Raw genomic sequence first — 144,179 nt, 5'->3', positions numbered from 1 at the left:
GCGGAGTCAAAGAACTATTTTTTGGAGAAAATTTAATTTCAAGAGTTTGTTCGTTGTTAAATTTCTTTCTGTCATTGTTTAAGTTGGCAATATTTACCCCTTTCTTCCCCTTGTTATGAATGTATCCAATCCCGAATTTCTTCTATTAATTTCTGACCAATCTGGTGTATCTTCCCCCAACTTGAATCTGTTGCGGGGTCCTACCCAATAAAGAGTTTGTGGGAGGGTGTTTTCTTTCCCCTAACGCCTAGAACCTTCCACGAGAGGATATAAACTGCTAATTTTTGGGTCTCTGCGCCACTTCTGTTCCATCTTTCAGTGTATTAAGTACTTAGCAGGAGGCGGGAAGCGCCTCTTTCCTCGGCAGCGGTCAACAACAAGGTAATGGCCGATTAATAAATTCTTTCTTTGCTAGCTCAGCAGTTTAACTTTCGGGGCGGGTTCTAAGCGTTCCACTATGTAACCATTTCCTAAAATGTAACTTCTCTTTTCATCCATTCTCTTGTAAAGCTACATACTAGGATAGAGAGTGCTAACCCTCTCGAGCTCCCACTCACATTGTCTTGAGGTGAACTTATTTTCTCAACCAATTCTTCCGTTATGTAATGTAAATTGTTATTTTCTTAAGTCACCTCTGTAGTATGGGATTAGCCCTTGCGCTAACGGCCTAAGGCCAAGTAGGTCTTAAACAAAGTGTATTGGGAGTGCAAGTTCGCCTCCCCTCAAATTGTATTTTAGAGGTCATGTATTAACCTTCTTGTCATTTAATAGACCTCAGTAGGTTGGGTATTTTACCCCTGTGTATATGTCCTTTGAGGACAGCTTAAAGGTGGAGTTTGGTGTGGCCTGGGAGAGGCTTAAATTTGAGAGCGAGTGGCTCTTTTGAAAATTGTATGTTGTATGCCTCGAGGAGGCTTTTCAGTGTAATGTGGAGCAAGGGCTCCTAGGTATGAATGGGGTTTTCTGCCCCTCTGTTAAAATTGTGTTTGGGGTAAAACTGAGCTGATTGCCCAAGAATTATGTTTCTGACTTTTGAAGCCCCAAATGGGGTACCTATGTAAATGTATTTTTTTTCAATCGTGTTTCGGCTACTAAGTACCTGTCCTATTTGTTGTTACCTAATTTTGCAAAGAAAATATAACCTTGTTAAATTTTAAAATTAATTTCACTTTAGTAGCTTGAGACCGATTCACCACCCAGCACCTTCTTTCATGCATAACTACCACCAAAACACGGTAACAATTAGAATTGAGGAGCTATCTGACGGTGAGATAGCGGACCCGGTTTAGAAAGCCAAGAATAACGCCCGAGGGGATTCGTCGTGCTGACCACACGACACCTCTTAATCTGCAGGCCTTCGGGCTGAGCAGCGGTCGCTTGGTAGGCCGAGGCCCTTCAAGGGCTGTAGTGCCATGGGGTTTGGTTTGTTTGGAAATTAATTTTTCATTATTGTTTTAACATAAAGACATAAGCGCCAACAAAGTACATGGATATATCATGAATCATTAAAAAAATTCATCTATATAGGTTCAAAACTGAGGCACGTACAAAATATTCAGTAAGACCTTACGTTTTATTAATTTAGGTTGGCAGTTTTAGCAGTACTACAGCATTTTAGCTTGGAGGGGAAAGAGTTAATGAGCAACGGTCTGCAGCTAACAATGTCGTAATTCACTTGTTTCTCACATTATAGCCAACAAAATCGCCCGCGATAAAGAATCAGTAATACATTGTTGTTGTAAACTCAAACATCCCTCGATAAAAAAATCAGTAACACATTGTTGTTGTAAGCTCAAACATCCCTCGATAAAAAATCAGTAACAGATTGTTGTTGTAAGCTCAAACATCCCTCGATAAAGAATCAGTAACACATTGTTGTTGTAAGCTCAAACATCCCTCGATAAAAAATCAGTAACAGATTGTTGTTGTAAGCTCAAACATCCCTCGATAAAGAATCAGTAACACATTGTTGTTGTAAGCTCAAACATCCCTCGATAAAGAATCAGTAACACATTGTTGTAAGCTCAAACATCCCTCGATAAAGAATCAGTAACACATTGTTGTTGTAAGTTCAAACATCCCTATTAAATTAGTGCCTATAAATGCGTGCCCACGAACCTGCTACGCTGGCGTAGCAGGGCGAGAGGCGATACTCCCACGTGGCGCGTCCCAGGTGGCGGATAGGGGTTCCTCACCGGCTTGCCGGCGGACTTGAGGGAAATAAAATACCTCTCGCGGACCAAACACACTACCCCCTGCGGGTGGGGGACGCACATGTAGAATACACTCGCGGTATCCCCTGCCTGTCGTGAGAGGCGACTAAAGGGGGCGACCAAGGGATGACGGAATTAGAACCATGAAACTACTTTTGATTACTACCATCACGCGGGGAAAACCATGGGTCGCCTTTTCTTGCGAGTAGTACCACTATGTTAGGTACACAATAGGTTTGTGCTTAGTAGCAGCAGCGAGAGGGTCACTGTGGGTTTCCAGTACCCGTGAGTCGTAACCCTGTGAGCAACACCACGGGTCTGGGCGTTGCCTGTGCTTAGTACCACTATATGAGCGACACCGTGGGTCTGCGTTGCCTGTGATTAGTACTCACTATGTGAGGAGCACCACAGGAATACCGGCGCCTGTGATTAGTACAACTTGGTGAGGAACCCCATCGGTTTGCGTTGGCTATGAGTGGCGCCATTGTGTGAGAACACCATAGGTCTGCGTTACCTGTACGGCGTACAATACTTGTGAGTAGTACTATCATGTGTGGACCACCGTGAGTCTTCGCTGCTTTTGATTAGTACCCCAATATGACAAAAACCATGGTTCTACTTTACTAGCGATAAGTACCACTTTGAGGGGACTTAGACCTGGATTTTGAACCCCTCTAGACATCAAGCATACTCGATTCACGATTGCGCTTTATAAGTGGTCCCTTGGTCAGTAATATTGCTATATATGATCCTTCTTTTTTGCGTTGGATCCACTGTTTTTGTTTGTTTTTTGTTTTTTTGTTTTTTTTTGTTTCATGCCCATCCCTTCATTCTTCATGACGTTTTACTTATTTTGGCCAGTGAATGATTTTGAACTTTTGGTTGTAATTTCATTTCGTACCATTAGGGGCCGATGACCTCGATGTTAGGCCCCTTAAAACAACAAGCATCATCAAGCACTTTTGATTAGTACCCCAACTTGACAAATACCATGGTTCTACTTTACTAGCGATAAGTACCATTCTGAGGGGCCTTAGACCTGGATTTTGGACCCCTTTAGCCACAAAGCATCCTTTTTCCAAGATTGTCTTTGTTAGTATTCCCTTGGTCAGTAATACTCTTATATTTTGATCTTCTTTCGATTAGGATCCACTGTTATTTGTTTGTTTGTTTGTTTGTTTGTTGGTTTTTTCCGGGTTCATGTCCATCCATTCATTCTTCATGAGATTTTTTTATTTTGGTCAGTGGATGTTTTATATTTTTGGTTGACATTTCATTTCGTGCCATTAGGGGCCGATGACCTTCGATGTTAGGCCCCTTAAAACAACATGCATCATCATCATCATCATCAAGTGCGTGCAGTGGGCACTAATGGGTTAACCTTTAACCGCAGTCGTCAATATTTCTGTACAACTACAGTTGTACGGTCCTGTGGACCGCATTCTGAAGGTGGGTCAAATACGTAAAGATTTCCTTCTAACACTATTTTCTGCGTTTTATACTGCATATGTATTCCTTAATAAAACATGTAATGCAACAGGTTTACAAAATGAAGTTCCCACGAACCTACTACACTGGTGTAGCAAGGGGAGTGGTGATACTCCCACGTGGCGCGTCCAGGTGGCGGATAGGGGTTCTAACCCGCTTGCCGGCGGACTTGAGGGAAATAAAATACCTCTCGCGGACCTAAAACACAACCCCCTGTGGGTGGGGGACACAGACGGAGAATACACCAACGGTATCCTCTGCCTGTCGTAAGAGGCGACTAAAAGGGGCGACCAAGGGATGATTGTATGAGAACCATGAAACTACTTGTGATTAGTACCAACACGCAGCGAACACCATGGGTCGCTTTTACTTGCCCGTAGTCCCACTATGTTGGGTACACAATAGGTTTGTTATTAGTAGCGACAGAGTGCTCAGGATGCATTTTAGGGTACCTGTGATCCTTACCACTGTGATGATGATGTTGATGATGCTTGTGGTTTAAAGGGGCCTAACATCGAGGTCATCGGCCCCTAACCTTACCACTGTATGAGCAACACCATTGTTCTGCCTTGCCTATTAGTACCCATTATGTGCGGAACACCACGGGATAGTGCCAGTCCCTGTGGTTAGTCCACTTACGTGAAGAACACCATAGGTTTGCGTTGCCTGTAAATAGCGACACAAAGTGCGAAACACCATAGGTCTGTGTTACATGTGCGCATTACCTGTGAGTTGTACCATAATGTGTGGAATACCGCGAGTCAACTACTTTTGATTAGTACCGCAACATAACAAATACCATGGTCCTACCTTCCTAGCGATAAGTACCTTTATGAGGGGCCGATGGCATGGATTTTGGACCCGTTTAGACTACAAGCATAATCGATTCAGTGTCCGCCTCCATGACCAAATGGTTAGCGTACTGGCCTTTGATCACAGGGGTCCCGGATTCGCTTCCCGGCAGGCTCGGGAATTTTAACCATCATTGATTAATTTCGCTGTCAAATCAAAAGACCTGCACCTGGCGAGCCAAACATATCCTCGGGCACTCCCGGCACTAAAAGCCATACGCCATTTCATTCATCGATTCAGTATGGTGCTTTACAAGCAGACCCTTGGTCAGTAATACTATTGTTTACCGCTAGTTTCTGGGAATGTGGGGCATTGCGGGTGGGATCCACTGATTGTTATAACTTCACATCCAACCATTCATTCTTCGTCGTCACGTTTTGAATTCTGGTCAGTGGAGGGTTATGGATTTTTAATTATCCTTGCATTTCGTCTTATTTCGTGCCATTAACGGGCGATGACCTAGATGTTAGGCCCCTTTAAATAACAAGCATCATCATCGTCATCATCAGAATTTCATCCACAGTAGCATTAGCCCCTAGAGCATAGGTCCTCTGCGAATTTTGATTGAATTTCTGTTCGTTATAGCAACACCTGGATCAGAAATCTTACGTAAATCCCTGTCATCAGGGTTATCAAATCTCAGACAATTGAGAATTTCAGCAAACCTTGCTGATGACATTGTAATACGAAAGATAACGCGACCTGTTCCGTCTGTACAGAATATAGAGCGAATGTCTTCGTTATTTGATTTAAATTCTACAATGTAGATGAGAAGGCCAAGGAAGCTCTTCATTTCACATAATGTACAAGGTCTCAATTCTGTCCTTTCAGTATTCGGGTATTTTCTCCGGATGTTTTCCAGTTTTTTATTTGTCCACACAAGTATTTCATTTAACATGCCATTTCTGAAAGTATAAGTCCAAGCAACGAGTGGGTCTAGTTAGGTCTGTCTTCTTAGATCGAGGCAAAGTGCTGGAATCTTCATTATATTGTGAGCTGGAGTTCTGATATTCCTGTTTGGTTCCACTGCCGACCACTTGAATCTATTTCTGCCATAAAAATATTTCCTATCGTGTTCCTCATCATTTCCAATTTCCGATTCTCCTTCGGCAATCTCCTCTCCACTTTCACTGTCTCCCGACGCACAGGAGTCTGAGTCATGTTCGCTATGTATAAAATCACCATCCCCTTCATCAGAAATGTCAACGTCGGATACATCACTTCCTAGGTCATCGATAATTTTCGAAACCTTTTCATCAAAATTAGGATCGTTCGTATTCGCACGCGATGGTCCAGGGTCACTAGACTAGTTCACCAATTAATGTCATCAACAGATACGGGAAACAAATGAATACAGAGAACGCAAAAAAAAAAAAGTCGTGCGGTCCCCCCTAGACGTCGCGTTAACAATACGAAAGCCAACACAGCACCTCCAACACTGACTACGGGGTACCGTGGTAACATACAGTAGGCTGAAAATGAGGAAGCAACTGAGACGCACATGTCTCCAATGCCGACAGTGTTCCTAGGATTAGGGTCCCCGGGACCGCACAACTGTAGTTAAGGTTAAGGTATGTGCAAAATTTTGTTTCCATGTCTCGTTTAGTTTAGTTTGTTACTTGTGCCACTAACAGCTCGGCCGGCCACTTAAATATCCCGCTCAGATGGTGACCGTGAATATGTTAATTTTAACACTTTTCTGTTCAAAGGTTTTCAGTCCCGATTAGGAATATTTTGGCATTTTGACGAAATAGTCCTTACAATATTGTTCAACAAATGCTTGAGTAATTTCTGCAGCAACAATAGTAGCATTTTTTTCGTTATTGCAAGTCTTGCACATGATCCCTTGAATGAAACTGATGACAGAGTGACTACAGATTCTGAAAACATAAAATAATAATAATCACTGCTGAGTTAAGGATCAAATCATTTGTGTTCCGGGGATTCTGTGGAACGCAGAGGTGAAACAAGGTGCGAGCATGAATGGGTGGATAGAGAAAAGATCGAATTTTAATTTTAAAAACTTTAAAATAAGTAATTTTTATTTCTTCTGTTTCCTTTTTTCTTTTCTTTTCAAATTTTAAACCTTGCTAAGCAATAACAATCAGGTACAAAGTTTAGCCCGTGAGCTCGAGAAACAACGTTAGAAACTCAAATATGAAATGTTCAGGAGACACTATAAGCTGTGTAAATGTGATTCTGTGAGACAAAGAAATCAGGCAAAATTTCCATACATTTGTTCATATAAAAGAAAGATTTTGATGTTGAAAATTTTTAATCGTCTTCTTAAAAAAATAAAAAATATTCTGACATTGGTACTTTTTGCCTGAAATTCTCAAGAACAATCATAATATTCCTTACGTTCATTTTTCAGTGCTGCATAATTTGCTTTCACATGTGTATATTTAAGTCAATATAAATATTATCACAGTTTTTTCAACAAAACATGATATTGTATGTTTATTACAGATTTTTATAGTTTTTCTAACTTCTTTCCTTTACATTACGTTGTACTGAAGATGAATTACGAAAAGAATACAGTATGGTTCACTAGAACGTTTCACTCGGTACATCCATCACTGTTGTCATCTTCGTCTACATCAATATCACTATCAACAATGCGTTCTGGGCTCTCTTCCAGCTGTGTGTAGGACAGCCTACTTTCTGGCTTCTGAAGGAATGCACGCAGTCATTTTACGTCCTGCAACTTTGCTGGTGGAAGGGGAATGGGACCTCCATACAATGGGGTTAGTTCTACACTTTGAGGGAGCACGAATTTGCTGCGAACATTACACTTGTCCCAGTGGCCGCAGTACGTATCCCATTTCAGAACATAGTCATCTGAGATTTCCATCAGGCGAAGATGTTTGAGAGTCAGGGATAGTCCTGGAGTTTTTAAGAAGTAAGGAGCTACTGCAAGTTTTAAATCATAAAGCATTTCCTGAGCCACGAACCTGATACGCAGGCGTAGCAGGGGGAGAGGTGATACTCCCACGTGGCGCGTCCCAGGTGGCGGATAGGGGAGTCCTAACCGGCTTGCCGGCGGACTCCAGGGAAATAAAATACCTCTTGCGGACCAAACACACACCCCCTGCGGGTGGGGAACGCACATGTAGAATACACCCGCGGTATCCCCTGCCTGTCGTAAGAGGCGACTACAAGGGGCAACCAAGGGATGTTTGAAATAGAACCATGAAACTACTCTTGATTCGTACCATCATGCGTGGAACACTAGGGGTTGCATGTACTTGCGAGTAGTATCACTAAATTGGTACGAAATATGTTTGTGATTAGTTGCAGTAAAAAGCCTGGCCTGGTGGATTTTAGTACCCGTGCGTTGTACCCATATGGGCAACACCGTGGGTCTGGGCGTAGCCTGTGAGTTGTACCGCTATATGAGCGGCACCGTGGGTCAGTGTTGCCTGTGATTGGTACCCACTATTTGAGGAACACCACAGGAATACCGGCGCCCGTGACTAGTACACCTAGGTGAGGAACCTTACCGGTTTGCGTTGGCTATGAGTGGCGCCATTGTGTGAGACACACCATAGGTCTGCGTTCCCTGTACGAATTGCAATACTTGTGAATAGTACCATCTTGTGTGGACCACCGTGAGTCTTCGCTACTTTTGATCAGTACCCCCAAATGACAAATACCATGGTTCTACTTTACTTGCGACATGTACCATTCTGTGGGGCCTTAGACGTGAATTTAGCCCCCCTTCAAACATCAAGCATCATTGTGCTTTATAAATGGTCCCTTGGTCAGTAATACTCTAATGAACTGTTTTTTTTTTGTTTTTTTGTAGGGTTCATGTCCATCCCTTCGTTCTTCATGACATTTTTTATTTTATTTTGGTCAGTGGATGAATTTGAATTTTTTGTCATTTCATTTCGTACCATTAGGGGCCGATGACCTCGATGTTAGGCCCCTTTAAACAACAAGCATCATCATCATCATCATCATCATTTCCTGAGCCACAACAACGACGTCAAATGGAGATGGTTTGTTGCGGTAACTGCTCGTTATTTCATTCCAGTCATTAGGTACTTCTGTTGAAGTAGTTCTCTTTTTCTTCTCAATGAGTGCAAAGTCTTGGTTAATGGGAAGGAAGGAATGGCCCCTCATCGGGAAAACATAAGTTATTATCCTGATGAGATGGAGGCAGTGAACTAGTAGGTATTGGAAATAGACCATTGTGTGATTTTTATTCTGTCCAGAGCATCCAGCAGGACTAAATGATCGGCAGTGGTGGTTTTGCTATTAAAATAATGCAACAACATAGACGTGAGTTCATTTGCTCCCTTCCTTCCTACTGTTTCTGTTTAAACATACATGGTAGCGCTGTCATCTGCCAAATCGTGTACACGAAACACATAATACCAGAGTTGCCTGCAGAAGAAAATATCACTGGTACGTATATGGGGTAATGGCAGGTTCTGCATGAAGTCGAAGGAAATTACCATGCAAGTCCCTTCTCTGGCAGTTTGTTTGTATGCTCTCTTCATTTCAAAAATGGATCACCCCTCCTCTGGTGCAATTCCTTCTTCTGCATTAGTATGTTCTTTTCCCCGTGGTCTGAAGCACTCTGTATTTGTAACGGTAATGCATCACATGTGAAACAGGTGTCTGTTCTGGCAATACAGAATTTAATATTAAATTCATTGAAAACACAATAATAAAGCTTGTATGGAACATTCAGTCTTACTTCTTCAAGGAACATTTTATGCATAAGGCTCATGTGCAAACATTCCGGAATAGTGAGACTGGCCCTGAATGACTTTTTGTGCCCTCTAGTAAGTATAAGAACTGCAGCAGGAGCTTTGTTTGGTCTTGCATGGTGCTTACCTCTCATGTCTTTGGTTGAAACGCCCGCTACCTGTAAGAAATGCTGGATTCTTCTTATTCTAGCTCTAGGTATGTTCCGGGCTGTCAGCGGAGAGATGGCGTGGAATGACATTAGTAGACGAATAAGTTTGAATGGCGTTTATAAAAATAGGAAAGATCACAATATGAAGGTAAAGTTGGAATTCAAGAGGACAAACTGGGGCAAATATTCATTTATAGGAAGGGGAGTTAGGGATTGGAATAACTTACCAAGAGAGATGTTCAATAAATTTCCAATTTCTTTGAAATCATTTAGGAAAAGGCTAGGAAAACAACAAATAGGGAATCTGCCACCTGGGCGAGTGCCCTAAATGCAGATCAGTATTGAATGATTGATTGATTGATTGATTGATTGATTGATTGATTGATTGATTGATTGATTGATTGACATCGGAGGTATTTCATGAAGAGCAATCATTGCATTGTGACACACTTCTTCTTCAACACCATTTACTCTTACTTTATAAGAATAGGCGCCATCAGGGTTATATGCAAGTCCAGTTTTTTCCTTACACCAAGGCCTTTTCTGATTTATGTCGGAAAATTATGAGTCCTGACAGGTAAGAATCCTGTTCGTTCTTAGACGACATGCCATTGAATCGTGCCAGAAGTTCTTCTCGGTCCTTAAGTGATATCCTTGAAAAGCGTTTCAATCTCTTGCACTTGAAATTGTATCAGAACAGTTCCTAATAATCACTAGCATATTGCCTTACCGTATGTGAGACGTAATGATAACTCATAAATGGTAATAATTTGTATCAAGCAAATGCACTCTCGTAATAATGAACCATGTGCTTTGTAAACAAACGTACATAACCTTAAAGTTAACGAGCAACACGCCTGCAATCATCTCCCGTCGTTCTTTTAGGAACTGAAACACCTTTGTTATTTTGGTGAGAAACCCCCTTCACACAATATTCTTTTATCTCAACACGATTCTTCTTTTCTTCGGCTTGTTAACTGGCCATGCTACACTGCCCTTAGGATCCCTGTCATCTTTCGACATAATGCTACAGTAACAGCGGATGACCCAAACACAAGATGGCGGAACATGCTATGGCTTGCAAGCAAAAGCAACCCGTGTCATTTGACTATGGTTATTCTTGCTGAAAAGCCAACTGACATTGGTCGTTTTTGCAGAAGTACCAATATTCCACGACCCTGTAACTCAGTGACTATGGCTGATTTTGTAGAATATAATATGTGATGAACATGGAGAGGTGAGCATCGTGTTATTACCGTTATACTAATATCTCATTTTCGGTCTATTTAACAACATGAGCTTGAAGCTTCCTAGTTACAAGTTAACAAAAGCACCACTGCTCCCTTTAATACATCCACAAAGAAACTGTTACTGCATTTACAAAGTGCGTCATTGCTGCACAAAATTACTTTCCAAGAGTTCTCCAAAATTGACAGGTTCCAGGCCTCTTAAAGGCACAATCTACCTTTTACCAAATCAAACAGTATTCACTGTCTTATTTGCTCAAGAGTAGAATTTACATAGGAAATAGAACAATGGAAGTAAACTTTAACAGGGGTATTAATACCCTTTCTACATGGCCTTAGTGAAAAATGAAAAGGTTAACGTCATTGGCCGGAAACCGAAGTGTTAGGAGGCGAACTGTTGCACTCCTTTCAAATTCACCAGAACATCATTAAAACCTTATGTGGGCTTATGGCCCGACGTTACAGAGCCTAAGCCTATACTACGCAGGTGACTAGACGGAGATAAATTTATAAGTTACAAAATTACGAGATAGTTTTTTTTTTTTTTTTTTTTTTTGCTAGTTGCTTTACGTCCCACCGACACAGATAGGTCTATGGCGACGATGGAACAGGGAAGGGCTAGGAATGGGAAGTAAGCGGCCGTGGCCTTAATTAAGGTACAGCCCCAGCATTTGCCTGGTGTGAAAATGGGAAACCACGGAAAACCATTTTCAGGGCTGCCGACAGTGGGGTTCGAACCTACTATCTCCCGAATACTGGATACTGGCCGCACTTAAGCGACTGCAGCTATCGAGCTCGGTGAGATAGGTTTTAAAGATTACAAAATCATAGTCACCTCAATACCAAGCTGAAGGGGAATAAATGAGGGTACACACTCTTTAAGTTTGATTAAGGTCCTAAACCCGGTTTGAAGATTTGCAGAGTTACATTAATAAAATATTGTGAAACCTTCCCCTCGAACTAGCTTTCTGAGACGATTACATGATTAAAAGATGTCTGCCATACCTTGAGGTGGAGGGCCGTCCCCCGCCTCCTATATTAACACACTGTACTGCTGGACTGGAGGGATCGAAAAGGCAACATGGCCTAAACGGTTCCACCTTTTATAGCGGAGAAGAAGGTTTCAGATTTCTCTGGACCGAAGCCCTGACACACCGACAATTTCCATTGGACAATCAAATAAATATAAAAAATTGCTGATTGGTGAATTAAATAAATGTACAAAATTCCCTATTGGCTACAGTATTAAGTCGGCGGGAAGAGACTGAAGTGCTAATAACCTTAGAACACCAAAATCAATTCAGTTTAGGAAACCTTGACACACAAAATTACTTCGAAAATTGATTGTTTATCCTCGCCCCAGAGGGCGCACATAAGTTGATAGTAGAGGCATCTGTCGATAAATGTTCAAACTTCTTCCGAAATTAATTTCAATGTTCATGTTATAGATGGCCTTCTAAACGGTGGTTATTGTAAACGCACGGGGCGGGCGTACCTCCGGTACAATTTGTAAGCCCTTTTAAATATTTTTTTTCAATTAATGGCTTGATATTTTATGACCCTGTATTTTCATACTCACTGGCTTATGTAAACAGAAGTTCAGTAAGCCTACCTTGAACTGTTTTTACCAGAATGTGTACATGAGGGGGAATGTTTGGAATTTCAACGCCTCCATTCACTTGCACTTTTGATTTTTTCCATTGTTTATTAATAGAGGCAAATCAGATTTGCTACCATTCCTAAGTTGCACATTGCCATCATTAGAAGCTGCAATGATGCCAGTCTGTAGTGTTGCTTTCATAGCGTGAAGACATGCTCTTGTGTCCAGCATGTCATTGAACCCTCCCTTTTGCCTTATATTACTTTTAAAAATTCAGTGTCATAATGGAAGTTTATGGATAACAGATAATTGATGGATGCAGCTGTTGACAGAGCTGTGAGCACCAAAGCTTGAAATGTTTCTCTTGTGTATCTGTTGGATTTGTTTGAATTTCTTCAGTGTATGAAATAAAGTCATTGGTCAACCAGGAGAGTCTGTTATCATCAAGACTGATGAAAATAAATTTATTAGAATTTCTGGGAGTAATGGCGTTTGCAGTGTTGCAAATATCATGAATATCATGCCATGTTTGAAACATTTCATGAAAATGTATGGTTCCAATGAAGCTGTTCGTGTCACCAAGTTTTTTCTGGGCTTCCTTTCTCCAATCTTTCAAAGCCAGCAATAGTGTCTGTCAAGAATATTACTTTGGCCCTTGCGACATTAATCTTTTCCAAATTCGTAGGGTATACTCTTTTCCTAGTTAATTTTCGCACAGGTTTCACTACCAATCGTTTTTGCAGGTGATACACCATTTTCAAATGTTCTGCATTTACTACCTTACCATTTACTTAAAAATTCCTGCTCAAGTGTTGTGATCTTACATTTTTTAATATAAAGCTAGTGTCAAAACTAAAAAATATAAGCCTGCTGGGATCAATGAGTGCTGAATTTGATATACAAGGTCTGCCTCCTTTCCACACAAGGAATAATAAAAATAATGGCGTATTGCCTATGGACAGGCCTGGTGCGGGTCTTTTTCTCGTTGACGGCCTATTAGGCGACCTGCATATCTGTGAAGATGAGGGCCTTACCTAGGATGATTTATAATGCTGATTACGCCACACATACCTAGCCCCCGAGCCATTGGAATTAACCAATTAAGGTTAAAATCACAGGTACGGCCGGGAATCGAACACGGACCCTATGAACCGAAGGCCAGTACGCTGACCATTCAGCCAACGAGTCGGACACACAAGGAATGAAACATGGCAACATTCACTTGATAATTGTGTGTCACAATTCGGACGACTTGGAACCCACCGTCTTCAACAACCTGTAAGGATTTGGCTAGTTGATCTGCCAGGCTGTGTGTGAAATAATATGACACAGGAATTCTGTGATGTGTGGAAAGACCTTTGAACAGAATGCGGAGCATTTTATTAGCAAGCTTGTCTTCAATACCGACAGCATCTCTCTCCACATTAGTCATTTCAAGAAGCATATCCAAATTCCTGTCATAGACCAGATTTTATTTTATTGCCATCTCATCCATGATGAGAGAATCTACCTTTTCATTACCGTGCTATAAGGATTTCTTTTCTGTAATCAGACGAGCTCGTTCCAAGGAAGTAATTCCTGACTCTCCTCTAGAATGGCCAATGGCCAAGTTTTTAAAGTTTTCGGTGTGGTAGTTGCAAAATATTAAGAGATCTCAGGATCATGTAGCCTGTGGATGACCTGTTGGATAGTAATATGCAGACTTTTATATTATTTTCTCTGAATTTACTGCACTTTTGTTCACAAAAATCGTTAATCTGCTCGATCAAGGAATTTGCTTTCAAGTCATCTTGTTCGGCCAGTCCTGTAATTTTATTTCGTTGACTGTCAAACCCATGTTGATTTTTCATTTTTGAGTAAATGCATCCTTTCCTTTAAAGTGGTAATAATATTTTTCTGCTTCGTTATAAGTCCTCTTTGTTTCCTACATTTTCTGACTATTCTTTTCAGTTTCAAACCTACGTTAGTGCAGCATAGTTTAAGTTTCTCTCCGTGAAGGCCGGAAAGAGGACCACCACTCGGTGGTTGTCTTCTTAATTGCTCTCAGCTTGTTGGGAGTTCGGATAGCTAGCCACTCCGATACCCATGACCCCAAGATGGCTTGACGTAGCTGAGAACAAATAGCTTTAGTAGGTTCATTAATAGGTCTTGGAGGTAAAAGTACCGCTTCCTTTGCAGCTTCATCCGCAAGTTCGTTTCCCGCAATCCCAACGAGGCTTGGAAGCCACGCGAAAGTAATTCTGGTACCAGCATCACTTAACCTGCCTAGAAGGTCATGAATCTGCTGCACAAGTGGGTGTTGCGAGAAACAGGCTTCAATAGACTGCAGAGAACTTTACGAGTCGTTACACATGAGAAAATGGTTTCTTTCGTCACCCACTGCAAACTGCAGAGTTTCTAAGATGGCGTAGGCTCCACAGTATACACGCTACATACATTAGGAAGCGAGATCTCCATGCTCGTATCATCAGTGACGAAAGAGCAAGCAATATTTTCTCCGATTTTAGAACCATCCGTGAAGATATGTCTCGCGGCCGGATACTAGTGAACGAAGTCCTGGAAACACCTGCGATAAACGGAGGAATCCGTATTCACCTTGGGTCCACGGAGTAGGTCTAGACGTATATGCGGATGCGGAACTAACCACGGAGATACCTCGCTAAAAGTCTGTTCAAGACAACCACCGGTATCTATATTTAAATCACAACATAGGGTAGGTGGAGGCAAAGCCCTGCAATATTCGGTTTTTTGACTGTTGTGACCAACCAGGAGCAGATTACCTCAGAATTTTATATGTGTGTTTTAGGTAGGGATCTTACCTGTAATCACTGGAAACTCCAACCACCTCCAATCATTAGTCACGAATCAATTTGGTTAAATAAATTAATAATTAATTGCAGGGCTTTGCTCCCCATTGCATGGGGCAAAAACCTGCAGTGCAGGGCTATGCCCCAATTGGATGGACATGGATAAAAAATATACTTATATAAAAAACTCCCAAATTAGCGCTTTAACTTACTTTAAACTTGAACACTTAAGAACGAATAATTCTACAAAACGCAACTAGAAATAGACTAGTACAGTAAATAAACTGAATGAAGGAAAGTTAAGTACGTAAGGAAATGAAGTAAACATACTAGCTTCTATTACATCAGATTTGCATGAAGGATTACCAAGCTAAAAGAATAATGAAAATAGTTAAGTCCCCAGAGAAAGTAATCGCGTTATGTAAACATGCTGAGTTTATTCGAATTGATTTTGAGAGTTTAAACACTACGTCATCCGTCGCAATGAATGACTCGTCATTAGTTTCTGTAAATTTGTAGGCACCTGGTAATTTTTTGTAGAAAATCGCTTCATAGCCTCTGTCATCGTAGGTGGAAATGACCCTGGCCACGTAGTGTCGGAAAGACTTTTTTTCGTCATCGTAGGTGGAAATGATCCTGGCCACGTAGTGTCGCAAAGAATCTTTTGTCTTACCCTGCACTTTGACTACAGCGTAGACATTAGGCAAAAGCGATGGGAAATTTCGGGTCATTGACAGAGTCCCACGAGTGTGTTCAGGAAGGTGAACTCCCCTTGGTTCCTGTGGATTATTGACATCCTCATTTTCTTGGTCAGTTTCCTTGATGAAAAGACAATCGAAATCTGAACTACTATCGTGAACTGAGAATTCCGCATGAGTCTCTGAAGAGTCTGTATCTGGTTCATCGGCATTCTTTATCCTTTTCTTCCTTTCGTTGACTTGTGCACAGTGATGATGTCTGTCCTACATTTTTTTTCTTCAGCACGTGCTTTTCTTTCTTTGGCGCGGTTTTCCTTCTCAGCAGCAAGTTCTTCTTTTACCTTGGATTCGTTTTCCAAACGATCTTTATTAGGTGTCGATGTTAGAAGCAAAGACTTCAACCGTTTACCTTTACGTTTCCTCGTGATCTTAATTTTAGGAAGAGGAATTATATCGTTAGATAATGTGGGTTGGTTGCCATGTTTTGAGGAGGATTCCAAATCAGTGATGTTGCCTCCGTGCTGCGTGGTAACATCAACTTGTGGTGATATAACCAAGGGAGTACAGAGTATAGAGACCTTGATCAGGAGATGTTTGTTCAAAAACAGGTGTTTCACCTCCAATGTTACCACTTGCGTCTTCATCCTTACGAAATATGATTCCTCCATTATCATGATTGTTCCGGGGTTTCGTGGAGCAGAAAGAGGTGAAAGAAGGAGCTGGGTGGAATGGGTCTATCAACTATATCAAAGATAAAATTAAAACGTTAACATAAGTTATATTTCTTTTCAAAAAACGAACTTAACAACTTTTCACTTAGTGAAATAACAATGACAAATTTGGATATTAAAATAGAGAACCCCAGAATAGTGAATTTAATAATTTTGGGCTTCAAGTCCCCAGTTTAAAAATTTACAATTTCGCAAAAGTGGTATTATTTAGACAAGGACAGAAATCTCCCAAATTGAAGAGCACTGTGCTCCAAAGGTTACTTATTTATAGTCTTCCAGAGGCACCCCTCACTATTACAGGAAGTTCACAATCTCAGAATAGAGCTTGCATGCTCTCCAACATTAACATTAACCAATGAGACTGCGCTCCCGATTTCTTACCGCCTACTCAAGGCAATATTACACAAAATCTGGCCTCTCTAGGCCCAACCTAACATTTACATTGTGTACACAGGGGTATCTATTACCCAAACTACTGGGCCTTCGTGGAAAGAAGAACAGGATAAATTACTGGCCCGAACACAAAATCAATGGAGGCGTACACTTGCACTCCTAGAAAATTAAAACCCTAATTGGGCTGTCGGCCCGATATTGCAGAGGCTAATCCCAAGCTACTGAGGTGACTAGAATGGAGGTTAATTAAACACTTTACAGAAAAGAGAAAAGTTTACAAAATCGTAGTCACCTCAAACTATGTTGAAGGGGAACTCAAGAGGGTAACGCAGTGTCTATCCCCGATTTACAGTTTGTCTTTATGAAATTTTACACTAGCCGAAAGAAAGTTTACATTTTATAAAACAGGAGGTTACATAGTTAGAAATTAGAACCTTCCCCTCGCATACGTCTGGGGAGGTAGCTACAGAAAAATAAGACAGGTGGCCATTACCTTGGCGGTTGAACTGCCTGGCGAAGAATGAGGCGCCCCGCCTCCTGACTTAACACACATACTCTCAGAAATTCGGTGATCCAAAGGCAAGGCAGCCTGAAAGACCGCAGCTTATATACGCGAGGGGACGGTTCGAAAGGGTTCTGGACTAAATCCTGCCACACCCTCTCAATTTTATTGGCAAATTCAAAAGATACAAGAAATGTGTGATTGGTTGAAAAATAATTACAGAAAATTCCTGATTGGTTGGATTCAAAAACTGGTGGAATGAGAAAGAAGTGTTGCAAACCTTAAAATAACAAAAGGAAGTTAATTTAGTTGAGAAAAACACAAAGCTTCTTTAAATCACGAATTCTTCCGTCTTACACCAGAGTGCATGGCCACAGTTGTTTTGTTAAGACGTCTATGGAGAAATGTTCAAACTTCTTGATGTACACTTAAACAAAACAAAATAAATCCAATCAGTTTAGGGAACTTAGAAATGACAAACTTCGCAATTATTCAGGCGCTTCTTTTGAATGTGCGGAATTGAGGTGTATCTCCCGGTACAATGATATTCATCATTGGCGCGATCGTGTTCTGAGAGGTCTTGATCTATAGAAGTTACAGCATTAATTAAGCTACAATCCCAATACATAACAATCCTTATATTTAGGGCATAACCATTATACCGGTGTTAGAACTAGGACATGTGTCATTTATACTTAGTAAGCTACATCAGCTAGAAAAGGACTTAAACCAAAGATAGGTCAGGACCCCGTGCCCGGTTCATATAATATTAAATGTTCCAAAAGGTATAATATTACATTTTAACAATTTAAAACCGGTCAATAAGACTACAATCAAGTGGTAACTATAAAATTGCGGAGACACATATGAGGTGAGTGAATTGGAAATGTTGCAGTGACTTATTATGAATGATTGTTCGTATAATGTTCGACAACATGACAATCTTCACACGGTGGCATTTAAATGCTTATAATTAGGAACAGTTTTCCAGTAAGAGTGGGCTGGTATGGATTTACGAGCTATGATGTCATTTCACAGATTAAAACGTAATCAGGTACAGTGGCGGGTTGTGATGATAAAAATGGGTGGGGCACATTCAACATATTAGAAACACTAGGAATCAATTAAATCAATTGAACTAATCTTGCCTTTTTATTTCTTGTATATCAGCTCGTTGTCGGTAGCAAATTCTTTAATTATTCCGGTATGGAATGTACAATCTTCTTCTCAATCGATAACATCGCCAGTTCATTCAACCTCTCATTCCCCATGGAACCGTTCATATTTAACAGTCGTCATTGGTATGGTGACAATTTTTTTGAAGCAATCATACACTCTGAAAATGCTCGTGTCATTCTATTTTCATAGAAAAATTGCAAAAGAGGCAAAGCACCGGATGCACAGCGAAGATCTTAACGACTGCACAACACTTCAATTCGGTTCGCAATTTCGGACCGTTTATCGCAGGATAGAGTTTCAGGGTCGCCTGAAAGTCATGCTCAGGGAATGAATTGTAGTACTGAGGAAAGTTATCAATGAAGAAAACTTAGATGCACACAGATGATTAGTGAACTGAAATCTATCATTGATGCTACTTATAATAACATCACAAACTTCCACGGCTGCCAACCTATTGGCTGAACTGTTTGCATAATCAACGCATTGTAGTTTTCTCAGTGGCTCTGTTGAAAGGCTTTCTTCCATTTCGTAGAGTTGGCGAACATTGGCTATCGCATTAACAAAATTTGTGACAAACTCTTTCATCTTTACTGCATCAATGTCTCTTTTCTGAATGCAATCAAAAAACATTGCAACATGTGGCATTATCTTGTGATAGAAATTAAGCCAATAGGTGAGCTGAAGATCATTCCGAGCTCGAACAAATCCCGTAGCTTCAGTGGGAGATTTCCTGTCACTTGTTTCATGGTCTCTGATATCTTCAAAACATTTTAACAAATTATCACGATGTTCATAAACAGTGTTTACAGTGCAATGTTTATAATACCATCGTACAAGTGGAACACTGCCTAACTTCTTATGAACTGACTCGATCAGGAAACCCATTCTTTTCGGAGATCTGCTGTGCGAGGATGAAGATGTCACTTTCTGAAGAATAAGATTGCCTTGATGAGCATAGCAGTGAATATAATTTGCCTTGGGATATTTTTCTTTGACGAAACACTTAACTCCGCCCTTTTGACTGCTCATAAGTGATGTTCCTCATTTATTTATTATTGATTTAAGCCCACTAAGGAGCGCTGGTGACTAGTTCTTCCTCGATGCTCTTCTTTGTTCCCAATATCTCTTGAGCCCTGCTGATAATTTCTCCTTTCTCTCCTGTGAAAGGGGCTTCCGACTTCTAGGAACTCTAGGTGGTGGGGTCCAAGACTGTACCATAGCACAAAATTTGGAACGATCTTCTATATCAATATCTGAAATCCCAGCCGAATCCAAGTCCTTCTGTACTTCATTAAGCCACAAGCTTCCAGTCTTGTAGCTTTTAACTAAAGAAAAGATCTTCTTGGTAAGCCTGTTGCTGTCCATTCGTTGTAGGTGTCCATAGAACTTAAGCCTCCTACGTCGCATGCTGGTATTGGCTGATTCTAACTGTCGATACAGCTCAGAGTTCGATTTAAGTCTGTAGGTTCCATCTGGGAGCAATCTCGGTCCATGAATTTTCCTGAGGATACGTCTTTCGGCTTTCTCTAGATCATCCATGGTGCCTTTTTTGTTCATCAGGAGGTCTCTGAGGCGTACGAAAACTGTGGTCTGACAACAGTTTTGTAATGACAGATCTTACCATTTTTCGAAATGCACCTCTTATTATAATGGTTGTGGGATAGTTGGTACGCTGCATTGAGTTTGTTACACCTTTCTAGGATGGATGTACCGTCTCTACCATTGGGGTGGACCCATTCACCAAGATAGCGGAAGCGATTGACTTTCTCAATCGTTCCATGTATGGTCGTCAAAGGGGGGTTACCGGGATGCCGAGTCTCAAAGTACTTAGTTTTGTCATACGATATGTGTAATCCAGCCTTCACCGCTATCTCGTGCAGGGCTTCAATAGCAATGACAGCATCTTTAGAGTTGTTGGATAGGATTGCAATGTCATCTGCGAATGCTAGGCACCTGATCTCAATCTTTCGAGTCCCGGCTCCAATGGCAACTGGTTTGATTTCTAAATTCCTCAGTGTACATTCCCAGTTCTTGATGACTTTATCAAGCACTAGATTAAACAGAATGGGTGAGAGTCCATCACCCTGCCGTACTCCAGTTTTTATCTTGAAAGTCCGAGATAGTTCTCCCCTGAAATTCACCTTAGATGTTGTATCCGTAAGAGTCTGTTGGATGAGGGTGCGTGTGTTGTAATCAACACCTCGTTCTTGCAGTACGGAGAAGAGTGTCTGGCGGTCGATGGAATCATAAGCTTTTTTAAAGTCGACGAAAACCACAGCAATGTTCATACTCCTTACTTGTTTTAGTTGGAGAATGGTTTTTAGGTTGAAGGTCTGCTCGGTACAAGACCGTCCCCGCCGAAATCATCCTTGATATTCACCAATCGTTTGATCACATTGGCTTTCTACATTGTCCAGTAAAATCCTTGACAGCACTTTGTATGCTACTGACAGCAGAGATATCCCTCGGTAGTTGTTGACATCACTGCGGTCACCTTTTTTATGTAAAGGGTGTATGATTGCTGATTTCCAGTCATCAGGGATCCTGCCAGTCTCCCAGCAATCGATCAAGATCTGGTGTATGGCCTCTGTGATCTTATTTCCACCTGCTTTTAGAGCTTCCGCAATGATGCCACCTTCCCCGGGTGCTTTGCAGTTCTTAAGATGTCCGATGGCATTAGCAACTTGCTGCATTGTTGGTGGGTTAGATGGGAGGTGTATCTCTGGAAGATCTTCAACAGGTAATCTTTCCGTGGGCTCTTCGCAATTGAGCAGCTGCTCAAAGTAGTTTGCCAAAAGTTCCACATTCTGGCTGTTGCAGGTGACCAACTCCCCGTCTGTATTCTTAAAGTGAAGACATTGTGGTTTATAACCTGAAAGTTCCTCTATGAAGGCCCGATAAAAGTTTCTGGTGTTGTACATTTTGAATTCTTCATCTAACTTCTCCAGCCTTGACCGATCGTAAGATCTTTTCACACGTCTGATGGTCTTACTCGACAGTTTCCGCATCATTCTGAAATTCTCCCAATCTTCCTTTCGTTATCTAAATGAGTTTTCGACAAACAATGTTTCATGCTCTTTTCTAATAGATGTTATAAGTTTTTCACTCTCGTTTTTGTCAATGTTTCTTCTCTGCCGAATAATATACAAGGGAAGCAAAATATCAAATCACTTATTGGACAACCACACAGCCATTCCCTCTTTCGTACACGTTCTTATTAAAACTACGCTTGTAGGTTCGATTTTTATCTTTGAACACTTGATTTATGCTAAGCTCTGGTCCAGGTGGGCCCAGTTCTTTAGCTAATAATCTGTCTTCAAAATTAAGAGATTTTATTTGTAAGTAGCTCACCTGATTCATTTTAAAAACACTTATGCTCGCACAGGAATACACTCAGAGACATCATACTGATCTTCACACACTTTTCAGACTTACAATGAACATCGAAACCGATGGATACGATTAATCTAACATACGTACAAGGTAAGTACAGGTTTGCTACAAACACTACTTTTGCGTGCGTTAATAATACAAATGCCAACAAGAAAAGTGTAGGTGGGTGCTATCTAGTAGGCTGTAGGAGAAGTAAGTTCAAAATACGAACTAGCGCTGAAGTGTCACGTCGTAGAAATACTGTGTCCAGGTCAATAGAATTTGCCATAACCCCCTTTACCCCTCACAGCTCGCAGAATGATGGTGGTGATGATGATGCTTGGTGTTTTGATGATGATGATGATGATGATGATGATGCTTGTTGTTTAAAGGGGCCTAACATCGAAGGTCATCGGCCCCTAATGGAACGAAATGAACGACATGAGATATGAAGTTAAAATTTTAAAAAGTATCCACTGACTAGAGTTTTAAAAAATGGTGATGGAGAAAAATGAGGGTGAGATTAAAACAATCAGTGGATCTAATACGCAATGCCTTATTTTCTAATAAAATAAGAGAAAATACAGGAAAACTAAGGAATAAGGCACTGCATGGTAGTACATATTTACGTGAGACGTTAAAATAACACATTAAAATACGCAACAAAACTAAAATGAAGTCAATGGGATAAAAGCGCAAGTGACACAAAAAACACTAGGACAAAGGACATCATCACACACGATAAAACAGACCACTATCCCTCAAAAAGCGGATGACGAGGTCTGCTGACTGCTCGTCATCGCGCAAGATAAGGGAGATTGTACTCGGAAGGTTAAGACTACGGCGCAGATCGACCAGCTCCACACACTCCGTAAGGATGTGTACCACGGGAAGATGGTCGCCGCAGGTACACACCGGAGGGGGTTCTCCTTTCAAAAGATGCGAGTGAGTCAAGATGCCGTGGCCGATCCGAAGACGACATAATACCACATAATACGCGAAGCCCGAAGGGAAGTCCTCCATACCTTCGTTGTTCCTTTTATCGCTTTCAGCTTATTGGGAAGTGGAATGGCCTGCCACTCCATCTCCCAATGGGACATAACCAGAGGACTCAGCTGGGAGCGAATATCAAAACACAGAAGAAAGTGGCGGCGCTCATTGTACAGTGCGTACCGCAGAGCATCACAGATAGCATAGAGCTCTGCTGTGTACACACTACAGGTTGCCGTAGGAGCAAAAAGGAACCTATTATTGTCAACAACGAACGCACAGCTCACCTTCGTATCTGTCTTTGAACCATCCGTGTAGACGACGAATGAACCTGGATAGCGGCCAACAACGGACCGGAAGACCCTCCGACAAATCGAAGGGTCCGTGTTTTCCTTTGGGCCAGTGTGCAGATCCACGATTATTTCAGGTCGCCGTACATTTTTTTTGCTAGTGATTTTACGTCTTACGACGCCGATGGGATAGGAAAGGCCTAGGAGTTGAAGGGAAGCGGCCGTGGCCTTAATTAAGGTACAGCCCCAGCATTTGCCTGGTGTGAAAATGGGAAACCACGGAAAACCATCTTCAGGGCTGCCGACAGTGGGGTTCGAACCCACTATCTCCCGAATTCTAGATACTGGCCGCAATTAAGCCACTGCAGCTATCGAGTTCGGTGGTCGCCATACTACCCACGGAGGTACCCCACTTGGTTGTCTGACAAGGCAAGGAACAGAAGGTACGTGAAACAATCTGTAACTGCTATCCAAGCGTATCCCAACCGGCCGCGTCGCTCGAGGACAAGCAGCGGACAGCAAATGTTTGCCATTGTTGAACACGCAAGGATAGCTTGGATGAAGTAGCATCTGTCGCAAATTAGCAGCATAGGTAAGAAGCATTTGCTGGCGCCTCAGACGTAAAGGCGGCACACCAGAGTCAGCGAGCCGGCTAGCTATGGATCTTGTTCGAAAAGCTCCAGTCGCCAACCGAACCCCGCAGTGGTGGATGATGTTCAGCTTTGAAAGAACATTTGGTCTTGCTGAGCCATATGCTGCACTGCCGTAGTCTAGGCGAGATAAAATATGTGCCCTATAGAATCGTACGAGCACCGTGCGATCAGCCCCCAAGAAGTGCTGCTAAGAAACTTCATGATATTAAGATTCTTAGTGCATTGCACTTTCAACTGACGCACATGTGGCTCCCACGATAATTTACTATCGAAAAGGAGCCCAAGAAATCGGTAAGTGTCAACAACTGGCAGAACGACATTTCCTAAATAGAGCTCAGGATGAGGGTGAAAAGTACGTTGACGACAAAAGTGGACAGCAGAGGTCTTTGCGGCAGAAAACCGAAAGCCATGTTTTAAGGTCCACTGCTCAATACACCTAATAGCCTGCTGTAACTGTCGCTCTGCGACTGCCATACTGCACGAGCTATAGTGCAGAGCGAAGTCTTCCACATATAGGAACGGTATTACTGCTGGACCAGCAGCAACTCCGTTTATGGCAATCACGAACAGAGTGACACAAAGGACCGATCCGTGTGGGACTCCATCTTCTTGAACGTGGTATTGCGAATATGTCCTCCCCACTCGGACACGAAATAGACGGTGCGACAAAAAATTCGCATTGAATACCGGCAAGTGACCTCGGAATCTCCATTGATGCAGGACTGAAAGGATACCATATCGCGATGTGGTGTCCTAGGGCTTCTCCAAGTCAAAGAAAACAGTTACCAAGTGCTGTTTGCAGAGAAACGCATCCTGGATAGAGCTCTCCAGGCGTACCAAGTGGTCAGTGGTGGATCGAGCGGCTCGAAAACCACATTGGTACTCGGACAAGATTCCTTGTTTCTCCAGACACAACACGAGTCGGCGATTTACCATCCTCTCAAACAGCTTACACAGGCAGTTTGTAAGACAAATTGGTCTGTAGCTTCCTGCATACTTAGGATCCTTGTCAGGCTTGAGGACAGGAATCACTATGCCCTCTCGCCACTGAGACGGAAAATCACCCTCTAACCAGATTTGGTTGAACACACGAAGGAGATATAGAATACTATCATCACTAAGGTATTTCAATATCTAGCTATGGATGTTGTCCGGTCCAGGAGACGTGTCCTTGCAAAGCGCTAAGGCGCTGCGGAGTTCCCACTCCGTAAAGGGCACGTTGTAGTCCTCTGAAGCTTGGGTGGCAAGACTAAGGTGATGAAGTTCTGCCTCCCGCTTCAGAGCGAGGAAATCAGGATGGTAATTCCCGGAGCCAGATACATCCGCGAAATGACTAGTTAGATGGTCAGCAATCGCGAGAGTGTCAGTGGCGACACTGCCTGCAGTGGAAATTCCCGGTACAGGAGATGATCCTTGGTTACCCGAAATCCGTCGAAGCTTAGTTCACACTTGGGATGATGTAGTATGTGACGTCATTGACGACACATATCTCTCCCATTAAGCCTTCTTACTTTGTCGCCTGAGCGCGGAGTTTCTTAAATGTTACAAAGTTGGCCACAGTAGGCTGTCTACGGTAATGCTTATGAGCGCGCCGGCGTTTTTTGATGGCTGCTGCTATTTCATCGTTCCATCTAGGAACGTGTTTTCGGCGCGGATTCTCCGAGAAGAACGGTATGTACTTCTCAGCAGCAGCACGCAATGGTTCTGGGTGGACAGTTGCGGGCTTTTGGGCGTAATCGCACACGTAAGAGGCCCATCTCCGGGCAGCAGACACATCAAAATTTGGAATGGTCTACATCTGACAATCGGAAAAATAAAAAAATAAAGAGGGGACCCTGGCCACATGACCCTTTAAGTCGCCTTCTACGACAGGCAGGGATTACCTATGGATGTAGTCAGCCTCTCCCATCCACAGGAGGTCCAACACATTATACCAAACCGCAATCCATGTCCGCGCCAAGGTCGCCCCTTTTTGTCGCCTCTTACGACAGGCAGGGGATACCGCGGTTGTATTCTACATATGCGTCCCCCACCCGCAGTGGGTAGTGTGTTTGGTCCGCGAGAGATATTTTATTTCCCTCAAGTCCGCCGCCAAGCCGGTTAGGACCCGCCTATCCGCCACCTGGGACACGCCACGTGGGAGCATCACCACTCCCCCTGCTACACCATCGTAGCAGGTTCGTGGCAGAGTGATGGGATGAAGTTGAGGTATAAGAACTAGTCGGTCCCATCCAGGATTAGACCTTTACTATGTTGCCTAGTTTAGTCCAGGTCTGCTAGAACAAGAACAACCCTGGGGAGTCATGGCCTCTTGAATTCAATGAAGGCGGTCGGGACAACAATCGTGAATAATATTGTTCTGCTTTTTATAACAGTATTAATCGGTGGAGGCGCACGTGACCATGTGACCTAAAGGCAGAACCGCGCCTGGTCAGGCACGTAAAAAAAAACATGATGGGTTGATTGAAAAACGAATGCTGTGAGGATGGATAAAAATGTCGTCTGAATCGGCGTGAGCACAAGATACTTCCTCATCTTGTCCTTGACCGTTATTATCGTGTTTGGCAATGTGTTATCATGAGCTCCGAGTGGGGAATTCAACTAATCTTTTAATGTTTAATAAGCAGAGTCAAATCAGATTGAACCCTCTGAAAGGAAGAAAAGATATGTGTCAGTTGCTCGTTCTTAAGGTACATTCTTCTAAGAAAGAAAACTGTTTAAAAACACGCTTACCCCTTATGTTGGCTGCGAGGTGATTAGTCCCTTTTGTACCCCCTGCGGGTAGGGGACGCTCATGCAGAATACACCCGCGGTATCCCCTGCCTGTCGTAAGAGGCGACTAAAAGGTGACCAAGGGGCTGTCAACTTGGGAGTGAGGATTGGCGACCACGGGGCCCTTAGCCGAGTCTAGGCATTGCTTCCTCTTACTTGTACCAGGCTGCTCAGTTTCGTCTATCCTGTCCGACCTCCCTTGGTCAACTCTTGTTCTTTTACGATCCCGACGGTATTAAAGCATTCGAGGCCTAGGAAGTCTTTCATTTTCACGCCCTTCGTGGCCCCTGCCTTTCTTCGTCCGTTACTTCAGGTTTCGATGTGACGGACCCCTCCTTTCTTATTTTTTCTCTTTACCCACTGTGGGTGGGGACGCAGCCGAATAATACACCCACGGTATCCCTTGCCTGACATGACAAATACCATGATTCTACTTTACTCGCGACATGTACCATTCTGGGGGGCCTTAGACCTGGCTTTTGGACCCCTTTAGACATCATGAATCGTCGATTTCGAATTATGCTTTATAAGTGTTCGCTTGGTCAGTAATACTATTTATGATCTTCTTTTGAGTCGGATCCACTGTTTTTTGTTTGTTTTGTTTTTTAGGTTCATGTCCATCCCTTCATTCTTCATGACATTATTCTTGTTATTTTGGTCAGTGGATGATTTGGAACTTTTGTTGCCATTTCATTTCATACCATTAGGGGCCGATGACCTCGATTTTAGGCCCCTTTAAACAACAAGCATCATCATCATCATCAGCTACGTCCGTTACTTCATTTTTGAAGTGGCGGATCCTTTCTTTCTTCTTCTCTTTTCTCTCTAGCACCTGTGGGTGGGGGATGCAGTCGAAAAATACACTCACGGTATCCCCTGCCTGTCGTGAGAGGCGACTAAAAGGGGCAACCAAGGGACGATGGTCTTGGAACCATGAAACTACTTGTGATTAGTACCACCACGCGGAGAACATCATGGGTCGCTTTTACTTGCGCGTAGTACCACTATATTAGGTACCAAATAGGTTTGTGATTAGTAGCACACAGGAGCACCGTGCGGTCGGCTTTTGCAGTACCTGTGATTAGTACCACCATATGAGCAGGACCATGGGATGATACCTACCATGGTTCTGCGTTGCCTGTGGTTAGTACTCTTATGTGATGAACACCATAGGTTTGCGTTGCCTGTAAATGGCGCCGCAAAGTGAGATAAAACATAGGTCTGTACTATATGTTGATTTTCAGAACCTCTGAGTAGTACAATAATGTGTGGAATACCGCAAGTCTCTGCTACTATTGATTAGTACCGCAACAGGACACATGCCGTGGTTCTACTTTCCTAGCGATCAGTACTGTTATGAGGGGCTGATAACTTGCATTTTGGACCCCCTTTAGACTGCAAGCATCATCGTTTCTGTGTTATGCTATAGCAGCAGTCCCTTGGTTAGTAATCCTATACCACGAACCTGCTACGCAGGCGTAGCAGGGGGAGAGGTGATACTCCCACGTGGCGCGTCCCAGGTGGCGGATAGGGGGGTCCTAACCGGCTTGCCGGCGGACTTGAGGGAAATAAAATACCTCTCGCGGACCAAACACACTACCCCCTGCGGGTGGGGGACGCATATGTAGAATACACCCGCGGTATCCCCTGCCTGTCGTAAGAGGCGACTAAAAGGGGCGAGCAAGGGCTGACTGAATTAGAGCCATGCAACTAATTTTGAATCGTACCATCTCGCGGGGAACACCATAGGTTGCCTGTACTTGCGAGTAGTACCACTAAATTCGGTACGAAATAGGTTTGTGATTAGTAGCAGTAAAAGCCTGGTCTGGTGGATTCCAGTACCCGTGCGTCGTACCCATGTGTGCAACACCGCGGGTCTGGGCGTAGCCTGTGAGTTGTACCACTATATGAGCAGCACCGTGGGTCTGCGTTGCCTGTGATTAGTACCCACTATGTCCGACTCGTTGGCTGAACGGTCAGCGTACTGGCCTTCGGTTCAGAGGGTCCCGGGTTCGATTCCCGGCCGGGTCGGGGATTTTAACCTTCATTGGTTAATTCCAATGGCCCGGGGGCTGGGTGTTTGTACTGTCCCCAACATCCCTGCAACTCACACACCACACATAACACTATCCTCCACCACAATAACACGCAGTTACCTACACATGGCAGATGCCGCCCACCCTCATCGGAGGGTCTGCCTTACAAGGGCTGCACTCGGCTAGAAATAGCCACACGAAATTAAGTACCCACTATGTGAGGAACACCACGGGAATACCGGCGCCCGTGTTTAGTACACCTAGGTGGGGAACCTTCTCGGTTTACGTTGACTCTGAGTTGGGCCATTGTGTGAGACACACCATAGGTCTGCGTTACTTGTACGTATTGCAATACTTGTGAGTAGTACCATCTTTTGTGGGACACCGTGGGTCTTCGCTACTTCTGATTAATACCCCAACATGACACCTACCATGGTTCTATTTTACTCGCAACATGTACCATTCTGTGGGGCCTTAGACGTGGATTTTGCACCCCCTTTAGACACCAAGCATCATTGTGCTTTATAAGTGGTTCCTTGGTCGGTAATAATGTTATTTTCGATCTGTATTGCGTCCGATCCACTGGTTTTTGTTTGTTTGTTTTGTGTTTTGTTGAGTTCCTGTCCATCCATTCATTCTTCATGCCATATTTTATTTTTATTTTGGTCAGTGGATGCCTTTGCAATTTTTTTCTTTTATTTCGTACCATTAGGGGCCGATGACCTTCGATGTTAGGCCCCTTCAAACAACAAGCATCATCATCATCATCATCAGTAATCCTATTCTTTTACGTCAGTTTGTGTGAATGTAAAGCATTGCGGATCGCATCCACTGATTGTTTTAAATTCATGTCCATCCATTCATTTTTCATTCTCACGCTTTCAATTCTGGTCAGTGGAGATTTTTAGACTTTTATTTTGTCATTCCATTTCGTCTCATTTCGTACCATTAGGGGCCATTGACCTCGATGTACTTCCCCTTTAAACAACAATCATCATCATCATCATCATCATCATCATCAAAGGTAAACATCGCACATGGGTTACATAAACCGGCACGTCGCACCTACTGCCGCAGACGCGTTATTACAAGAGGAAAAGATGATCTGTGGCAAGCAGACTTAGTAGAAATGATTCCATATGCCTCTATTAATAAGGGGTATAAGTATCTACTTACTGTAGTCGATGTGTACTCGAAGTTTGCTTTTGCACAACCTGTGCGTTCTAAGACAGCAGTTCAAGTCAAGGAAGCATTTGAACATATTGTTGAAAAATCGAAACACTGCCCAAGGCTTCTTTAAACTGATCAAGGTAAAGAGTTTACAACAAGGATTTTTCTTCTTACCTCAAGTTACTTGGCATTCAACATTACTCCACCTTCAGGAATCTCAAGGCAAGTGTTGTAGAACGCTTTAATCATACACTCAAAACAATGATGTGGCGAGAATTTACAGCACAATGTTCATGTCGTTGGATTGATCTACTACCTAGACTTGTAACTACCTACAACGATACACCTCACCGCACTATCGGAACAAAGCCACGTCTTGTTACAAGGAATACACCTCGCCTAGATGCTATTCATCTTGCAATTAAAACAGTTGATCCACGCCGCTATCGCTTTAAAGAAGTTGATTTTGTTCGCATCAGCAAATACAAGTCTGTCTTTGCAAAAGTATACACACCCAACTGGAGCACTGAATTTTTTCAGATCAGGAGTATTAAGATTACTAATCCAGTTACGTATTTACTTCGCAATCTCAGAGGACAGCCTATTGAAGGAGGTTTCTACATCGAAGAACTGCAGAAAACAAAATATCCTGATCACTATTTAGTTGAACGTGTTATTCGACGTCGTGGGAATAAACTGTATGTTAAATGGCTTGGTTTTAATAACAGCTTTAATTCATAGGTTAATAAGGGGGATGTACATCAAATCTTATGTGTTTTTTAATTCTCGATCCTCTACCTCTCCTAAGTTAACATTATTACTAGGACATGCTGTAGGATTAATATTAAAACACATGTAATATGTTTTAACAATTCATATTTATTTTAGAATATATATATATATACTGTACCAGGAAGGCCTAGGTCCTGGCACATATAAATTAAAAACTTTATTCCCAGTATACAATTCCACTCCGATACGTGAGCAGCTGTGTGAAAGGATGTTCTAGTACCTGCCACACTTCACGAGCAAGTCAAGCAAGGTCAAGTGACGTCACCCCGCTTGCAGCTTACTTCCCCTACAGATATTTCTAGACGTTTTTTTCATTAACTTTTTAACGCCTGGACCGATTAAAATGAGACCAACGCAAAATTATAGCTAACATTATGGAAGTAATGCCCTGCAAATTTCAAGTCATTCCATCCAGTAGTTTTCGAAATATACCGATTTAAAGTTTGGGAAGAATGAACACCCCTTCTTCAGCTGATTCATAGCGCCGTCCACCTGGCGTGTATATATATGCCACTGGGCCAAGGCCAGAGAGAGCAGTCTGACCTGTGTGGCGAGTACAGTCTGTCAGTGCAGTCTCGTCAGTGAAGAAAGAATGCTCCGTCGCGATTCGCGAGGACGTGGTTATGGCCATGATCGAACGCCGTTGAACTAGTACCGTACGTGAAGTTCCAACACGCCGTGATGACGGTAAAATTTTAGACGTTTTCTTTATGTAACATTTGTGAAATTATTAACTGAATAAGATCTTAATTTGGAGTGAGAAGTCAAGTATCTGATATTTTACGGACTGGTGCACTGCACTAATTTCGTGTAATTGTGAACTCTGACGATATCTTTAATTATCGTGTGTGGCAAAAAGGAAATCATAATTTACGATAGTTTTAACCATTCTAGGACATATTCTTTTAAGACAGTATAACAATGAACTGTGTGTAACCTTATTTTCTTTACATTTGTTCCATAACAGGACAAGACTTTGCTATTTTTCGCAGTCAACTTTCTCGATCTCTCGATCAACACTATAATAAACTCAGAGAACGTTAAGAAATTTTTATGGTTATATTAAATAATTCAGACTAGTATTATATAAACACGACCATAAAATCACCTTAATCTGCCAACAACAATCGTTCAGAGACTGTGATAAAAACTATTGCAAATTACATTTTCAATTGTCTGAACTGTGCTTATTACTTCGCAATCATAATTTCAGAAGTAATCAGTGACGATTATGAACTGTGTTTTGTGCCACAAGGACGGTAATATTAATTTAATATCGTAAAATTAGAGTTACAACAGAACTGTGTATCATGACAGTGAGTGGTAATAATTTCCGTGATTACCGAATTGCTCAGTGCCAATTGGACTTTCCGTGTGCTAATATCACCTCCAAGAGTGACGTAAACCTTGGCGAAATATTACATCCTGCTACATCGAACATCATTCCTTCATCTATGGGACCCATCGAGGGATGTCGACGTGATCTCTTCACGAAACATCGCCGAGTTCGAGTCTTCTTCCGCACTCCGCGGAATGTTCCAGACGCCGAGTCTCCAACTTCAAAATTCGTAAGCAGATATTTCTGTTCTGAGTGAGTAATTACAAACTGACTGACTTTTACCAAACAGTTAATCCAATACAGTGATATTATCAGTGCTTCGTGTGAAAAGTATTCCATAATTTTCTCGTCATATCAAAGAAGTTCACATTCTGTGATAAATTTATTTCAAAGTTAATAATTTATTCAAATTCACGTTACCTAGATAGACTGTAGGGTTTTCAAGTGCTTCATTATCATTTCTTACAATCCAAACTGAGAGACACTCAACAAGAGTTTAAATATTTTACTCAACTTTTTCATGATAAATGTGTGTGCTCATTTGTGTGTGATTTAAGACTTAGAAAGGCTCTAGGTGCAAAATTGATATCTTATGTTTTCACGAGATTTAGAAAGTCTGTTGGATATTAATGTCCCATGAAGGAGTGATATTTATTTTCAAACTGACGTGAAGAAGTTCACGATATAAATGATTTTGACAAATATTGATGACAGATTTGAGTTCTACAGTAAGACTGCAGGGTGATCTACCTTTTGATATTATTAATCAATTTTATAGAAAAAGATATAACCATCTATTATTCGCCCTGCGATTCTGTCCTCTGTGCCGGCTCCAAAACACCGTACACTACCTGAGATCCTTCTCATGCCCAAAACCCACTATCATTTCCTGGTACAAAACATATACATTTTTCTTCATGTAAATATGTTTTTTTTTAAACCAAAAAACCAAACCCCATGGCACTACAACCCTTGAAGGACCTTGGCCTACCAAGCGACCGCTGCTCAGCACGCAGTCCTGCAGATTACGAGGTGTCGTGTGGTCAACACGACGGATCCTCTCGGCAGTTATTCTTGGCTTTCTAGACCGGGGCCGCTATCTCACCGTCAGCCACGAACCTGCTACGCAGGCGTAGCAGGGGGAGAGGTGATACTCCCACGTGGCGCGTCCCAGGTGGCGGATAGGGGGGTCCTAACCGGCTTGCCGGCGGACTTGAGGGAAATAAAATACCTCTCGCGGACCAAACACACACCCCCTGTGGGTGGGGGAGGCTGACGAATAATACACCCACGGTATCCCCTGCTTGTCGTGCGAGGCGACTAAAAGGGGCGACCAAGGGATGAATGAATTAGAACCATGAAACGACTCTTGATTCGTACCATCATGCGGGGAACACCATGGGTTGCATGTACTTGCGAGTAGTATCACCAACATGGTACGAAATATGTTTGTGATTCGTTGCAGTAAAAAGCCTGGCCTGGTGGACTCCAGTACCCGTGCGTTGTACCCATGTGGGCAACACCGCGGGTCTGGGCGTAGCCTGTGAGTTGTACCACTATATGAGCGACATCGTGGGTCTGCGTTGCCTGTGATTAGTACTCACTATGTGCGGAACACCACGGGGCCCTTGGGACCGGCACCCGTGACTAGTACCCTAGGTGAGGAAACTCATCGGTTTGCGTTGGCTGTGGGTGGAGCCATTGTGTGCGAAACACCATAGGTCTGCGTTACCTGTACGAAGTACAATACTTGTGAGTAGTACCATCTTTTGTGGAACACCGTGAGTCCTCGCTACTTCTGATTAATACCCCAACGTGACACATACCATGGTTCTATTTTACTCGCGACATGTACCATTCTGTGGGGCCTTAGACGTGGATTTTGCACCCCCTTTAGACACCAAGCATCATTGTGCTTTATGAGTGGTTCATTGGTCGGTAATAATGTTATTTTCGTTCTCTGTTGAATCCGATCCACTGGTTTTTGTTTTTGTTTGTTTGTTTTGTGTTTTGTTGGGTTTCTGTCCATCCATTCATTCTTCATGACATTTTTTATTTTTTATTTTGATCAGTGGATGCCTTTGTAATTTTTGTTCTTTCATTTCGTACCATTAGGGGCCGATGACCTTCGATGTTAGGCCCCTTAAAACAACAAGCATCATCATCATCATCTCACCGTCAGATAGCTTCTCAATTTTAATCACGCAGGCTGAGTGGACCTCGAACCAGCCCTCATGTCCAGGTAAAAATCCCTGACCTGGCCGGGAATCGAACCCGGGGCCTCCGGGTAAGAGGCACGCACGCTACCCCTACACCACGGGGCCGGTAAATATGTTTTTTATCCTTTGTTTATTTTACTGTCTTTACCACTACTTAAGTAACAGTTTTCCTTTTATTGCACCAACAACAGCAAGTTCTGCTATCTTCTCAGCAACTGAAGCACTAGGTGATGGCACACGCAGCAGTTTTACCAAGCAGGTTTTCATCAGCTACACCTCTTAGTTTAGAATTGTTTTGTCGATAAGCAAGGTCATGCAGGCAGCAAGTAGCATATTAATACCAGGAACACCACGTGCCAGGCGAACGTCAAGTTGTGTTGTAGGGCCGCAGGGATGATCAATCACTTTATTGATGAGCCCATGCCCAACATGCTTCCTTTCTCCCAGCACGTTTCTTCACCTTTTCTTGTTTAATCTCTTCGCAGCCATGATAAGTGTTTATAAGCGAAGACAACTCAGTTTTAGGTCCGGGATACAATTTAATCAGGTGACATGTACGACACTGTCATACAGAATGTCTCCTACCTAAACTCACGTGTTCATGATGTAAACTACACGTTTGCAGCTCTGACAAAACAGTATCTTGAGTCCGATCACGAGGCACCTAATGCCAAATCTTCTTTACAGCATTCGCAGCTACATTAACCAAAAATGCCATTGGTAATGCATTTCACTCTTCTTCAGTAAGAGTGTTTAGTTTCTTTTTGCATGCATAAACCTTGCCTTTTCAACTGCGTTACACTTAGTATCTGTTAGAAATGACATGATGCCTTCACTCTACAAATGTTTCTTTTACACTAACGTTATTTCGACACTGCATTTTACATATGTCGTACACCTCCCGGCATACATTGCAACACGACCAATCCAAGAGCATGAACACATGTTGTAAAGACTGTTTACTTGTTTCTCTACTATGCTCCTTCGGAGGAGTTTTAATAATGGACAACCTAATTCATGCATGTCGACAACTTCACACGATGATGGTAGATACTCACGCAACCATTCCTTCTTTTCACAACCCTTTAAAAAACATCTGCCCTTGACAAATGTGCGTTCATCAAAGATAGAAAACGATAAGGTATTCCTTTTTCTTCCCACTGCAAAAGTAATTTTTTTTCGATGCATTGAGTCTGCTCTTTATCTTCGTCTGTTTGCAAACAGTAAGGAGAAGGTGGACTAAATACTAAACTAACAAGTTTCGGTGCGCACCACTCACTGCAATCTAACACAGCCACCTCTTTAAACACAAATTTGTTGCCGTTTACTTTAAAGCCTTGTACATCAACTATTAATGTTTTCGTCATGTTTGCGCTCTACTCTCTATTACTGTATCTCGAAGACGGAAAAAGGCAGCAGAACAAACCGAACTGACAGTATGCCCTTTATGGTGCGGTTTCCTAAGTGCAGCGATCGCATGCGTCTGCTGCCGACCGCTACTGCATCCATCCCCTCCCTGACTCCTACAATGGAATGCTGTAGGACTGGTTTCCTTCATGCAGCTCCTAGAAACCACCGCATGCAGTAGACACAGGCAGTGCTGAGTATACCAGTCGTGTGCAGCGGACGCGTGCGTGTATTATCTCATGCTGAGCTCATTAACAATAGCACCGGTAATATTAGCAGCATTGTCTCTTGCTGCTATCAGCACTTTGTTACTTAAGCCCCATTCATCAACTACACGTTTAATTTCGTGAGCTGAATTTACACTAGTATGTGGCGTATCAAATCCACAGCATTCAAGTAGTAGAGCCGTTCAAGCAATATAGCTTTCATTTATGGTTGATGTCCAACAGTCCGTGGTCAAACATACGCTGGTCACCTTTTTCAGCTTGTTTTGCACAGCATTGAAGGTGTGCTCATACAAAGAAGGTAGCATTGACGTCGACAAGGTTTTTATATTTGCTAACTGATACAACGGGTCGAGAGCATTAGTATAGCTAATAAAATCCTTGTCTTCAACAATGCTGAAACTACGAACCTACTACGCTGGCGTAGGCGGGGGAGAGGTGATATTCCCACGTGGCGCGTCCCAGGTGGCGGATAGGGGGGTCCTAACCGGCTTGCCGGCGGACTTGAGGGACATAAAATACCTCTCGTGGACCAAACACACTACCCCCTGCTGGTGGGGGACGTTCATGTAGAACACACCCGCGGTATCCCCTGCGTGTCGTAAGAGGCGACTAAAAGGGGCGACCAAGGGATGATTGAATTAGAACCATGAAACTACTTTTGATTCGTACCATCATGCGAGGAACACTATGGGTTGCCTGTACTTGCGAGTAGTACCACTAAATTTGGTACGAAATAGGTTTGTGATTCGTAGCAGTAAAGAGGCTGGCCTGGGGGTTTCCAGACCCGTGCGTCGTACCCATGTGAGCAACACCGCGGGTCTGGGCGTAGCCTGTGTGTTCTACCGCTATATGAGCGACACCGTCGGTCTGCGTTGCCTGTGATTGGTGCCCACTATCTGAGGAACACACGGGAATACCGGCGCCCGTGATTAGTACACCTATCTGAGGAGCCCGTCGGTTTGCGTTGGCTGTGGGTGGCGCCATTGTGTGAGAAACACCATAGGTCTGCGTTCCCTGTACGAAGTACAATACTTGTGAGTAGTACCATCTTGTATGGAACACCGTGAGACTTCGCTACTTTTGATTAGTACCCCAACATGACAAATACCATGGTTCTACTTTACTCGCGACATGTACCATTCTGGGGGGCCTTAGACATGGATTTTGCACGCCTTTAGACATCAAGCATCATTGTGCTTTATAAATGTTTCCTTGGTCAGTAATACAATTATTTACGATCTTTTTTGTCATCCACTGTTTTTGTTTGTTTGTTTGTTTGTTTGTTTGTTTGTTTGGTTGGTTGGTTGGTTGGTTGGTTGGTTGGTTGGTTGGTTGGTTGGTTGGTTGGTTGGTTGGTTGGTTTTTGTTGGGTTCATGTCCATCCATTCGTTCTTCATGGAATTTTTTATTTTGTTCAGTGGATGAATTTGTACGTTTTGTTAATTTCATTTCGTACCATTAGGGGCCGATGACCTCGATGTTAGGCCCCTTTAAACAACAATCATCATCATCATCAACAATGCTGAAAGGCTGAAAGTCTAATGTGAACAATTTCATCAACTGGGAGTCTTTCTTTATGTGCAGAGCGTTATGTTTCACTTTTCTACTTCTAGGAATGAATGATGATATGTCGGTTTGTTGGAGGTGATGACATGTGTGTACCGATACGTTAGGTGAGGCAGCCTGGGTAACAGTATCATGTGATGTAGGTGGATTTCAGCTTACCTTCCATTATAGCGTCAAGAATATCCACGCCATGGACTCGTGTTGAGACGGGAACATTATCTGCCTTGACTTCTACTGCAGGTTCCGACAAATTCATTGTTATAGTCGGATGCATTCTTTCCAAGTGTTTCCTTAAATTAGAGGTTGATGTTCTGTACGAGATTTTTCGCAGGCACATATCGCACTTTGCCACATTATCCTCGGTGACTGAAGGGTTAACATAGGCCCACAGTTTACTTGTTTTTGTCTTCGTACGCTTTTCCATGTTATACGTGTTTTACACCAATAAGCCACTTCAAAACCAATAACTAAGACTTAAAACACATTGAAATAAACTCTGAAAACGATCACAGAACTAAAATATTTAGATTAACCACCGTCGGTTACAAGAGCAATAATACGAGTGCACGCTTTGGTTGTTTGTGACGCGAGACGAAGACAGATCGGAATGTCGTGACCACTTCGTGACTGCAAATACAGTGACAACAAGAAACTAGCGCTGCAACTCGTTCCGGTACCTGGCATGCCAAGCGAACGTAGCGCCTCCGTGAAATCGTTACTAGTTACATGTTCGTGACAAAATACTGAAAACTGTTATTTTCATAATCCAGTCACCGCCCGTGACGGTGACAGGAGTGTCACCGTGCTAGGATAACAGTGACGGTTCTTTCTCCCCACCTCTAGCTCTGTGACACTTTGCGCACGACTAGGAAGCCGGCGATATTTTTGGTCGAGGAACGGGAGGTGGTCCTCTGGGAGAGGGAGAGAGCAATCTCTCTCTCAACCTTCCCTTATTTTTGGTAGGGGGCTGGGAGGTAGCCCCAGAGAGGGAGGAGGGGACCTCTCCACCATCCCAAAAACTAAAACCTCGGTCCCTAAACTAACCAAATGAGATTAGCTTAGCGTCCGTGTTTTAGGTTAAGCTGTCAATGTGATGTCATAACCTTACCTACGTAAGATTAGGCCTGCTCACGTAGGTAAGGCTTGACATCACAATGTCGTCATTGACTAGGGGTCAATGAACTCTGTTCAATGACCTTACCTGTACCAACAAATGCTGACTCAGCAAAACAAGCGTGGGAAAATGCTGATTCAGCACCCAGCGGTTTCCTACGTGCAGCCATCGCTTGCGATTGCTGCATGCAGGGGGCGCATGCGTTGGACGCATGGCCTTGGCAGTTTCCATCGTGCAGCTGGTGCGCGCGCCTCAGAAGGGCCAGTCTACTCGTGCAATGGCGAGTGTTGTGACATAAGCTTGGTTGTACATTTTAAAACAACAGGAAATGGAAGACAGTATCATTATGGAAATATAAAGAAGAGAAGGAAGAAGGTAGATAATATGTATTTAAAGAGAAACGAGGGACGATATCATTCCAATTTAATTTCCAAGCACCTACTCGACGATGAAATAAAGTTTCATCATTTCTTTTTTCGTTTAACGAGATATCAGTTTCAATTTGTATTGTCTGCAATTAAAAGTGACATCGGGAAACTTCCGCCTAAAAGAGTGAGAAGAGTAATCTCACCCCAAGAGAAACTTGCTGTGACCCCGGGGTTGAGAAATTTAAATGAGAGAATACATTATTTTAAAAATCATCACCACACGCAATTAATCCGATATTATCTGCTTTTATTTATAGAACATTCAATATTACACATGTTCATAAAAACATAAAATCGACTTTATATCTCACGGAGTGATTAATTTATATAGTTATATGACAATAATTTTTGAATTAATTATGTCTGGGTAGCGATGGGCATTCTGAATGAAAACTATCGAATTATTCGATAGTCGCAAACTACCGTTTCATTCGATTGTTTTCAACAACATTCTATGTTTCATTCGGTTTATATGATACTGAATTCTCCTGCAGTAGTTGCTCCCACTTCGCTCAAAACGATAGCACGCAAGTCGAATGTTACGAAAACAATAGGAACCAATGCGATAGTATTACGGTCTAGGCGAGCAACTATCGCGCGCGTATTTTAAACATTATCCAATGACGGTCCGTAAATATTAGTCCCTCCATTACATGGGCAAGCATCGACATTACCGGTATTTGCTCTGAATAATTTTATAAAATTGTATCTCCATACAACCTAAAAACTGGAGAGCAAAGTGTCAGTTTGTTTCTGATAAGTCAATCATTTTTTAACAATACTACAATGCCAGTAATTAATAATGTAAATTCTCTTCCCATCCCAACCTATGAAATTAACCAATTCTCGCGGGTGTACTCTCAGTTTAGCATTGAACAGTACTGTGAATGCAAGTTGTACCGATATTTTAATTAAACTGTGTGTGGAGTGTTAGGTATATCGGGTAGATCATACACTCTAATATGAACAGAAAAAATAGATCAGCACTTTGGCAACATTTTAGCAAAACTTCAGAATTTTCTGCGAAATGCTTAATTTGCAGAAATGAATTTAAGTGCCGGAACAATACATCAAATTTAAGGGATCACATACCCTCTTGAGGCCCGGAAAATTTTTGGAAATGCATTTTCTTCTAATCATACTTAAATACCGGTTTTAACTATTCTATGACGACACATACCAATAATAATGAAAAAGTTCACATTGTTCATCAGCAACAGTGATTTAAATAGTGTCCTCAATTGAGGACATTAAGTCTGAAATTATACTTAACATTAACAACACAGAAATCCAAATTACGTACTTATGAATGGAACAGAACAAAGCAGTTTTGACGCTTGTTGAGACACAGGAACACTTTACACTTGATACAACGCGGTCTGCTCTTCCCACGGCATCCTTCACGACGGCAACGTTGTGGGTTAGGTAGTTCCACAATTTCAGGAAGATGAACCGCCCCCTTTTTCCTTGCTTCTTGACAAGGAAGTGTAACTACTTTACTGGGTGGCTCATCGTCATCATCTTCACTACTTGTTTCGTTTGTGCTGTCCTTTCCTGTAATTAGTTCTTCAGCAAGAAGAATGCGAAAGTTCAAGAGCTGCATTATGTTTTTTCGAGCAATTCCCCGTATCTTGCAATCTGCTCGATAATGGAACCAGGCGTTAACACAAGAAAGGTCGATGAAATGGAGAATTGCGCGGAGAGTCCATCCGTTTGTGCGATATTTATTGCGATAATATGCAATCATGCGGTCATTCAAGTCCACTCCACCCATGAACTCATTGTAGAATTTGATCATATTTGGTCGAGGTATTTCTATCACTCTCTTTTCTTTTTTACACCACCTCCTACACCTGCCAACTGGTGAAGAATCTTGACAGGAGGACATGACTATAATTCCCTTGTTATCGTACCATTTTATTAAAGAAATTTTTTCACCGTCACGTACAAATTGTTCGGACGACCCACGGGGTTGTTTCGAGAGTTCTTTGTCTGATGTTAGAGGAACAATAGGAGCTCGGTTGGCTTGAATGGTACCAGTTACATAGATAGATTTTTGGAGCAAGAAATCGACCAGTTTATGAGATGTGAAGTACCTGTCTCTGTAAATGCATGATGCAGGTGGCACTGTCTCACAGAGATGAATGACAGCCGATTCACCAATGCCTACATCCCCAATCCTGGCAATGGATTGTGGTCATGGAAATTCTCTCTGACTATTCTTGGCGTATTTGCGTCTGCTAAAGCGACGACAGTCTTCCTGAGATTAGTTAACGTGACAGTTTGCGGCGCTGGAACAAACCGTCCTTGAATGTACACATCTTTTGGAAACATGGTGGCAAACAGTGTACTGTTCGATTCAAAACAACCCAGACCGTTATAGAAACGAACGAGTGGTTCAGGTTAGACGTTCACTGCCCCTGCAACCTGAACGAGAGTCGGCTCTGGCGTGAAACTGTAACGCTCTATAGCGTAGCGAGGAGTAATGGTATACTGCTCGAAGATTCGTTGCATCTTAGCTTCAAAGACAGCTAAACCCACGCGGTATGCTGCATATAACGTAGCGTAGGGATCAGTGATTACTGCTGATAGATAAAAATACAACGTACAGGTGTTGAATCCAATGCTTCTTGTTGTTATAGAAAGTGATATAGCCTGTGTTGTACGTTGAGTCTCTATCTTCGCCAATGCGATTCTATCCTTCTATGTATCGGCTCCAAAAACACCATACACTACCTGAGATCCTTCTCATGCCCAAAACCCACTATCATTTCCTGGTACAATACATACACATTTTTCTTCATGTAAATACATACACATTTTTCTCCATGTAAATATGTTTTTTATCCTTTGTTTATTTTACTGTCTTTACCACTACTTAGTAACAGTTTTCCTTTTATTGCACCAACAACAAAAAGTGCTGCTATCTTCTCAGCAACTGAAGCACTAGGTGATGACACACGCAGCATAGCTTTACCAAGCAGGTTTTCATCAGCTACACCTCTTAGTTTAGGATTGTTTTGTCGATAAGCAAGGTCATGCAGCCAGCATCTAACATATTAATACCAGGAACACCACGTGCCAGGCGAACGTCAAGTCGTGTTGTAGGGCCGCAGAGAAGATGAAGCTCGAATGGAAGAAGATCAATCACTTTATTGGTGAGCCCATGCCCAACATGCTTCCTTTCTCCCAGCACGTTTCTTCACCTTTTTCTTGTTTATTCTCTTCGCAGCCATGATAAGTGTTTATAAGCGAAGACAACTCGTCAGTTTTAGTTCCGTGATACAATTTAATTAGGTGACATGTACACTGTCTTACAGAAGGTCTCCTACCTAAACTCACGTTTTTTCAATCCATTGAGTCCGCTTTTTATCTTCATCTGTTTGCAAACAGTAAAGAAAAGGTGGACTAAATACTAAACTAACAGGTTTCGGTGCCCACAACACACTGCAATCTAACACAGCCACCTCTTTAAACACAAATTTGTTGCCGTTTACTTAAAGCCTTGTACATCAACTATTAATGTTTTCGTCATATTTGCGCTCTACTCCCTATCACTGTATCTCGAAGACTAAAGCTTTCAGTCAACGATCAAGTCTAAACATGCACAACTATGATGACGTCATCGCTGCAGGTTAAAACACGTGTTCACTCTTGCCTTCGCGATGCATGTTTAAACTTGTTCGACAGAGATATGCCTTAACAGAGGGGAGGGGCATAACACCCTATCTGTTGCCGCCATCTTGTGCAGTCGCCTCTAATCTGGCTTTCTTCATAAGAGCCCATGTATAGCCGTCATCTTGCGCAAGCGTCCCTAGGGCGTCTCATATGAGCAGGACCCATCTTTTGTGAGCACGCCTAGGCTCCTAAGGAGCTATGTATAGTCGCCATCTTGTAGAATTAGATCGCTGCCATCTTGCGCAAGCGTCCCTAGGGCGTTTCATAATAGCCTATGTATAGCAGCCATCTTGCGCAAGCATCCTTAAGCCGTCTCACAAGGAGCTGTGTATAGCCCCATCTTGCGGTCGCTATCTTGTGCAAGCGTCCCTAGGGAGTCTCATAAGAGTCTATGTAAAGCAGCCATCTTGCGCAAGCGCCCTTAAGACGTCTCATAATGAGCCATGTATAGCTGCCATCTTGTGGAATTAGATAGCCATCCTCTTGCGCAAGCGCCCTTAAGGTGTCTCATAAGGAGCCGTGTATAGCCAGTTAACGTCGGGAAGGGAAGGGCATCCGGCCGTAAAACTGAGGTTAGGCTTGCTGTCTTGTGCGTCAAAAGTTAGGTTAAGCGCCTCCAAGATAGCGGATGTGACGTTAAGCTCACTATCTTAAGTGTCAGGTGGGGCATCCAGCTGTAAAACTGAGGTTAGGTTCCCCATGAGGTTAGACTAGCTCTCTTACACATTAAAAGTTAGGTTAAGCCCCTCCAAGATGGCGGATGTGACGTTATGCTCGCTCTCTTAGCCAGCATAGCAATGCGGTGGAGGACTCCGTGGAGTGACCTGCGGTTGGCGGTGGCGGCGGAGTCCTCTCCCGAGAGACTGCTGTGGCGGTGGAGGCCTCTGTGGTGGAGCCCGCTGTGGCGGTGGCCCCAGAATCTCTGAGTTATACTACTGTAAAAGTATTCCGAAATCGTCCGAGTTTTACGCTACCTGCTTTCTTCAGTCGAGTCCTCAGCGTAGTCTCATTGAGACCAATTTTCTTGGCAGCTTGACGAAGTGAGGATCCCGCAGTAATCAATCCTCGAGCCTCATCGAGTTGGTTCACCGTCAAAGGCTTATAATCAGTTTTACTTTTGTAGTTCCTAGAAAAATATATTGGAAAAATGATTTTAATTGCTTTAATATACCTACCCAGCTATCTACGCTTAGAAAATATTTGTTTGGTAGACAATAAATGATAAATAACACGTACATTATTTTATCCACAATGTTGATACTAAATGGGGCAAAGCCCTGTCATGTTGGGGTACTAATCATAAGGAGCGAAGACTCACGGTGTTCCACATATGATGGTACTACTCACAAGTATTGTACGCCGTACAGGTAACGCTGACCTATGGTGTTTCTCACACAATGGCACCACTCATAGCCAACGCAAACCGATGGGGTTCCTCACCTAGGGTTACTAATTATGGGCGCCGGTATTCCTGTGGTGTTCCTCACATAGCGGATACTAATCACACGCAACGCAGACCCACGGTGTCGCTCATATAGTGGTACGAATCACAGGCAACGCCCAGACCCGTGGTGTTGCTCACATGGGTACGACTCACGGGTACTGGAAACCCACAGTCCACATCCACTGCTGCTACTAAGCACAAACCTATTTCGTACCTAATATAGTGGTACTACACGCAAGTAAAGGCGACCTATGGTGTTCCCCGCGTGATGGTACTAATCAAAAGTAGTTTCACGTTTCTAAGGCGATCATCCCCTGGTCGCCCGTCACGACAGGCAGGGCATACCGTGGGTGTATTCTTCGTCTGCGTCCCCCACCCACAGGGGGTAGAGAGAGAGAAAAAACGGATCCGTCACTTCGAAAAATGAAGTAAAAGACGAAGAAAGGCAAGGGCCACGAAGGGCGTGAAAATGAAAGACTCCCTCGGCCTCGAATGCTCTAATATCGTCGGGGTCGGAAAAGAACAAGAGTTGACCAAGGGAGGTCGGACAGGATAGACGAAATTGAGGAGCCTGGCACAAATAAGTGGAAGCAATGCCAAGACTCAGCTAAGGGTCCCGTGGTCGCCAATCCACACTCCATTGTTGAGAGCCCCTTGGGCCTCTTTTGGTCGCCTCTTACGACAGGCAGGGGATACCGCGGGTGTATTCTACATGTGCGTCCCCCACCCGCAGGGGGTAGAGGGGGTGGAGTTTACCCTCTCCACTAGGTCTAACACGGTTTCTCTAGGTGACCGCTTCAGAATAGTCACTGTGCTTCGATACTTCCAACTGCAGTGTGACGTTGTGTATGTTGTGAGTGACTCTTCAACAAGTCTGTTATAAAGTGTCAAATTCAGTGGCTATTTTTTGGTGTCTACAAGTTTCATAACAGTGATGATAATAATAATATAAGCATTGATATAATTGTACGTAAATGTATGGAGGTATTCGTACTTTACGAGGACGTGACGGTGATTATTCATGTAACGTGTGGAACCATAGAATAAACTACATGGGAGCAATTAATGTGTAACTTAAACGCTGGTAGGCGACGGCTCAGTAGATCTCAGTATACGGGTTTAATAATGTCGGTAAAATCGTGGAGAAGCTTTGCTAGCTGTAGGATACTAAATGGTAAATTGAGAGACGAACAAGCGGCTCACTGATAGTGAATTCGAAAAGGGCGTATCAGCTAATAAAACCCTTGTACAGTAGTTAACTCTGTATCCCATAGAGACTATTGTCAAATAAGGCGAGTTGAAACAGTACTTGCCATGACATTGCCAAGTAACCAGTGAAGTGAAATTCAGATCGTCTATCACGTAGGCCCTAATTGCTGATAGTGGATTCGAGAGACGAATGGCGGAGAGCGATGGGCTACAGGGAGATTATCGTCGTTTGATCAGGGAACTCAAGCCCATGAGTTTGATCTGATCGTATAGCAGTATAATGTGTTACAAATTAGCACAGTTATCCTAAGTAAAATCCCCTCATTTGTGTTATGTACCAGCGACGTCGTCATCCGTAGGAGCATATCCAAGTGCACAGGTGGTCATCTATTCGACGCATCGTGGACTTCGAGGTCGTCTCAGCACGAACGTGATTCAAGTCATCATGAGAGCAACCTATCTACGATCGAACTACGAACTTTATGCTGTTGACGCTGCTGTGATGCCCCGATAAGGACCTATGCCGTGCCCGCCGGAGGAGAGATGTTGGGCTGTACCAGACAAGTGTTAAGTGCCATTTTGAAGTATTAGAGAGTCGCAGTTTCAATTCAATGTAAATTGCGTGCAAATGATGTAGACTGTAGATTAGGACTTGCAATTTCAGAGGGAAGAGGTAGTTGCCTAGTAGGAGTACATATATACGTAGTAGATGTCTTCACGGCTGTATGGCCGTCCTTTAGTCCATTTCTACGGGATGTAATTGCATGTTATGAGTAAGGCCCCTTAGTTAAATAAATGTGAAGCATGGTAATTGGGTAAAGGAATTTGAAATTCGTGTAAAATTCACTCCTGTTCACCATCAGCTATATTCTGTATGAGTCTTCAGAAACATTCTGAAATTTCTATTTCTGCCTCACGTCAGTGAGATATCCACCTATGTGAATTAAAGATAATATATATGAGCATCAAGAAGACGATATGACAGTAGGTGTGATTAGAAATGAGTTATACTAATATCGCGACTGTCGATGTGTATTTGTCCCCATTCGATAGAACAGCCTCTTTTGTAACTTACGTGTATGGCCGATTCGAGAGGGTAAGAAGCGAACTCTGTGTAGAAGACTGTGATGAGCCTGTGATTTAAGGAAATGTGAATATTGCCCAGCAATTTGAACGGTATACACGATGGGTAATTCCGTGTGATGAATATAAAGAGGGCTAGATTAGAGGCGATTCGCATTAATGATATTAGTGACACAGTGGTAAGTAAATGAAAGTGAATGGGCAGCAAAAAGTATTGATCGCACGACAGGCCGGGAAAATCCCGTTACCAGGAGGGAGTGTTTGTATTCTGGCAGACAGGTCGTTAACCGAAAAGGTCATTCAGGACGGTCTGAATGCACGAGAGAGAGAGAGTGAGAGACTAACGTTGTTGTGCTTTAAAGGGCCCGATCAAGTTCACATTCTTTCTCCAAGACAGCTTTACTTGTAATAACTTGTAAAACATCAACGTTGGGGGTTGGCCTGCAGATATCGTAGATGAGAGATTTCCACCCCTCTTTGCATGAGTCTTACCGTTCAGGGTTTTCAGCTGAGGTGTTCACACCCACACCGTCAGAGGAACCTGGATCGCTACCCATCAGTAGCAGTGAAAGTCATACCCACTGCTGCCTGCTGTGGACAGACCACACTGTCCATCAACTGTCATACGAATATGAAGTTTTATTTATTTGTCCTTTATTTTCAGGAGATTTATCATGTAAACTAAGGGTCCTTGGTTCATTAAAATATATCGTTGCAGGGAACAACGTCGTTGGATGTAAATTGTATAGTAGTGTGAAGTAACATCCCGATGGATTTTGCATTATGTACATATTTATTCACATATGAGATAGTTGTATATGATTTTTTTTAAAGAAAATGGATAGGACGAGGCGACTTTCCCATACTTCATAGTGTACTCATAAATAACTTGACCAAAACCTCACTTAACTTGACAGTGTAACGATGCTGCTTGTCATTCGGTCATCTAAATTAATAGCTTGAGTTACGCAAAACACACACGATATGCCTCCGTCAAATTCGTCAAATTATTTGTGTATATAGGGATGCGTGTGAAGTGATAAGTGTTTAAGTAATTAATTGGTCCGAGAATGGACGCCTTCTCAATTTTTTTCCTAGTTCGGAGCAGATGCGGTTATAGAAATAAGACTATATAGATATCCTAACATCAAGAAACATTAGCGTTTGTTATTTGTGTGTTGATGCGGTGGCATAACTGTACAAAGATATGGACATGTGCTTTATTAGTAATTAAGTTGTCCTTAGAAAAAAAGAATCAATTCATTCTTCTCCTTGCATAGTTTGATAGTATTCCTATCATTATTAAGATTCCCCTACTGTAAATTATTAGATTACTGTCCAGTAAGGACAGACTGTGACCCTTATGTCTCTATCGGCTTAGCTAACCCCTCATTACGCTAGTAGGGGAAGATGGGCCTTCGATGCCGGGTTTTGTCGAAGGTCTCATCCAAGGTGTTCCATTTCAACGTCATGTTGCGGGAATGTTCTGATCTGATGTACTGATACCACGAAAAGGGTACAGTATGTCCGGAAAATTAAGGACTTTAACGTTCTTACCAAGCTGTTTAAAGAAAATAACCTGGACTACACCATCAAGACTCTGCACGACGGGATACGTGTTCAAACCCGTACAGTCCATCACTACGAAACCATGAAGCAAATATTAAGATCACACAATTGTCAATATCACTCCAGACCACTTGTCATGAATAAGGTGAAAAAGGTAGTCATCCGCGGGCTGCTCGCCACCCAAGACACTTACGAAGTCAAAGAAGATCTCATTCAGGCCTGTTTTAACGTCAGCTCTGTGGCCCAGATGACATCACAGAGAACTAAGAGGAATATTCCTCTTTTCCTCGTGTCGTACGCCCAGGCCACGGAGAAGAACATCTATGCCATTAACTCCCTGGCACGAACGGCAGTCAAGATTGAGATGTTTCGCTCCTCTGAGGGCCCGGTACATTGCTTTAGGTGCCAAAGTTTCAGCTACACCTCTGGAGGGTGTTTCTGCCTTTCTAGGTGTGTGCTCTGCGGGAACCTACACTCCATCCAGGACTGTCCAATTAAGGGGATCCCTAACAATAGGTACAGTAAGTGCCAGGGCTATCGTAGGCCGATTGAAAGTCAATCAGCCCGGCTCCCTTCTGCCAAGAATGGAGCTGTGGTCCCCACCCTTCCAGACAGAGGCCGAACGTCACGTTTGCCGCTGCAGCCAACCGTAAGACAGGATCATGTTGAGTTCGGGGAGATCCCCTCTGATGAGTTTATATAAGTTGCGCTCATCGGCGAGACCTTCTTGAAGCCCGAACACACGTTCTCCATCCCCAACTTTGTCGTCTACCGTAACGATCGCCTAAAACGTTACCGCGGCGGTACGGCAATCTTCGTAAGGAACACCACCGTGTTCCTACCCCTACTGACCTCACGGATATCGAAGCAACGACCGTTCACGTTACTAGCCGTAAAGGTCCTCTCAATCTCATAACATGTTATTCCCCCCCGTGCCGATTTTAGTCGAGCGGACCTAGACCGTCTCTTCATGAACACCGTCCCCACGATTATGGCAGGTGACTACAACGCTAAGTCCCCGTGTTCGAAGAGTCGCTGTACGAATCCGCGGGGAAAATAACTGGGACGGTAACTGGATCAGCGTAAACTCATCGCACATGCCCCAGACCGCCCAACCTTTTATTGTCACAACTCTAACGTGAGATCCGACTGGCTGGAATTTGCCGTCTCCCACAACGTCAATCTTCCGCTAATACTCACCACCCTGGATGCCCTTGATTCTGACCACCGCCCTGTACTATTACAGGTAGGCACCTCTCCTGATCACTCCTCCATCCCTATCCCTATCCATCACCGTAAAATAGACTGGAAATCCTTTCAGGAATCCCTTTCCTACTCCCTAAACGGCACTCCCAGCATTCGCTCCAAAGAAGACATTGACTCCCTGGCGGCTACCATAGTCACTGCCGCAGGATCTTCCACCGTTGGACCTAAATTCCTGGCAAGAAAAAGGACCAACGCCCCTAGCTAAATCCTCATTTAAATTAACATCAAGACGCGTAAGATGTGGCATGAATCCAGAGACCCCTACCTAAAGGCTCAACTGAACCTACGTATCCTTATCAGGAATCACATTGCCGAGGCCTGGCGGTCTAGGCTCGCTGAACCACAAACATCCGACGGCTCACTCCATAGGACGGCAAAGAAATTCTTCAAGACTAGGACTGGCATACCCTCCTTACATGGTCAACGTGGATTGGCCCATACTGACAAGGAGAAGGCTGACACTATGGCTGGCACGTTCGAGGATGCATGTCAACCTAACGATGATCCCTCCGACGAGGACTTCATTGAGTTAGTGGAGAGGAAGCTTGACCGGCTTGATGATCCCGGTCTCCCTCCCGATCTACAGCTCTTTAAGCCCTCCGATCTGCTCGCCGGTAGCCGGCATGTGGGCGGCCTTCCTTAAGAACCATCTTAGAAAGGCCTCTACCGTGCCTCACCAAACTGTTTAACGCGATCCTGAGGCTAGGGCATTCTCCCACCTCGTGAAAAAATGCCAAGGTCATTTTGATCCTTAAACCTCCAGCTGACGCTGCGTTTCCGCAGAACTATCGACTCATTTCTTTAGTATCTTTTATCTCCAAATTATTTGAATGCCTCCTCCACTCCAGACTTTACCAATTTATTAACGACAGAAATCTAATAACTTTCGATCAGTTCGGTTTCAGGAAAGGCCATTTCACGACCCACCAGTTATTAAGATTGGTTGAAGAAATAACCAAAAACTTCAACCGTAGGCGTCACACAGGAGTCTGTTCCCTTGACATCGCGCGCGCCCTTGATAGTGTGTGGCACCAGGGGCTGATCTACAAGCTTCACCTCCTTTGTTTTCCCCATTACATCATTAGGCTCCTCACCAGTTATTTGTCTGACAGGACCTTTCAGGTCGAAGTCAACGGGGCCCTTTCAGATCCCTGCCCCTTCGCGGCCGGGGTACCCCTAGGCGGAGTACTGTCCCCGACCCTCTTCAACCTGTTTATGAGAGATATGCCAAATCCGGCGCTCGAAAGTCTATCTTTACGCGGACAATACGGCTATCTCCTCTGTCTTATGTGGACTGGGTCACGGATGAGTGTTTATTTCTTTAATATTTTTATGTTACCTTTTGATTGTTTTCTTTAAGTAATATATTTTTTCTTTGACGTAGACTCTTTTCTTATTTAAATTTTAGCCTACCCTTATGTTACTTCACGACATTATCGTTCTGTTTGAGGACGCGGATGGACGTTTTCATTTAAAACGCTTCCGTGTTCATTGATGTATCTCAAACCATGTAATTATTTACGGTAGTTTTGCCTGTTGGCTTTTAATTGTTTAATAACAAATTGATAAATTGTAAATGGATAAATGGAAGGGGCGCGCGTACCCAGGAAGGTGCACCTAGGGTATAAAACGAGCTCGAACCGTATTTTGTTATGAGGTTCAAATTTAAATGTCAACTCAAGTTAATTTCTTTTAGAAAATCTTATTGTACGTAATTAATTGGTTGATGTTGTAGACAAGCTTGGTGACTACGCTTGGTGTGGTAGTTCTTTGAAAATGAGCCATGTCATTACTTTTCTTTTAAAATTTAATTGATTTCAATTTGTTTTACATATTTTATTGGACCACCCATCCTACTTCTTGAATTTCTTAAATAGTATTAAAATTTGGTCAGTAAGTGTGACGGTGAGTGTTATTGTAATAAATTGCTCTATGCTGTAACTCCTTCCACCCTCTGTTATCGACCTATTGGTTTTGTCCAGATTCCATCGCTTTCCTATCCTGTGTTTGTGTTTTTAATCGAGGCCCTTCCTTCAGTAGTTGGCGTAATTTCGCGCTGGGAGGCGCCTCTTATCTTTTCTGGTGGTTGTGCTAACAATCGAAGACCTGGGTTGCGGTGTTGGGCCATCTATCGATTGATTGCCCCCTTCTTCGATTGTTGGTGTTCCAACAGGCCAATATTCAGGACGCTCTCTCAACTCCCGAACCCTGGTTTGAGAAGCGGAGACTCAAAATCAACGTCTAGAAAAGCTCGGCCACTCTCTTCTCTTAGAGAACCAGAAACGATCCTGACCCCCTGAACTTCTTTTGCAAAGTTATTAGGTGGTCAGACAGTACCAGGCACCTAGGGGTTACATTAGACAGGGGACTAACTTATCGCCACCATGTTAACATTATTGCGGCTACAGCTGGCCGCCGTCGTTCGAAATTATTGCCGCTCATGAAAGCCGAAAACGGGCTCACACGTGTGAACAGACTCCTGTAGTACAAGACTACAATACGTCCGACGCTAGAGTACGCCAGTCCTATCCGGGGATGTGCAGCCAAGACGCACCTGGCGAAGTTGCCACGCGTTCAGAATAGGGCGCTGCGCTTCATCTCAGATGCGCCTTGTTTTACCCGGAACCCTGATCTCCATAGAGACAATAATATATCTCCCATTACCTAGCGCATTCTGAAGCAAGCCAGGAAACTCTATGCCAGACTCGGTAACACCCATAAACTCCTCATCATAGAACTTGGGAACTATGAAACCGAAGATCTCCGTTACAGGAGGCCCATGGTCTTAGTCTCACCACCCCCAAACCCCGCCATTAGGCACCAGGTCACATTCTGACCAGTCACTGTCTTGAATAACTCGCCCACCCAATCCCAAAACAATCCAGCATAGATACAAAATAGTTTCCAGAAATAGCACTCAAAGCCTCAATAGCCTGTCGGGCTAAAATACTCACGGTGCTGGCCGTTTTATCCTGTTGTTGTTTGAAAGAGTCACCCTTACGATCTCTTATTGCTAAAACGGGAGGACTTACGCGAGCAGGTCAATGCGGAACAAGTGGCCAAGGCCTATAATCTCTGTCAACCACTGATTTATTCATTTAATAACATAAACAGGCTGAATGAAATGTATTACCTTAAAATGTAATGTTTCTGTCATATTGTAAACAAATCATAGAGTAACTCTTGCTTCCCTTGAATAAGAGCCCTTAATATTTATTCATAGAAAAATGAAGATATTAAAAATGGCTTTCACGGCCGCAGATCTTACAATCACATGTATAGAACCAGCTTTTGGGTGGTTAGGCCGTGTGCATTTTGCAGAGTTTCGCCCAGACGTGCCATTTGGGCTCATCAGCTGGTTTTGGCACGCCCCTCCAGGACTCTGCTTAGCAGTGGCAGACCAAGCTGCTGCTGAGATTATTTCATTCCTGTCCTGAAAACTAAAACCAGCTAAACCAGTAGCTCTTTGGCCTTTGATTGTTGACTTATTGATACTTTGGCTTTAAACGTAGTTGTATGTGTTGTACATACGTCATTATTTATTGTTGACTTGGCGCAGAGATCGCCGGACCACCAAGGGGAACCAACCCACGGAGAGGACCCGCACCCCCCTCCCCCATAGTCTTCCCCCGCTAGACCCCGTTTATTGAATTCTTTTTTGAACATTTATATTTACATATATTTACATTTGGTAATTGTTTTCTTGAGCTTCTTCTTTGGTTAGAGTCTTTAAGTCCTTCTTGCTGATCGTATTCACTACATATTTATCAATTTACGATAATTACATATCAAGCACAAGTTATATATTTTACACATTTTTAAAGGTAAATTTGTTGTTTCGCGGAGCCTCTTGCTTGGATAAAGTTTTTAGGTCCATTTTGTTTTTGTATTTGTAACATATGTGTTAGGTAATACGATCCACTTTTGTATTTCACAAGTTACATTATTTAATATTTATTTATACAGTGGTTTACACTACTTAGTACGTCTCTTGTGGGGTATGGTCTGTCTTGTCTTGGTGTTATTTGTTTGTTTATAAACATCTGTGGTAGTACTACCAGTCACATGTTTGTTTGGAATGTCATTCATAGTCGTAGTGGTCACTGTGTTAGTGGGTCAGTCAGTGTTGTCAACAATGCAGTAGTAGTAACTATGTGTTCATTGATGGTTTGGTCTCGTCTTGTGGCGGTTTATATTTTGATTTCATATCTTTGCATAGGATGGAAATAAAATATTTTAGTAAATTAATAGTAATAATAATAATAACAGTAATTTAATAATGATAATGATAGTTATATTAACCAAATGTTTATGTTGTCCGTTTAGATATTATTATTGCTGTCCAAGGAAGTAGTGATAATTTTAATAGCCATAATATGATAATAATAATATTTTGAAAAGCGATAATAATAGTAATAATATTAATAGTAATAATAGTGGTGATTGTGATATTATTCATTTTCACGTATACAATTTGAAACACTCATATGGTAAATTCACTGAAATTTTTCACTAGCTTTGAGTATTACTAGAGATTTCACTTCACTTCACTTTCACTTGTTATCTGTGACAGCACTTGTGGTGCCTAAGTCGGCCGGTACACTATTCAGGTGATGTGTCACCGTGGTCAGGAGCATCCTTTCTATTATGATATGCGATTGTTGAGACTTTGTGGCGGTGACGGTGGGAAGGTGGTGGAAGTTAGGTGATGGGAGGTGGGAAAATATGGGAATTTTCTGGAGTGCGGTTGTCGTTTAGAATTGCGGTGGCTAGAGGTGACAGTGGTAGGGCTTCTTTAATTATAGGGTTGTTATGGAGTGTGCCTCTTGTCAAATATTGGAGGCGTAGTTTATGTAGGTATGATGTTATTTTTTGGGATGGTATAGTAGGGGGTGAAATTGGCAGAGGGTGTGTCTGTAGGTAGATGGTGAGGTATACGTATGGCGTGTCGGTCGAGTCGGTTAAGTTTAACGTATTCAGTTGGGTGGGCAGTAATCCATGTCAGGGAGGCGTGGGTTACTAGTGGTCGGATGAAAGTCTTATAAACGCTAATTATTTGGGTGGGTTTAAGTCCCCATGTGAAACCTGTTAGGGATCTGAGTGCTCGGAAACGGTTAATAGCTTTCCTGTGGATATCATCCAGGTGATGGTTCCATTGCAGGTTATTTTGAAATTTAATTCCTAGGTACGTTAGTCTGTTAGTTTCAACAAAGGGTGTATTATACATTGTTATGTGGACTTTGTGGCGTGCAGGGCAGAGACGTGATTATTTCGGAAAATTATGAATTGGGTTTTCGTGGGGTTGATGGAGATGTGCCAGTGGTTTAGCCAGGTTTCGAGGGTGTTCAAGTATTTGTGTAGCCTGTTGTTGAGTGATGTGAAGGTAGGGCTGAAGGCTAGAATGGCAAGGTCATCAGCATATTGGTAGAGTCGTAATGGTGGTGCTGGGTGTGGTACGTCGTATATGTATAGTATATAAAGGAAAGGGGAGAGTGGGGAGCCTTGAGCAAGACCTGAGGTTATGGGGAAGGTATACGAGTGGGTTCCGTTTATGTTAATTACGGCTTTCCTAGTTTTGAGATAATTAAATATTAGTCTTATGATGGTGGTGGGGAGCGGGAGGTGGCTAATTTTGAATATAAGTCCTTCGTGCCAGACAGAGTCGAAGGCTTTGTTAACATCAAGGCATATTAGGGCGGTGTTTACGGAGGATGTGATGTGGAAGAGGTGGTCTTGGGTGGAAAAATGTGGTCGGAAGCCGGCTTGGGAGGTTGGGAGGAGGTTGAGAGAATGTAGGTATCTCGACATTCTTTTATATAATATTCCTTCAAAAATTTTACTGAGTACTGTGAGGAGTGATATTGGTCTATAGGAGTGAATGTCGGACGGTAGCTTGTTAGGTTTCGGGAATAATAATATGATAGATTTACCCCAGTGTTCAGGAAAAACACCGGTATATAACATAGTGTTATAGATCGAGCAGAGTATGTTAATTAGGATGAGTGGGGCTTCTTTAATGTGGCGATAGGAGATATTATCTGGGCCGGGAGCGGTGTTACGTTTGTGACGTAGAAAGTTTTGTATTTCTTGAGGTGTGATTGGAGCGTTAAGTGGATGGTTATGGTCTACTTCTCGAAAATGATTGAAGGAGGGTTGGAGATGAGTGAGATCTGTGTTATTATACTGTATTATTGTAGGTTCTTCTGGATGTCTGTATTGTGGTATTTGTGGGGGAGAAAAGACTTGAGAATAATGGTCGGCAAAGACGTCTGCTTTTTCTTTATCTGTAGTAGGAGGGTTGGGAGCGACGTGTATAGGATAGGTAGGTCGTGGTTTATGTGTTTTAGTTAGTCTTCGAAATGTAGTCCAGAATTTGTTACAGTCGTGCATATCAGATAGTTCTGAACATGCAGTAGTCCATAGTTTTTGTTTTATTGCTTTGATGAACGAACGTGCATGTCTTAGTGTTGTTCTGTGTTCTCGTAAAGTCGTATTGTCGCGAGTACGTAAATAGGAGTTGTACAGTTCGTGCGCTAGTTTTAATAATGATAGTGCTTTGGGGGTGGATTGGGGGTTTGGTAGAATGGTTGGAATGTCTCGGAATGTGTCTTTGGTCAGCTGTTATTATTACTTGCTCTACTAGACTAATTAGTGCGTGTAGGTTCGGGATTGAGGTAGGTGGTGGGGAATGCTGGAGCAGTTCTGTTATTGTTTGGCGGTATTGTTGCCAGTCGGTTTGAAAATAACGTCTGGTGGGAGGAGGGCGGGAATATTGGTTACGTAATGTATAGGATATGTTTGGGATGGTAATGATCGCTGGTGCGTGGTCAGAATCTATACATAGTCCTTTTTCTATTACTGGGTTAGTGGAGAGTGAGGGTGATAAGATAAGCACGTCGGGAGTGGAGTTGGAAATAGGACGGGTGTGGAAGGGGAAGGGAATCTGTACTCCCCGGATTTGCGAGATTACTGTATTAAAGTCATTAGATTGTGTTACATTATAAGAATTAATATTAATGTCGGCTATAAATATGTAGTTATGAAAAGTTGAGTCTATGTATTTAATGAAATCTACTGGTGGAAGTGATCTGGGTGTAAGGTACATTGTTACTATTGCTATAGTGTCTGCTCTGTGGAGATGGAATAGCTTAAAGTGTGGACTTTGTTTTGGAGTTAGGAATGTTTCATTTAAGATGAAAATATCCGGGTCGTACAGCGAGAGGGAATTGTCCAGTAGAGCACGGCTGGTGTTCAGAGAGCCGATATTAGTATAGTATAATTTGACCATTAATTAATTATTGGGGCAGCGTTTAAGGGAAAAAATGCATAATGCATCTTATTCCCCGAGTACGCTATATCCACGTGAGTGTTAAACACCAGTCGCGCTGCTAGCTGGACTCGGGATAGGATATGGGGGCGGTTAAAGGGAAGGACGTTCTGTAACACCATACTTATGAATCGTATGATGTTCTCAGTACTGGGGGAGGGGAGGGCGGATGAGGGAGCGAGGGTGAGGAGATCCTGGGAGATAACTGGGAGTACTGATTCTGGTTGGGTTGGGTCTGGAGCTGGGCGGGCTTTACACTTGTAGGAGAAAGTTGGGTGAGGGAGGTTACAATTTACACTTTCGGAGACGACTTATTACTATAATTTTGAGTGGGATGCTCCTGTCCGCAAATAGCACATACCTCTGGGTGCACGCAAGGGGTGCCTGGTGCGTGGTCGTACCTCTGGCAACGATCACACCTGATCTTCTGGGGCGGTGAGGATCTTGAGGGCTCCACTCGATGCCTGCGACGGTAGATGACGGCGCCGTCCCGCAGTAGGCCATCCAGCGTGTTGATGTCCCTGGATAGTATCCGGATGAGGGAAGTTGGACCTTGGTTGTTTCGGATCCTGATGACCTTGTAGATCTGATGACCCTCTTGCTGCAGCTGGGCGGCGATCTCATCCTCTGTCCAGTCCCGTTCCACTTGGTAGGCCACCACTGATAGGATAGGTGAGGGGCGAGAAGGAGGCGCTCGCCTGGTTGGAGCCTGTTGAGTGATGTTAGCTGCCCTCGCGTGCTTTCCAAATTGATGCACTCCAATGGCTGTAGTTAGATGGTGGTAAAACGGCTTCGATGTTTTAATATTGAAATAGCCGTCCCGTGTTCGCTGTATTTCGATTTCGTAGCTGGCATGGTTTGGGGTGAACCTTGTGATGATTTTGTATAAGGCTCGTGTATTGGCCTTATCTAGGTCGATATGCATCAGCTTGACGACGCAGAAATTTGGTGGTGGCATGGGCACCGTGGTCACAACACTTCTTTGCCTGATGGAGGGTGCCAGCGCAGGGTTCTTAGCCGCTTGGGCGTAGCTCCTTACGTTGGTTGGCATGAAGTTGAGGGTTCGCTGCGGCGAACTCTGAGACATATGGAAAGGCGCTATAATGTTGGCTTCTTCTTCTTCTTCTATGTCCAATCTTAGTGGTCGGATGCCGGAGCCTGGAGAGCCCAGTGGGGTCAGGTTTTGTACCACTGAGCTCGGCGAAGTGTAGCTTGAACCTGATGTAAGCGTCTCTGAGTCCAATGATGAGTTTAAGTTGCACCGTCTTTTCCGTTCTGATGTTGGTGAAGGCGATGATGTGTTTTCCCTGCGACGTGCCATTTTCGTCGTTTCAGATTCCATTTCTTCTGAGCCGTTAGGCGATAACGGTGGTGGTGAATTACTCGTTGTTGCTACCTGGTTTGAATTTGAAAATTTGACGATATGTACTTCTTCTTCTACTTCTTCCACCTGCTGGTTGAAACTTGAGTTACTTGACCTTCTTTGACTTGATTGCAGCGACATCTAGCGGTACCGACAGGAAGTGCAGACCAAGCGCATGGTCCCGCCGTGTTAGCAAATAGAGATTGCTAACCTGCTAAAGGAGAAGTGAATTCTCCATTTAAAAAAATATATATTACTCCCCATGGAGTTAGAATATCAAAAATGGCTTTCACGGCCGCAGATCTTACAATCACGTGAATAGAACCAGCTTTTGGGTGGTTAGGCCGTGTGCATTTTGCAGAGTTTTGCCTAGACGTGCCATATGGGCTCATCAGCTGGATTGGCACGCCCCTCCAGGACTCTGCTTAGCAGTGGCAGACCAAGCGCATGGTCCCGCCGTGTTAGCAAATAGAGATTGCTAACCTGCTAAAGGAGAAGTGAATTCTCCATTTCCTGGGGGTTTCCAGTACCCGTGCGTCGTACCCATGTGAGCAACACCGCGGGTCTGGGCGTAGCCTGTGTGTTCTACCGCTATATGAGTGACACCGTCGGTCTGCGTTGCCTGTGATTGGTGCCCACTATCTGAGGAACACACGGGAATACCGGCGCCCGTGATTAGTACACCTATCTGAGGAGCCTCGTCGGTTTGCTTTGGCTGTGGGTGGCGCCATTGTGTGAGAAACACCATAGGTCTGCGTTCCCTGTACGAAGTACAATACTTGTGAGTAGTACCATCTTGTATGGAACACCGTGAGACTTCGCTACTTTTGATTAGTACCCCAACACGACAAATACCATGGTTCTACTTTACTCGCGACATGTACCATTCTGTGGGGCCTTAGACATGGATTTTGCACCCCTTTAGACATCAAGCATCATTGTGCTTTATAAATGGTTCCTTGGTCAGTAATACAATTATTTACGATCTTTTTTTGAGTCTGATCCACTGTTTTTGTTTGTTTGTTTGTTTGTTTGTTTTTTAGTGGGTTCATGTCCATCCATTCTTTCTTCATGAAATTTTTTATTTTATTTTGTTCAGTGGATGAATTTGTACGTTTTGTTAATTTCATTTCGTACCATTAGGGGCCGATGACCTCGATGTTAGGCCCCTTTAAACAACAAGCATCATCATCAACAATGCTGAAAGGCTGAAAGTCTAATGTGAACAATTTCATCAACTGGGAGTCTATTTTCTTTATGTGCAGAGCGTTATGGTTCACTTTTCTACTTCTAGGAATGAATGATGATATGTCGGTTTGTTGGAGGTGATGAGATGTGTGTACCGGTACGTTAGGTGAGGCAGCCTGGGTAACAGTATCATGTGATGTAGATGGATTTCAAACAGGCACCGCCGTACGTATTACTTTCAAATGAAAGAAAATGATGGGTGGTCTTTGAGTAAAATGTCTTCCTGTCACAATAAGTAATACTAGAACTTACCTTCCATTATAGCGTCAAGAATATCCACGCCATGGACTCGTGTTGAGACGGCAACATTATCTGCCTTGACTTCTACTGCAGGTTCCGACAAATTCCTTGTTATAGTCGGATGCATTCTTTCCAAGTGTTTCCTTAAATTAGAGGTTGATGTTCTGTACGAGATTTTTTGCAGGCACATATCGCACTTTGCCACATTATCCTCGGTGATTGAAGGGTTAACATAGGCCCACAGTTTACTTGTTTTTGTCTTCGTACGCATTTCCGTGTTATACGTGTTTTACACCAATAAGCCACTTCAAAACCAACAACTAAGACTTAAAACACATTGAAATAAACTCTGAAAACGATCACAGAACTAAAATATTTAGAATAACCACCGTCGGTTACAAGAGCAATAATACGAGGGCACGCTTTGGTTGTATGTGACGCGAGACGAAGACAGATCGGAATGTCGTGACCACTTCGTGACTGCAAATACAGTGACAACAAGAAACAACAACCAGCGCTGCAACTCGTTCCGGTACCTGGCATGCCAAGCGAACGTAGCGCCTCCGTTACATTTACATTTCGTGACAAAATACAGAAAACTGTTATTTTCATAATCCAGTCACCGCCCGTGACTGTGACAGGAGTGTCACCGTGCTAGGGTAACAGTGACGGTTCTTTCTCCCCACCTCTAGCTCTGTGACACTTGCCGCACGACTAGGAAGCCGGCGATATTTTTGGTCGAGGAACGGGAGGTTGTCCTCTGGGAGAGGGAGAGAGCAATCTATCTCCCAACTTTCCCTTATATTTGGTAGGGGGCTGATAGTTAGCCCCAGAGAGGGAGAAGGGGACCCTCTCCACCATCCCACAACGTCACACTGCAGTTGGAAATATCGAAGTACAGTGACTATTCTGAAGCGGTCACCCTAAATAGAGAAACCGTGTTAGACCTAGTGGGGAGAGGTGATACTCCCACGTGGCGCGTCCCAGGTGGCGGATAGGGGGGTCCTAACCGGCTTGCCGGCGGACTTGAGGGAAATAAAATACCTCTCGCGGACCAAACACACTACCCCCTGCGGGTGGGGGACGCACATGTAGAATACACCCGCGGTATCCCCTGCCTGTCGTAAGAGGCGACGAAAAGGGGCGACCTTGGCGCGGACATGGATTGTGGTTTGGTATAATGTGTTGGACCTCCTGTGGATGGGAGAGGCTGAATACATCCATAGGTAATCCCTGCCTGTCGTAGAAGACGACTTAAAGGGTTATGTGGCCATGGTCCCCTCTTTATTTTTTATTATTTTTCCGAGGGTCAGATGTAGACCAATCAAAATTTTGATGTGCGTGCTGCTCGGCGATGGAGCTCCTATGTGTGCGACTACGCTCAAAAGCCCGTGCCAGCAACCACCCAGGACGCGGCGGGTGGGAGTGTCATGTACCCGGGCAGTGGTATCCGCCTGACAACGCAGGTCCCCGCACAGCCGAATGCCAGAAGGACATATTATTATTAATTATTTTTAATTATTTTTTCTATATTTAGTGCTCTGTACACGCTATGGGGTACATGCTATTGCGGGTGACTGGAGGAAGGGAGTCCTAGTGCTCATTGCCTCAGTCATCACGTATTAGGCATCGTTCAACATCGGACCCCGGGCAATACCTGCTATGACCAGGTGGGTATTGCCTTGGCTGCTTGGTTCGGCTACAGAGACCCCTGATCGGAGTGGGTGGCATTCGGGGAGGATGATTTCGGGTATGGCGTCGAAACAACTTCCGCCAGCAACCTCGGGTAGTTCGCTACCCAAGTCTTTAACTTTGGATTCTCTAAGGGGGGCAACCCCTTGGGAACAGGCGCAGCGATTAAATTTGGGATCCAGCTTCCCTAGGTTCCTGGTTGCTACCAGAACCGATGGGCAGGACTTCAAGCTGGTTAAATCCATCCTATTCAGTAGGTACATCGAAGGTGTATATGGCGAACTTGCGGACCTGAAGAAAATGCGCAATGGTGGTTTGCTTCTGAAGACGAGCACTGCGCTACAGGCCGATCAATTGCTTAAGTGCGACCATTTTGGCGACATCCCCGTCAAAGTGGAAGAGCACAAAACATTGAATCTGGTTCGTGGAGTTATTTTCCACCGTGATCTCGTCCTGAACACTGACGATGAATTGATGGAAGACATGAAGCACCGTGGCGTGACCCACGTCCGGCGTATCACACGCAAAGTCAACGGTGAAGACGTTGCCACGGGTGCGTTCATAGTCTCCTTCAAATTGTCAGTGTTGCCCGAGAAAGTCAAAGTAACAACCTATCGTTGCGATGTGAGGCCGTATATCCCGCCTCCTATGCGATGCTATCAATGCCAGAGATTCGGACACATGGTATCTCGTTGTTCGAATCCGTCAGTGTGTGGTACATGTGGGAAAGTAGCTCACGGCGCGGAGGAGTGTACACCTCCGTTCAAGTGCACTAACTGCTCTGGTCTTCATTCTCCTCGGGATCGGAATTGTCCGACCTATCTGAGCGAGAAGAAGATCCAGGAGATCAAGACCCTGGATGGTCTTTCCTACCAGGGAGCGCGTCGTAAGTTTCATTCTCTGAATGCACCGGCCAAGACACTTAACTTCAGCTTGATAGCACAGTCCCTGCCACGTTCCTCATTTTCAACTGGAACACCTGCCCAGAAGATCGCTGCGCCCAAGCCAAAGAGACCTAGCTCGAAGGTGGGTCCGTCCCGGCCTTCGACCACCAATATACCTGTGCCGGCTAGGAAACCTACGCCGGCACAAAAAGGGAAGAAGACAACGTCTCCTTCCCTCACGAGGTCGGCGACAGCCGAGCCCAAGCCGGCGGAGGCGGCATCGTCGACCAGGGCTGGGAAACCATCTCCCAGCCCGTCTCAACAAGAATCGACTGTGGGGAAGAAGAGCGACCTTAGCAGGCGTTCTTCCACTTCTCCTACGAATGGGGCTTCACGCCCTCCACCCGGAGGGCCTGATTCCACGCCAGCGGGTCTTCCTTCTAGAAGACCTGCGCGCTCCCCTCGTAAGAGGAAACCCCACCCCAAACTACGTCGAAGAAATTGAAGGCATGCTTCACCTCGTCTAGTGACGGGGAGATGCACGTGGAGCATGAATCTCCATCTTCGGAAGGGGAGGTGAGTGTAGGTTCGGTTAGGTGGCATTACGCTGCTCCTAACCTAAACCACAATAGTCCACACTTACATTATGGCACTGTTACAATGGAATTGTAACGGTTATGATAGGCATCTTGCCGAGTTGCGCCAGCTCATTAGCGAGTATTCGGCGAGTATAGTCTGTATTCAGGAAACAAATTTCCGACCTGGTCATCATACGGTACTGAGAAATTTTCGACTATACTCGACAGAACGACATTATGCTCACCGGGCTTCCGGTGGCGTTGGCATTTTTGTCCGTTCTGATACCTACAGCGAGGAGGTTCCAATACGAACCCCGCTGGAGGCAGTAGCTGTTCGCGTACCGCTGCCTGTCATAACTACAGTGTGTAATGTTTATTTTCCACCAGGTGAGGCTCTTAACATCAATGATGTCACTGATCTTCTAGATCAGCTTCCACCTCCCTTCCTCTTGTTGGGAGATTTCAACGCCCATCACCCCATCTGGGGCTCTGAGTCGCCTTGCCCCCCGGGAAGAGAGCTGGAAACATTAGTAACAGAGCTGGATTTATGTATTTTGAACACAGGGGAACCAACACACTTCAGTGTACGTTACGGCACTTATTCTCGCATAGACGTAAGTCTGTGCAGCCGAACGTTGGTTCCGCTGTTTCGGTGGAACACACACGACGATCTTTGTGACAGTGACCATTTTCCCATAATTCTTACTTTGCTGAACCACAAATCCGTCCAGGCTCCCCCTCGATGGATTTTTAAACATGCTGATTGGCCAAAGTACACATCACTAGCTGTCTTTAATGACTAAATCAGGCGGACCGTCGGCGAGGAAATAACTTATATCACCCAGGTTATTCTTGCTTCTGCTGAGGAGTCCATTCCGTTCTACTCGAGGACTCCTCGCCGAAAGCTCGTTCCTTGGTGGAACGAAGACATAGCAGCAGCTATCAAAGAACGCCGTCGCGCTCACAAACATTACCGTAGACAGCCCACTGCGGCCAACTTGGTAACATATAAGAAACTCCGCGCTAAGGCGCGAGTTCTTATTCGTCAAAGTAAGAAGGCTTCATGGGAGAGATATGTGTCGTCTATGACGTCACATACTCCATCATCTCAAGTGTGGACTAAGCTTCGACGTATTTCGGGTATCCAAGGATCATCTTCTGTACCGGGAATTTCCATTGCAGGCTACATCGTCACTGATCCCCTCCTGATTGCTGACCATCTCGCTAGTCATTTCGCGGATGTATCTGGCTCCGGGAATTACCATCCTGATTTCCTCGCTCTGAAGCGGGAGGCGGAACGTTCTCACCTTAGTTTTGCCTCTCAAGCTTCAGAGGACTACAACGTCCCCTTTACGGAGTGGGAACTCCGCAGCGCCCTAGCGCTTTGCAAGGACACGTCTCCTGGACCGGACAACATCCATAACCAGATGTTGAAACACCTTAGTGATGATAGTTTACTATATCTCCTTCGTGTGTTCAACCGAATCTGGATGGAGGGTGATTTTCCGTCTCAGTGGCGAGAGGGCATAGTTATTCCTGTCCTCAAGCCTGACAAAGATCCTAAGTATGCAGGAAGTTACCGACCGATTTGCCTTACGAACTGCCTGTGTAAGCTGTTTGAGAGGATGGTTAATCGCCGACTTGTGTGGTGTCTGGAGAAACAAGGATTCTTGTCCGAGTACCAATGTGGATTTCGAGCCGCTCGATCCACCACTGACCACTTGGTACGGCTGGAAAGCTCTATCCAGGATGCGTTTTTCCGCAAACAGCACTTGGTGGGTGTTTTCTTTGACTTAGAGAAGGCTTATGACACCACATGGCGATATGGTATCCTTTCAGCCCTGCATCAATGGAGATTCCGAGGTAACTTGCCGGCGTTTATTGCGAATTTTTTGTCCCTCCGTCTATTCCGTGTCCGAGTAGGGAGGACATATTCGCAATACCACGTACAAGAAAATGGAGTCCCACAGGGATCGGTCCTTAGTGTCACTCTGTTCGCACTTGCCATCAACGGTATTGTTGCTGCTGCTGGTCCAGCAGTTATACCGTCGCTATATGTGGACGATTTTGCTCTGCACTATAGCTCGCGTAATATGGCAGTCGCAGAGCGACAATTACAACACGCTATTAGGAGGGTGGAGCAGTGGACCTTAGAACATGGCTTTCGGTTTTCTGCCGCAAAGACCTCTGTTGTCCACTTTTGTCGTAAACGTACTCTTAACCCCCATCCTGAGCTTTATTTAGACAACGTCGTTCTTCCAGTTGTTGACACTTACCGATTTCTTGGGCTCCTTTTTGACAGTAAATTATCGTGGGAGCCACACATGCGGCTGTTAAAAGTGCAATGCATTAGGAAGCTTAATATCCTTAAGTTTCTTAGCAGCACTTCTTGGGGGGCTGACCGCACGGTGCTCCTGCGATTCTATCGGGCACACATTTTATCCCGGTTAGACTACGGCCGTGCAGCATATGGCTCCGCAGGACCAAGTGTTCTTGCGAAGCTGAACAGTATCCACCACAGCGGGGTTAGGTTGGCGACGGGAGCTTTTCGTACAAGCCCCATCGCTAGCCTGCTCGCTGAGTCTGGTGTGCCGCCTTTACACCTGAGGCGCCAGCAACTTCTACTTACATATGCTGCAAATTTGCGACAGATGCCACTTCATCCAAGCTATCCTTGCGTGTTCAACAATGGCAACCGTTTGCTGTACGCTGCTCGTCCTCGAGCGACGCGGCCGGTTGGGATACGCTCGGATAGCATTTCCGCATTGTTTGACGTACCTTCGGTTCCTTGCCTTGTCAGACAACCAAGTGGGGTACCTCCGTGGGTCGTACGACGACCTGAAGTAATCCTGGATCTGCACACTGGCCCAAAGGAAAACACGGACCATTCGATTTATCGGAGGCTCTTCCTGTCCGTTGTTGGCCGCTATCCAGGTTCAGTCGTCGTCTACTCGGATGGTTCAAGGACAGGTACGAAGGTGGGCTGTGCGTTCGTTGTTAACAATGATAGGTTACTTTTTGCTCTTCCGGCAACCTGTAGTGTGTACACAGCAGAGCTCTATGCTATCTATGAGGCTCTGCGGTACGCACTGTACAATGAGCGCCGACACTTTCTTCTGTGTACCGACTCCTTGAGTTCGCTCCAGTCTATAGATACCTGTTTCCCTTGGCACCCTCTGGTGCAGCTAATCCAGGACCTGCTGGCCGGGTGTTGGGATGCTGGCACCAGAATCACGTTTCTGTGGCTCCCAAGCCACATGGGCATAGAGGGAAACGAGTTAGTAGATCAGGCTGCCAAGGAGGCAGTTACACTGCCCCCGTTGCCTTTCATGGTTCCAGTAAGTGATATTCGCTCCCATCTTCGACGTCTTGTTATGTCCCATTGGGAGATGGAGTGGCAGGCCATTCCACTTCCCAATAAGCTGAGAGCGATAAAAGGAACAACGAAGGTATGGAGGACTTCCCTTCGGGCTTCGCGGAGGGAAGCCGTGGTATTATGTCGTCTTCGGATCGGCCACGGTATCTTGACTCACTCGCATCTTTTGAAAGGAGAATCCCCTCCGGTGTGTACCTGCGGCGACCATCTTACCGTGGTGCACATCCTTACGGAGTGTGTGGACCTGGTCGATCTGCGCCGTAGTCTTAACCTTCCGAGTACTATCTCCCTTATCTTGCGTGATGACGAGCAGTCAGCAGACCTCGTCGTCCGCTTTATGAGGGATAGTGGACTGTTTTCTCGTGTATGATGCTGTCCTTTGTCCTAGTGTGTTTTGTGTCACTTTCGCTTTTATCCTATTGACTTAATTTTAGTTTGTGTTGCGTATTTTAATGTGTTATTTTAACGTCTCTCGTAAATTATGTACTACCAGGCAATGCCTTATTCTTTTGTTTTCCTGTAGATTCTCTTATTTTATTCGAAAATAAGGCATTGCGTATTAGATCCACTGATTGTTTTAATCTCACCCTCATTTTTCACCATCATTTTTTTAAAACTCTAGTCAGTGGATATGTTTTTAAAATTTTAACATTATCTCTCATGTCGTTTATCTCGTTCCATTAGGGGCCGATGACCTTCGATGTTAGGCCCCTTTAAACAACAAGCATCATCAGATCTAGTGGAGAGGGTAAACTCCAACCCATCTAACCCCTGCGGGTGGGGGACGCACATGTAGAATACACCCGCGGTATCCCCTGCCTGTCGTAAGAGGCGACTAACAGGGGCCCAAGGGACTCTCAACTTGAGACCGTGGATTGGCGACCACGGGGCCCTTAGCTGAGTCCTGGCATAGGCTTCCACTTACTTGTGTCAGGATCCTCACTTTCATCTCTCTTGTCCGACCTCCCTTGTTCAACTCTTGTTCTTTTCCGACCCCGACGTTATTAGAGCATTCGAGTCCTAGGGAGTCTTTCATTTTCACGACCTTCGTGGCCCTTGCCTTTTTTCGTCCGTTACTTCATTTTTCGAAGTGACGGATCCCTTCTTTCTTTCTCTTTTTTTTTGGTGGGTTCATGTCCATCAAATCATTCTTCATGACATGTTTTATTTTATTTTGGTCAGTGGGTGAATTTGACCTTTTTTTCATTTCGTACCATTAGGGGCCGATGACGTCGATGTTAGGCCCCTTTAAACAACAAACATCATCATCATCATCATCATCCACCATCCCAACAACTAAAACCTCGGTCCCTAAACTAACCAAATGAGATTAGCTTAGCGTCCGTGGTTTAGGTTAAGCTGTCAATGTGACGTCATAACCTTACCTACGTAAAATTAGGCCTGCTCACGTACCCATGTGAGCATCACCGCGGGTGTGGGCGTTGCCTGTGAGTTGTACCACTATATGACATCACAATGTCTATGGGTCAATGAACTCTGTTCAATGACCTTGCCTGCACCAAACAAATGCTGACTCAGCAAAACAAGCGTGGGAAAATGCTTTTCAGCGGTTTTCTATGTGCAGCCATTGCTTGCGATTGCTGCATGCAGGGGGCGCATGCGTTGGACGCATGGCCTTGGCAGTTTCCATCGTGCAGCAGGTGCGCGCGCCTCAGAAGGGCCAGTCTACTCGTGCAATGGCGAGTGTTGTGACATAAGCTTGGTTGTACATTTTAAAACAACAGGAAATGGAAGACAGTATCATTATGGAAATATAAAGAAAGAGAAGGAAGATGGTAGATAATATGTATTTAAGGAGAAACGAGGGAGGATATCATTCCAAATTAATTTCCAAGCACCTACTCGACGATGAAATAAAGTTTCATCATTTTTTTTTTTCGTTTAACGAGATAGGGGAAACCGTACAGTTATTGGCCACTTAAGCAATTTTGTTTACTTTCTATAAGCTAGAAAGGAGAGATATGGTTCAAAAATAATTTCAAATACATTTTTGGGCTCTTTATTTATTCTATAAAACACATGCAAACGGACAAATGCATGAAAAAAATTATCAACACATTATGAGACTGAAAAGAATATCTTGCACAAATGTACAGTTATTGGCCACTTTTGGTACAGTTATTGGCCACTTTTATTTTTTCATCAATATGATTAACTGTCTCTCAGTATCCATGTATTTCACTCCTGGTTCATAACAAGGCCATATAATTCAGTTATATCTTCATCTTCGTCTTCTTCACTATCGAACTTCGCCCAGTTTTCATCGCTGCTGTAGTCAGTCGCCTTTATTTTATAACATCTGTGGCAAAGAAACCCATCTTCGTCGTCGGAATAGGGAATGTGCTCCTTATGAGCTTCGGATATACATTTCTTATGGAACACACACTTACAAACATCGCAACATATCCTGGATTCAGTCTTGATAACTCGACAGCATGTGGCGCAGGAAGACTCAGTTTCTGTTTTTCTGAATAACTTACGTTTCACTGTGGTATCACTAGGTTCTTCTTTTCTTTTGCTTGAATACGTCTTCGTTTCCTTGCTTCTTTTTCTTCTAATCTGCGTTTTGCTTCTTTTTTCTTTTCAAACATTTCCTGATATGTTTTGGAAGTTATGGCATACGGTTGTCTTTCAGTCTGTTTCTTTCCCTTACGTTTAGGGGTGTCAGGCCACACAAGGAATTCTCTAATAGGCCTAGGCGTATCTTCTGTTTGAAGAACTTTTCTGCCGGGAAAGGCCTCACTCCTAGTACTGCTCATAGATTGATCAGGTAGCATTTCACAGCTAGCGAACTGCTTGTTTGGATATGAAAATGACCATCCGTAGAGCTTTTCGTTTTTTCTGGATCCAATTCCGTTTCTGCAGAAGTGGAAGGGCGACTGTTGGGGTGAGAACAGTCACTCTCCACTGAACTTCTTGATCCATCACTACATAACATCGAGGGTCTTTCTTCTTTGAAATGTTCCCAGAGACGGAACAAAATGAAAAAGTCTTCGTTATTGTCCTCAGAAATTATATCTTTCATTCTTTTGAACTTTTCAACCCTTTCCTCTCCAACAATGTTGATGAATGTCATGTAGTCCATGGAAGTAATTTCGTCATTGTCCGTACTAGAGGCACCTCTTCCTTGAGTATTTTCGTTGACAGCTGCACTTTTACAAAGGCATTTGGTGTAGTCTACAGCGTTGGGATTCAGTGGGTATAGACCACATGCCCGAAAACCATTGATTAGTGTTTCAGGCTTTGCGGCAGATACTATTACCTCGCTCAAAAGGGGCGCAAATGCCTCTGTATTCAGAATTTCACCTGGGTGCTCTGCGTACCAGTTCCTCACAGCTTTTCGCCAACATATTTTGATTGGCCGGAACACAGCTACATCCGCCGGTTGCAGTATTCTTGTTGCATTTGGATATAGGGCTATTATTTCTATTTGTAATTCATTGCACAAAACACTCAACTGGTATGTAAGGTGGGATTTGTAACCATCAACAAACAAAACCACAGGAAATTTAACCCCGTGAGAAATCAGAAAAGGATGAAAAACATTAGCAACATATTCATAGAATACCTCGGACGTCATCCACCCTCTGTCACTACGAGCAATTCCCCATTCAGATGGGACTGAGTTGGAAATCCTCTCAGGAATTCTTTTGTACGGATACACAACCATTGGACAAGTTTTGCCTTATGCTGAAAATGTAAACATCACGGTTATATTTTCCTTCTCAGGCGCGTCAACAGAATATACATTTTTAGCCCCTTTCCCAGCTAAGACACGACCTGTTGATGGACATATCAGAAATCCAGTTTCGTCTCCATTATATACTCTAGACGGGTCATTCATGGCTTCTTCTAAATGTTTTTCTCTTATGTAGTCCTGGACTTCTTCAAACCACTTCCTTATATTCTCCTCAGCTACACATGAACTGGCTGCCGTTACTCCCTCACTTGTCCTTTCAACTATTTCAGGATGGCGCCGCAGAAAATCCTAGACACAGAAAAAAAAAGAAGCACATAACTGCTCATCATTCATTACGCATGATAATAATCTATAACGAATCCTAAATACGTAAAAATTACACCTTAGTAATTTTTGATGCAAATAACCTACAGTTTATGAAAACAGTAAAATGTATATTTTACCTTTAGCCAGCCTTCTCCAGGACGATTATTTTTAAATGGATTCGGCCTAGGCTGCGCTATCAGGAAATTTTGGACGCTCGATAAAATATCATCTCTCTTCTTAGGGAAACCTTTCCGAGCCAATTCCAATATCCACCTTAAGTTAGAAGAACAAAAATAGGTCTTGTTAGCTAAGTACAGATAATTGATTGAAATAAACCATAAGCTGTAAAACAGTGAATTTCATCATCACTCTAACCTCACTAAATCCTCCTCTTCTTCCTGTGAAAGAATAGGTGATGGACCACAGGATTCCTTGTGTCCCGGGTTTTTCAGTTTAAACTGTAAACTTGTCCTTGGAACGCCATACTTCTTTGCTACTGCTCTCAATGAGACCTCTGGATTACTGCGCAGTTCTTGTATTGCTGCCTCCATTGAGGCAGGATCATAAACGGCTCGTTTAGGCATAGTTGTAGCCTACAACCTAAAATATGTGCGAGTACAATACGTGTAAGGTACAGTAATGGGCCACATATAATTCAGTTATTGGCCACCCGGCCAATAACTGTCTACACTAACTGTAGATTAAAATTGTCGAAACATCCTTCACGTATGAGCTAAAAGCGACCAGAAAGATAGCAATCTACATGTTTTTCTACAACACAGTTATTGGCCAGGGTGGCCAATAACTAAAAACCGAAGTAAGTCAACATCCAGTTATTGGCCATGCATCATACAAGACTTGAAGAGGAATATAATTACTTTAATTTCCTTCCTTACTTGCACATGCATGTTACTTACCTATTAAATCACTCCCAGGCTGAAAACAATAATAGTACAGCTACCATTATATCTATATGTAGGCCTCAAACCTTATGAAAAACACAAGAAATACCACACAAGATTTACACAGTTGTTAGACAGCAGCCATCTTAACTTCTCAGAGTAACTATGCTAGGTGAATGTTTGAAAGTAATGGAGGGAAAGTTCCCTCTGCCATCTGGTGGCAGAAAAAGGTAATAATAACAAAGCATTCTCTTATTCTTAGATTATCTGTGGAAGGTGGCCAATTACTGTCAGGTGGCCAATAACTGTATGGTCTCCCCTATCAGTTTCAATTTGTATTGTCTGCAATTAAAAGTGACATAGAGAAACTTCCGTCTAGAAGAGTGAGAAGAGTAATCTCACCCCAAGAGAAACTTGCTGTGACCCTGAGGTAAGAGATTTAAATAAGAGAATACATTATTTTAAAAATCATCACCACACGCAATTAATCCAATATTATCTGCTTTTATTTATAGAACATTCAATATTAGACATGTTCATAAACACATAAAATCGACTTTATATCTCACGGAGTGATTAATTCATATAGATACATGACAATAATTTTTGAATTAATTATGTCTGGGTAGAGATGGGCTTTCTGAATGAAAACTATCGAATTATTCGATAGTCGCAAACTACCATTTCATTCGATTGTTTTCAACAACATTCTATGTTTCATTCGGTTTATATGATACTGAATTCTCCTGCAGTAGTTGCTCCCACTTCGCTCAAAACGATAGCACGCAAGTCGAATGTTACGAAAACAATAGGAACCAATGCGATAGTATTACGGTCTAGGCGAGCAACTATCGCGCGCGTATTTTAAACATTATCCAATGACGGTCCGTAAATATTAGTCCCTCCATTACATGGGCAATCATCGACTTGCTCTGAATAATTTTATAAAATTGTATCTCCATACAACCTAAAAACTGGAGAGTAAAGTGTCAGTATGTTTCTGATAAGTCAATTATTTTTTAACAATACTACAATGCCAGTAATTAATCATGTAAATTCTCTTCCCATCCCAACCTATGAAATTAACCAATTCTCGCGGGTGTACTCTCAGTTTAGCATTGAACAGTACTGTGAATGCAAGTTGTACCGATATTTTAATTAAACTGTGTGTGGAGTGTTAGGTATATCGGGTAGATCATACACTCTAATATGAACAGAAAAAAATAGATCAGCACTTTGGCAACATTTTAGCAAAACTTCAGAATTTTCTGCGAAATGCTTAATTTGCAGAAATGAATTTAAGTGCCGGAAAAATACATCAATTTAAGGGATCACATACCCTCTTGAGGCCCGGAAAATTTTTGGAAATATATTTTCTTCTAATCATACTTAAATACCGGTTTTATCTATTCTATGACGTCACATACCAATAATAATGAAAAAGTTCACATTGTTCATCAGCAACAGTGCTTTAAATAGTGTCCTCAATTGAGGACATTGGGTCTGAAATTATACTTAACATTAACAACACAGAAATCCAAATTACGTACTTATGAATGGAACAGAACAAAGCAGTTTTGACCCTTGTTGAGACACAGGAACACTTTACACTTGATACAACGCGGTCTGCTCTTCCCACGGCATCCTTCACGACGGCAACGTTGTGTGTTAGGTAGTTCCACAATTTCAGGAAGATGAACCGCCCCCTTTTTCCTTGCTTCTTGACAAGGAAGTGTAACTACTTTACTGGGTGGCTCATCGTCATCATCTTCACTACTTGTTTCGTTTGTGCTGTCCTTTCCTGTAATTAGTTCTTCAGCAAGAAGAATGCGAAAGTTCAAGAGCTGCATTATGTTTTTTCGAGCAATTCCCCGTATCTTGCAATCTGCTCGATAATGGAACCAGGCGTTAACACAAGAAAGGTCGATGAAATGGAGAATTGCGCGGAGAGTCCATCCGTTTGTGCGATATTTATTGCGAGTTCCTTGTCTGATGTTAGAGGAACAATAGGAGCTCGGTTGGCTTCAATGGTACCAGTTACATAGATAGATTTTTGGAGCAAGAAATAGACCAGTTTATGAGATGTGAAGTACCTGTCTCTGTAAATGCATGATGCAGGTGGCACTGTCTCACAAAGATGAATGACAGCCGATTCACCAATGCCTACATCCCCAATCCTGGCAATGGATTGTGGTCATAGAAATTCTTTCTGACTATTCTTGGCGTATTTGCTTCTGCTAAAGCGACGACAGTCTTCCTGAGATTAGTTACCGTGACAGTTTGCGGCGCTGGAACAAACCGTCCTTGAATGTACACATATTTTGGAAACATGGTGACAAACTGTACTGTTCGATTCAAAACAACCCAGACCGTTGTAGAAACGAACGAGTGGTTCAGGTTAGACGTTCACTGCCCCTGCAACCTGAACGAGAGTCGGGTCTGGCGTGAAACTGTAACTCTCTATAGCGTAGCGAGCAGTAATGGTATACTGCTCGAAGATTCGTTGCATCTTAGCTTCAAAGACAGCTAAACCCACGCGGTATGCTGCATATAACGTAGCGTAAGGATCAGTGATTACTGCTGATAGATTAAAATACAACGTACAGGTGTTGAATCCAATGCTTCTTGTTGTTATAGAAAGTGATATAGCCTGTGTTGTACGTTGAGTCTCTATCTTCGCCAATGTTTCACTGGACGTGCGGATTGCGAATTCTGTCGTCAGAGCACGTTGCACAGCATTTTGAGTTTGTTGACCTGTGCGTTCACGATGATCTTCCATCCTCTTGTTGTTGTAGGACTTCCTCGAAGGGCCACCTCGACGGCGTGGGGCTCCACTTCGGCCTCGATATTGTTGTCTACGTTTATCCGCTTCGCGAAGTATTTCTGCACCTTTGAAAACATAGACATGGGTCCATCTTCTGTAAGAACCGCTGCATAATCTGCAGGTGGATTCCGGCTCTGTGGACCACGTTGCATGCTTACGAAATCCTGGAATGTGGTAAAGCAAAAAATTTGCCCAGCCCTGATATGAGTGCTGAAACCGTATCTTTAGAATTAGCAAATGATGTTCCTTTCCCCTGATACACACAAAAGTCGAGCACTAATCCTGATGGTGATGCCAAAACAAAATGTTTCAGTCCAACGGGATTGGGTTTTCCTTTTACATACTGCTTGAGAGATGTGTTCTCTGTGAAGGGAATCATTTGTTCATCAATTGACATGCGCTTGGGACGTGGGAGCCTCAAGCAGCCTGAGCGAACAGCATCTAATAATGGTCGAACTTTCCACAGCTTATCTTTATCTCGCTGCTCTTCAGTAACATCATTGTCATTGGCACATTTGAAATTAGTCCTGATGTCAAAATACCTTTGCCTTGAAATAGAACTAGCAATCATAGGAACCCTGGTACTCCTCTTCCAGAACATTCTAATTTGTGTGTAATTTAAACTAGCCATAAGTATGCCAGCACCAATAAATTTCTTAACTTCACCCTTGGTTACATTCAAACTCTTTCCATTATTATGTACAGATCGTAAGTTACTGTTCAAGGTCATTGCTTCACAAGTGTCTTCAGTTAGATATTGTTGAAAATAATGAATTGCAGACCGCTCTGTCCTATTATGAACATCCTCTGCGGAAGGCTGAATGTCATCCCCAATTTCTGGATTTTGAAACTGGTAGTGTTTCCTCCATTTATGAAGGCGTAAACCATCTTTGGAAGAAACAGATGGCTGGACAATATCCCCTTCCAACTCATTTTCAGTCATTTCAGATGTAAATACATCCACATCATCCTCCCCTTGAACCACTCCCCGATTCTCAATATCAACCCCACGAACCTACTACGGTGGCGTAGTAGGGGGAGAGGTGATACTCCCACGTGGCGCGTCCCAGGTGGCGGATAGGGGGGTCCTAACCGGTTTGCCGGCGGACTTGAGGGAAATAAAATACCTCTCGCGGACCAAACACACTACCCCCTGCGGGTGGGGGACGCACATGTAGAATACACACGCGGTATCCCCTGCCTGTCGTAAGAGGCGACAAAAAGGGGCGACCTTGGCATGGACATGGATTGCGGTTTGGAATAATGTGATGGACCTCCTGTGGATGGGAGAGGCTGAATACATCCATAGGTAATCCCTGCCTGTCGTAGAAGGCGACTTAAAGGGTCATGTGGCCATGGTCCCCTCTTTATTTTTTATTATTTTTCCGAGGGTCAGATGTAGACCATTCAAAATTTGATGTGCGTGCTGCCCGGCGATGGAGCTCCTATGTGTGCGACTACGCTCGAAAGCCCGTGCCAGCAACCACCCAGGACGCAGCGGGTGGGAGTATCATGTACCCGGGCAGTGGTATCCGCCTGACAACGCAGGTCCCCGCACAGCCGAATGCCAGAAGGACATATTATTATTAATTATTTTTATTTATTTTTTCTATTGTTAGTGCTCTGTACACGCTATGGGGTACATGCTATTGCGGGTGACCGGAGGAAGGGAGTCCTAGTGCTCATTGCCTCGGTCATCCCGTATTAAGCATCGTTCAACATCGGACCCCGGGCAATACCTGCTACGACCAGGTGGGTATTGCCTTGGCTGCTTGGTTCGGCTACAGAGACCCCTGATCGGAGTGGGTGGCATTCGGGGAGGATGCTATCGGGCATGGCTTCCAAACGAAGTCGGCTCTCACAAGGTGGTTGCCCACCTAAGTCTTTAACTTTTGCTTCCCTGAGAGGTTCAACTCCCTGGGAACATGCGCAGCGTGAAGGAATGGGATCCAGCTTCCCTAGGTTTCTGGTCGCTACCAGAACCGATGGGCAGGATTTTAAGCTGGTGAAGTCGATCCTGTTTAGTAGACACATCGAAGGCGTCTATGGCGAACTGGAGGAACTTAAGAAAATGCGCAACGGTAGTTTGCTTCTAAAGACTCGTACAGCACTGCAAGCTGATCAGTTGCTTAAGTGCGAGCACTTTGGCGAAATCCCCGTCAAAGTGGAGGAGCATAAGTCCTTGAACCTGGTTCGCGGAGTCATCTTTCACCGCGACCTTATTTTGAACACTGACGACGAGTTGATGGAAGACATGAAGAACCGTGGCGTGACACACGTCCGGCGCATTACGCGCAAGGTCAACGGTGAAGACGTTGCCACTGGTGCCTTCATTGTCTCTTTCAAGTTGTCAGTGTTACCAGAGAAAGTCAAGGTAACAACTTATCGTTGCGATGTGAGGCCGTACATCCCGCCTCCTATGCGATGCTATCAATGCCAGCGATTCGGACATATGGTATCTCGCTGTTCGAATCAGGCTGTATGTGGTACATGTGGACGAGTAGCTCACGGCGCGGAGGAGTGCACAACTCCATACAAGTGCACTAACTGCTCCGGTTTTCATTCTCCTCGGGATCGGAATTGTCCGACATACCTGAGTGAGAAGAAGATCCAGGAGATCAAGACCCTGGATGGTCTTTCCTACCAGGAAGCGCGCCGTAAGTTTCATTCTATGAATACACCTGCCCGTACACTCGACTATAGCTTGATAGCTCAGAGTCTTCCAGGTTCGTCATTTACGACCAAGACACCTGTCCAGACCGCTGCGCCCAAGGCGACTGTTGCTGCTCCCAGCAACGTCGCGAATAGTCAAATCTCGAAGGGGGGGACCACCCCACCTTCGACCAACCAGAAGTCTGTGCCGGCTGGCAGTTCCCAGCCGGCACAGCAAGGGGGGAAGACTAAGTCTCCCCCCCCTAGGAGGTCGACGAAAGTCGTGCCCCAGCCGGCGGAGGCGGCATCGTCGACCAGGGCTGGGAAACCATCTCCCAGCCCGTCTAAACTCGAAAAAAGAAGGGGAAGAAGAGCGCCCGTCCTGAGCGCTCTCGGACTTCCCCTGCGAAGGAGAAGTCATGCCCCCCATCTGGGGGATATGAGTCTGCGCCAGGAGGCACTCCTGCTCCAAAACCGGCGCGCTCTCCTCGTAGGGGACCCCCTCGCTCTCGAAAAGCGTCGAAGTTCTGGGCGACACCCCTGCCATCTTTCGATGACGGAATGGATGTCGCACTGTCCTCTACATCTACGGATGTAGAACTAGATAGTGTTTAGGCTTACGAGCATTTTTTCGCTCATAACCTAACACTCCTTTTATAGTCCACACTATGGCACTGTTACAGTGGAATTCTAACGGTTATGACAGGCATCTTGCTGAGTTACGTCAGCTCATTAGTGAGTACGCAGCGAGTATAGTCTGTCTTCAGGAGACCAATTTCAGACCTGGTCATCATACGGTCTTGAGGCATTTCAAACTATACTCGACAGAACGATACTATGCTCACCGGGCTTCCGGAGGCGTTGGCATTTTTGTACGTTCTGATAGCTACAGCGAAGAGGTTCCATTACGAACCCCTCTAGAGGCTGTAGCTGTTCGCGTCTCGCTGCCTGTCATAGCAACAGTGTGTAATGTTTATCTTCCACCCGGCCAGCATCTGAACATCAATGATGTCGCTGATCTTATAGATCAGCTTCCACCACCCTTCCTCTTATTGGGCGATTTTAACGCCCATCACCCCATATGGGGCTCTGAGACGCCTTGTCCCCGAGGAAGAGAGTTGGAAACACTTATAACAGATCTGGATTTATGTATTTTGAACGCAGGGGAACCAACTCACTTTAGTGTACGTTACGGCACATACTCTCGCATAGACGTAAGTCTATGCAGCCGAACGTTGGTTCCACTGTTTCGGTGGAATGCACACGATGATCTCTGTGACAGTGACCATTTTCCCATTATTCTTACTTTGTTGAAACATAAACCCGTCGAGGCTCCCCCTCGATGGATTCTTAAACATGCTGATTGGCCAAAGTACACATCACTAGCTGTCTTTCACGATGATGTCAGGCGGACCGTCGGCGAGGAAATAACTTACGTCACCCAAGTTATTCTTGCTGCTGCTGAGGAGTCCATTCCGTTTTTCTCGGGGGCTCCTCGCCGAAAACTCGTTCCTTGGTGGAACGATGAAATAGCAGCAGCCATCAAAGAACGCCGTCGCGCTCATAAACGTTACCGTCGACAGCCTACTGTGGCCAACTTGGTAACATTTAAGAAACTCCGCGCTAAGGCGCGAGTTCTTATTCGACAAAGTAAGAAGGCTTCATGGGAGAGATATGTGTCGTCCATGACGTCACATACTCCATCATCTCAAGTGTGGACGAAACTTCGACGAATTTCGGGTATTCAAGGATCATCTGCTGTACCGGGAATTTCCATTGCAGGCAGTGTCGCCACTGATCCCCTCGCGATTGCTAATCATCTCGCTAGTCATTTCGCGGATGTCTCTGGCTCCGGGAATTACAATCCTGATTTCCTCCCTCTGAAGCGTGAGGCAGAACGTCATCACCTTAGTTTTGCCACCCATGATTCAGAGGACTACAACGTGCCCTTTACGGAGTGGGAACTCCGCAGCGCCTTAGCGCTTTGCAAGGACACGTCTCCTGGACCGGACAACATCCATAACCAGATGTTGAAACACCTTAGTGATGATAGTTTACTATATCTCCTTCGTGTGTTCAACCGAATCTGGACAGAGGGTCATTTTCCGTCTCAGTGGCGAGAGGGCATAGTCATCCCTGTCCTCAAGCCTGACAAAGATCCTAAGTATGCAGGAAGTTACAGACCGATTTGTCTTACAAATTGCCTGTGTAAGCTATTTGAGAGGATGGTAAATCGCAGACTCGTGTGGTGTCTGGAGAAACAAGGACTTTTGTCCGAGTACCAATGTGGATTTCGAGCCGCTCGATCCACTACAGACCACTTGGTACGCCTGGAGAGCTCTATCCAGGATGCGTTTCTCCGCAAACAGCACTTGGTAGCTGTCTTCTTTGACTTGGAGAAGGCCTACGACACCACCTGGCGATATGGCATCCTTTCAGTCCTGCATCAATGGAGATTCCGAGGTAACTTGCCGGTATTTATTGCGAATTTTTTGTCCCTCCGTCTATTCCGTGTCCGAGTAGGGAGGACATATTCGCAATACCACGTTCAAGAAAACGGAGTCCCACAGGGATCGGTTCTTAGTGTCACTCTGTTCGCGATTGCCATAAACGGTATTGTCGCTGCTGCTGGTCCAGCCGTAATACCGTCCCTATATGTGGATGATTTTGCTCTGCACTATCGCTCGTGCAGTATGGCAGTCGCAGAGCGACAGTTACAGCAAGCTATTAGGAGGGTGGAGAAGTGGACCTTAGAACATGGCTTTCGGTTTTTTGCCGCAAAGACCTCCGTTGTCCACTTTTGTCGTCAACGTACTCTTCACCCTCATCCTGAGCTTTATCTAGGAAATGTCGTTCTTCCAGTTGTTGACACCTACCGATTTCTTGGGCTCCTTTTTGACAGTAAATTATCGTGGGAGCCACACGTGCGGGAGCTAAAAGTGCAATGCACCAAGAGGCTTAACCTCTTGAAGTTTCTTAGCAGCACTAATTGGGGGGCTGACCGCGTGGTGCTCCTGCGATTCTATCGGGCACACATTTTATCCCGGTTAGACTACGGCAGTGCAGCATATGGCTCCGCAAGACCAAGCGTTCTTGCGAAGCTGAACAGTATCCACCACAGCGGGGTTAGGTTGGCGACGGGAGCTTTTCGTACTAGCCCCATCGCTAGCCTGCTCGCTGAGTCTGGTGTGCTGCCTCTACACCTGAGGCGCCAGCAACTACTACTTACATATGCTGCAAATTTGCGACAGATGCCACTTCATCCGAGCTATCCCTGCGTGTTCAACAATGGCAACCGCTTGTTGTACGTTGCTCATCCACGTGCGACGCGGCCGGTTGGGATACGCTTGGATAGCAGTTATGAATTGTTTGACGTACCTTCGATTCCTTGCCTTGTCAGACAACCAAGTGGGGTACCTCCGTGGGTTGTGCGACGACCTGAAATCATCCTGGACTTGCACACTGGCCCGAAAGGAGACACGGACCCTTCGATTTATCGGAGGATCTACCTGTCCGTTCTTGGCCGCTATCCAGGTTCAGTCGTCGTTTACACGGATGGTTCACGGACAGATACGAAGGTGGGCTGTGCGTTCGTTGTCGACAATGATCGGTTTCTTTTTGCTCTCCCGGATACCTGTAGTGTGTACACGGCAGAGCTCTATGCTATCTGTGAGGCTCTGCGGTACGCATTAGACAATGAGCGCCGACACTTTCTTGTGTGTACTGACTCCTTGAGTTCGCTTCAGTCTATTGATACCTGTTTCCCTCGACACCCTCTGGTGCAGCGGATCCAAGACCTGCTGGCCGGGTGTTCGGATGCCGGCACCAGAATTACGTTTGTGTGGCTCCCCAGCCACATGGGCATAGAGGGAAACGAGTTAGCAGATCAGGCTGCCAAGGAGGCAGTTACACTGCCCCCGTTGCCTTTCAAGGTTCCAGCAAGTGATATTCGCTCTCAGCTGAGACATCTGGTTATGTCTCATTGGGAGATGGAGTGGCAGGCCATCCCACTTCCCAATAAGCTGAGAGCGATAAAAGGAACAACGAAGGTATGGAGGACTTCCCTGCGGGCTTCGCGGAGGGAAGCCGTGGTATTATGTCGCCTTCGGATCGGCCACGGTATCTTGACGCACTCCCATCTACTGAAAGGAGAACCCCCTCCGGTGTGTACCTGCGGCGACCATCTTACCGTGGTACACATCCTTACGGAGTGCGTGGACCTGGTCGATCTGCGCCGTAGTATTAACCTTCCGAGTACTATCTCCCTTATCTTGCGCGATGACGAGCAGTCAGCAGACCTCGTCATCCGCTTTATGAGGGATAGCGGTCTGTTTTATCGTGTGTGATGTTGTCCTTTGTCCTAGTGTTGTTTATGTCAGTTGCGCTTTTATTTCATTGACTTCATTTTATTTTGTGTTGCGCATTTTAATGTGTTATTTGAACGTCTAACGTAAATTATGTGTTAATATCTGTATTACTGGGCAATGCCTTATTCCTTCAATTTCCTGTCCTTTCTCTTATTTTAATAGAACATAAGGCATTGCGTATTAGATCCACTGACTGTTTTAATCTCACCCTCATTTTTCTTCATCACCATTCTTTTTTAACTCTAGTCAGTGGATACTTTTTAAAATTTTAACTTCATGTCTCATGTCATTCATTTCGTTCCATTAGGGGCCGATGACCTTCGATGTTAGGCCCCTTAAAACAACAAGCATCATCATCATCATCATCAATATCAACCTCATACGATGAAGTGGCAGGAAAGGAAGGATCTGAAATGTTGTGTTCAATATCATTGCCATATTCAAAATCAGATGCATTGCCATTTTCAATCAAATCCAAAATTTTGTCTGCAGATAACGCATTCCTCAGTGACATTCTCTCTGTAAACAAAATAAAATTATAAAAATAAAGACTAAATAACCCAATCTAATCAGTAAGAGAAACGATTTAATGAAATAAGTAAATACTTTGAAAATACTAACTTGAAGCCTGATGTCCCCTGTTTGAGGACAAATTCTATGATGATGCATACAGATCAGAATGTCTTGAATCACCTTCAGTAAATAATCATGGACTGAGAGAAAGCTACAAACACACCATATCGTGATGATGATGATGCTTGTTGTTTTAAGGGGCCTAACATCGAAGGTCATCGGCCCCTAATGGTACGAAATGAAAGAACAAAAATTACAATGGCATCCACTGACCAAAATAAAAATAAAAAAAAGTCATGAAGAATGAATGGATGGACAGGAACCCAACAAAACACAAAACAAACAAACAACAACAAAAACCAGTGGATCGGATTCAATAGAGAACGAAAATAACATTATTACCTACCAAGGAACCACTTATAAAGCACAATGATGCTTGGTGTCTAAAGGGGGTGCAAAATCCACGTCTAAGGCCCCACAGAATGGTACATGTCGCGAGTAAAATAGAACCATGGTATGTGTCATGTTGGGGTATTAATCACAAGTAGCGAAGACTCACGATGTTCCACAAAAGACGGTACTACTCACAAGTATTGTACTTCGTACAGGTAAGGCAGACCTATGGTGTTTCGCACACAATGGCGCCACTTACAGCCAACGCAAACCGATGAGTTTCCTCACCTAGGGTACTAGTCACGGGTGCCGGTCCCAAGGGCCCCGTGGTGTTCCGCACATAGTGAGTACTAATCACAGGCAACGCAGACCCACGGTGTCGCTCATATAGTGGTACAACTCACAGGCTACGCCCAGACCCGCGGTGTTGCCCACATGGGTACAACGCACGGGTACTGGAATCCACCCGGCCAGGCTTTTTACTGCAACGAATCACAAACATATTTCGTACCATGTTAGTGATACTACTCGCAAGTACATGCAACCCATGGTGTTCCCCGCATGATGGTACGAATCAAGAGTAGTTTCGTGGTTCTAATTCATTCACCCATTGGTCGCCCCTTTTAGTCGCCTCGCACGACAGGCAGGGGATACCGTGGGTGTATTATTCGTCAGCCTCCCCCACCCGCAGGGGGTAGTGTGTTTGGTCCGCGAGAGGTATTTTATTTCCCTCAAGTCCGCCGGCAAGCCGGTTAGGACCCCCCTATCCGCCACCTGGGACCCGCCACGTGGGAGTATCACCTCTCCCCCTGCTACGCTTGCGTAGCAGGTTCGTGGACACACCATATCAATAGAGAAAAAATGAGTACCAACAACTGTACATAAACAATATCAATAATTTGCTGTGGAGTAGCACATAGGTAAATAATCGGACTTGTGATGTAAAATAAACAAATCCCTCCTATTCCAGTTGACAATTCTGTTACCAGAGGGCAGTCTAATTGTCCTCAAATGAGTACAGTTTTTCTGAAATATTGTCAGTGGATTTAAAATGGAAAATTATGATAAAACACAATGTCCTCAATTGAGGACACTTTATGTAGTCGGGCCTCAAGAGGTTAAAACGAAAGCATTTCATTGCTTTTCAGCAATCACATAATGTTGATAGTATTGATGTATTAAATATAGATAATCCTCCTGAACATCTTAGTGAAAAAATATCTCAGTGTGACCAACAACCGTCAACTTCTACTAATTCACTTCCATCTGTGATCATCCCTGAACATTCTGAAGGAATCCTGACTTCAAAACGAGGCTCGCGTCAGCTTACACTCCATAAGAGCTTCAAATTTGGTGAGTTAACTCCTGAAAAAGTGAAAAGACTCGATTCACTGGTGACTGAAGATTTACAACCTCTCTGTATTGTTGAAAACAAGGAATTTATTAAATTACTTCATGAAATTGAACCACGTTACACATTGCCCAGCAGACGTCATATGACCAGAACAATATTCCTAGAACTGTATGAATCATGCAAGGCAGATATTGAAAGAAATCTGCACTTCACATCATATGTATCGATCACAACAGATATCTGGACCTCTTTAAATACAACATCTTTTCTAACTATCACTGCCCATTATTTCAACAGTGAATACATTTTACTGTCAAAGGTTCTTGCAACAATTGGACTTGAGAAAAATCACACAGCTGTATACCTTGCAAGTGTCATAAGAAGAGTTCTGGAAGAATGGCATATCATGGACAAAGCTGTAGCTGTTGTTACCGACAGTGGAGCAAACATAAAAGCTGCAGTGAGCAATCTTGGTATTCCTCACCTGCCATGTATAGCACGTATGCTGAACCTGGTTGTACAGAATGCAGTGGCCAACACAAACAACTTAGACAACATTCTCAAGGCATGCAGAGCACTGGTAACCCTTCTCAAATCCCGTGTTACTGCATCAGACAATCTATTTTTTTTTTTTGCTAGGGGCTTTACGTCGCACCTACACAGATAGATCTTATGGCGACGATGGGATAGGCAAGGCCTGAGAGTTGGAAGGAAGCGGCCGTGGCCTTAATTAAGGTACAGCCCCAGCATTTTCCTGGTGTGAAAATGGGAAACCACGGAAAGACAATCTACGAGGGATTCAAGCACTAATGGAAGTCGCACAGTATAAACTGAAGAAAGATGTTGTAACGTGGAGAAATTCAATATATTACATGCTGGAGAGGTTGCTGCAAGTGAAAAAATCTTTCAGCTGCTTTAACATCTCTACCTACTAGTCCACCACCCCTTACTGCAGAGCAGTGGTCAACCATTGAAGACTGTGTGGCTGTATTAAAGCCAGTGGAACTTCTAACAAAGGAATTTTCTGCAGAAGAATACCCAACAATTTCAAAGGTAATTCCATTAGTCAGAGGGATCCAAGTAACTTTGATGAACAAAGAGCCACAAACTACATTGGGAACCACATTGAAGAACAATCTTCTACAAGAAATTAATACAAGATTAGGACAACTTGAGATGATGGACATCCCAGCATCTGCAACCTTACTGGATCCTAGATTTAAGAAGGTAGCATTTGGAAATGAGACAAATACTGAGCAATCTCAAAAACATCTGATTAGTGAGTTGTCAACACTTTGTGAGAGACAGATTACAGCAGAAGAACAAATTGTCTATCCTGCCACTACCAGCACTAATGACAATATTTGGTTCTTTCTCGAAGATAAGCTAGCACACTACAAATGCAGAACGAATACAACTAGCAATGCAACCATCATGCTGCGACAGTACATTGACCAGCCATTTGTGGACATAAAAACAGTCCAGCAGAATTCTGGAAGAAACACAAATCTGCCATGGAACTCTTATACACATTGTCACAGAAATATCTCTCAGTTCCTGCAACATCTGTTCCAGCAGAAAGAATATTTTCAAAAGCTGGGCAGATTATGAGTGAAAGAAGAAACAGGCTGAAAGCAAAACATTTAGATCTTTTAATATTCCTGAACACAAATCTTTGATTATAGGAAGGTAGTGGTAGCCTAAGTGTCTGATTAATTATACTGCAAGTTTGATATGTTGTTTTAGTTAGCCTATCCTAACCTGTTCTCCTATGTGCACAGAATGAAAATATTTGATCTAGCTACTTTATCTACTTTTTACCACGACATAATATTAGTGACTGCACATATAAATGCTTATTGCTCTATTACATGTGTGTTTCACTCAGTTCGCGGTTTGGTTGCATTGTTTCATGTTAAAATGCCATTTTTAAAATATAATGTAAGTATCTGAAAATCTATGACACCTTTGAAGAGAGCTATGTTTAACGGCTGTTTGCACATGTATATTGTTTGACATGATACCAGTTAAATAAATAAAAAGTGTATTTGACTATACTTCCTCCTAGGAAGAGAGATTGCCTAACCTAAAACTGTTCAAGTGCACCATTAAATATTTCATATTAAAATAAGTAGGCCTATGTGGTCCCTGTGTCCATAATTTTATAAATTGTTCCTAACGATTGGCACAGACCTTGAGGGAGCCGAAATTGCAAGGATCAGAGTAAATATAAGACCGTACACTGTAACAAGCGTGCATATTATAGTAATTAGTAACTACCGTAACGAATGTCAGCAATTCGAAAACTGAATGAAAGTATCGAATAGAAACATTCGGTTGTGCTCCTGGACTATCGTTTAACAATCGATAGCAGGAAACATTCGATATGCCCATCACTATGTCTGGGGATGACTTATTTTATATTTATATTGAATTGCTTTGACAGGAGTTGGAATTATATGGTAAATAATGAAATTAGCACATTACAATTGAACAAATATACTTATTATTGACTTGTTGAAGGGAATACAATAACACCATTGTTGGTAGGCGCCCTAGGTTTAGTCTCCAGCTCCATCACTACTTGAAGATGGCGCAACTTGGCTTCAGAATGTAAATAGTCCGGCAATTTTTTTACTGTATAGAAGAGGTCTATTTCGTCATCCTTTTGCACACTGTTAATAGACTCCAGTAACTGCAGCCTTTCTTTAGGAGATTGGTTGAAAAAGTTCTCTAAACTACTCCTCTCAGTTCTTGGCCGTTTTCTTTTGTTTTTCCGCTGCTCGGTGTTTCAAGAGACGGATCTTCGTTTGGTGCAGATTGCTCGTCCTCTTGGAATGGCCTTGCCATTTCTTCCATATCTTGGGAATCTGGAGCCTCAATGCTTCCAACAGTCGTCCTTTCCGACTCCACAAATTAAAAAAATCGAGATATGGAGCCAAATGCCACTTCCGCTTTGCCTGTGCCCCCGATCCCGTTCCAAGCTTCTCCTTGTTCTGCGTCTTCCAGGTATCTCGAATGGATCACCACCTCTTCTTGCAGAATTCACCTATAAAGCAATAAATAATACTGCACACCGGTAACCTCTTTGCGTGCTTAATACTAATTTTCCGTAATTTTCATTTCATATCCTGTGTGATTGCAATTCTTATTTATGAGCCTTTTACCTATTCAATTCTATTTTCCAGTTACATTGCGAAGAGCACTGCCCTGTCTCTTTGTTATTTGAGGTCGAACCCGCGACCTCGACAGGCCTAGGAGGCTGAGAGGGGGCAGCGCTAATAGAGGGTTGTGGTGCTGGGGCGGTGGCAGGGGGGAGGGGGACTAGGTCAGCAGGGGTCATGTTGCCCTCAGTGGGCAAGGAAGCCAGGACAGTAAAAGTATTCGAAGTGGTAACAGGCTTTATAGGCTGCTGTTTAGCAGCCTGCCTGTTCCTATAAAGCCGGCGCAGCTTCTTGGCTGCAGGGTGATCGCTGCGAAGGACAGCAGCTACATGAGCCGGGATATCACCTGTTCTGGAAAATTCTGCCACCATTTCCTTTGTGATAGTTGGGAGAATATTAATAGCAGAGGCAGAGCCAGAAGCCGACAAGCCCAGATTTTCTCCATTAGAGCGCTTAATGGTGGCAAGAAGAGGAGGAAAATCCTCTCCACCACCTCCCGGTGGCGGGGAGTTGACCACCATGCACTACAAAGCACTACCACTAGGCACACCAAAGCAAGCAAAAACAGCAAGCGATGGGCACTTACCAGTAATATACCAGAGAATTGCCAAACGGATTGGTTCTAAATCCAATTCAGCTTTTCACTGTATATATACTGTGTAGTATTTAGGTTCACACCACTAAGAAATAGCTCGCACCAAGTCACAAAGCGGGAGAAAACAGTACGATGCGTCCGTGTAAGTCGCCAGATTGTTCTCGAATGAAACTCAGTTTTTTTTTTTGCCAGTGGATGGGAGCCCCGGGGCGAAAATGATGCCCCCCTACTCATCTGTTTCCTAGGTGTTGCCGATGAGGCAGGAAGTCTCTGTTCTCACTGCACTGGCGGGGGAAAAACGATCTGTCAGATTGGCCAAAGGCCTATCCTCAGAAAAGAAACCCCCTCTTCGCTACCAATTTGTTCTCAAAAAAAAGGAGTCGGAGTAAAGTATTTGAAAAATTGAGCCCTTCTTAACAAACGGCCCCTAGCAGGGGAAGAATTTTGAGGTATTTAGTGGGAAGTTTGTATCAATTTGGAAAAGGCCGAAAGGGTTGGCAGGTTCGAATTTAAAAAACAGGTCATAGAGGATCCAAGGGCCACAGTACTTCAGGCGAGTACTTGGCTTCTTGGTCCTCATGACCCGCTTAAGCAGTAGAATACCAGGGTCCTCTGATAGATTCGAGAGGATCCTAGCCCTGGTCATCTTCACTATTTTATTTATCTGAGATCTAAGGGTGGGGATACGGAGTTCGGCTCGTATCCTCTTGTTAGATTTCAGATAAGGTGCTCTAGTCATCATTCTTAGTGTCTTATTCTGAAAGGTTTGTAATTTTGAAAGCGGAGTCTTGGCAATATAGCCCCAGGCCTCGCAGCCATACAGCAGGATGGGCCTGATACATGCTAGATAAATATTTCTCTTGATGCTGGTAGAGATATATTTATTGCCTAGCAGAGGTCTCAGCGCTTTCATCCGTGCCGTGGCACGCTGCCGGGCCTGTTCTATATTGTATCTCCAGGACACAGTTCTGTCCAGTATTAGGCCGAGGTATTTAATTTTGTTAGTCCAAGACACGGGGACGTTATTAATAGTGAGGCGATCAAGGCTAGGCCGGCGCCGGGTGAAAACAATTGCCTGTGTTTTATCCGCATTTATTTTCACCTTGTTCCGGTGACACCACTCCCGGAAGGAATCGATCCATTGTTGCAGTCGTCGGACGGCATAGTCATTTCGTTTCATGCCGATGTAAATGGCTATGTCATCCGCATACTGCTGGATCTCTACTCCATCTCGTGTGGGAAGATCGTTCACATATAGGCCATAGAAAGTGGGGCTCAGCACACCACCCTGTGGGACTCCAGCTCTAAGTGCCCGAGGGGTGGATTGCTCCCTTCACAGGAAATATAAAATTTCCTGTTAGTCAAATATGACTGAATAATTTTGAGAAGATAAGTAGGAACTTTATATAGTTCCAGAAGTTTAACTATTAAATTATCGTGCCAGACAGTGTCGAAAGCTTTCTCTACATCGAAAAATACTGCTGGCACGCTACGGCGCATATTGAACGACCCTGTGACATACTGTGTCAGGCGCAGCACCGCAAGGGGGGCACTGCGCCTGGACCTGAACCCAAACTGCTCAGGTCGCAGTATGTTGCGGGTGCTGAGGTATCCGTTAAGGCGAGAGAGAAGAAGTCTCTCGAATATCTTAGAGATATGTGATAACAGGGTTATCGGACGATAATTCTGAGGGAATAATTTATCCTTCCCTGGCTTCGGGAAGACTATCATTTTTCCAGTCTTCCAGACATCAGGGAAGTATCCCAGCTTTATGCAGGCCGAAAATATGGTTGCTAAGAAAACTGCCCTATATGGCAGTGACTTAATTTCCTTGTTCGAAACCCTGCCATCGCCGGGAGACTTCTTCTCGTTTAAATTTTTAATAACCCTGCGAACCTCGCGAGGCTGGAAGTCAGGTACGTTAAAGTCCGGTGTCCATTGTCTTTCGAAAGCCAAGGCTTTTCTGCGTATCTCACGTGTCCGTCGTTCGTCATCGTCAGCTAGGTTGTGAGTTACGCATTGGCTTTCAATAGTATCCGCGAAAGCCTCAGCTTTATCGTAGGGAGAGAATACCAGGCCATGCCGGCCATGAATGGCACGCCGGGGTTCCTGGGTTCGAGTCAGTCCGCGAGTGACACGCCAAAAGTCGCGTTCTGACTCTTGCTCCGAAAGATGTCGGCAGAATTCCTCCCATCTTTCAATTTTACGTTCCAGCAAGCGATTGCGGACTTCGCGGGCTAGTTCCAGGTATTCCGCCCGGTCAGCTGGGTCTCGGAATCGTTGCCACCTCTTCCTATATCTATTTTTAATTTGGATCAAATCCTTAAGGAGATCCGGTGTGCTATCGTCCTCAGAACCAGGGCAGTTCTGAGAGCGATTATTATTATTATTATTATTATTATTATTATTATTATTATTATTAAATTTAGCTGCTGGAATGATGTATTTCCTGGCGTTGCAGACCTTATTGTTAAGGTGCGCAATCGCGCGGTCAACATCACTCTCGCTGGTAATCGGAAATGTTTTCAGGTTTTTATTGACATGCCACGTGAATCTGTGGTAGTCAAGGTTTAGTTTAGATGTGGGGAGAGACGGCTCATCGAGCCTAACCCAGGTAAGATTAAAGATGATAGGCTTGTGGTCGGAATTTAGCTCATCAGGGACTAAAAAATCATTAGCCCTGCTGTAATATTTGGTAACTGCGACATCTAGGACATCAGGTGGGCCACCATTATCCGGATAGAAGGTGGGCTCCGTGGGGGCATATACACTGATGTCAGTATCTACCATGTGTTGCTGGAGTATTCTCCCCCTAGGATTTATAGTCCTGGAGTTCCAGTCGGTGTGCTTGGAATTCAAGTCGCCTCCAATGATAGAGGGCGTATGGCTAGGATTATTAAGCAAAATATCTAGCTCCGCCGTATGAAGCGGAGCACTGGGGGGAAGATAGGCCACAAAAATACGATAATGATAATTACTGTGTCTAATCTCGATACCGAGAGACTCAATAGCTCCGAGAGGGAGGGGGTCGATGACGTGATGAGTAAGCTTAGACTTAATCAGCACAGCCACGCCCCCGCCCTCTCTGTCAACTCTATCTTTGCGGTATACCGCAAAGTTCTTAATTTTGACGGGCATATGAGGTTTCAGCCATGTTTCCCCTAGCAGGAGGATATCGATGTTATGCTCAGAGATAAACGACTCGAGTTCGTATCTCTGAGCAGGAACACCCTTGCAATTCCACGCACAAATTCTAAGGTCCATAGTCAAACAGTGACAGCCTCATTAAGGTTCTGAAAAGTACTGAATAGCAGCACTTAACAGGACTCCAATTTTGTCTATCACGGTTTCACATGTCCTTAGCTTAGTCATGGTGTCCTTGATAATAGGCAGTAATTTAGAAAAATTAATCTGCCTCACGAGGTTCAAAATGTCACTCATGCCCGAAAAGTCGGAGATGGGTGACGCTTCCACTGAGGGGGCAGGTTTCGATGCAGGGGCGGGGGCGGCCTGGGCGCCTCCAGTAGCAGCTGCGTAGGAAAAGTTGGGGTCTACTACACGGGAGGGGGAGAACCTTTCGCTTCTCGGATTTCAAGACCTCCCTGACCACCTTCAGTTCCATAATATTACGGAACAGCTGGCATCCCCTCCAGGAGGCTGGGTGTTCACCCAGGCAGTTAGCACACAGCTGGTGCCTCCGGATTTAAGGGGCAGGCAGCAGCTGTGTGGTTTTCACCACATTTCACGCATCTCAGAGGCATTTGACAATAGTTGGCGGTGTGCCCCCACCTCAGACATCGGTGGCACTGAGAGGGGCCCTCACGGCCCCTGAAGGCTTCTATTTTCACGGAGCACCCGCATAAGTGTCTGACAGAGTATATAGTCTCCGAGAATTTATCCTTCGGGAGGGTGACACTCATAACACTCAGGGGTATCACTTTCTTGGACGTGGCATCACGTCGCGTGTACTGATACACGTCCTGAGGCTGGTACCCGAGTGCTATGAGTTCCTCTCGAACCCAGTCCACGTCTACTGTGGAAACAATATTTCGAATGATGACTTTCAAGAGCCTCTTACTCGCGAGCTGGTGAGTATAGAAGCTCTTACCGTTATCCTCGAAATACTGCTTCAGCAGTAGGTAATCATGTTCGTTATCAGCATGGAACTTCAGGGCATCCCTGGTATTGATAACCCTGATGTTGCCAGTGCAGCGTGATTTTAGGTATTTATAGTGGCGCTGATACTCCGACTTATCAGCTACCACTATGGGAGGAACAGAGACTTTTTTGGGGGCTGACACATCCATGGCCTCGCCCTGGCTTTCTTGCGAGGAGCTCTGCCCTGTCTCTATATTGTTTGGGATCGAACGCGCGACCCCATCAGGCCTAGGAGGCTGAGAGGGGGCAGTGCTGGTGGAGGGGAGGGGGTCAGCTGCGGGAGCTGGCGGTTTAGGCATAAAGTCTGCTAATGTAAGATTTCCATCAGTGGGCAAGGAAGCCAGGACTCCATATTGGTTTGAAGTGGGGACAGGTTTAGGTTGTAATTGCCTGTTAGCCTGTTTATGCCTATAATATTGTCTGCGAAAGTCTTTAGCTTGTGGGTGTTCGCTACGAAGTAGGAGAGCCAGCTGTGCCGGTACCTCTCCTGTTCTAGAATATTCCACTAACTTTTCTTTAGTAATGGTGGGCAGTAAATGTATGGCGGAAGAAGCCTTGGAAGCCGGCAGGTTAGAATTAGCGCTACTAGGGAGAATTTTAGAAGCAGGCAGAGGAGGAAAGTCCTCTCCACCACCTCCCGGTGGCGGGGATTTAACCATCATGCACTACTAAAGCACTGTAAGGCACACCAAGGAAGCAAAATCAGCAAGCGATGTAGCACTTACCAGTATTATACAAAGAAGTAGCCAAAAGGATTGTTGTGATCCACCTTAGCGCTTCACTTGTATATACTATGTATGCTTTGAACTTATGTAATATGCACAAGCTCACTCCAAATCAACGAGCGGGAGAATGCACAGTAAAGCGTCCGTACACACGAGAAGATTGTTCTCGAATGGCTGAAACTCAGCATTTTTTTTGTTGTTGTTGTTGATATCTAGTGGTCGAGAGCCCCGGGGCAACAGAAGGCCCCCCAACTCGTCTGTATCTGCGGCATTCCCTAGAGACGGGAAAAATCACTGATCTCAATTTACACTAGTGGGGGAGAAAGCAATCTGTCGTGGAGAAAACTAGTTCGCCACGTCAGAGATGAAAACCCCCTCTTCGCTATGCTATTTGTTTTCTAATTTAATAGTGCTAGGTGGCAGGGTTTTGTTGTTGTTGGTTATCTGGTTAGAGAAAGAGAAGGCAGTCTAGTGAGGAAGGGAGTCTTGTCAGGGCAGGAAGTCTTGGCAGGGGATGATTGGGTGGTTTACTGAACTATCAGTTGTCTGCTTGGCATGGGTGGAGCTTGAGGGGATAGTTGGATAAGGGTGGAATTGTCGTAGCTGGTTGGTTGAACGGTTGGTGAGAAGGATGGAAGAGTGAAGTGGTTTAGTGGTGGTGAGGGTTGGTTGAGATGGTTAGCGTGCCTGTAGTGTGAACGGATTGCATTTTTGAGGAAGGGGCACCCGGGGTAAGAGGCAGCGTGGTTGCCCCCGCAGTTGGCACACCTCGCCTCTAGTCGAGGTACCTGGCAATCAGTGTGACGATGAGGGCCGCCACACCAATTGCATCTGGTAGAATCAGTACATGTCGCAGCTGTGTGATTCAGCTTCAGACAGTTATAGCATTGGATAATTAGGGAGGGGTGGGGGCTGGGGGGCATTTGAGGTTGGGTGGCTTGCTGGGGGCGTGAAGAGTGCTCCAGTGTAGGTCTTCTGCGGCGTCTTCTTCGTGTCTGTGTGGCGCTGGCGGTAAGGTTGGATTTGAGTGGTTGTGTGTTCTGGCTCAGGCGGAAGAGTTATTTGGGTAGGCGGTTGTGATGACAGCGGTGGCGGGGGCGGTGGGGTGGGTTCGGTTTGGGCTTCATGGGAACTATTGGGGATATTGTCAGTTTGAATAGGCTTATCGTCTGTGATAGGCGCTTGGGTACTGCTATCGGGAAGGGCTCTTCTGCATGAGTTGTGAGCGGGATCAATTTGAATGGGAGTGGGGATTGTTACGGAGTTTTCTGTGGTTGTTAGAGGTGAAAGAAGGTGCGGGGGGTGAACAGGTCTCAGGCTACGAAATTAAAGTGAATATAATATTTAACAAGGTTATATTTTCTTAGCAAAAAACAAGAAATAGCAATAATGGCAGGTACAGAGTAGCAAAACCACTAATCGAGAATGTACAATTACAGAGTTACAGGATTTGGGCTCCGAGAGCCAGACACACAATTCTTGAGCAATTAGCCCAACTTTACGATATACAGAATTCAACAAAGGGGCAGAAGACCCCAATTATGCCCAGGAGCACTTGCTCCCAATTACATCATAAAGCCTCCTCGAGGCGCGCAGAAACAAACTTCAAAAGAGCGATCTGCTCTCAAAGGTTAAGCCTATCAAAGGCCACACCAAACTCCACCTTCAAGTTGTCCTCTAAGGACATAAACACAGGGGTAAAGATACCCAACCTACTGAGGCCTATTAAGTGAGAAAATTTAATTACATGGCCTCTAAAATACCAATTTGAGAGGAGGCGAACTTGCGCTCCTAATACACTTTGTTTAAAACCTACTTGGCACTAGGCCGTTAATGCAAGGGCTAATCCCATACTAAAGAGGTGACTTTTAGAAGGAAACAATTTACATTACGTTAAGGAAGAAACGGTTGTGAAAATAAGTTCACCTCAATGCAATATGAGAGGGAGCTCGAGAGGGTTAAGCACTCTCTATCCCAACATGAAGCTTAAAAGATAGAATAAATACAAAGATTCTTTACATTTTAGGGAAAGTTACATGGTGGAAAAGCTTCGGACCCGCCCCGAGAGTTAAACTGCTGAGCTAGCAAGAAAATAAGTTATTAATCGGCCATTACCTTGTTGCTGAACTGCTGCCCGAAGGAAGAGGCGCTTCCCGCCCCCTGCTATGTACTTTACACACTGAAAGATGTTACTGAAGTGGCGCAGAGACCCTGAAATCAGCAGTTTATATACTCTCGCAGAAAGTTCGAGGCGTTTCAGGAAGGAAAACACCCGCCCACAATCATTTTATTGGTGGATAAAGAAAACCCCTACACAAGATGAAGATGAAACACATTATTGGTGGAAAATTAATTAAAGAAATTCGGGATTGGTTAAATTCAAAACAAGGGGAAAGAAAGGGTTAATATTGCCAACTTAAACAATGACTGAAAGAAATTTAGCAAAGAACAAACTTTTGAAATTAAATTTTCTCCAAAAAAAACACTTCTTTCACTTCGCACTAGGGTGCACCGTTGTAGTTCTTCAGTAGTGTCCTCTAGAAGAGAATGTTCACACTTCTTACTACAAGCAAAACAAAAATACGTCGAAAACAACACAGTTCAGAAACTTCAAAATTTCCAAGTAGTGACATCTTCAGGATAACTTGAAAATTAACACATAAGACAAAGTTCAGACTTCTTCCAGTAGGGGGGGGGTTCAACTGGCGCAAGGTTTGAATTAGCGGCGTGGAGGTGTACCGCCCGGTACAGACCTCCCCCCCCCCAAAAGTCCCTCCAGGGGTGACACATGAAATTCGTTAAAAACAAGGTCCGAGTTATGATGTTGATATGGAGATTAATTGCAGAAGTATTTATAAAAAATTTCTAAATTTATTCTGATCCAGTTTCAAAATTCTTGTAGTAACTGTTGAAGTAATGTCTTTATGTTTGTAGAAGTTGAATTCAGAAGGAAAATTTTAGTTTTTGAATTTGAGGAAAAAAAATCTTCTAAGTCCACCAGATATTGCTGTTGAATTCCCAAGTGTAGTAATTGCTGATAGTAAATGTCCATGTAGTTGATTAAATATTTCGATGTTGATTAAGTTGGATGGCCAGACCGGCCGTTGCAGCTTGTGTCCCAAGGCGGCCGCTCGGACCCCTCAAGTACCCTGAGATACCGCTCGCCCGCACTATGAGAGGAGCAGTGGTGTTGAAGCACGCCGCGCCCGCGGTGAACATGCAGGTCGCGGGCCAGTTACAGGTTGTGCGCCGCACATCAGCCTTGGCCGGGAGGAGGGCTCCGGCTCGCCGTGCACCTGTCGTCCTCGCTGGAGTAGAGGGGGCCCTTCCTCTATCCCAGTCGCGGCACGGCGCCGCGCGGCTGCGGGGGCACTGAAACATTAAAGCTAGGCGACAGAATTTTGTTGGACCATCATCTTTTTTTTTGAGGGCACAGGCTTTGTGGAGAGGTTGAGGGGCCAGCGGCGTGCAGATATCCATGGCATTTTATAAGCCACTGTGTGTGGGGAGCAGGAGACGGGAGCGTGGTAATGGCCGTGGCAAGGACAGGATGGCAGTTCAACTGATCGGGGGAGGTTTACAAAAAATAATTACGCTTAAAGGAAACAGATTGCAAGGGCAGAAGACCTAAAAGTGAAACCTCTCAGAGAAAAAAAATATAACCTTCCTATTTCTTTCAAAATAATATGAAGCAAGTTAACACAGAAATTACACCGGTTTCACCTGTGACAGGTGAACCCTAAATATCCTCTCGGTGGCTGGATTACTTAATAACAACGTAACCGGCGTAAGGAAATCGAGAATGATACACGGCCCATGAAATCTGGGGGCAAGCTTGCCCGCGGGAACAAAGTTCTTGACAATCACCTGGTCACCTACCTTCAAATTGGTGGGTCTCCGTCCACGATCATATCTTTCCCTAACCTTTTCATGAGACCCCTTAAGATTGGCTTTAGCTTTCTTCCAAAGATCTTTGATATTATCCGGATCTATTGTCTCGGGTAGAATGTCACTCAGAGACCAGAGGTTAGAGAGCGGCGTGTTGGGAACGAACTTGAACATCAAAGAAGCTGGAGTAAACTTGTGAGATTCATGGACCGCCGAATTCAAAGCAAAAGCTAACCAATGCAGGGACGTGTCCCACCTAGAATGATCTTCATGATGATAGGCAATAAGCGCGGACCTGAGATTACGATTACCCCGTTCAGCCAGAGATGGTTGAGGGTAATAAGCAGAAGTCGTCACATGAGAGATGGACAAGTCAAAACAGAATTTACGAAAAAGGTTTGATATAAACGCCTTAGCATTATCAGACACAATACGAGGTGTGTTCAAAAAAAGACCGAACTTTGTAAATTGCGCGCAAACCGCATTGTCCATCACGAGTTTGTACCCCGAGGCCAGACAGTGAACAAAGAACTGTACCAGAATGTTTTAACGCATTTGAGAGATGCTGTGCGCAGGAAGAGGCCTGAACTATGTGAAAAAAATCCTGGGTTTTGCACCATGGCACATGCCTCTCTCTCGGTCCGCAGTTATCGGGCAAAACACCAAATTCCTGTTGTGCCCCATCCGCCCTATTCTCCCGACTTGGCTCCAGCAGACTTTTTCTTATTCCCCAAATTGAAAACCACCTTGAAAGGACATCGTTTCCAAGACATTGAAGAGATCAAGGAGAATGCGACGAGGCAACTTCGCGCCATCAAAGAAAGTGCATTCCAGGAAGCATTCGAAAAGTGGAAGAAACGTAGGCAACACAGGGGACTATTTTGAAGGGGATAGTCTGTGAAATGATGTAAGCTACATAATAAAGTTTTTCTAGCCATAGTTCGGTCTTTTTTGAACACACCTCGTATATTGGCACGGACCAAAAGAAGCAAAAATAGATTTTAGGCAAGTAATGGTGGACTGAGCGGTAGCCAGCTTAGTCGGAAATAACCAGGAAAATCTTGTAAAACCATCTACGCATACAAAGATGAACTTGTTGGCATTTCCCTTTGACTGGGGGAAGGGTCCTACATAATCAATATACAGGCGTTCCATGGGGCGCGACGCTTGATGCGAAGACAGAAGGCCTACCTTGGTGGACATGGTTGGTTTACTAAGCAAACAAGATTTACAAGCTTTTACTAGTTCACGGATTTCACCGTCCATACCCTTCCAGATGAACCTTTCACGAATCTTTTCACGGGTTTTAAAGATTCCAAGATGCCCCCCTAATGGGGTCTCATGATAGTACTTGAAGATCATAGGTACAAGAACAGCTGGAACGACAACCTTCATCATCTTATCATGCCTTGATGGGCAACATAAGACACCATTCCTCAGAACATAAGGGACGACATATTCCCCAGAAGAAAGGGTTTCCATTATCGGAGCCAGCGTCGGATCTTCACGTTGGTATTTCTCGATATCCCTGAAGAGCATGGGAGCATCTGTTAAGATGGCATTAACATCAGATAGCATGGACTCGGGAGGTGAAGAACTATCGACCGGATCATGGGTCTCGACCTCGTTGGAAAACATACGGCTGAGTCCATCAGCAACAACATTTTCGGTACCTCGGATATGCCTGACATCGAATTGCAAGGCAGAAATACGGAGGCCCAACGGGCTATACGGCCAGTACGACGCGGCCTACCTAAGACCCAGCTTAAGGCTTGATTATCTGTCTCCATGTCGAATTTGACATGTTCCAGATAGAGACGGAACTTTTCTAAGGCAAATAAGACTGCCAAACCTTCGAGCTCATAGATGGAATACTTGGCTTCTTGAGCCGATAGAGTCCTAGATGCATAGGCGATGGGTCGCCTCCCTAGTTCAGTCTCTTGAAGAAGGACTGCAGCTACCGCCGACGACGACGTGTCGGTTTGGACGATGAATTTCTTTGAGAAATCAGGCATAGCAAGGACAGGGGCATTACAGGGAGCTAATTCAAGATCTTCAAAAGCGGCTTGTTGAGAAGGTCCCCACTCGAATTTGATGCCTTTCCTACGAAGAAGGTTTAAGGGCGCCGCTCTATTAGCGAAGTTAGGAATAAACTTCCTGAAGAAATTCACCATACCAATGAACCTGGCGATACCTTTAATGTCCTTGGGAGGTTTAAAATCACGGATGGCCTGTGTTCTAGAATGATCGACGGCAACACCATCAGGTGACACAATATGCCCTAGGAATGACATAGAGGGCTTCGCAAAGGCAACCTTGGACAACTTAACAGTTAACCCAGCCTTACGAAGGCGATTAAGAACTTCTCGCAGATGATCTAGATGTTCTTCAAAAGTCTCCGAAAATACGACGCATCATCCAAGTAGTGATACAAGTACTCAAATTTGATGTCGGAGAAGACCCTATCTAGCAGCCTAGTGAGTACAGCTGCTCCCGTGGGGAGCCCGAAAGGCACGCGGTTGTATTCATACAAATTCCAATCCGTGGCAAACGCTGTAAGATGTTTAGACTCTTCCGCTAGGGGAATTTGATTGTAGGCCTGATTCAAATCCAAGATGGTGAAGAACTTGGCCTTACGGAACCATGAAAAACAAGAGTGAAGGTCGGGAAGGGGTACAGATTGTAACACCACCTTCCGATTGAGAGCCCTATAATCAATGACAGGCCTGAAGCCCCCTTGGGGTTTCGGGACTAGAAAATTAGGCGAAGAATACGCCGACTTAGAGGGCCTAATAATACCATCCTTCAACATCTGATCGATGATTTCTTTCAGAGCCTTCATTTTAGGTGGAGATAGCCTATAGGGTGGAAAACGGACAGGAATCGAATCCGTGACCTCAATTTTGTATTCGATAAGGTCAGTAACACCAAGAGTATCAGAGAACACCTCTGGAAAGGACTGACACAACTTACGAATACTATCAGCCTGCTCCTCAGGTAGATGTCTACGGTCTAACAACATCTCATCCTGGGTAGGCGAAATAGATGAACATGACGCAGAATTACATTTTAACAAGGGGATTTTACAATTGGAAGCAAATTTGAATGTGCACGACTTACTCTGAAGATCGAGCACAAGACCCGTGTGAGAAATAAAGTCGGCTCCCAACATGATGGGGCAAGACAAGTGCTTAGCCACAAACAATTTGATTTTCCATGTAAATTTAAAAATACGAATTTTGACATTTACAGAACCGAGAATTTCTAATGGAGATGAATTAGCCGAAACATATTGAACAGGAGATGAACCATAGTCAGGTAGTTTACAAACCGATTTCAATTTTGAATACCATTGATCCGAAATAATTGAACAAACACTGCCTGAATCTAATAGAGCTGTTATAGGCTCATTATTTAACTCAATTTTAAGAAAAGGAACAGGTGCGGGGGTATCTGCCGCATTCCTAAGACACTCTTTGGGGCATTCAAAATATGAATTTGAAGACTGAACGTTCCCTGAATTTACGACCTGTTTGCCAGGGGCTGAGCCTTGGGAAGCAGAATTAGTCGACTCAGCCGAAGCCGCTAGTCACTTATTATTAGTGACATTGGTGGAAGTTGCACCAGAAGTTGAGCAGGAGGGGGTGCTATTTGAATTTGGGCAATTCTTGGCGATATGTGAGAAAGCCCCACATTTAAAACAGCCTTGTGATGAGCCAGCTCCATTATTTGCCCTACTAGATTTGATCAATGGACACTTGTTCCGAAGATGGTCAGGCGACCCGCAAGCGTAACATTCACGAGGTTTGACATGGGCGAGGTGGTGGCCGAGTATTACTAAAAGAAGGCGGAGGTTCTTTCGCGACACGCAAGGAATCGGCGTATCTAACTCCTTCCGCTGAGACGGCCAATGCTTCAAGTTCAGAGAAGGTTTGCGGGCACGCCGCGAAACACAAATATGACCTATAGGATGGTGAAATTCCTTCTACAATAGCCTGTACAATCTGATCTTCAGGAAAATGAAGAGCAAACACCCTAGTACAAAACTTAATGTCTTGTATGAAATCAGCCAGATTTTCATCCAATCTCTGTACTCGATAATAGTACTTCTGAATGAGAGATGACCTCGCGCGAGCAGGAATAAAATTTGCAAGCAAGTGTGCGTGAATATCTTCAATAGATGACTGTTCAGCTATGGCTCTTACTATTTTGTCTGAGAGAATACCTATTGCATAGGGATAGATGATTTGCAAAATCTGACATGGAGAAAGAGAAAAAACAAGGGCATGATCCTGAAATTCAACTAAAAACCTTAAGAAAGAAATAACTTCACTGGTAGTGTTAACCGAAAACTTCGAGATACCTCTGAGCAACATTGCCAATGGATGAGGCAAGCTGCTGAACCCAGGTGACATCGTAGGTAAAGGTTTCAGTGGCACAGAAGTTAATTCAGAACGTACATTATTCAACGATGCACGGCGTTCAGACTCGTTGTCCAATGGGGCAGAGATCGTTTGAGCTCCAACGGTTGTCCTATTGACTTCTCCCTTAGGAGGCTCTTCCTCGCTACCTACATTCACCGTGGTGGGTTGATCGATTTTGGGAGGAACTTCCCCAGTTAACAATTGGGTAACCTTACTGGATAATTCAGAAATACTTTCAAGCAACGTACTAGCTTCCTTCCTCTGAACGTCATTCAACTTCAGCGACAACAGATCGTTAACTATATTTGAAAAATGAAATAGCCTGGCTTGCACACGCTTAATTTGATTAGGAGAAGGATCATTTTCGTCAAAAAAACTAACTACAGATGCTAGCCCAGTAGTTTTCTCGGTGATCGTGGAAAGAGAGTCGTCAATTTCTTTCTCTCCCAAAGTGGGGATGGAAATGGGCAAATCAAGGGACTCTTTAAGCTTGTTTGTGTCTACTGCAACCGTGCCTCCAGACTGCACATTTCTAATAGTTAATTCATAGATCAACTCCTCCTTGCGCAAATAGTTGAGATGGAGAACATCGCGAGGGCCGGGCATGATGACAGAACAATTTTGAAAAAGAAAAAAAATCAAAATTTCCAGCAACAGAGAAAATTGTTAGAGTTCGAATCGAAGCAATGTTTAGCCGTCAAAAGGGGCTAAATTGAGACCCATTCAACCACGCTCTGCTACCACTTGTTAAGGAGTTTCCCGTGGTAGTTAGAGGTGAAAGAAGGTGCGGGGGGTGAACAGGTCTCAGGCTACGAAATTAAAGTGAATTTAAAATTTAACAAGGTTATATTTTCTTAGCAAAAAACAAGAAATAGCAATAATGGCAGGTACAGAGTAGCAAAACCACTAATCGGGAATGTACAATTACAGAGTTACAGGATTTGGGCTCCGAGAGCCAGACACACAATTCTTGAGCAATTAGCCCAACTTTACGATATACAGAATTCAATAAAGGGGCAGAAGACCCCAATTATGCCCAGGAGCACTTGCTCCCAATTACATCATAAAGCCTCCTCGAGGCGCGCAGAAACAAACTTCAAAAGAGCGATCTGCTCTCAAAGGTTAAGCCTATCAAAGGCCACACCAAACTCCACCTTCAAGTTGTCCTCTAAGGACATAAACACAGGGGTAAAGATACCCAACCTACTGAGGCCTATTAAGTGAGAAAATTTAATTACATGGCCTCTAAAATACCAATTTGAGAGGAGGCGAACTTGCGCTCCTAATACACTTTGTTTAAAACCTACTTGGCACTAGGCCGTTAATGCAAGGGCTAATCCCATACTAAAGAGGTGACTTTTAGAAGGAAACAATTTACATTACGTTAAGGAAGAAACGGTTGTGAAAAGAAGTTCACCTCAATGCAATATGAGAGGGAGCTCGAGAGGGTTAAGCACTCTCTATCCCAACATGAAGCTTAAAAGATAGAATAAATACAAAGATTCTTTACATTTTAGGGAAAGTTACATGGTGGAAAAGCTTCGGACCCGCCCCGAGAGTTAAACTGCTGAGCTAGCAAGAAAAGAAGTTATTAATCGGCCATTACCTTGTTGTTGAACTGCTGCCCGAAGGAAGAAGCGCTTCCCGCCCCCTGCTACGTACTTTACACACTGAAAGATGTTACTGAAGTGGCGCAGAGACTCTAAAATCAGCAGTTTATATACTCTCGCAGAAAGTTCGAGGCGTTTCAGGAAGGAAAACACCCGCCCACAATCATTTTATTGGTGGATAAAGAAAACCCCTACACAAGATGAAGATGAAACACATTATTGGTGGAAAATTAATTAAAGAAATTCGAGATTGGCTAAATTCAAAACAAGGGGAAAGAAAGGGTTAATATTGCCAACTTAAACAATGACTGAAAGAAATTTAGCAAAGAACAAACTTTTGAAATTAAATTTTCTCAAAAAAAAAACCACTTCTTTCACTTCGCACTAGGGTGCACCGTTGTAGTTCTTCAGTAGTGTCCTTTAGAAGAGAATGTTCACACTTCTTACTACAAGCAAAACAAAAATACGTCGAAAACAACACAGTTCAGAAACTTCAAAATTTCCAAGTAGTGACATCTTCAGGATAACTTGAAAATTAACACATAAGACAAAGTTCAGACTTCTTCCAGTAGGGGGGGGGGGTTCAACTGGCGCATGGTTTGAATTAGCGGCGTGGAGGTGTACCGCCCGGTACAGGGATGTCAAGGGGTTTCATTCTGTTAAGAATGGTAGGAATAGATTTGTTTCGGAGGGGAGTAATTAGGTGGTGATTGTTATGAGTTTCTTCGATTATAGCTATGTGCTTGCTCATGATTGGTTCTATTGCCTCAATAACTGTTTTTCTAGTTAGTGGGATGGGTCCAGGATTTGTGAGGGGGATGATAAGGAAGCTGCTTTTAGAGGCAATGGGAAAGGCGGTGTTGTTATGGGTATAGTGGAAAGGACGCTCGAAGGGATGTTCTTCGGCGGTGGCTGCTGCAGTGTTTTCTTCTTCGGCTGGTTTTCCTTCACCTTCGTCCTCTTCACAGTCATCATCGTCTTCATCGGATGAGCCGTATTGAGTGACGGTAAGACCCTGGTAGATTAGAAGTAGGTAGAGGATGGGGACGGGTTCCGCAGTTATCGGGAAGATGTATATGTCGTGGGTAGGATCTTCTTCGACGAGATAGATATGTTTACTATTGTTGAAAAGGGCAGAGGCAACTAGTTGACGGTGGGCTTTCAAGCTGGCGGGTGAAGTTTCATTAGGAGGGTGGATGAGTAGAAAGTTGGCGAAGGGTTGGGGAGGGGTGGCGTTAAATTTGATGGAAAGAGGAAGATTAAAGTCAGAATATGGGCCCCAGCTACTCAATCCACCGGAGTTATCCATATTCTGGGCGAAGAGCTGAGAAATATAGGTAAGATTGTAGAGGGAGAAGTTAGGGTGGAGGCTTGGCGGGAGAACAGGAACTAGCACTAGTTGGTCAAACTCCGCGGAGGACCAAGGCTAGGGTGCACCCGGGGGGTACCAGTCGCGTCAGGTTTAGTTGTAACGGATCACGCCGGGACCCCCCCCCCCCTGTGCTCACCACCCATCTCCCATTACTGACTGCATTACTGTGGCAAGTGCACTCCTCATTGGCTGCGCCACCCTTCTATTCCGTCCCGGCCCCCTGCCTCGGCAGGTGGCCACCCCCTGGCCCAATTAAATTACTTTGTCCTCTTTTTCTCACACTATGGTCCGATCCGGCTCGAAAACCATTCCACCGGTACCCCCCCCTCCGGCCCAGATACCTGCTGGAGAGCCACCGCTGCCCAATAAACTCTCTCCCATGCTCAACAGAGCCACGAGAGCCATGACACGTTCTGCTGACCCTAAAAGGGGTACCACCAAGACCACTGACGCTCACCAGCCATCTACCCTCCCTCCTTCGGCAGTGATGACTTCTGATAGCCACTTATCGCCCTCACCTGAGTCTCCAGTCCTCCCTTCAACCACCAGTGAGGACGATACCGCTACTGCCACTACTCATGACGAGCCTGAGTGCTCTCCTCGCTCCACCCCTGATCACTCGCACTGCTCAGGCTCTTCAGGCCCTGACAGTACGGACTCCGACGAAGAGGGCTATGAGTCCCCTAGTGGCAGGCAACAGAAAAGGAGGCCCCGCCGCCTTTCTGCTCAGCCTAGTCCGTTGGTCCTCAAAAACTCTTATGAGATTTTTAACATAATCCCTCTGGATAGTAATGACCCGACGAACGCCGCTCACCGCGGCATCGCCGCGTCAAGCAAACGCCCGACGGAGGCCGCCCTTAACGGCACCGCCGCGCCTAGCACCACCCAAGGAGACCCTGCCCCGTCAGACGCTGCTCACACCAGCACTGCCGCAGCAGGCGCTTCCCAGTCTGGCCCGGCTCCGGCAAGCGCTGCCCGCACCAGCGTTGACGCAACCGGTGCCACCCCTAATACTGCTGCTGCCCCCAACAACCAGGCTGCAACTCAGAATGCCTCCACTAGGGCTAATAAAGTCAGGATCCCTCCTATTTATGTCCGTGAGGAAAAGGGTAAGCAACTGAATATCACTGCACTCAGACGCTCGCTCAGCGAAAATCAAATAACTTACAAGATGAAAGTCCTCTTCGACGGGGTTCGCATCCAAACTCAGACTGTCCGAGATTATACGACCCTGAAGAGCCTGGCAGCTGCTTGTATGGGTCAATACCACACCCGGCCCCTTTTGGAACGGCGGTATCGTAAAGCAGTGATACGCGGCCTGCACGTCACTGAAGACCCCCAAGCTATTAAAGTTGCACTCACGGCACTAGGGTTCGAGGTAGCCACTGTCTCCCAACTCACCTCCACCCGTACCCGTAAGAAGTTACCTAGGTTCCTCGCCACATACTATGGTGGCGCCACTGAGGATAATAATATTTTTGATATTAAATTTCTATTAGACACTGTTGTTAAAATCGAGCGTTCCAACAGCCCAGAAGGACCTGTCCAATGCTATCGTTGCCAACGCTTTGGGCATACCTCAGGTGGTTGCCACTGCACTTCGAAATGTGTCGTATGTGGCGAGGCCCATAGTTCTCAAGACTGCCCACGCAAAGGTGACGCAACTCAAAAACCCCGTTGTGCTAATTGTAACGAACATCACACTGCCAGTTATAGAGGTTGCCCTGTCTACCTCCGGATACTAGCACAACAGCAAAATCGCCTTCCATCCACCAAGAAAGGCGCTTCTGGACCTACCCCCATTACTAAACCCGCCAGGCTACGCACTAACGTCACCTTTGCCAACGCGACCAACCCTTCAGGCTCCACCGCTCATCAACCAGAGGCCCCCTCCAACCCTGCCCCGCCTGCTCTCTCGCAGGAGAACTTTCCAGACCTGCCCCAAACCTCCCCCCTCTCTCACCAAACGTCTTCTGCCCCCCACCCTCCTCTCATATGTCTGACATCATGGAAATCTTTAAGCTATTTAAGGACCCCTCTTTTCGAGGCATTCTTTCTCTCATTAAATCAACACTTCAGAAGCTCAAAGCAGCCTCCTCTCCTGCTGACAAACTCGAAATTATCATGTCTGCCGTTCTCCCCTTTTGTGAATAATGGCCCCTACCAATCGACAAGCGTGCCCCAAACAGTTGAGAGTCCTCTTTTGGAATGCCGAGGGAATCCGCAGGGACATTACCGAGCTTTCGGAATATCTAGCAGACGAGAGCATTGCTGTTGCCCTGGTCTGCGAAACCTGGCTGAAACCTGGATTGTCGGCCCGCATTAGCAACTACATTCACTACAGAGATGACAGGCCCAACCGCACTCGTGGCGGCACCAGCATTTATGTGAGGCATAACCTCACCCATCATCGTATCCCCACCCCCAATAATCTCATTGGTCTCGAGGCAACGACAATCCAGGTTCTCACCCATAGTGGACCTCTCAACTTATCTGCGTGCTATATTCCACCTGATGCCGTTTTTGACCCGCAAGACCTGGACCGCATTATTGACGTGGTGGTCCCGACTGTCCTGGCCGGGGATTTCAATGCCAAGAATCCTCGCTGGAACAGCCGGATCACCACTGCCAGGGGTAAACAACTTGCCCAACACTGCGACCGGAACCATCTTGTGACTCACGGCCCTGATCGGCCGACCCACTTCCCCCACAACCCCAATCACCGACCTGACACTCTGGATCTTGCCATTTCCCATAAAGTACATCAGTATCTACATCTCACTACCCTTGACCTTTTTGACTCAGATCATCAACCTGTTCTAATGACCATATATTCTTCTCCTAACGATACCCCTATTCACATCCCTATTTATAACCGTAAAATCAAGTGGTCCACCTTCCGCGATGAGCTCTCCACCACCCTTAATGGCAACCCCAGTGTGTTAAATCCGGATGATATTGACAATCTGGCCCTCCATATCTCCACTTCCATCACTAACGCTGCCCGGGCTGCCGCTGAGGGGCCTAGCGTGGTGCAAACCAAGAAGGACACGCTCCCCTCGGCAATCCTGGCGCAGATTAAAATTAAAAATAGAATTCGAAGGCTGTGGCGGCTGACCAGGGACCCGTATCTTAAGTCTGAATGGAACCGGTCAAAAAGATATTTACAAACCCTGATAACAAACCACAGAAGGGATGCATGGCGGTCCAGGTTGGCTGGCCTCAGTGTGGAAGACAATTCACTATACAAACTGGCACGCAAATTCACTAATGGTAGGACTGGCATACCTGCCCTCCATGGTAGGAATGGAATGGCCTACACTGACAAAGACAAGGCTGACGCATTGGCTGACACGTTTGAAAGTACGTGCATTCCCAATGTTGAACCCTGTGACGAAGACTTCGTTGAGTTAGTAGAGAATGAAAACAAACTACACGCCACTGACGCAACTGACCTCCCCCCCCCCCCATTTCAAATTTGTTACGCCGTCCGAAATGTTCTTCGCCATAAAACGCCTTAAGAACAGGAAATCTCCAGGCCTGGACAACGTGTCAACGTCTTTCCTCAAGAACCTACCCAGAAAGGCGCTGACATGCTTGACTAAACTTTTCAATGCGATCTTCCGGTATGGTCATTTCCCGGCCTGCTGGAAGACCGCGAAAGTAATTATGATCCCCAAACCTAACAAAGACAAAACTTTTCCGCAGAACTATCGACCCATCTCCCTCCTCAGCATAATTTCTAAATTATTTGAAACCGTGTTCTTAAGCAGACTAAACACACTCATTGACGACAAAAACCTTATGAACGAAGAGCAGTTCGGCTTCCGGCGAGGCCATTCCACTGTCCACCAACTCACCCGGTTAACGGAGGAAATCACCAAGAATTTCAACCATCGTCGACATACAGGAGTCTGTTTCTTAGATATTTCTCGTGCGTTTGATAAGGTCTGGCATGACGGACTTATCTACAAACTAAGGACTTTAGGCTTTCCTCCTTACGTACTACGCTTATTGACAAACTACTTAGCTGACCGAAAGTTTCAGGTCCAGGTTGGTGTCGCGCTGTCGGACCCCCGCCCTCTTGAGGCGGGAGTACCCCAGGGTGGCGTGATCTCACCTGTTATTTTCAACCTCTATATGACTGACATGCCTAAGCCTACGCACGGGAAATTATATTTATATCACTGCGATATCCTCTGTCTCGTGGCAGGCACCTAAAGCCAAAGAATACCTCCAAGACGCCCTCTCCACCCTCGAACCCTGGTTCGAGAAGTGGAGAATCAAAATGAATGTAGACAAATGTAGTGCTACACTATTTACCAAACGCCGTCCTGACCCTCCCCCTCCCCTGACGTTTTTCGGCGAGGTCATCAGGTGGACTAATAAAACTAAATATCTAGGTGTCACCCTAGACAGAGGACTCACGTTTGCTGACCACACTAAAATTATCGCTGCGCAAGCAAAAGTGCGCCTTTTCAAAATTATTCCTATGATCAAAGCCTACAATGGGCTCACTCTTGAAAACAGAATCCGATTGTATAAGACGATGGTCCGACCCATCTTAGAGTATGCCAGTCCTATTTGGGGCATCGCAGCTAAGTCCCACCTGTCGACAGTGCAGCGCGTGCAGAATCGTGCGCTGCGCTGCCTGACAGGTGCTCAATGGTTTGAGCGGAATGACGACCTCCATGATACATTACAACTCTCCACCCTCACAACTAGGATTGAACGAGCAGCCAATCAATTTTACAGCAAACTTAATCTCAGTTCCAACCCCCTCATCTCCAATCTGGGGAATTATGATACGGACGGTCTTCGCTATCGCAGACCAAAAGACGCCCTCAATGTAACAACCTAGAACACCCTCTCCACCCTAATGGGTGCAGGTCATATTCTGGCCAATTAGATCCACAATCAAAAGTCCACACACTCAACACAGTAATGCAGTCTCGGTAGCACACATCATGAAATAGCACTCAAGGCCGTTACAGGTCGATGGGCTACAATCACTCATCGGTCACTTGTGACCAATGAGATTTGTGGTCTGAAGACGCGAAACAGGCACACACCGGGTGTCAGACAAATTTGCTTCTTGTGGCTAGCAAGGGGCTAGCTGGCCAGGCTGGACGTCTGGCTGCTCGCTTGGCAGGCGATGGAGTGCTGGGCCGCGATCAGTAGGCTCCCACTACATACCAGGAAGGACGGACCGCGCAGAAAATCTTGGCAGGTGGCCTATCCACCTGAGGCCCAGGGGCAGGTTGCGGCGACTGGCTGAGCTTGGCGGGCGAAGGAAGCGAGCTTGCGCAGTAGCGGGGCGCTCGCTCGCTCGGACCCTTGGCTGGCTGCGGCGACTGGCTGGGCCTGGCTGGCGTTGGAGGCGAGCTGACGGTTTGCAGGATACCAGCTCGCTGCCTGACAAATCCGCTCTTGATGGCTGACAAATCTGCTCTGGCTGAAATGGCTGGCGGTGCCTGAAACTCAGCAAGTTTTTTTTTTTTTTTGTTGATGGCCAGTGGATGGGAGCCCCGGGCCGAAAAAAATATGCCCCCCTACTCATCTGTTTCCGAGGGATTGCCGATGAGGCGAAAAGTCACTCTTCTCGCTACACTGGCGGGGGAGAAAACGATCTGTCTGATAGGCTGGGAGGCCTATAGTCAGAAAAGAAACCCCCTCTTCGCTTCAGTTAACGTGCTCAAAAAGACGTTTAAATCGGAGCATTATTGGTATCAGAGTGCTTCTTAAGAAACGGCCCTTAACAGGAGAGTAATTTAGAGAAGATTTAGTGGTAAGAAGGTTTCAATTTGGAAAAGACCGAAAGGTTGGCCGGTTCGAACTTAAAACAGGTCATAGAGGATCCAAGGGCCACGGTACTTCAGGCGAGTACTTGGCTTCTTGGTCCTCATGACCCGCTTTAACAGTAAAATACCAGGGTCCTCTGATTGGTTCGAGAGGATCCTAGCCCTGGTCATCCTCACTATTTTATTTATCTGAGATCTAAGTGTGGGGATACGAACCTCGGCCCGTATCCTCTTGTTAGATTTCAGATATGGTGCTCTGGTCATCATTCTAAGTGTCTTATTCTGGAAGGCTTGTAATTTTGAAAGTGGAGTTTTCGCAATATAGCCCCAGGCCTCACAGCCATACAGCAGGATGGGCCTGATACATGCTAGGTAAATATTTCTCTTGATGGAGGTAGAGATATACTTATTGTCTAGCAGAGGTCTCAGTGCTTTCATCCGTGCCGTGGCACGCTGACGGGCCTGTTCTATATTGTGGCTCCAAGACAGAGTTCTGTCCATTATTAGGCCGAGATATTTAATTTGGTTCGTCCAAGACACGGGGACGTTATTGATAGTGTGGCGGTCAAGGTTAGGCCGGCGCCGGGTGAAAACAATTGCCTGGGTTTTATCCGCATTTATTTTCACCTTGTTCCGGAGACACCACTCCCAGAAGGAATCGATCCATTGCTGTAATCGCCGGACAGCATAGTCATTTCGCTTCATGCCGATGAAAATGGCTATGTCATCCGCGTACTGCTGGATCTCTACACCTTCCCGTGTAGGAAGATCGTTCACATATAGGCCGTAGAGTGTGGGGCTCAGCACTCCACCCTGTGGGACTCCTGCTCTGAGTACCCGAGGGGTGGATTGCTCCCCTTCACAGGAAACATAAAATTTCCTGTTAGTCAAATACGACTGAATAATTTTGACTAGGTAATCTGGGACTCTATATAATTCCAAAAGTTTTACGATTAAATTATCGTGCCAGACAGTGTCAAATGCTTTCTCTACGTCAAAAAATACTGCTGGCACGCTACGGCGCATATTGAACGACCTTGTCACATACTGTGTCAGGCGCAGCACCGCAAGGGGGGCACTGCGCCTGGACCTGAACCCAAACTGCTCAGGTCGCAGTATGTTGCGGGTGCTTAGGTATCCATTGAGGCGAGAGAGAAGAAGTCTCTCGAATATCTTAGAGATATGTGATAACAGGGTTATCGGGCGATAATTTTGTGGGAATAATTTATCCTTCCCTGGCTTCGGGAAGACTATCATTTTACCAGTCTTCCAGACGTCAGGGAAGTATCCCAGTTTAATGCAGGCCGAAAAGATGGTTGCTAAGAAAATTACTGCCCTGTATGGCAGTGACTTGATTTCCTTGTTCGAAACCCTGTCATCACCGGGAGACTTCTTCTCGTTTAAATTTTTAGTAACCCTGAGAACCTCGCGAGGCTGGAAGTCAGGTACGTTGAAGTCTGGTGTCCATTGTCTTTCGAAAGCCAAGGCTTTTCTGCGTATATCACGGGTCCGTCGTTCGTCATCGTCATCGTCAGCTAAGTTGTGCGTTACGCATTGGCTTTCAATAGTATCCGCGAAAGCCTCAGCTTTATCATAGGGGGAGAACACCAGGCTGTGCCGGCCGTGGATGGCACGCCGGGGTTCCTGGGTTCGAGTCAGACCGCGAGTGACACGCCAAAAGTCGCGCTCTGACTCCTGTTCTGAAAGATGTCGGCAGAATTCCTCCCATCTTTCAATCTTACGTTCCAGCAAGCGATTGCGGACTTCACGGGCTAGTTCGAGGTATTCCGCCCGGTCAGCTGGGTCCCGGAATCGTTGCCATCTCTTCCTATATCTATTTTTAATTTGGATCAAATCCTTAAGGAGAACCGGTGTAGTGTCGTCCTCAGAACCAGGGCAGTTCTGAGGACGATTATTATTATTATTATGATTGGATTTAGCTGCTCGAATGATGTATTTCCGGGCATTGCAGACCTTATTATTAAGGTGCGCAATCGCGCGGTCAACATCACTCTCGCTGGTGATCGAAAAGGTTTTCAGATTTTTATTGACATGCCACGTGAATTTGTGGTAGTCAAGGTTTAGTTTAGAGATAGGAAGAGACGGCTCATCGAGCCTAACCCAGGTAAGATTAAGGATGATAGGTTTGTGGTCGGAATTTAACTCATCAGGGACTAAAAAATCAATAGCCCTGCTGTAATACTTGGTAACTGCGACATCTAGGACATCAGGTAGGCCACCATTATCCGGATAGAAGGTGGGCTCCGTGGGGGCATATACACTGATGTCAGTATCTGTCATATGTTGCTGGAGTATTCTCCCCCTAGGATTTATAGTCCTGGAGTTCCAGTCGGTGTGCTTGGAATTCAAGTCGCCTCCGATGATAGAGGGCGTATGGCTGGGATTATTAAGCAAAATATCAAGCTCCGCCGTATGAAGCGGAGCACTGGGGGGAAGATAGGCCGCAAAAATACGATAGTGATAATTACTGTGTCTAATCTCGATACCGAGAGACTCAATAGCTCCGAGAGGGAGGGGGTCTATGACGTGATGAGTAAGCTTAGACTTAATCAGCACGGCCACGCCCCCGCCCTCTCTGTCAACTCTGTCTTTGCGGTAAACCGCATAGTTCTTAATTTTGAAGGGCATATGAGGTTTCAGCCATGTTTCCCCTAGCAGGAGGATATCGATGTTATGCTCATAGATGAACGACTCGAGTTCGTATCTCTGAGCAGAGACACCCTTGCAATTCCATGCACAAATTCAGAGTTCCATAGTCAAAACGTGACAGCCTCATAAAGGTTCTGAAAAGTACTGCATAACAGCACTTAACAGGACTCCAATTTTGTCTATCACGGTTTCACATGTCCTCAGTTTCGTCATGGTGTCCTTAATAATAGGCAGTAATTTTGAAAAATTAATCTGCCTCACGAGATTCAAAATGTCACCTATGCCCGAAAAGTCGGATATGGGTGACGCTTCCACTGAGGGTGCAGGGTTCGATGCAGGGGTGGGGGCGGCCTGGGCGCCTCCGGCAGCAGCAGCATAAGAAAAATTGGGGTCTACTGCCCGGGAGGGGGGGGAGGGTCCTCCTTTTCTCAGCTTTGGAGAGCTCCCTGACTACCTTCTGTTCCATAATATTGCGGAACAGTTGGCAGCCCCTCCAGGAGGCGGGGTGGTTGCCCTGGCAATTAGCACACTTAGCTGCTGCCTCCGGTTGAAGAGGGCAGGCAGCAGGTGGGTGGTTTTCTCCACATTTGACACAGCGCAAAGGCATTTTGCAGTAAATAGCGGTGTGCCCCCACCGCTGACATCGGTAACACTGAGAATGGCCCTCGCGGCCCCTGAAAGCCTCAATTTTCACGGCACACCCGCATAGGTGTCTAACCGAGAAGATGGTTTCTGAAAATTTCTCCTTAGGGAGGGTGACACTCATGACACTGAGGGGGATCAATTTCTTAGTTGTGGCATCTCGCCTCGTGTATTGATATACATCTTGAGGCTGGTACCCCAGTGCCATGAGTTCCTCTCGAACCCAGTCCACGCTGACGGTTGCTACTATATTACGGATGATGACTTTTAAGAGCCTCTTACTCGCCAGCTGGTGAGTATAGAAGCTCTTATTGTTGTCTTCAAAATATTGTTTGATGAGCTGATAGTCGTTCTCATTTTCAGCGTGGAATTTCAGAGCGTCCCTGGTATTGATCACTCTGATATTCCCAGTGCAGCGTGATTTTAAATAGTTGTAGTGTCGCTGATACTCCGATTTATCAGCGACAACAATTGGTGGAACAGCGACTTTTTTAGGGGCCACAACATCCATGGCCTCCCCCTGTCCTTCCTGTGATGGGCTCTGCCCTGTCTCGATGTTATTGGCTGGGGTCGAACTCGCGACTTCAGCGGGTCTAGCAGACTGAGAGGGGGCAGTGTTGGTGGAGGGAAGGGGGTTAGAAGCAGAGGTAGATTGCCTAGGAATGAAGTCTGCTAGGGTGAGGTTCCCTTCAGTAGGAAGGGAGGCTAGTACACTATACTGATTAGAGGTGGTCAACGGTTTTGGTTGGATGTTAGCTGGTTTCACAGATTTAAGGGATTTACGATCCCTACGATCCGTGCGATGTAATTTGCTGTTAGCATTATTATGTTTGGTATTGCTACTGTTGGGTAGATGGAAAATGTACGCCATACTTGGGTGAATTTCCCCAGTTTTGTTATAATTTGCCACCGCTTCCTGCATGCTGGGGAGTATGTTGATAGTAGAGGCAGCCTGGAGAGCCGGCAGGCCCGATTTAATAGTATCGCAAGGATTAACCTGCGGTAGAGGTGGAAAATCTTTTCCACCACCTCCCGGTGGCGGAGAGCTAGCCATCATGCAATTACAGTACTACTACAAACAGGCACACCAACAAGCAAATCAGCAAGCAGTGAGCACTTACCAGTAATATCCAGATAGGTAGCCAAAAGGATTGCTAAAAATCCACTTCAGCACTTCTCTGTATATATACTGTTATGTATTCAGGCAAGCACCACTAAAAACAAAGCTCGCACCACGTGGCGGGTCCCAGGTGGCGGATAGGGGGTCCTAACCGGCTTGCCGGCGGACTTGAGGGAAATAAAATACCTCTCGCGGACCAAACACACTACCCCCTGCGGGTGGGGGACGCACATGTAGAATACACCCGCGGTATCCCCTGCCTGTCGTAAGAGGCGACTAAAAGGGGCGACCAAGGGCTGACTGAATTAGAACCATGAAACTAATTTTGAATCGTACCATCACGCGGGGAACACCATAGGTTGCCTGTACTTGCGAGTCGTACCACTAAATTCGGTACGAAATAGGTTTGTGATTAGTAGCAGTTAAAGCCTGGCCTGGTGGATTCCAGTACCCGTGCGTGGTACCCATGTGTGCAACACCGCGGGTCTGGGCGTAGCCTGTGAGTTGTACCACTATATGAGCAGCACCGTGGGTCTGCGTTGCCTGTGATTAGTACCCACTCTGTGAGGAACACCACGGGAATACCGGCGCCCGTGTTTAGTACACCTAGGTGGGGAACCTTCTCGGTTTGCGTTGGCTATGAGTTGCGCCATTGTGTGAGACACACCATAGGACTGCGTTACTTGTACGTATTGCAATACTTGTGAGTAGTACCATCTTTTTTGGAACACCGTGAGTCTTCGCTACTTCTGATTAATACCCCAACATGACACATACCATGGTTCTATTTTACTCGCAACATGTACCGTTCTGTGGGGCCTTAGACGTGGATTTTGCACCCGCTTTAGACACCAAGCATCATTGTGCTTTGTAAGTGGTTCCTTGGTCGGTAGTAATGTTATTTTCGATCTGTCTTGAGTCCGATCCACTGGTTTTTGTTTGTTTGTTTTGTGTTTTGTTGAGTTCCTGTCCATCCATTCACTCTTCATGCCATATTTTATTTTTATTTTGGTCAGTGGATGCCTTTGCAATTTTTGTTCTTTCATTTCGTACCATTAGGGGCCGATGACCTTCGATGTTAGGCCCCTTAAAACAACAAGCACCATCAAAACTCGCACCAGGTGAAAGCGGGAGAAAGCAGAACAGCGCGTCCGTATGAGTCTCCAGATTGTTCTCGAATGGCTGGCTGAAACTCAGCAAGTTTTTTTTTTTTTTTTTTTTTTTTTTTTTTTTTTTTTTTTTTTTTTTTTGATGGCCAGGTGATGGGAGCCCCGGGGCGAGAATAATGCCCCCCACCGCATCTGTTTCCTAGGTGTTGCCGATGAGGCAGGAAGTCTCTGTTCTCGCTGCACTGGCGGGGGAGAAAAACAATCTGTCAGATAGGCCAATTGCCTATCGTCAGAAGAGAAACCCCCTCATCACTACTAATTTTGTGCTCAAGAAAGTAATTTATTAGAAAAGTTGAGTCCTTCTTAACAAACGGCACCTAACAGGGGAAGAATTTCGAGGTAATTTAGTGGAAATTGGTATCAATTTGGAAAAGGCCGAAAGGGTTGGCAGGTTCGAATTTTAAAACAGATCATAAGTGATCCAAGGGCCACGGTACTTCAGGCGAGTCCGCGGCTGTTTGGTCCTCATGATCCGTTTTAATAATAGAATACCAGGGTCCTCTGATAGGTTCGAGAGGATCCTAGGCCCTGGTCATCCTCACTATTTTATTTATCTGAGATCTAAGTGTGGGGATACGAAGCTCAGCCCGTATCCTCTTGTTAGATTTCAGATATGGTGCTCTGGTCATCATTCTAAGTGTCTTATTCTGGAAGGTTTGTAATTTGGAAAGTGGAGTCTTGGCAATATAGCCCCAGGCCTCGCAGCCATACAGCAGGATGGGCCTGATACATGCTAGGTAAATATTTCTCTTGATGGTGGTAGAGATATATTTATTGCCTAGCAGAGGTCTCAGTGCTTTCATCCGTGCCGTGGCACGCTGGCGGGCCTGTTCTATATTGTATCTCCAGGACATAGTTCTGTCCAATATTAGGCCAAGGTATTTAATTTTGTTAGTCCAAGACACGGGGACGTTATTGATAGTGAGGCGATCAAGGTTAGGCCGGCGCCGGGTGAAAACAATTGCCTGTGTTTTGTCCGCATTTATTTTCACCTTGTTCCGGAGACACCACTCCCAGAAGGAATCGATCCATTGTTGCAGTCGTCGGACGGCATAGTCATTTCGTTTCATGCCGATGTAAATGGCTATGTCATCCGCATACTGCTGGATCTCTACTCCATCACGTGTGGGAAGATCGTTCACATATAGGCCGTAGAGAGTGGGGCTCAGCACTCCACCCTGTGGGACTCCAGCTCTGAGTGCCCGAGGGGTAGATTGCTCCCCTTCACAGGAAATATAAAATTTCCTGTTAGTCAAATATGACTGAATAATTTTGACAAGGTAAGTAGGAACTTGATATTGTTCCAGAAGTTTCACTATTAAATTATCGTGCCAGACAGTGTCGAAAGCTTTCTCTACGTCGAAAAATACTGCTGGCGCGCTACGGCGCATATTGAACGACCTTGTCACATACTGTGTCAGGCGCAGCACCGCAAGGGGGGCACTGCGCCTGGACCTGAACCCAAACTGCTCAGGTCGCAGTATGTTGCGGGTGCTTAGGTATCCATTGAGGCGAGAGAGAAGAAGTCTCTCGAATATCTTAGAGATATGTGATAACAGGGTTATCGGACGATAATTTTGAGGGAATAATTTGTCCTTCCCTGGCTTCGGGAAGACTATCATTTTTCCAGTCTTCCAGACGTCAGGGAAGTATCCCAGCTTTATACAGGCCGAAAAAATTGGTAGCTAAGAAAATTATTGCCCTGTATGGCAGTGACTTAATTTCTTTATTTGTAACCCTGTCATCACCAGGAGACTTCTTCTCGTTTAAATTTTTAATAACCCTGCGAACCTCGCGAGGCTGGAAGTCAGGTACGTTAAAGTCTGGTGTCCATTGTCTTTCGAAAGCCAAGGCTTTTCTGCGTATCTCACGGGTCCGTCGTTCGTCATCGTCATCGTCATCGTCAGCTAAGTTGTGAGTTACGCACTGGCTTTCAATAGTATCCGCAAAAGCCTCAGCTTTATCATAGGGGGAGAACACCAGGCCGTGCCGTCCGTGGATGGCACGCCGGGGTTCCTGGGTTCGAGTCAGACCGCGAGTGACACGCCAAAAGTCGCGTTCTGACTCATGCTCTGAAAGATGTCGGCAGAACTCCTCCCATCTTTCAATCTTACGTTCCAGCAAGCGATTGCGGACTTCTCGGGCTAATTCCTGGTATTCCGCCCGGTCAGCTGGGTACCGGAATCGCTGCCATCTCTTCCTGTATCTATTTTTGATTTGGATCAAATCCTTAAGGAGATCCGGTGTGGTATCGTCCTCAGAACCAGGACGGTGCTGAGAACGATTAATATTGTTATTATTATGAATTTTGGCTGCTCGAATGATGTATTTCCGTGCATTGCTGACCTTATTATTAAGGTGCGCAATCGCACGGTCCACATCATTCTCGCTGGTGACCGGAAATGTTTTCAAATTTTTATTGACATGCCACGTGAATTTGTGGTAGTCAAGATTTAATTTAGGTACAGGAAGTGACGGCTCTTCGAGCCTAACCCAGGTAAGATTGAAGATGATGGGTTTATGATCTGAATTTAATTCATCAGGGACTAAGAAATCAATAGCCCTGTTGTAATACTTAGTGACTGCGACATCTAAGACATCAGGTAAACCGCCCCCATCCGGGTAAAAGGTAGGTTCCGTGGGGGCGTATACACTGATGTCAGTAACGAGTGTATGTTGCTGGAGTATTCTCCCCCTAGGATTTATAGTCCTGGAGTTCCAGTCGGTGTGCTTGGAATTCAAGTCGCCTCCGATGATAGAGGGCGTATGGCTTTGATTATTAAGTAAAATATCTAGCTCCGCCGTGTGAAGCGGAGCTTTGGGGGGAAGATAGGCCGCAAAAATTCGATAATGATAGTTATCGTGTCTAATCTCGATACCGAGAGACTCAATAGCTCCAAGAGGGAGAGGGTCGATGACGTGATGAGTAAGCTTAGACTTAATCAACACAGCCACTCCCCCGCCCTCTCTGTCAGCTCTATCTTTGCGGTATACCGCAAAGTTCTTAATTTTGAAAGGCATATGGGGTTTCAGCCATGTTTCCCTTAGTAGGAGGATATCAATGTTGTGCTCAGAGATGAACGACTCGAGTTCATATCTCTGAGCAGAAACACCCTTGCAATTCCAGGCACAAACCCTAAGGTCCATAGTCAAACAATGACAGCCTCTTTAGGGCTCTGAAAAGTACTGAAAAACAGCACTTAACAGGACTCCGATCTTATCTATCATTGTTTCACATGACCTTAGCTTGGTCATCGTGTCTTTAATAATAGGTAGCAATTTAGAAAAATTAATTTGCCTCACAAGGTTCAAAATGTCACTCATGCCCGAGAAGTCGGAGATGGGTGACGCTTCCTCTGAGGGGGCAGGGTTCGATGCCGGGGCGGGGGCCGCCTGGGCGCCTCCAGCAGCAGCTGCGTAGGAGAAGTTGGGATCAACTTCGCGGGAGGGGGGGAGGACCTTTCGCTTCTCGGTTTTCAAGACCTCGCTAACCATTTTCTGTTCCATAATATTCCGGAACAGCTGGTATCCCCTCCAGGAGGCGGGGTGTTCGCCCTGGCAGTTGGCGCACTTAGCTGGTGCCTCCGGGTTTAGGGGGCAGGCAGCAGCTGCGTGGTTTTCACCACACTTTACACACCTCCTAGGCATTTTGCAGTAATTAGCGGTGTGCCCCCACCGCTGGCATCGATAGCATTGAGAGGGGCCTTCACGGCCCCTAAAAGCCTCAATTTTGACCGCACACCCACACAAATATTTGAGTGAGTAAATGGTCTCGGAGAATTTATCCTTCGGGAGTGTTACACTCATAACACTCAAGGGTATCACTTTCTTGGACGTGGCATCACGTCGCGTGTACTGATACACGTCCTGAGGTTGATATCCGAGTGCTACGAGTTCCTCTCGAACCCAGTCCACGTCCACCGTAGAAACAATATTTCGAATGATCACTTTGAGGAGCCTTTTACTCGCGAGCTGGTGCGTGTAAAAGCTCTTATTGTTCTCCTCGAAATACTGTTTCAACAGTTGGTAATCCTGCTCATTTTCCGCATGGAATTTCAGAGCATCCCTGGTGTTGATGACTCTGATATTACCAGTGCAGCGGGTCCTCAGATAATTATAGTGGCGCTGATATTCTGATTTATCATGCACCACTATAGGGGGAACAGAGACTTTCTTGTGGGGTACAACATCCATGGCCTCGCCCTGGCCTCCTTGTGAGGAGCCCTGCCCTGTCTCTTTTTGATTAGGGGTCGAACTCGCAACCCCATCAGGCCTAGGAGGCTGAGAGGGGGCAGTGCTGGTAGAGGGTTGTGGTGCTGGAGCGTAGGAGGGGGGAAGGGGGACGAGGTCGACTGCGGTCATGTTGCCCTCGGTGGGCAAGGAAGCCAGGACACTGAAAGAATTTGAGGTGGGAACGGGGGGTTTGGGTAGTAGTTGCCGACTACTAGCCCGCTTTTCTTTTTCTTTCATATATTGGGCTCTAAATTTCTTCGCTTGGGGGTGACTACTGCGGAGAATGGCAGCCAAGTGAGCCGGGTAGTCCCCAGTTCTAGAATATTCTGCCAATTTCTCTTTAGTGAAAAAAGGCAGAAGATTAATGGAAGAGCCTTTGTTAGAGGCCGGCATGCTTGGTTTACCAGTCCTAGCTCGCTTTATCGCAGCAGCAAGAGGTGGAAAGTCATCACCACCACCTCCCGGTGGCGGGGAGTTAGCCATCATGCAACTACAAGTCTACAAGCAGGCACACACCAACAAGCAAGTCAGCAGGCAATAGCACTTACCAGATATGCAGATAGGTAGCCAAAAGGATTGTTGTAATCCACTTTAGCACTTCTCTGTATATTCTGTAATATAATTAAATTTGCTCCACTAAGAGAAAAGGCTCACACCAAGTCAAATCAGGAGAGAACAGAACAGCGCGTCCGTAAAGATCACCAGATTGTTCTCGAATGGCTGGCTGAAACTCAGCAAGTTTTTTTGATGGCCAGTGGATGGGAGCCCCGGGGCGAAAATGATGCCCCCCTACTCATCTGTTTCCTAGGTGTTGCCGATGAGGCAGGAAGTCTCTGTTCTCGCTACACTGACGGGGGAAAAACAATCTGTCAGATAGACCAAAGGCCTATCATCAGAAGAGAAACCCCCTCATCACTACTAATTTTGTGCTGAAAAAAGTAATTAGTTAGAAAAGTTGAGTCCTTCTTAACAAACAGCACCTAACAGGGGAAGAATTTTGAGGTAATTTAGTGGAAATTAGTATCAATTTGGAAAAGGCCGAAAGGGTTGGCAGGTTCGAATTTTAAAATAGATCATAAGTGATCCAAGGGCCACGGTACTTCAGGCGAGTCCGCGGCTTCTTGGTCCTCATGATCCGTTTTAATAATAGAATACCAGGGTCCTCTGATAGGTTCGAGAGGATCCTAGCCCTGGTCATCCTCACTATTTTATTTATCTGAGATCTAAGTGTGGGGATACGAAGCTCAGCCCGTATCCTCTTGTTAGATTTCAGATATGGTGCTCTGGTCATCATTCTAAGTGTCTTATTCTGAAAGGTTTGTAATTTGGAAAGTGGAGTCTTGGCAATATAGCCGCAGGCCTCGCAGCCATACAGCAGGATGGGCCTAATACATGCTAGGTAAATATTTCTCTTGATGGTGGTAGAGATATATTTATTGCCTAGCAGAGGTCTCAGTGCTTTCATCCGTGCCGTGGCACGCTGCCGGGCCTGTTCTATATTGTATCTCCAGGACATAGTTCTGTCCAATATTAAGCCAAGGTATTTAATTTTGTTAGTCCAAGACACGGGGACGTTATTAATAGTGAGGCGATCAAGGTTAGGCCGGCGCCGGGTGAAAACAATTGCCTGTGTTTTGTCCGCATTTATTTTCACCTTGTTCCGGAGACACCACTCCCAGAAGGAATCGATCCATTGTTGCAGTCGTCGGACGGCATAGTCATTTCGTTTCATGCCGATGTAAATGGCTATGTCATCCGCATACTGCTGGATCTCTACTCCATCACGTGTGGGAAGATCGTTCACATATAGGCCGTAGAGAGTGGGGCTCAGCACTCCACCCTGTGGGACTCCAGCTCTGAGTGCCCGAGGGGTAGATTGCTCCCCTTCACAGGAAATATAAAATTTCCTGTTAGTCAAATATGACTGAATAATTTTGACAAGGTAAGTAGGAACCTGATATTGTTCCAGAAGTTTCACTATTAAATTATCGTGCCAGACAGTGTCGAAAGCTTTCTCTACGTCGAAAAATACTGCTGGCACGCTACGGCGCATATTGAACGACCTTGTCACATACTGTGTCAGGCGCAGCACCGCAAGGGGGGCACTGCGCCTGGACCTGAACCCAAACTGCTCAGGTCGCAGTATGTTGCGGGTGCTTAGGTATCCATTGAGGCGAGAGAGAAGAAGTCTCTCGAATATCTTAGAGATATGTGATAACAGGGTTATCGGACGATAATTTTGAGGGAATAATTTGTCCTTCCCTGGCTTCGGGAAGACTATCATTTTTCCAGTCTTCCAGACGTCAGGGAAGTATCCCAGCTTTATACAGGCCGAAAAAATGGTAGCTAAGAAAATTATTGCCCTGTATGGCAGTGACTTAATTTCTATATTTGTAACCCTGTCATCACCAGGAGACTTCTTCACGTTTAAATTCTTAATAACCCTGCGAACCTCGCGAGGCTGGAAGTCAGGTACTGCACCCTTGCAGAGCTCCTTCGGTGTTGACTGGATTCCACTGTTGCCTCGGCTGCCCTAAAAAAAATATATATATACTTACCGAAGGTGGTGAGATCTTCTTCTCAGGCGTGATCAGTCCCCGTCGTCGAATCAGGATGCATAGGGATATTGCGTTTGGTAAACTATACACTACAATGATTTATGACTCAGACTGATTTAAGTTAAATATGTATATAAATTTTATTGATCAAATCAAAGGAAAGAAAGGTGTAGGTAAATTTTTATAAAATGTAAATTAAGATTTTGTTAGTGTTACATTACTACCTTATGAGGCTGTACAACTAGAACTCCCATAATGACACACATGACCACCTCTTTAATCCATAAAGAAAATGTTTTTAAAATTTATCATTAAATATTTATATTAAATGATATTTTCTATTTGTTCATCAGATTACATGATGCCTGTGTAACCGTACATATTTACAAGGATGATGTTGTTTATATACCAGGTGGATCAGTTGAATAACAACATAATAATGAGAATATTTAATAATAATAATAGTAATAATAATAATGATAATAATAATAATTGAAATAATGCGGCGATTTCGTGTAAAATCAAATCCAGAAACATTAGTAATAACCTCTCAAATATGTAAAATAAGTCTACAAATAAACAGACAAGAAGTTACCATAATAAAATAATTAAAAAAATAATTAATTAATTTTACTAATTAATTGCGATCAAATTTAGCAATTACCTAATTAAATGCCTAACTGACTACTGGAAACCATTATTTGTGATTCAAATCTTTCAAGATAATGATATCAAATGAATTTACAGTGCATTGAGATGATAATAATAATATTTCAATAATAATAATAATAATAATAATAATAATAATAATAATAATATTAGTTATAATAATTGTAATAATTAAAATAATAATAATAATAATATCACTCAATGAATATTTTTTTTATATTGGATATCATTAATAAATCCTTAAGAATTCAATATTTGTCTACCCAAAATCCGATGTTGTTGATAATTAAATCGTGGATAAAATTTGGATTAAAATATAAAATATTAATATGTAATTAATTAATAAATCCACAGTCCACTGACACAAGCGATTAATATTATATTCTTGAGGACTCCCTAATAGCCTGTGAATTACATTGATAAATGTTAAATAAAAAGATTCAATAATAATAATAATAATTATTATTATTATTATTATTTCAACCTGACCTGTAAGTACGGTACCACTGATCCACCATCCTGATAAACCATAACATGTTTGTGTCGGTTACCTTAGAACATTCATTTACCTTAATCAACACCATTGGAATATAATCTTTCTTAACAGTACTTATTGAATTTACCTTCATCTATAAAACCACGTTTGTTAGGATAAATCATAATTTAATGAAATACCTGACTCACTGTGTAAAGGCGGAACCATAAGTCTTTCATGGCAGATTTACCAATATTAATAATAATAATAATAATAATAATAATAATAATAATAATAACATTTCTCTGAACACAAAAAAATATTACTGACTTCCCAGGTAGATTTTATAATTTCAAATACCCTCCTTCCGGGTGCAATAAACAACAAATTTTAACCTGATAATTCAGTAACCTTTATCTTACATAATGGACCTTAGTTGTTGCCGTATACGAATCTAAAGCTTTGCTTTCATATATATATGCGAGTGACCCTTACTTAAATATCGTAAATTATATCTGGAGACGATAGCTCTCCCACTTAGAATAAAACGTACAATAACTTCTTCTAATATGTACACCAAGCGAGCTGACACAGCCAAAAATCCTAACCTAATACCTAAATTTCCACTAATATATACATAGATGAACCCTGTCATATGCTCACACCACAGCATTGGGTTGTTTCAGTGTCCCAATACATTATAACTCACTGAAACCTAACCATGACCCAGTGCAAATGTTACTGTGGTTCCCTCACAATAATATACACGGATAATGTACAGACAATACAAGAATGTACCTAACAAAATGGCAAAATAGAGGCAAAAAAAGGAGAAATATATTTAATCATAATAATAATAATAATAATAATCTGTTGAAACCAACAAAAATAGTTCCCATTTGCAAGCATTCATACCAGCTCAGTTGGATGACCCATGTTACCAACCTAACTCTAGAATGTCACTCAAAAACGTATTATAACCTTTCTCTGACATAAACGATATTGTGTCACGGCTAAACCATTTTACGTATCATTTGGTCCTTCACATCATACCCCATCTTAGACTGGCCTATTTTACTTACATTATTCATTTTACGACGTCAATATCATTTTTATTCTGCATAATTTTATCCCAACTCAGCTATCATGCTGAATACCTACATTTCCAGTCACATATGAGAATATTCGTCATACTCATTGTTCTACATGCATTTCCAGGTCAATACCATCATGTATTACCATAAACTCTTAACTACGGACTTTCAAATACCTCCAACCAATTTACCATCACTCAATATCGTTTTATTGTTCAAGACCACTTTACTTTACCTGAGCCAAAAAAAAAAACTTTTTACTTAGTACTGTTCATCCAACTGACTAGCCATGTTACTTGCCATAACAACAAAATATGTGACTGTATCACTGTTACTGTCGCCCAATCAACATTCTCGACAGTAACTGTTGAATATATGTATTATCGTTACGGGACTTCCTGCGTCAAGCAAATGAAATTTCTGCCTAAACGAATATACTGACAATGCTACTAATAATAATAATAATAATAATAATAATAATAATAATAATAATAATAATAATAACAGTGCATATATACACAACTGCACATTATATTTGCCTCAAAAAAAAATAATTCTGTTCGATACTGACAGAACAAATTAGTACACACACGACTAATAATAATAATACTAATATTTACGCTACTCATAGACGGAGTTATCCTAATTTTCTGGCTGTGTACCCGGGTTTTATAGTTATACACCGTCACCCGCATAACTATTTACATTAAGATACCATTATTAAAGGAAAGCTTTAGATTCTAAGTAAACATGAGGTTATGTACTCACATTGACGGCATTTCGGGATCACCCAGGACTTGAGGCAGCCATGTTGTCTTACAGATTCATGACAAACATGTTAATATCATTGGTCATTCTTGATGTATCCGACATTGGCTTATACTACTTTCCACTCTTGTTAACACTTTACACACGTTTATCTTCTGCTCATACTTGTTAAACACAACAACTTATTTTAACACTTGACATTATGCACAAACATATATATATATAACACACACAGTACTCGGATATCCTGTAACCTAGGCCTTATTTCACGTACTATGGTCTAGCACACAGCTGCTTCGAATGTAGCGTAGTCTTTCGTGGGCTCAGTAGCTCTCTTTTGTGTACACCAAACTGCTGGAGAAAGCGTCTACCCCCGCTCGACCTAAATTGTTTCGTAGAGAGTAAAAGTATATTCTCCGCTCAACGTTTCACACACCACTAACAACTCAGCTGTAGCAGGCAATGTTTCCACTCCTACGGCCTACCAATGCCTATTGAACTGTCTACTTTGCTCTGCGGGCTACATTATTGAAAATACGTCACATAGGATGTAACTCTGCATAATTCACAGTTTCATTTCTTTACCCTGCGTAGATTTTGACACTTGTACAATTTGTTAATCTTTTCCTCCACTCACTTGTGGGGTTTCAAAAACTTTACCACCTACACTTCTGTTTATAACATTCATTTCCGCCTCCAAAGTACTAATGAATATATATAATTCAAGACAATCGTACTTGAGTGCGGAGCAAATTTAAGACACGTCTGACCGCCACTAGACTCTTACTGCTGACTGACTCCTGAGAAGCTACTACTCGGGGATGTTGGCGCACAAAATCGGCGTAGGAACACTAATTCTTGCCATCAAAAATCCCAATTAAAGGAATGCTGGGTGGCTCCAAAACAAAGTTGCTAAAAACATAAAATGCCTTGTACACACAGACTGCATAAATTTTTGTTACTACCGTGATGCACCGTGACTCTTAAATTGTTCGTAATTACTTTTACAATACAGTAGGCGTTAGTTGGACTATATCTTCTGCCGCGCTGGTGAGCCACTCTCCGCGCCGGCAAGGGGTTCCCACTGCTGTTGATATCAACCACCTGGGTACACAATATTCCAATACATTACCCACAAACCAGTAACTTGGTCCAAAATTATTACAATAATTTACTGACATCTCCTTTGATATAATCTTCTTTAAATATTGACAGGAATTAATTACAAGCCACATATCATTTGGTCGCGCTAATTTTGAAATTATTTAAATGCAGCAATCTGATTGGGGCGCATACTCCGATGTTCATCTATATGGACGAGTTCATTCCAGAATAAGGGGATTCGGGTATCTAGAACCATGATTCTCCATCTCAGTCACTCCTGCCAGTACTTTTCCACTCTAACAACGCAGTATCAAAATATGACGTAATAACAGGTGTTCCAGTAATTTATTTTTAGCAGAGAAAGAAGCGTGGGTTCCTATCAAGGCTTCATTCTCACGAGCTAGCTACCAGAAATTTCCAATGCTGTCCCATGTTTTAACCCGCCGGATTATTACTGTTAATTATTTTATAAAATTATTAAAATTTAGCCAATCAGACTCAGCTGATGGGTGCAGTACGTTAAAGTCTGGTGTCCATTGTCTTTCGAAAGCCAAGGCTTTTCTGCGTATCTCACGGGTCCGTCGTTCGTCATCGTCATCGTCAGCTAAGTTGTGAGTTACGCACTGGCTTTCAATAGTATCCGCAAAAGCCTCAGCTTTATCATAGGGGGAGAACACCAGGCCGTGCCGTCCGTGGATGGCACGCCGGGGTTCCTGGGTTCGAGTCAGACCGCGAGTGACACGCCAAAAGTCGCGTTCTGACTCATGCTCTGAAAGATGTCGGCAGAACTCCTCCCATCTTTCAATCTTACGTTCCAGCAAGCGATTGCGGACTTCTCGGGCTAATTCCTGGTATTCCGCCCGGTCAGCTGGGTCCCGGAATCGCTGCCATCTCTTCCTGTATCGATTTTTAATTCGGATCAAATCCTTAAGGAGATCCGGCGTGGTATCGTCCTCAGAACCAGGACGGTGCTGAGAACGATTAATATTGTTATTATTATTAATTTCGGCTGTTCGAATGATGTATTTCCGTGCATTGCTGACCTTATTATTAAGGTGCGCAATCGCACGGTTCACATCATTCTCGCTGGTGACCGGAAAAGTTTTCAAATTTTTATTGACATGCCACGTGAATTTGTGGTAGTCAAGATTTAATTTAGGTACAGGAAGTGACGGCTCTTCGAGCCTAACCCAGGTAAGATTGAAGATGATGGGTTTATGATCTGAATTTAATTCGTCAGGGACTAACAAATCAATAGCCCTGTTGTAATATTTAGTGACTGCGACATCTAAGACATCAGGTAAGCCACCATTGTCCGGATAGAAGGTGGGCTCCGTGGGGGCGTATACACTGATGTCAGTATCGAGTGAATGTTGCTGGAGTATTCTCCCCCTAGGATTTATAGTCCTGGAGTTCCAGTCGGTGTGCTTGGAATTCAAGTCGCCTCCGATGATAGAGGGCGTATGGCTTTGATTATTAAGTAAAATATCTAGCTCCGCCGTGTGAAGTGGAGCTTTGGGGGGAAGATTGGCCGCAAAAATTCGATAATGATAGTTATCGTGTCTAATCTCGATACCGAGAGACTCAATAGCTCCAAGAGGGAGAGGGGTCGGTGACGTGATGAGTAAGCTTAGACTTAATCAACACAGCCACTCCCCCGCCCTCTCTGTCAGCTCTATCTTTGCGGTATACCGCAAAGTTCTTAATTTTGAAAGGCATATGGGGTTTCAGCCATGTTTCCCCTAGAAGGAGGATATCAATGTTGTGCTCAGAGATGAACGACTCGAGTTCGTGTCTCTGAGCAGAAACACCCTTGCAATTCCAGGCACAAACCCTAAGGTCCATGGTCAAACAATGACAGCCTCTTTAGGGCTCTGAAAAGTACTGAAAAACAGCACTTAACAGGACTCCAATCTTATCTATCATTGTTTCACATGTCCTTAGCTTGGTCATCGTGTCTTTAATAATAGGTAGCAGTTTAGAAAAATGTATTTGCCTCACAAGGTTCAAAATGTCACTCATGCCCGAGAAGTCGGAGATGGGTGACGCTTCCTCTGAGGGGGCAGAGTTCGATGCACGGGCGGGGGCCGCTTGGGCGCCTCCAGCAGCAGCTGCGTAGGAGAAGTTGGGATCAACTTCGCGGGAGGGGGGGAGGACCTTTCGCTTCTCGGTTTTCAAGACCTCGCTAACCATTTTCTGTTCCATAATATTCCGGAACAGCTGGTATCCCCTCCAGGAGGCGGGGTGTTCGCCCTGGCAGTTGGCGCACTTAGCTGGTGCCTCCGGGTTTAGGGGGCAGGCAGCAGCTGCGTGGTTTTCACCACACTTTACACACCTCCTAGGCATTTTGCAGTAATTAGCGGTGTGCCCCCACCGCTGGCATCGATAGCATTGAGAGGGGCCTTCACGGCCCCTAAAAGCCTCAATTTTGACCGCACACCCACACAAATATTTGAGTGAGTAAATGGTCTCGGAGAATTTATCCTTCGGGAGTGTTACACTCATAACACTCAAGGGTATCACTTTCTTGGACGTGGCATCACGTCGCGTGTACTGATACACGTCCTGAGGTTGATATCCGAGTGCTACGAGTTCCTCTCGAACCCAGTCCACGTCCACCGTAGAAACAATATTTCGAATGATCACTTTGAGGAGCCTTTTACTCGCGAGCTGGTGCGTGTAAAAGCTCTTATTGTTCTCCTCGAAATACTGTTTCAACAGTTGGTAATCCTGCTCATTTTCCGCATGGAATTTCAGAGCATCCCTGGTGTTGATGACTCTGATATTACCAGTGCAGCGGGTCCTCAAGTAATTATAGTGGCGCTGATATTCTGATTTATCATGCACCACTATAGGGGGAACAGAGACTTTCTTTTGTGGTACCACATCCATGGCCTCGCCCTGGCCTCCTTGTGAGGAGCCTTGCCCTGTCTCTTTTTGATTAGGGGTCGAACTCGCAACCCCATCAGGCCTAGGAGGCTGAGAGTGGGCAGTGCTGGTAGAGGGTTGTGGTGCTGGAGCGTAGGAGGGGGGAAGGGGGACGAGGTCGGCTGCGGTCATGTTGCCCTCGGTGGGCAAGGAAGCCAGGACACTGTATGAATTTGAGGTGGGAACGGGGGGTTTGGGTAGTAGTTGCCTACTACTAGCCCGCATTTCTTTCTCTTTGATATATTGGGCTCTAAATTTCTTCGCTTGGGGGTGACTACTGCGGAGAATGGCAGCCAAGTGAGCCGGGTAGTCCCCAGTTCTAGAATATTCTGCCAATTTCTCTTTAGTGAAAAAAGGCAGAAGATTAATGGAAGAGCCTTTGTTAGAGGCCGGCATGCTTGGTTTACCAGTCCTAGCTCGCTTTATCGCAGCAGCAAGAGGTGGAAAGTCATCACCACCACCTCCCGGTGGCGGGGAGTTAGCCATCATGCAACTACAAGTCTACAAGCAGGCACACACCAACAAGCAAGTCAGCAGGCAATAGCACTTACCAGATATGCAGATAGGTAGCCAAAAGGATTGTTGTAATCCACTTTAGCACTTCTCTGTATATTCTGTAATATAATTAAATTTGCTCCACTAAGAGAAAAGGCTCACACCAAGTCAAATCAGGAGAGAACAGAACAGCGCGTCCGTAAAGATCACCAGATTGTTCTCGAATGAAACTCAGCAAGTTTTTTGTTTTTTTGTTTTTTGTTTGTTTGTTGATGGCCAGTGAATGGGAGCCCCGGGGCGAAAAATATGCCCCCCTACTCATCTGTTTCCGAGGAATTGCCGATGAGGCAAAAAGTCACTGTTTTCGCTACACTGGTGGGGGAAAAACAGTCTGTCTAATAGGCTGGGAGGCCTATAGTCAGAAGAGAAACCCCCTCTTCGCTTTAGTTTACGTGCTCAAAAGGGAAAATTAAATCGGAGCGGAATTGGTATCAGAGTGCTTCTTAAGAAACGGCCCTTAACAGGAGAGTAATTTAGAGAAAAATTTAGTGGACAGAAGGTTTCAATTTGGAATAGACCGAAAGGTTGGCCGGTTCGAATTTAAAAAAGGTCATAGAGGATCCAAGGGCCACGGTACTTCAGGCGAGTACTAGGCTTCTTGGTCCTCATGACCCGTTTTAACAGTAAAATACCAGGGTCCCCTGATTGGTTCGAGAGGATCCTAGCCCTGGTCATCCTCACTATTTTATTTATCTAAGATCTAAATGTGGGGATACGAAGCTCGGCCCGTATCCTCTTGTTAGATTTCAGATATGGTGCTCTGGTCAGCATTCTAAGTGTCTTGTTCTGGAAGGTTTGTAATTTTGAAAGTGGAGTTTTCGCAATATAGCCCCAGGCCTCGCAGCCATACAGCAGGATGGGCCTGATACATGCTAGATAAATATTTCTCTTAATGGAGGTAGAGATATACTTATTGCCTAGCAGAGGTCTCAGTGCTTTCATCCGTGCCGTGGCACGCTGTCTGGCCTGTTCTATATTGTGGCTCCAGGACAAAGTTCTGTCCATTATTAGGCCGAGATATTTAATTTGGTTCGTCCAAGACACGGGGACGTTATTGATAGTGAGGCGGTCAAGGTTAGGCCGGCGCCGGGTGAAAACAATTGCCTGTGTTTTATCTGCATTTATTTTCACCTTGTTCCGGTGACACCACTCCCAGAAGGAATCGATCCATTGCTGTAATCGTCGGACAGCATAGTCATTTCTCTTCATGCCAGTGTAAATGGCTATGTCATCCGCGTACTGCTGGATCTCTACACCTTCCCGTGTAGGAAGATCGTTCACATATAGGCCGTAGAGAGTGGGGCTCAGCACTCCACCCTGTGGGACTCCTGCTCTGAGTACCCGAGGGGTGGATTGCTCCCCTTCACAGGAAACATAAAATTTCCTGTTAGTCAAATATGACTGAATAATTTTGACAAGGTAGTTAGGGACTCTATATAATTCCAAAAGTTTTACAATTAAATTATCGTGCCAGACAGTGTCAAAAGCTTTCTCTACGTCGAAAAATACTGCTGGCACGCTACGGCGCATATTGAACGACCTTGTGACATACTGTGTCAGGCGCAGCACCGCAAGGGGGGCGCTGCGCCTGGACCTGAACCCAAACTGCTCAGGTCGCAGTATGTTGCGGGTGTTTAGGTATCCATTGAGGCGAGAGAGAAGAAGTCTCTCGAAAATCTTAGAGATATGTGATAACAGGGTTATCGGACGATAATTTTGTGGGAATAATTTATCCTTCCCTGGCTTCGGGAAGACTATCATTTTACCAGTCTTCCAGACGTCAGGGAAGTATCCCAGTTTTATGCAGGCCGAAAAGATGGTTGCTAAGAAAATTACTGCCCTGTATGGCAGTGATTTGATTTCCTTGTTCGACACCCTGTCATCACCGGGAGACTTCTTCTCGTTTAAATTTTTAATAACCCTGCGAATCTCGCAAGGCTGGAAGTCGGGTACGTTGAAGTCAGGTGTCCATTGTCTTTCGAAAGCCAAGGCTTTTCTGCGTATCTCACGGGTCCGTCGCTCGTCATCGTCATCGTCATCGTCATCGTTATCTAAATTGTGAGTTACGCATTGGCTTTCAATAGTGTCCGCGAAAGCCTCAGCTTTATCATAGGGGGAGAACACCAGGCCGTGCCGGCCGTGGATGGCACGCCGGGGTTCCTGGGTTCGAGTCAGACCGCGAGTGACACGCCAAAAGTCGCGTTCTGACTCATGTTCTGAAAGATGTCGGCAGAATTCCTCCCATCTTTCAATATTACGTTCCAGCAAGCGATTGCGGACTTCACGGGCTAGTTCCAGGTATTCCGCCCGGTCAGCTGGGTCCCGGAAACGTTGCCATCTCTTCCTATATCTGTTTTTAATTTGGATCAAATCCTTAAGGAGATCCGGTGTAGTGTCATCCTCAGAACCAGGGCAGTTCTGAGGACGATTATTATTATTATTATTATGATTGGATTTAGCTGCTCGAATGATGTATTTCCGGGCATTGCAGACCTTGTTATTAAGGTGCGCAATCGCGCGGTCAACATCATTCTCGCTGGTGATCGAAAAGGTTTTCAGATTTTTATTGACATGCCACGTGAATTTGTGGTAGTCAAGGTTTAGTTTAGAGATAGGAAGAGACGGCTCATCGAGCCTAACCCAGGTAAGATTGAAGATGATTGGTTTGTGGTCGGAATTTAGCTCATCAGGGACTAAAAAATCAATAGCCCTGCTGTAATACTTGGTAACTGCGACATCTAGGACATCAGGTAGGCCACCATTATCCGGATAGAAGGTGGGCTCCGTGGGGGCATATACACTGATGTCAGTATCTGTCATATGTTGCTGGAGTATTCTCCCCCTAGGATTTATAGTCCTGGAGTTCCAGTCGGTGTGCTTGGAATTCAAGTCGCCTCCGATGATAGAGGGCGTATGGCTGGGATTATTAAGCAAAATATCAAGCTCCGCCGTATGAAGCGGAGCGCTGGGAGGGAGATCGGCCGCAAAAATACGATAGTGATAATTACTGTGTTTAATCTCGATACCGAGAGACTCAATAACTCCGAGAGGGAGGGGGTCTATGACGTGATGAGTAAGCTTAGACTTAATCAGCACGGCCACGCCCCCGCCCTCTCTGTCAACTCTGTCTTTGCGATATACCGCAAAGTTCTTAATTTTGAAGGGCATATGAGATTTCATCCATGTTTCCCCTAGTAGGAGGATATCAATGTTGTGCTCAGAGATGAACGACTCGAGTTCGTATCTCTGAGCAGAAACACCCTTGCAATTCCATGCACAGATTCTGAGGTCCATAGTCAAAACATGACAGCCTCATTAAGGTTCTGAAAAGTACTGCATAACAGCACTTAACAGGACTCCAATTTTGTCTATCATGTTTTCACATGTCCTCAGTTTAGTCATGGTGTCCTTTATAATAGGCAGTAATTTTGAGAAATTAATCTGCCTACGAGATTCAAAATGTCACCTATGCCCGAAAAGTCGGATATGGGTGACGCTTCCACTGAGGGTGCAGGGTTCGATGCAGGGGTGGGGGCGGCCTGGGCGCCTCCGGCAGCAGCAGCATAAGAGAAATGGGGTCTACTGCCCTGGAGGGGGGGAGGGTCCTCCTTTTCTCAGCTTTGGAGTGCTCCCTGACTACCTTCTGTTCCATAATATTGCGGAACAGTTGGCAGCCCCTCCAGGAGGCGGGGTGGTTGCCCAGGCAATTTGCACACTTAGCTGCTGCCTCCGGTTGAAGAGGGCAGGCAGCAGCTGAGTGGTTTTCTCCACATTTCACACAGCGCAAAGGCATTTTGCAATAATTAGCGGTGTGCCCCCACCGCTGACATCGGTAACACTGAGAAGGGCCCTCGCGGCCCCTGAAAGCCTCAACTTTCACGGCACACCCGCATAGGTGTCTAACCGAGAAGATGGTTTCTGAAAATTTCTCCTTAGGGAGGGTGACACTCATGACACTGAGGGGGATCAATTTCTTGGTTGTGGCATCACGCCTCGTGTATTGATATACATCTTGAGGCTGGTACCCCAGTGCCATGAGTTCCTCTCGAACCCAGTCCACGCTGACAGTGGCTACAATATTACGAATGATAACTTTCAGGAGCCTCTTACTCGCCAGCTGGTGAGTAAAGAAACTCTTATTGTTATCCTCGAAATATTGTTTGATAAGATGATAATCGTTTTCATTTCCAGCATGGAATTTCAGAGCGTCCCGGGTATTGATCACTCTGATATTCCCAGTGCAGCGAGATTTCAAGTAGTTGTAGTGTCGCTGATACTCCGATTTATCAGCGACAACTATCGGTGGAACAGCGACTTTTTTAGGGGCCACAACATCCATGGCCTCCCCCTGTCCTTCCTGAGATGAGCTCTGCCCTGTCTCGTTATTATTGACTGGGGTCGAACTCGCGACCTCAGCGGGTCTAGCAGACTGAGAGGGGGCAGTGCTGGTGGAGGGAAGGGGGTTGGTGGCAGAGGTAGATGGCCTAGGGATGAAGTCAGCTAGAGTGAGGTTACCTTCAGTGGGGAGGGAAGCTAGGACGGTATAGGGGTTGGGGTGGTTACAGGCTTAGGTTGGATAGTAACCTGTTTTCCAGATTTAAGAGATTTACGGTCCCTACGGTCAGTGCGGTGTAATTTGCTTCTGCCACTAGTAGGTTTACTATTGCCGTTATCAGAGAGATGAAAAAGGTAGGCCATACTAGGGTGCATCTCCCCAGTTTTATTGTAATTGGCTACCGCTTCCGGCATGCTGGGTAGTAAATTAATTGTAGAGGCAGCCTGGAGAGCCGGCGGGCCCGATTTAGCATTGCAGGAAGGATTTACCTGCGGTAGAGGTGGAAAATCATTTCCGGGGAGCTAGCCATCATGCACTACTGGGTACTACAAGCAAGGCACACCAACAAGCAAAAGCAGGCGATGAGCACTTACCAATTATATGCAGGAAGTAGCTAAAAGGATTTGTGAAATCCAATTCAGCGCTTCGCTGGATATAATATAGCACCTTTAAAAACCCACACAAGCACACACTCAGTCACAAAGACGGGAGGAGCAGTAAAGCACGTCCGCAGACAACACCAGATTGTTCTCGAATGAAACTCAGCAATTTTTTTTTTTTTTTTTTTTTTTTTTTTTTGTTTTTTTTTTTGTTGATGGCCAGTGGATGGGAGCCCCGGGGCGAAAAATATGCCCCCCTACTCATCTGTTTCCTGGGAATTGCCGATGAGGCGAAAAGTCACTGTTCTCGCTACACTGGCGGGGGAGAAACAATCTGTCTGATAGGCTGGGAGGCCTATAGTCAGAAAAGAAACCCCCACTTCGCTTTAGTTAACGTGCTCAAAAAGAAAATTTATATCGGAGCAGTATTGATATCAGAGTGCTTCTTAAGAAACGGCCCTTTACAAGAGAGTAATTTAGAGAAATTTTAGTGGTAGGACGGTTTCAATTTGGAATAGACCGAAAGGTTGGCCGGTTCGAACTTAAAACAGGTCATAGAGGATCCAAGGGCCACGGTACTTCGGGCGAGTACTAGGCTTCTTGGTCCTCATGACACGTTTTAACAGTAAAATACCAGGGTCCTCTGATTGGTTCGAGAGGATCCTAGCCCTGGTCATCCTCACTATTTTATTTATCTGAGATCTAAGTGTGGGGATACGAAGCTCGGCCCGTATCCTCTTGTTAGATTTCAGATATGGTGCTCTGGTCATCATTCTAAGTGTCTTATTCTGGAAAACTTGTAATTTTGAAAGTGGAGTTTTCGCAATATAGCCCGAGGCCTCACAGCCATACAGCAGGATGGGCCTGATACATGCTAGGTAAATATTTCTCTTGATGGAGGTAGAGATATATTTATTGCCTAGCAGAGGTCTCAGTGCTTTCATCCGTGCCGTGGCACGCTGTCTGGCCTGTTCTATATTGTGGCTCCAGGACAAAGTTCTGTCCATTATTAAGCCGAGATATTTAATTTGGTTCGTCCAAGACACGGGGACGTTATTGATAGTGTGGCGGTCAAGGTTAGGCCGGCGCCGGGTGAAAACAATTGCCTGGGTTTTATCTGCATTTATTTTCACCTTGTTCCGGTGACACCACTCCCAGAAGGAATCGATCCATTGCTGTAATCGTCGGACAGCATAGTCATTTCTCTTCATGCCAGTGTAAATGGCTATGTCATCCGCGTACTGCTGGATCTCTACACCTTCCCGTGTAGGGAGATCGTTCACATATAGGCCGTAGAGAGTGGGGCTCAGCACTCCACCCTGTGGGACTCCTGCTCTGAGTACCCGAGGGGTGGATTGCTCCCCTTCACAGGAAATATAAAATTTCCTGTTAGTCAAATATGACTGAATAATTTTGACAAGGTAGTTAGGGACTTTATATAATTCCAAAAGTTTTACGATTAAATTATCGTGCCAGACAGTGTCAAAAGCTTTCTCTACGTCGAAAAATACTGCTGGCACGCTACGGCGCATATTGAACGACCTTGTGACATACTGTGTCAGGCGCAGCACCGCAAGGGGGGCGCTGCGCCTGGACCTGAACCCAAACTGCTCAGGTCGCAGTATGTTGCGGGTGTTTAGGTATCCATTGAGGCGAGAGAGAAGAAGTCTCTCGAAAATCTTAGAGATATGTGATAACAGGGTTATCGGGCGATAATTTTGTGGGAATAATTTATCCTTCCCTGGCTTCGGGAAGACTATCATTTTACCAGTCTTCCAGACGTCAGGGAAGTATCCCAGTTTAATACAGGCCGAAAAGATGGTTGCTAAGAAAATTACTGCCCTGTATGGCAGTGATTTGATTTCCTTGTTCGAAACCCTAAACTCAGCAAGGCCATGCCATTCCCATGTTCGATGCACTGAGCCGTAGGCTCAATGCGAGAACTTTTGGCCCATCGACCTTATTGGTCTTGAGTGCCATGTCATTCAAATGATCCCATTTCGTTAGTTTGGTTGTGGGATTGGGATACGCGAAATCTTGTGCTCAATCATTGGCCAGAATATGACCGGGCGCACTTACAATCATGTGCGCTGTGAGTGCTTTGAGCAATTAGATGACGGTGCGGAGTAGGCGAAACAAACATACGGGTGGCGGTCACCCATCCAATGAGTGGCCAAGCCCGATGTTGCTTAACTGTCTGTAACAGCTTCTGTTCCAGTGCTTTTGAGGGAGAGGAAGCAGAGGTGTTCTTTGCTTATAGAAGAAGTATTTAGTCAATAGCATGAGGAGTTGCAAGGCAATTGCCCGGGAGAAGGGAACGTACTGGGATGTGCTGGGTTTAGTACGTGGTTGGCTGGGCTGGCCGGTTCTGGGTAGTGAGGAGTAGTAACAATAGCTGGAGTAAGTTGTTGGGATCTTGGGTTAGATTAGGTGGAGGTGGGGTTCGGTGTACTGGGTTTGCCATGGGTGCTTGTCTGAGGTGGCGCTGCTGTCGGTAATGCTTCTTGATGGCCTCCTTTAGATAGGGACAGCCGGGATACGAGCCGCATGCTTGCCTTGGCAGTTAGCGCATTTAGGCTGTTCTCGTGGCACCTTGCAGACGGAGTGATGATGAAAACCACCACATCTGTTGCAGCGTGTCGATCCTGTGCAGCTAGCTGCAGAATGGTATAGGTGGAGGCAGTTATAGCATTGGGTGACCAGGGTGGACCGGGGAGGTAACTGGGTGTTTGGTGCTGAGTCGGGTATGTGGGTAGGTGGTGATCGTAACTGAGGCCGCGGAGGATGGTTTCTCCGCCTCCTCCTGGTCTGAGTAAATGTGTCTTGCGTAGCTGGAGCCTGGTTTGGTGACGGCGGTAGTTCGGCTTCAATCCTGGCTTCATTCTCTGCTGGGCTGTTTGCCAGTATGAGGGGGGTGGGGGGAGGGGTAGGAGTGACAGAAGAGGGTGGCAGTGGGTTGGATTGATCTGTGGCGGTTGAGGTATTAGGGGTGGTTTGAGCATTCTGGTTGCGGGTTTTAGGTTTTGAAGTAGGCTTGGTTTGGGTATATTTTGTTGTTCTTGGATCGTTGGTTAGGGGCCTGGTTTGGGTGCCAGTTGCTACGGTTGAGATGGTTGAAGGTGACTGTTCACGTTGATTGGATGAGTTGGTAACAGGGTTGATTTTGATTGGGGAGGGGATGCCGGTATGCAGGAGTTTGTTAAGGATGGTGGGTATGGATTTATTTCCTACTGGAGTGATGATCAGGTGGTGGTTGTGGGTTTCTTCTATAACGGCTATATGTCGGCACTCAGCAAGGCCTGGTACACCCCTTTATATATAACGTACAGCCGAAGCTTACTAAGATCAGGGACATTACAGTCAACCAACCAGAGGATCCATTGCTCGGCACGACCCAATCGGAGGTCGTGCACTCCGAGATCCAATCAGAGGACAGACTTCTCGGAGCGACCCAGTCAGAATCCATGCCCGGCGCGAACCAATCAGAGGTCGTGTGCTCAGATAGCCAACCAAACGTCAGGCTGCTCGGCGCGACCCAATCGGAGGTCGTGCTTTCAGATAGTCAATCAGATGTCGGATTGCACAGCGCGAACCAATTGGAGGCCACACACTTACATATAAATACAGCTGCCTCCCAAACAACTTTTGCATCATCACCATCTCATCTGAGCAGCGAGCAGTGAGAGTGAGCGCATGTGCTTTGTGTTAGCGGCTGAGTTCTTCTCTTTGTTTGTGTGGACAGTGACGAGTGAGTGCATCCATTGTGTGGCCCTAGTGGCCATAGTGACGTGTACCAGTGCCTGACAGTGTTTAGCCATCCTTTGTGTGACCGGAAGTGAAAGTTCTTTGTTTCAACTGTGGTGCAACTCATATTGTACCCTTCCGCTCACTCGGATTTGTATTGCACCCTTCCTTGAAGTGCTAACTTCGCCTCCAGCGAATCGAGTACAAATCTTTCGCCATGTTGGACCCTCCGCCTGGCGGAGGGGACCCTCCAGACCCGCCGCTGATGCCTGCTCCACAGCAGTCATCATCCCAAGGTACTTTGCCAGTTAATGGACTATCTGCCACCACACCGACTTCTAGATCAACGATTCATATCCTACCAGATATAACGACTGTTCTACAGCAGACTGCTCCCCGGCAGCCCATCGCACTGCCCCACCCCCACCAGATAACGTGGTTTCCTACTACCACCAAAGCGACAACTCCAGCGCCTGAAAATGGACTTCCCGACGCTACCACCGCTCCTCATCCCGACCAGACGACCGCAGGGTCCATGCAGCCCAGCAAGAACCAACCTGACCAGGTACCTTGGACGAGAGTCAGGAAATCCAAGGGTAAGCTTCATCCAATGAGACTTACTACCGTATCCCCTTCAGGGAATAAGCTTGTCTTTCTACCTACAAAGAATAGTTTTGAACCACTTTCGGCCCTGCCCACCAGTGGTAGCACCGCGCCTGAGGCATTTGTGCCCCAACAGATGGAACTCAGTAATCAATCTGTAGCTGGCCCCTCAGGCAGTGCCTCCCGTTCGGCGACAGCACCGTCTGTGACTGACGGGAACGGGACTGTCGTAAGCACCGCTCCTGGTGGGGATGTCGAACAGATGGAGACTACCCCCACTACTGAAACTCAAGCAAATCAATCTCAACTGAAGAGAAAGTCGCTACCGCCGATAGTGGTGTTTGATAAAACCCACTATCAGCAGCATTACAGATTTCTAAAATCAAAATGCTCTGGTGACATTAGGGTCATCAACACTCGTGATGCCCTCAAATTTCATGTTGATACTGAGGAAGACTACCGGCTGGTTGCTCAATACTTCGAAGCGAGCAACGAGCAATTCTACACGCACCAGCTGCCCAGCCAGCGTCTTCTAAAGGTTATCATACGCAACATTGTTGCAACTGCAGGAGTTGACTGGGTTCGTGAGGAACTCACTGAACTAGGCTATCAGCCACGTGACATACACCAGTTCACTCGGCGGGATGCTCAGTCTAAGAAAGAGATCCCTCTGAGTGTTATGAGTGTCACTCTTCCAAATGATACCTTCTCCAAAACTATTTACTCTTTGCGAGATCTATGTGGTTGTAGAGTGAAAATTGAGGCCCACAAAGGTCGGGAGGGTCCGTCCCAATGCCATAAATGCCAACGGCTACGGCACACGGCCAACTACTGTAAGATGGCGCTACGATGCGTCAAGTGCGGTGAAAACCACGCTGCTGCTGCCTGCCCCCCCTTGCTCCAGAGGCATCAGCGAAGTGCGTTAACTGCCAAGGCGAGCACCCTGCCTCTTGGCGAGGTTGCAACCTCTTCAAGAAGGCAGAAGAGCAAAAGAGAACTGCAGAGCAACTCAGAGCTCTGAAAAAGAGTGCTCAAGGTCCCTCCAAATTAGTTACTGAGGGGTTCTCTTTTGCAAACGCTGCTAGCAATGCTCAATTTCCCCCCTCTCAGCTACCACCGCGGCCGCCCCGCAGCCATCATCCGCTGGGACTCCCCCTTCCGACCTCGGTGGATTATCAGACATCGTTGATCTGCTACGGCAGATCAACTTTAGCCGACTAGTTCCTATCCTGAAGGAAACTATGACCAAGTTGAGATCGTGCACTAGCACAGTTGACAAACTGGTGGTCCTGTTTGATGCTGCTATGCAGTATCTCTCAGGCCCCTAAACGACGCGACTGACGCCACTGGCATTATGGACTTGACTGTTTGTGCTTGGAATTGTATGGGTGTTATCGGTGAGAGATACGAGCTTGAAGCTTTTATCTCTCAACATAACATTGATATCATGCTACTTGGTGAAACGTGGCTAAAAGAGCATATGCCCTTTAGAATTAAAAACATGGCTGTCTATAGAAAGGATAGGGCCAATGCCAAGAGGGGTGGGGTGGCTGTGTTGGTGAAGCCCAGTCTTACCCACCACATCCTAGACCCCCTCCCTCACTCGGCACTGGAATCCATCGGTATTGAATTACGTCACCGTAACTACCACTATAGACTTTTTGCTGCTTACTTACCGCCCTCAGCACCCCTCCATTTTGCCGAACTTGATGCTCTTTTGGATAACCCGACTCGTATTCCCACCATAGTAGCCGGTGATCTCAATTCTAAGCACCCCGACTGGAACGCTAGGGTAGTCAATCCTAAGGGGAGATTACTAAATCAGTATATGCGATATAATGACGTCATGGTCTGTGCTCCAACGGAGCCTACCATTTATCCCACAAATGGACTACCTGATGTCATCGATGTGACAGTTTCAAAATTTCATAACAGGGTAATTGATTTTGTTGTACCCACAGAACTTAATTCAGACCATAACCCAATTATTTTCAATCTTTCCTGGAGTCGCCTCGAGGGGCCACCTCGTCCGATATCTCTTCCAAACCTTGATTACAACAAATTCAGATCGCATGTCGATAAGAACCTGCGCACGTTTGAACCCCGCACTCGTTATGATGTCGATCGCGCCATTGAGCATCTTACATCTAAGATGCGCAATGCTCGGCGACACATCAGGGTTGCGGCTCGAAATTCTCTTTCCAACAACCGCTCCGACTCTGAGGACGATATTTCTGATCTCCTCAAAGATTTGATCCAACTCAAAAACCGATATCGGAAAAGATGGCAACTCTATCGCGACCCCGCGGACCGGGCGGAATACAAGGAACTTGCCAAGGTCGTCCGCCAGAGATTGCTGGAGGCAAAGATTGAGAAATGGGAACAACTCTGTCACACACTTTCCGAAACGCAGTCAGATCGCGACTTCTGGCGGGTTAGCCGCAATCTGACTCGCGCACGAGAGCCGCGACGAGCGATTCACGGCCGTCGCGGACTCGTCTTCTCCCCCCTGGAAAAAGCTGAGGCCTTCGCTGACTCAATTGAGAGTCAGTGTGTAGTCCACGACACGCCCTACGACGACATTTCACACGAACGACGTATCACCCGCAAGGCCACAGCTTTCAGGCGCACCTTGACACCTCATGAAGAACAGACCACAATCACACCGGCGGAAGTCCGTCGGTGTATCAAGGACCTAAATGAGAATAAGTCTCCCGGAGATGACGGAGTAACTGCGAAACAACTTAAGGCCCTCCCCTATCGTGCTTTAGTTTTTCTTGCCGCAATATTCACTACCTGTCTATCACTTGGCTATTTCCCAGCGGCATGGAAGGTAGCCAAAGTTTGTGTTCTGCCCAAGCCGGGAAAAAACCGGCTCTTTCCTCAAAACTATCGTCCCATCAGTCTTCTTTCGCAGATCTCCAAAGTCTTCGAAAGACTTATTCTCAAACGCCTCAGTGCTCACCTTACAACCAACCACATCCTGCGACCGGAGCAGTTCGGATTCAGGTCTATGCGATCTGCTCCTCTCGCAGTTTTGCGGCTCGTACAATTTGCAACGAGGTCGTTCAACATGCGACGCTTTGTACCAGCGGTATTTTTCGATGTAGAAAAGGCTTTTGACACCGTCTGGCACGAAAATCTTATAGTCAAACTTCAGGAACTCTATAAAGTTCCCCACTTTCTGATCAAAATTTTATCTTCTTACTTGCTTCACCGACAGTTTTATGTCACCTGCGATGGCGCACAATCCACCCTTCGGCAACTCCTCGCGGGCGTGCCACAGGGTGGGGTCCTATCGCCAACCTTGTATGCGTTGTATGTTAACGACCTCCCACGCACAGCTGGCGTTGAGATCCAGCAGTACGCAGACGACATCGCAGTTTATTCCGCTGAGCGAAGATATTGCGGTGCCCCTGCTAAAATACAAACCTGGCTCCAGAAATTTCTCTCCTGGTGTGTCCTTAACAAGGTTAAGGTCAACCCAGAGAAAACCCAGGCCATTATTTTCACGCGACGAGTCCCGAGATTTCGTCCACTCAAAATTCGTAAGACAACCATACCCTGGAGTAACACAGTCAAGTATCTTGGTCTGAAGCTTGACCGGACGCTCACGTGGCGATGGAATATAGACCAGGCCTTACAGACAGCTGGCGCTCGAGTTGCAGCATTACGCCCTCTGCTATGCAACAAAACCCTGGGCGATAATATCAAACGCACGCTGTAACTCACATGCGTTCGTCCGATATTACTCTATGGCTGCGAGGCCTGGTGCTATATTGCGAAGTCGTCACTCCGTCGCCTTCAGGTTTTTCAGAACAAGGTCCTGCGGCGCATGACTTGTTCTCCATGGTACAAGTCCAATTTGGCCATTCACCGGGATCTCAACATCCCAACTTTAAAACAGCATATCCAGAAACATGTTCTGCGGACGAAATCTCGAATCTCACAAACCCAGTCAATCGATGAGGGCATCTCCCTGCTGAAACGGGTCCTTAGGACCAAGAAGCCCAGTACTCGCTTTAAGTACAGAGGCCCTTGGCTCCTATATAATCCAAACTAATCTTTTACAACCATATAATTCCAAACAGCAAAATTCTACTTCTAAGGTCTGACCCACCTACATGTCACCAACGACCCAGCGAGGGGGTTTCAGTTCTGACCTAAATCTTTAGGACAGAGTGCTTTTCCCCCCACCAGTGTAGGAACCACGCGCTTTCTCTGTTCATCAGACACACCACGGATACTGATGAGTAAGAAGGCATTCTTCGCCTTGGGGCTCCCATCTGTTCGACACCATTTGGAAAGAAAAAAAAAACTTTTGCGATTCGAGAACAATCTGGAATTGACTGTGGACGTGTTATACTGGTCTCTCCGTCTGTGTGACTTGGTGCGAGCTACTTCTTAGTGGTGCGAACCTTAATATAACACAGTATATGTACAGTGAAAAGCTGAATTGGATTTTCAACCAATCCTTTTGGCAATTCTCTCGTATATTACTGGTAAGTGCTACATCGCTTGCTGATTTGCTTGTTGGTGTGCCTGCTTGTAGATTTGTAGTTGCATGATGGCCAACTCCCCGCCGCCGGGAGGTGGTGGAGATGATTTTCCACCTCTTGCAGCCACTATAAAACGCGCTAGGTGCGAAATTTGACCTCGTCGGCAACTAGAGCCGGCTCTTCTATTAATATTCTTCCCTCTACAAGGGAGAAGTTTGAAGAATTTTCTAGAACTGGTGACTTCCCGGCTTACTTGGTTGCCGCCTTTCGTAGCAATCATCCCCAAGCCAAAAAGTTTAGAAACCAATACTATAGAGAGAAGCAGGCCAAAAGGGAACTACGTCCCAAGCCTGTTTCTACCTCAAATACGTTTAGTGTACTGGCTTCCTTGCCCACTGAGGGCAATATGACTGCTGCCGATCTTGTACCCCTTCCCCCTGAAACCTCACCTACACCTCAACCCTCTACCAGCGCGGCTCCCTCTCAGCCTCCTAGGCCTGATGGGGTTGCTAGTTCGACCTCTAGCAATACTGAGACTGGGCCGAGCTCATCGCAAGGAAGCCAAGGTGAGGCCATGGATGTCGTACCCCAGAAGAAAGTCTCTGTTCCCCCTATAGTGGTGCATGATAAGTCGGAGTATCAGCGCCACTATAACTATCTGAGAACACGCTGCACTGGCAACATAAGGGTAATCAATACCAGGGATGCCCTGAAGTTCCATGCGGAAAATGAAAATGAAAATCTGCTGCTGAAGCAATATTTTGAAGAGAACAATAAGAGCTTTTATACTCATCAGCTCGCGAGTAAAAGGCTCTTGAAAGTTATCATTCGAAATATCCCTTCAACAGTAGATGTGAACTGGGTTCGTGAGGAACTCATAGCACTCGGGTACCAACCTCAGGACGTGTATCAGTACACTCGACGTGATACCACGTCCAAGAAAGTGATACCCTTGAGTGTTATGAGTGTCACACCCAAGGGATAAATTCTCTGAGACAATTTACTCCCTCAAATATTTATGTGGGTGTGCGGTTAAAATTGAGGCTCTTAGGGGCCGCGAGGGCCCCTCTCAATGCTACCGATGCCAGAGGTGGGGGCACGCCGCTGATTACTGCAAAATGCCTAGAAGATGTGTCAAATGTGGTGAAAACCACTCAGCTGCTGCCTGCCCCTTAAACCCGGAGGCACCAGCTAAGTGCGCAAACTGCCAGGGCGAACATCCCGCCTCCTGGAGGGGATGCCAGCTGTTCCGTAATATTATGGAACAGAAGATGGTTAGGGAGGTCTTGAAATCCGAGAAGCGAAAGGTCCTCCCCCCCCCTCCCGTGCAGTAGACCCCAAACTTTTCCTACGCAGCTACTGCTGGAGGCGCCCAGACCGCCCCCGCCCCTGCATCGAACCCCGCCCCATCAGTGGAAGCGTCACCCATCTCCGACTTCTCGGGCATGAGTGACATTTTGAACCTCGTGAGGCAGATAAATTTTTCTAAATTACTACCAATTATTAAAGACACGATGACCAAGCTAAGGTCATGTGAAACAATGATAGATAAGATTGGAGTCCTGTTAAGTGCTGTTTTTCAGTACTTTTCAGAGCCCTAAAGAGGCTGTCATTGTTTGACCATGGATCTTAGGGTTTGTGCATGGAATTGCAAGGGTGTTTCTGCTCAGAG

This window comes from Anabrus simplex, chromosome 4, assembly GCF_040414725.1.
Source record: "Anabrus simplex isolate iqAnaSimp1 chromosome 4, ASM4041472v1, whole genome shotgun sequence".
NCBI classification, from domain to species: Eukaryota; Metazoa; Arthropoda; class Insecta; order Orthoptera; family Tettigoniidae; genus Anabrus; species Anabrus simplex.
The sequence above is the reverse complement of the archived record's forward strand: the minus strand, read 5'-3'. Positions refer to the sequence as shown.